This window comes from Ascaphus truei, chromosome 9, assembly GCF_040206685.1.
Source record: "Ascaphus truei isolate aAscTru1 chromosome 9, aAscTru1.hap1, whole genome shotgun sequence".
Taxonomy (NCBI): Eukaryota; Metazoa; Chordata; class Amphibia; order Anura; family Ascaphidae; genus Ascaphus; species Ascaphus truei.
The window spans coordinates 49,346,829-49,491,007 of record NC_134491.1 but is presented as its reverse complement, the minus strand read 5'-3'; the positions used below and the strand labels follow the sequence as shown (position 1 = coordinate 49,491,007).

General features: G+C 44.8%; 4 protein-coding genes across 5 annotated transcripts in view; 2 read left to right on the top strand and 2 right to left on the bottom strand.

The window, feature by feature from the left end:
- Positions 1-28,021, bottom strand: part of KTN1 (kinectin 1) — a 92,458-nt gene extending 64,437 nt beyond the window's left edge. The window contains exons 1-2 of the mRNA XM_075615407.1: positions 27,869-28,021; positions 4,480-5,031 (exon numbers count right to left, since the gene is read on the bottom strand). Coding sequence (XP_075471522.1) covers positions 4,480-4,999 — 520 coding nt within the window. The 5' untranslated portion in view covers positions 5,000-5,031; positions 27,869-28,021. The remainder of the gene's footprint in view (positions 1-4,479; positions 5,032-27,868) is intronic.
- Positions 28,022-53,711: 25,690 nt separating this feature from the next.
- Positions 53,712-70,330, top strand: TBPL2 (TATA-box binding protein like 2). The gene is made up of 7 exons (XM_075613110.1): positions 53,712-53,762; positions 60,400-60,818; positions 61,653-61,740; positions 61,826-61,917; positions 63,315-63,482; positions 64,244-64,338; positions 70,220-70,330. Exons 1-7 carry the CDS (start codon positions 53,712-53,714, stop codon positions 70,297-70,299), a joined length of 993 nt encoding a protein of 330 aa, XP_075469225.1. The 3' UTR covers positions 70,300-70,330.
- Positions 70,331-71,504: 1,174 nt separating this feature from the next.
- Positions 71,505-103,670, top strand: ATG14 (autophagy related 14). The gene is made up of 10 exons (XM_075614750.1): positions 71,505-71,774; positions 80,579-80,641; positions 87,312-87,354; positions 90,548-90,629; positions 95,734-95,971; positions 96,939-97,168; positions 98,434-98,551; positions 99,506-99,596; positions 99,681-99,766; positions 101,619-103,670. The coding sequence occupies exons 1-10, from the start codon at positions 71,551-71,553 to the stop codon at positions 101,923-101,925; spliced, it is 1,482 nt and encodes a 493-aa protein (XP_075470865.1). The 5' UTR covers positions 71,505-71,550; the 3' UTR covers positions 101,926-103,670.
- Positions 103,671-110,338: 6,668 nt separating this feature from the next.
- Positions 110,339-135,896, bottom strand: FBXO34 (F-box protein 34). 2 transcript variants are annotated; one of them, XM_075614748.1, is made up of 3 exons: positions 135,607-135,896; positions 113,603-113,754; positions 110,339-113,188 (listed from the first exon to the last, which is right to left on the bottom strand). In XM_075614748.1, exons 2-3 carry the CDS (start codon positions 113,677-113,679, stop codon positions 111,076-111,078), a joined length of 2,190 nt encoding a protein of 729 aa, XP_075470863.1. In that variant the 5' UTR covers positions 113,680-113,754; positions 135,607-135,896; the 3' UTR covers positions 110,339-111,075. The 2 variants fall into 2 exon arrangements, with proteins under 2 accessions (XP_075470863.1, XP_075470864.1); XM_075614749.1 differs by having other exon boundaries at positions 113,603-113,749.
- Between the last annotated feature and the right edge of the window lie 8,283 nt (positions 135,897-144,179).

Here is a 144,179-nt window from a genome sequence, read left to right as displayed (position 1 = left end):
AAAATACTGCTGGGCAAATGAGGAATTTCTGCAGATGCGATTCTGGTAACATGCTGCCTTTCCCCCGGCACACGCCGCCTTTCCCCGGCCGCCCCTTCTCACCTCCCTCCCCGTCCCCCCACGCCGCATTCCAAATCGCCTTTCCCCCCCCCCCTCCCCTCCTGCCTGCCCCCGGCCTGCCTCACCCCCACACGGGTTATATGTTTGAAAGAAAAGCTTTGAAAAGGTGGTTCTAAACCGGTAAAATCTACTTCATATTGCGGGCGCTGCAACACTCGGATGGGGAGATAGGCCAGCAGTTGGCACTGAGAATATGATGCTAGGACAGTGTCAAAACAGTACAGCTATGCTCTGTCAGATTTCCTGGGAACTCATTGGCAAAGAAACCCAAGTGAAGAGGGCAACGCGCTAGCGAGAAAGTGCAACACGCGTGTGCCCCAACGCCGTGCTACAAATCACTTCCTACCATCATCACAAATGTCTGTTTATCATCATTTTCTGGGCTTTTACACGGAAGGCTGAAAGTTCAACAAAAGCAGAATACTGCGTCATTGTTCCCCTTCCTCAGCTCAGGGTGCCGGAGAGTGAACGGCTACAAAACGCGCGCAAATAAGACAAGCGGAGCTAAAATACTTCTACAAAGAAAATCTCACTAAGGCAGCCATCTTAAACGTGACCCATAGAAATAACAAAATACACTTTGGCCATAACAACTTTTTCACTATTACATGTAAACATTACTGCCGATGTAAAAGGAATGCCACCACTCAGAGGGCTTCTGAAAAGGGGATAATGGCGATGGACGCGTCGGGCCGCTTGAGGACCGTTCTTGAGAAAAGGGCCGAGACGTCCATCACCATTAAACCTCCAGACCTTTTTCACAAGTCCACGTAGTGCCACTCCTTTTACGGCTGATTGTCGGGGGGTTTCCGCCTCACGTGGGACCGCTGTGGCAAGAACCTCCTTCACGCGAGTGCATCACCCTGTGAACACTATCAGCGTGACTTTTTTTTTGGAATTGCAAGAGAGCGCGCCATTTTTAGAGTGCCAGCTTAACGGTTAGATCTATTTTACCCATCAGTCTCTTTCCTCTGGATGTGGAGGCCGGTGAGATCTCTGGGTGACCAACGGTACAGATCTCTTTCCATTGGCAATAAAAAATAATTACAATAATTTAAAAAAAAGTCAAAGCTCACTATTTATTTGCCGGTTAGTAATGACAAAGTCTTTGGAACACACGGCAGGAATATATATATATATATATATATATATATATATATATACACAAAGTATACCGCATCAACAAAATTAGTAGCGGCTGCCCAAAAAACGGTCCTAAGTATGATAAAATATCAAAATGCAGTGGTGCTCAAGGATAGATTATACATAACGCAACAAGAAAGTATCCTTATAATGAAGCACACGGGCATGCCAAACTGTGATAAATGTAACAAATTTATTAGTACAAATATAAAAACAGGGGGAGAAACATAAAAGAGGAGGGGTACTCACAACTGACAATACAAATATACCATGAGGACAAAGGCACATTAATTGGTCAAAAGGATCACCAATGGATAAAAGGCACTAGTCTGTGAAGTAACACATTACTGCAGAACTGTGTACTAAAGATAGAAGTATGCCTGTAATATAACTCCCGGTTGCATATGTGCAAAATTACCTAGAGTATTATCAAAAGATATCTTTTGATAATACTCTAGGTAATTTTGCACATATGCAACCGGGAGTTATATTACAGGCATACTTCTATCTTTAGTACACAGTTCTGCAGTAATGTGTTACTTCACAGACTAGTGCCTTTTATCCATTGGTGATCCTTTTGACCAATTAATGTGCCTTTGTCTTCATGGTATATTTGTATTGTCAGTTGTGAGTCCCCCTCCTCTTTTATGTTTCTCCCCCTGTTTTTATATTTGTACTAATAAATTTGTTACATTTATCACAGTTTGGCATGCCCGTGTGCTTCATTATAAGGATACTTTCTTGATATAGATATAGATAACAGGCTACAGTGGTCATGTGAAAAGTCACCAGTGACTAGGTTATCATCAAGAAAGCAGCAAATGGCTTTTAACTTTAACATTAGCTGCTAATGTGGATATTAGCTGTACAGTTAGTCCTCGTTTTACGACGAATAGCTTATCCGACGCTGTCCAATGCATCCCTATGGCCGGTTTTACGACGCCGAAATGGCTTATCCGACGCTCTTACGATGCTTTGCAAAGTTGCAACATTATGTCAATCAGAAGGCTGCAGTCAGGGAAATCATCCAGATCAGTCTGTGTGAAGGTTTTGTGGTATATTTACGCCTTTAAACATGTCTAACAGTTTTATTATACAGTTCTGGATTCAATAAATAGAATCTTTACATCATAATGTATGTGTGTGCAGCATAATCTTATTGTTTGAGTAAAATATTTTGTGTATTTTAGCATTAAAAATGCCTTCAGGAACGGAACGTTTAATTTAAACAGTGTTCCTATGGGAAAACGGGTTTTGCTTTACGACGCTTCGCTATCCGACGCCATATTGAGTAACGCATTGCGTCGGATAACCGAGGACTGCCTGTATCTGAGTTCACTACTGGAAATCCCAATATGGACTTTGCTCCAATTTGTACCTATGTTACCATGACTACTGTATATCCTAATTAAGTTCTAAAATAAAAAGAATTAGTTGCACGGTCATTCAGGATTTTGAGGGTCATATGTAGGTAAAACAATATTAACAGCTAAAATAATGTTTGTATCACTAAATAAAGACAAACTGTTGAGCAAGGGTAAGAATCCATAAATAAATATATTTTAAAGCTTCAAGAAATAAGTCGTTCCTCCCTGCAGACAGGTATAAATGTATATATCTTTCTAAAGGAACACGGAGGGGGAGAGCCGTCAACACAAATACTTCAGCAGGTTATACTGGAAAGGAAGCTTGGTCTGTAAGGCATACAGAGGCAGAGAAGAAATTGGCCCTAAGCATAGTGACTGTTCCCAACAGCAACTATAAAACATGGTAACCGAATCTAAACAAATAGGCTGATACATTAACTCCAGTCCTCAAGTGACAGGAGCGGAGCACCAATGGTGCAGCCAAATCAGCAAAATAAAAATTAAAAAAGGTGTAAATTAGTGCAAATTCTTTTTTCGATGGTACGATAAAACAAAGTTTTATTCATCCTGTTACAAAACCCTCGCAAGTTTGAAATCCAAATAATAACATTATTTTAACAAACAATATGTCGCTGGGGTCATTAGTTTGCCTTCCTCTGAATTAAAATACTGTAAATACAAATATAGAATAAGTATCGGTCGTCTACATTTAAAATGTCGGTTGAACTCGGGGGACATTTTTATTTAATTGATTTTTTAACCTCGTTGTCTATGTACAAACTGAGTAATTGAGGAACTGCAGCAGAACTGTGATTATCTGTAAAGTTCCTATAAATCGATACCAGTTTTTGGTTGCTTGTGTTTAATTATGCCCGCTACCCACTCCGGCAGCACGCTAAGGCTAAGGTCCCGTTGCACGCGTCCGCACGGCTGGCTTGCTTGCCGGCGGCGCATGCAACTCGCTGTACTGCGATCTGCGGTCTACAGGATACTTTTCTCGGAGCGGCGGGGGCGTGGCCAAACGGGTCGGGGGGGGCGCGGCCATGACGTGAGGGGGCGCGGCCATGACGTGAGGGGCCGGAGCGGGAGGTGGGCGGGAGTGGGAGGATTGGCAGGGAGGGGGGGGCGTGGCTTGAGCGGAGGGACCCGCTACTCTTCCCCCCCCTCCCTCCACGGGCTGCAGGTAAGTAAAAAAAACACACATACGCAGGCACTCATACATACATACATACATACATACAGACACACACACACACGCACTCATATACACACACAGACAGGCACTCACGCTGCTTTCACTCCACACTCCTCCCCGAAGCCTCTCCTCCTCCCGCAGCCTCCCCTCCCCAGTGGCTCACAGCCACACCACGTGACGCGTCAACGCTAGGAAACACCATTCTGTTGTGTCTCCTAGCGGCTGACGCGCCACAGCGTGTAGTCAGCTGTGCAGCCAGGGGGGACCGGGACCGGCTCGCAAGGATTCCCCTGATGGTGGGGAACTCGCTACATTGCCGCCCGCGCCAACGAGCGCAGCGGGTCCCAGGCCTAACTCCCACCGCTAAACAGTCAGCAGGGGAGCCCAGGCCCTAACCAACCAAGCGCCTCCAACTAATTAAGGCCGTAACCAACCCCAACCACAATGAAGAACATATGGTTAACCATGTTTTATAGCAGGGGGGGGCCAACTCCAGTAGTCAAGGGCCACAAGCAGATCAGGTTTTAAGGCTATCCCTGCTTCAGCACAAGTGTGCTGAAGCAGGGATAGCCTTAAAACCTGATCTGCTGGTGGCCAGTCCTGTTTTATAGGCTCTTGCAGGTAATGACACCCATGTAACACTATGAAGTATACCTTGTCCATTCTTCTGCTTCTTCTGCCCTTGCTTCTTCTTGGATCCAGCAGAAGCATCAGGTGGTGGTGGTGTAGGCTGCTTGGTGACTGGAACGGCTTCAGCCTTCTTCCCTGCAAACTTTGTCCCGTTGATCTCTTTGCTCACGTGGTCCTCGGGCGCCGGCTTCTTCTTGTCCTTTTTCTTGCGCTCTCGGATGCTGACGAAAGTCTCCGTGGTGGGAACGGGAACGACGTGCTCTTCATCGGGAGCCAGCGCGTCCCCCAAATCAAAGTCCCGAATGGCCGTTTCCGAGTCGGACTCGTGAAGGGTCCCGTTCTGGGAGTCTCGCTTCTTGTTCTTCTTCTTGTCCGTTTTCTTCTTGTCCATTTTAGCCGGAGGCAGCTTCAGGTCTTTCTTCTGCTTGGCGAGGATCTCGTCATAGGACGTCTCTTTCATGAAGAGCCAGAAGAAGAGGAAGATGGCAGTAATGACCACAGAGGGGACCAGGACGATGAAATAGGTCGACTCGTAGAACTCCATTGTGCTTTCTTAACGTTGGACAGTATTGGTTTCTAGACGGAGAGAGGAAAAGGCAAAATGCAGTTAATAATAAAGTTATGACATAAAGTTATTTCATATAGCGCTCGTCTCCCAATAGGACTAAACGCGCGTCACAATTACAGTATAGTGAACGGTATGCAGCAGAGGATTATTACAGATGCAGCACCATAGATCTTACAATCTATATTTGTTGTGCCTGAGGCACAGGGAGATAAAGTGATCACAAGGAGCTGACACCAGGAATTGAACCAGGTTCCCCCGATTATTTATTTTTATTTATAAAATGTGTTACCAGGAAGTAATACATTGAGAGTTACCTCTCGTTTTCAAGTATGTCCTGGGCATAGAGTTAAAATGACATATACAGTAATACATGGTTACAAATACAGCTCAACCCCGTTATAGCGCGATACGCTACATCACAGATCCGCATATAACACGGTGTGAGCCTGGCTCCCGTTTAAAAAAAAAAGGTAAAAAAAAAAAATTTGGGGGGGCAAATTGCCAGGATTTACCGAGAGGAATGTCTGGACACACAAGGACACACGGACACACGGACACACGGACACACGGACACACGGACACACGGACACGTCTGCCACTGTTATACACACACCTCTCCCTCCCTCCCTGCACCTCTGCTGGGGGGGAGGAGAGAATCGAGCTGATTCCTACTCGGCTTCTCCAGACTCCGTGAGATCCTCCCCCTGCCCCCCCTCTCGCAGACTCACAGTCTCTGCACAGCACACAGATAAGCTGCTGCTGTTGCAGATACCAGGTAGTGCTGGATTTGGGGGGGGGGGGGAGAAGAGGGAGCTGCCGCTGCAACGCCGGCCTCTGGCGGACGTGGAACCCCTGATCGCGGCGGCTATTTTAATTTTTTAAATCGCAATCCCAGTTATAACGTGGTCTCATTCTGTGGCCCCTGAGCACCGCGGTATAACGGGGTTCAGCTGTACATAGTTACATTAAGTGAGCAGGTTATACATTATATACAAGACATTGCATGCACAGTAAGAGATCATATATGTTACAGGCGTATGTAACAGTTACAGACCAGACGTGAGACAGCTTTAGTTTTAGTTTTGAAAGAATTTAGACAGGTGGCGGCTGTGAGAGCGATTCCCACTCGCTGTCATGTTTACAGTCAGTGTCTAACTCACTGAGCCACTTCTTACAGTCACATAGTTACATAGTTGATGAGGTTGAAAAAAAGACGTGCGTCAATCAAGTTCAACCTATGCTAAATTTAGACGACAGATACTTTATCCTATATCCGTACTTACAGTATATTGATCCAGAGGAAGGCAAACAAAAAACCGCAGTGACATCATCCAATGATATCTCATAAAGGGGGGAAATAAATTCCTTCCGGACTCCAGTAATAACAATCAAATAACTCCCTGGATCAACATCCTTCCCATGTATACTTATTTGGTATATCCCTGTATACCTTTCCTATCTAAAAAGATGTCCAACGTTTTTTGAACAAATCTATTGTATCTGCCATCACAGTCTCCATGGGTAATGAATCCCACAGTGTAACTGCCCTTACTGTAAAGAACCCTTTCCTTTGTTGCTGGTGAAATCTCCTTTCCTCCAACCTTAAGGGATGACCAGAGTCCTTAGTACTGCCCGTGGGATGAATAGTTCTTTTGAAATCTCCTTGTACTGTCCCCGAATATATTTGTATATAGTTATCATATTCCTTCTTAGACACCTCTTTTCTAATGTAAATAAATCTAACTTAGCTAGCCTCTCCTCATAAGTTAGATTGTCCCTTCCCTTTATTAATTTGGCAGCTCTTCTCTACACTCTTGTTCCAGAATGTATTTACTAAGGTGTGGTGCCCAAAATTGTACTCCATATTTAAGATTTGGTCTTACTAATTCTTTATAAAGGGGCATAATTATGTTCACTTCCCTTCCATCCATTGCCCGTTTAATGCAAGATAAGATCTTGTTTGCCTTTGCAGCTACTGCATGACTTTGTGCACTTTTGCTAAGCCTGCTGTCTACAAGCACTCCTAAATCCTTCTCCATCAATGATTCCCCTAATATATCTCCATTTAATTTGTAAGTTACCTGTTCTCTTACTTAATGACAATATAGCAATGCACAAGGTAACTTTACTCTTAACAGCGGGAGAAGCTTTCAAAGCCTGTCCAGCAACTGTCAAACAAGACCCCCACCAACCGGTCACGTTTTTCAGGAAACTCCAACTTCAGAAAAGCCACGGGCCCCAGTAGATACGTCATGGGCCAGGAGCGCAAGATCAATCCCGTCACCATTGATGCTGCGATAATGATCACAAGTCCGCCCACCCACTCCCCTACTTTTAACCCCTTCGGTGCCTGAGGACCGCCCACATTTGACCCTTCCCGATCATGTGATCCCCAGAATGCATCAGAAGGGGAACTGGCTCGCCAAAGGGTTTCATCCACCGGTCAGAACAAGTCCCCCAATTGACACAAAACAAGTGCAAGGTCTGGACTCGCTCCTGGGGTAAGGGAAAGTTTCACAGTGTTAGGACCTGCAATGGGGCCCTGCCTTGGTGGGGCTGCAGGCTTATAATGCTCTGGTCAAAGAGTTGAAGTAAATAACCCTTACTTATGAGAAGACAAGCACAAGTATTTAACTATATACTGCGTCATCATTTGCAAGTTGCATTGGGGCTTTATGTAGTATACAGTACATTTGATCCCACCTAAAAACACACACACACACACACACACACACACACACACACACACACACACACACACACACGTTGTGCGCGTTTAGCAATAGAAAGTTGCAATATCACCCGGAGACGCTGTTGAGAATTTCCATTTGTGATCCTGCAACCTTATTTGCAGCACGTGCGTCAATCTGCACCCACAAGAACGAGAGAGAGAGACCCGGGGTCCGCGTATAAACTCCGCCCCTCCTCCCCCCCTAATCAGGGAGGACTGACATTAATAATTCCCAACAATTAGCTCAGATGGTGCCAGGAGGGACAATGCCCTTACATAAACACTGCGCTACATGAATGCATGAGTCACCTTCCTCCCTCTGGTCTGCCGATCCTTCAAACAGCCAAGATCCTGGTGTCCTACACAAGCAAAATCAGAGAAAAACAACACGGTCCCAGAGAAATCCAACAAGCAGCGTCTCAGCCATCAGGAAAACCTTCCCGCTCCACACTTCATTACCCTGATCCAATTAGGCTTGCTGCTGAACAGCATAATCTCAGCGCGCTGAGTGCCCTCCAGGTAAATACTTTCCATTCTTAACGTGCCACTGCCGACATCTGCTCGCTCCTGTTCGGTTATTTTAACTCTTCCGCTGCCAGAGGCGCCTGACACGCACGAGGCCATCATTCAGCCATCGAACCGATAAACATACCCAAGAAAGGGGAGGGTTCGTTTTATTGCAACAGGATGCAAATAAATAAAACTTACTGTAAATGGAGCAAATCCATTCAACAGCCTACATTTGTGTTTTTTTATATATAATTACTGTAGTATTTGATAATACTTACACAATTTTTTTTTTTTAAATTCAACACAATGCCATTTTTATGAGTTTTAATATATACTGAGCATCCTGTGATTGCTATAGCAGCCTTTAACCCGCCTCCCCAGCAGTGCAAGATCTTTGTAACACTTTCCTGTTTGGGATAATTTGTTGCCAATATTCCCAGCAGTTGGAGCTGCAAACTGCAACAATAGATAATGTTACCTTTGTAATATAAGAATGCATTGAAGCTGCCGAGTTACACTGACCGAAGGATTGATTTGAAACTGAAAGGCGGCCATTTAGTGAACCCTGGGAAGCAGGATCTTTGCAGATCGATTAAAAGGTGAACTAATCGATCGGCAGCTTAGGGAATTAGTTTCAATAAAGGTAATCAAAGGCTGCATATTTTTTAAAAAAAATGTTTTTTTCAGTGCCACGCTGACTGCCCCTGAAGGCGATGACATCTTCCTAGGGAAGCCAATTACACTAGTAACATTCTATTGTTTTGGTACAAGCAGAATCCTCTTAAAATAAAAACTTGAAGTTACTTCCTGCAAACGCAGACAGGATTTTACGATCTTAACCCAATTACTCCTCAGAAATCTTGGTGGGAATCCTTGCATCTACAGGTACGTTCAGAAACCCCCCTTTTCTTCGTAGAAACTAATAAGGGTCATCAATATGCCAAACAGCTAAAAGTGGAGGGCATCCAACAAAAATAAAATTAAAAAGAACTGAGCAAAAATACTACTTTTACACATAAAATACATGACAGAAGGAAACAAATGCACGTTGCGTCATTTTTTGACCTGGGACATGAAAGATGAAAGGTTTCTTACTCTAAACTCCTGTGGTAGTTTCCCTCTGATGAATATTAATATTTGCAGAGGATTATATTTAGAACCGATTTATAGTTTGGCTCACTGCAACATTGGACTCGTTGCTGCATACAAACCCCAATCCTGTAGAGATAGATGCTGTGTATTTCATACTGTTCATGTCACACTGGGGTCACTTGCATGTAATTTCCCAGAATCCCTAGCTGCAGTGGAAGCACTGTATCTTAAAGCTGCAGTTCAGTCAATATCCTGCATGTTTTTTTTTTAATAAATCAGTTCTGTAGTAAGAAAAAATACTTTTAGCATTTTCTGTTTTTTAAAAAACAACTTTGAAAGACCAATTTTCTTGTATTCTATTTTAACAGCCATTTGCTAAGGCGCTGCCCCTTCATGTCCTGTCACAAGCCCTGGCACACCCCTTTGTCAGCCCTGCCCTCCCTCTAGCACTTGTCAGTGCAGGAGTGCTCATGAATATTCATGAGCTTCCACTGCCAGTCAAGCAGATTATAAACAAATCCCAGCTTTTAATATGTCACCAAATTTTGACCTATCAATACATGGAGAACGAATTGAGCTGCAGCTATACTGTTCTTTAGCTAGAGATTGCACACATGAAACTATTGAAGTAAAAAAAATAAATGTAAAAACAAAAAAAAAAAAGACTGAACTGCAGCTTTAAGAGATAATGGGGAAGGGTAGGGCTGCAGACCTGCCTGAGACATGTGAATGTGCTCACACGTGATATCTTCTTTATTTGCTGTACACTGTTTATAGCAAGGCATCCAGGCTTGAATATCTAATAGTGGTTTTCAACTTTTTTTTGGTTAAGTAACCCCAGAATTATATTGCGAAATTCTGGGGGACCCCAAACCTCTCTAATAGTGTCTGAGATCAGATGCACTGTTAGGCTAAGGCCCCGCTCCCTCAGTCAGCGCGCACGCACTGCAGACAGGCGGCGCGCTGACAGACACAGACCGCGATATGCGGTCTGTAGGGGGGGGGGGTTTGGTTTGAGCGGAGGGAGCCGCTACTCCCCCCCCCCCCCGCCACAGGCTCCAGGAGGGAGCTGCTGCGGGCTGCTGGAACGTAAGCAGCTCCCTCCCCCTTCCCCCACAAATGACACACACACACTACCTTGTGTAGGAAGCTGTCTGACAGCTCCCGTCCCCGATTGGCTCATCAGCGCACCACGTGACGCGTCACCGCTCGGGATCACAATTTTCTTGCATCCCCTGCCGGCTGACGCGTCACAGCGCGTAGTGAGCCGTGCAGCGAGGGGGGACTGGGGCCGGATCGGAAGGATTCCCCTGCTGGTGGGGAACGCCCGTGCCGGCAGGTCCCAGCCCTAAGGAACCCCAACCCTCTCTAATAGCGCGTCTGAGATCAGATGCATTGTAAGGAACCCCAACCCTCTCTAATAGCGTGTCTGAGATCAGATACATTGTAAGGAACCCCAACCCTCTCTAATAGCGCGTCTGAGATCAGATGCATTGTAAGGAACCCCAACCCTCTCTAATAGCGTGTCTGAGATCAGATACATTGTAAGGAACCCCAACCCTCTCTAATAGCGCGTCTGAGATCAGATGCATAGTAAGGAACCCCAACCCTCTCTAATAGCGCGTCTGAGATCAGATGCATTGTAAGGAACCCCAACCCTCTCTAATAGCGCGTCTGAGATCAGATGCATTGTAAATTTTTCTGTATTTGGTACGATTTTCAAAACCTGAAAACTGCAGGAAACCCTTTACGGATGTCTGGGAAACCCAACGGTTCCTATGAACCCCTGCTGAAAAACACTAATCTAAACAACATGTGCTGTGGAAAGATGGTGGGTACGTTCGTATTTTGCCTTTGCTAGATATCTTTACAAGAAACTGCACCTCTTATTAGGATATTAACCACCACATAAAATCCTGTTTTGCAGGGTATTTTCGTTGCACCTGACATCTATAGGATTTAATGGTGATTTTATTCATCATACCAAATTTCATAAAACATTTCCATTGCTCTGCAAGAGATCCCTGGGAAATTAATGTCACAGAAGGCAGCCAATCAAAATGCTGGATTTTCACTGTACCAAATGTTTCCGGTCTATTTTAAATAATATGGGAGCATTTAATCTAAAGAGCTTTAGTGGTCTAAAATCTTATAATACAATATACTTATTGCATTTGGTTATTTCAAATAGCAGCATTTCATTAAAAATCCTATTTGTAATAAATCAGTTGTGTAGTATTAGATAACACTCACTGCATTTTTTTCCCTTCGTTCCTTATATAATGCGTTTTAATGCATTAAGCATCCTTGGGTTGCTATAGCAACTATTTAGGAAGCCACAGCACTTCCTCTTGAATAGGCGGCCATATTGTGTGCCCCGGGAAGCAGGATGTTCGCAGGAGAACGGATCAATTGGCAGAGAGGATAATGCATGACTGTAAATGGGAGGAACGGCTGCATTTATTCAAACAAAAAATGCTGACAGGAAACGCCGCTTTAAGGTTACAGAAAATGGTGGGTGTGGATTGCAGAGGAACCAACTTAGGCCGCGATTAGTGTCGGCGTGCACCGCCAAAACAATACCTGGATTTTGTCGAAGGTTCTGGATGCGGCAGCCGCCGCGCCGCCGGCACTATAATCTCGGCCTTATGCAACAACGTGACTACAAATGGTTAGTGGGGAAGCCCCATGGCAACATTAACCCTTGGCCACTGGTTGAACAATCCACGCCTCCCCTCTCACGGACACTGCTGTATTTACAGTACAGTCACAACCTCCCCCTAACACCAAGACAAGCGTCCCAGCGTCCCAACGCAAAACCAGACACAACGCCATGTATTCTTTCAATCGGTTAACTTGCCTTATGGTTCGTTTCTGTAAAACCACCAATTCCTATTCTATACAACAAGGATGCGCAAAGTGGGGGCGCGCAAAGTGGGGGCACGCGGCAGCGGCTACAGAGGTCCAGCGCTCTCCCCCAAGGCATTTAAATGAAATGCCGGGGGGACTGCACAAAGCCTCTGAAGCTTCTCCTACCTGGTCTTCGGCGACGCGTCGCCATGGTAACCGGCGTCAAATGACGCCACGGATTTTCCATGACAACGTGATGTCACATGACCCCGCGACGTCATTTGACGCCAAAGGGGTACGAGCTGGGAGGTAAGCAGGCGGGTGGGTAGCGCACACGCAAGTTAAAAACTTCACGCACCCCTGCTATACAACCCGGTACCCAGTCCCTCCTTAAACATACCTGGGGTTCCTGCCATTGTCCTGTCTATAGGGACGAAATTCCCTCTGACCGTAGATGTTATTGACAAAGTCAAAGCAAACGCAGTGTGCCGTCAGAGCCTCAACACGGCAGATTGTCTTGTGCAAACACTTGTAACTTTGCCCGATGTTTGTTTTTAAAGTGTTGTGCTAATTTGTTCTTTCACGCTCAGTTTTGTGCCAAGCAGCCCTAACATGGCGAGAGAAAGGAGGGGCGGTATATGGGGGAATTTATCCGCAACTACCCTCTGGCAACAGAGGTTCATATATTCTACCCCTCCTCCTCCTTGAACATTGCAGGCCCCTGAGTCATCATTAAATTGTAATGCACCAACATATTCCACAGGGTGGTACAAAGGGGGTACTGAGATTTGTTAATGATAGGGTTGCATACAAATAAGGACAAACATGCAGACACAAGAGGCAACAAGGGTCCTGCTCGTGAGAGCTTACAATCCAGAGGGAATGAGGAACAACGCCGAAACAAAAAAGGTAAAGTAGCTGCTCATTGGAGGACGGAGTGTGGTCCAAACCCAACAGCTGATCCCATTAAGGTTTGAGGGCGAGGATGTTAGGGGGGTGTTACATAGCATGGCGATTGTTTCATCTGCACTGCTGGTCCCAATGGGTGGGATGTTAGGGGTACGCCAGATAGGCTTCCTTGAGAAGGTGAGTTTTCAGGGAGTTTTTAAATGTCTGAAGGCTGGGGGGGGGCAGTATGATGGCGCGTGGAAGCGATTTCCAGACAGAGGGGGCAGCGCGGGAGAAGCGAGAGGTGGTAATAAGGCAGGAGGAAAAGCAGATGTAATGGGCGTTTAGGGATATATTTGGGGGTGAGGGCTGAGATGTAAGGGGGGGAGGGGGCAGCGTTGAGAGCTTTTCAAGTCAGAGCTAGGATTTTAAATGTGATTCTAGAGGATATGGGAAGCCAGTGTAGGGATCAACCACGTGCTTCGCTGCATACACTCCTAAATAAGATGGGCCCTATGCGCTGCACTTTCCAGAAGAAACCTTGTTCTTTCTGGTGCAGAACGCTGGTTTAAAGTAAGTTAGTTATAATTTTATCAATGTTAAAAAAAAAAAAAAAATGATTACTTTTCCCTGCCTCAAATACAACATTGCAAGACGTTCCGTACAAAGAGGCAGATTATAAAATAAAAAAAGTATTATCTACATAAATCAAAAAGGAACAAAAAACCCCGGAGGGGGACAGATCCCAGGTGTAGCTGTGCCTTGTGTATTGTCTGTGTGTCTCTGACCTATTTTCCCAGAGCTGGTCTCCCGTTTCATGCGAGATGTTCAGCGAGCTGGTCATTTTGCTGCTGCCAAAATAAGATGCTGAATCAAGCCCTGCTGAGCAATGAAGTATAAATAAAGAGGAATGTTCCGGGCAGGGCCGTCTTACAAGGCAGCTGAATGGATTTTCTAGCAAATGTGTCAAGCACATTTCATCAGCCACAGGGAAAGTAGCACATGGAACAGTGACAATTCTTACAATCTCCACCTCCGCCATATATATATATATATTTAGACATAAGGGTGGCTAACACCACAAGAGCTACCAATAGGTCAGGTTTTCAGGATATCCCTGCTTCAGCACAGGTGGCTGAATCAGTAGCTTAGTTGAAGACTGAGCCACTGGTTGATCCACCTATGCTGAAGCAATCAGTCCCAGCACATGTGGCTCAATCAGTGGCTCCCTCTTGGACTGAGCCACCTGTACTGAAGCAGGGATATCCTGAAAACCTGACCTGTTGGTAGCTCCTGAGGACTGGCGTTGACCACCCCTAATAGAGCTAGTCAAATATTTTACACCGCTATAATAGAACAAATATGGCTTCCTCCGTTAGGTAGGTCCGCTTAACAAAGAAAATGTTTTTAAATTTTCCACAAGTTCTTTTAAAAGCAGAAGATAAAACAGTTTTGTATTTAGAAAAAAAAATGTAAAGTTTTAAAAATCATCGTAATGTGGTAAAAGGTCTATAATTATAGATGCAGATATACCCTGAGCGCAGAGAGAAATATGCAAAGGATCACCACGGAAATCCCTTGTGAAAAGGAAACTCGATAAGAGTATATTTAAGCAATCCAAGCAATATCTTACATGGTTCTTTTATAAAATCAGAACTGTTGTATTTCGATAATACTTACTACCTTTTTTTTTTTAATTTTAAAATTAAACTCAATGCCATTTTTAATGTTTTAATATACTAAGCATCCTTTGATTTCTATAGCAGGCTTTAGCCCATCTCCCCCAGCAGTGCAAGATATATGCAACACTTTCTTATTTGTGATCATTTGTTGCCAATATTCCCAGCAGTTTGAGCTGCAAACTAACAATAGATAATGCTGCCTTAGTAATATAAGAATATATTGTAGCTGCTGAGTTACTGACTAAGGATTGCTTTGAAACTGAAAGGCAGCCATTTAGTGAACCCTGGGAAACAGGATGTTGATTAGTTTTCAATACAAAGGTAATTAAATCTTGCATATATATTTTTTTTTTTTAATTGTGTTTTGTGGTAGGGACTCCTGTTTTAGCCCCCAAAAAAAAAAAATTAAAAAAAAAAAAAAAAAATTAAAAAAAAAAAAAAAAAAAACACACCACCGATGCATAATCTTGCATTTCCGGTTAAAACCGACAAACTAAAATTAAGCATCATGTCCACCTCTCAGCAGCCCAGCCACACGTGGGGTACAAAGGCAACACGTGGGGAAGATGAAAACTAAAAATAAAATAATTGCACCAATAAACATCAAAAGCTAATGTGTCGATTTTTTTTTATTATTATTCTTAACACTGATAAATACAGATTTATTTTTTTAATCAAATGAGAACACTGGTAAAACCAAAATATTAGCACTGATTTGACAAAAAATAAACAAACATTGAAAAGCAGAATCCTCGATTACAAGCTCGGACGCTGACATTGTAATAACCACTTGTTTCCATAAACAGATTCTCAGACCAACACGCGGCTTATTTGTATCACTTTGGAATCACACAGGGCGACTCTTCTGGGCTGGACCGGGGGGGCGCGCAACTCCAGTCCTCAAGCACCCCCCCCCTCTACCCCTCCCCGAACAGGTGAGGTTTGCAGGAAACACCCGCTTTAGCAAAGGTGGCTCAATCATCGGTGCTAAAGCTGGTTTAGCCTGAACAGCTGACCTGTTGGGGGGTGGGGCATGGTTCAAGGACTGGAGTTGAGAGCCCCTGGGCAAGACAGCAGTCCAGATTTAGCAATGACCGGGACACATCCCAGCATCCCCACATAGAAGTGGGTTTCAAAAAAGGAAATAACCAGGACTCTCCCCCCCCCCCCCCCCTCCTATGAAAAGCAAACCCACAGCACGTCTGAGTCTTGTTCAGAATCAAGAGCAAAATAACACCTTTGGCTGGTCCTGATTATACAGGTCCTTTTGCTGGTCCTAATTATACAGGTCCTTTGGCTGGTCCTGATTATATAGGTCCTTTGGCTGGTCCTGATTATACAGGTCCTTTGGCTGGTCCTGATTATACAGGTCCTTTTGCTGGTCCTGATTATACAGGTCCTTTTGCTGGTCCTGATTATACAGGTCCTTTTGCTGGTCCTGATTATACAGGTCCTTTTGCTGGTCCTGATTATACAGGTCCTTTTGCTGGTCCTGATTATACATGTCCTTTTGCTGGTCCTAATTATACAGGTCCTTTTGCTGGTCCTGATTATACAGGTCCTTTGGCTGGTCCTGATTATACAGGTCCTTTTGCAGGTCCTAATTATACAGGTCCTTTTGCTGGTCCTGATTATACAGGTCCTTTGGCTGGTCCTGATTATACAGGTCCTTTGGCTGGTCCTAATTATACAGGTCCTTTTGCTGGTCATCCTTCCAGTTATAGGCAGACTGTTCAAAGGAGATTTCTTCTAGGGAATTTTGCTTCCCTCCCCCCCCCCCCCCCCCCAATCTCATACTTCATCATCCGATTGCTGTAGCAGCTCCCAATTTTAGAGAAAATTTTATATTTGTGGGATGCCTATAATCGGCCACTATTGTGCATGTAATAAAAAAAAGCATTCAAATTCAGCCCAAATCACAATTGCGTTGGAATGACTGGAGCCGTGTGATATGGCCAATGTGGCTCTTATAACATAGGTAAAGCTCAGCCATTGCCCAATCGTCGAGATGAATATATATAGGGTAGCCCTGTATATAGACCCTATTGTGGCTCTTCTGGCTAACTGTATGTATGAAATGGTTGTAACTTACTATTGTAGAAATGTTTGAGATGATGTATAAATGTATTTCTTTGGGCCCTGGGCATGCTAGGCTGGTACAAGACCCAGCCTGGACGCTCAGGGAACAGGGTTCAGCTGGTCCCAACAAGTGGTTGTAATGGAGGGTGGGGATGGACAGTCCCATCTAGGAGCCGTTGGTCCGATAAGCAGAAGCACTGTCTGCCCAGGCAGAGAGGCGCCCATCATCAGGAGATAGAGAGACGGCTCTAGGAACAGGAGGTAGGCGCTGTTCTCATTGGCCAGTTCGTAATTCGTACACTCCTTGCCTCAGCCTCTCCGTCATACCCCGTCCTGATTGGCCAACAGAGACGAGCTCTCGTCTTGTGATTGGCGCACCACACGCCATCCGTGTGGCGATTGGTCGCTGGCCCGTTTTCCACAATTGTCCATGAGAGTTGCAGCCGATTTCAGTACCGTGGTGGTTGCCGACTCTAGCGTGTGGACTAGCCAAGCGGGGCTCTCCGAGGTTGTGCCAGAGTGACCCGAAAGCGAGACTGTGCACTCCTCTACCGCGGGAGATTCAGAAGTGCTGCTTGGTGACTTGCATCCAGCGATACCTCCAGACTCGGAACCCTCACAGGAGTGGAAGTTGCAGCGGGGAAGTTATTGCGGTGACCCCGGGCACCTAGACCGACTCGGACTCCCCCTGTAGGGGCCAGGGATTGCAAGTATAGCTCTGGTGTGATATTGTGTTGGGTCGGCTGGCTCTAGCCAGACTAAATATACTTTTATTTAACTTTGGTGTCCTGTCTGGTGCTTAATCCCGTGGAATAGTCCTGGTCACATGACAACGTGTATTTCATTTAAAAAGGAGCAATCCAAGCGGGCAAATTGTTTTAGCTTTTTATATAGCATTGAATCTGGGGGTCTCCAACCCCATTAATTTCAGCTCCGGGGACCCCCTGCTTCCGGAGATACTTGCCTTCGAAGTAGGTGGCGGTAGTCGCTCCAGCTAAGCAAACCTTTAAAGCTCCCGCGTCACATGAGCCAATAGGAAGCCGTACCGATGACTACATGGCTTCCTATTGTCCCGGGACCTTTAAACATTGTGGACCCCGGTAGCCAAGGAGAGAAGCTACCGGCACCTAATTCAGAGGCAAGTATCTCAGGAAGCAGGGGGTCCCCAGAGCTGACATTTACTGGGTTCAGCTCCGGAGACCCCATGCTCTATATCTAACTATAAATTTTAAAGAGACAGCGCCCTTGGGTGCAATGCAATCTAACTGATTAAACCAAACAATGTTTAAATGAAAAACCCCAATACGTAACATAGAAGACAGATGAATACTAGCTACCTATTGTAAATGGTGTTATATTGTAGAGCTCAAACTTAATCCAGTGAGAAACATTTTATTTTGCATAAGTAAAATACATAAAAATGATAAAAGAAAAAAAAATGTCCAAACTACAGAATAAAAAAAAAAAATATATATATATATATATATATATATATATATATATATATATATATTATATTTGCAGGTTGGATTCCATCTGTAAGTATGATACCTTAATTAGCCTCTAACAAAAAAGCAGTCTGTATTGCAAATCCTGTGAAGTTTGCAGTTACAGATCTGTGCAAAATGTTGGCTTTTTGGGTATACGCCGCCTGGTTTATTTGCGGCACCATGCAATAAATTATTTTTTCTGAAACCGAAACCTGCACGAGGACGTCACAGGGATGTGATGGATTCGGCTGAATAATGTGAAGCAGAAGATATAGCTATAGTCTACGTGACCCAAGGGCGTATATAGGACAAGCATGGAATGCCGGCAACATACCTGACAAAGCAGTGCACACAAAAATGTAACTTAATAAAAGGCTGTGTTTGTTGGCAAATTCTCGGTGGTGTCAGATTCCACCTACTGCTGCGGTGAAGAGACGGATCTGAGACTGGCCAGAAAGCCACTGATAGGACTGTCCTGAGGTCAACAACTTCCATAACTTCCACTGGAAGCGCAGAATAAAGTTTCATGGAACCAAGTTCTTGCCTTCTCTCTCCTAAAACCTTAGTGGTAATGACCAAAAGCAATGACAGGTTTAGAATGTAAATCCCTCTTCTGAGAGATAGATATAGATATCCCGAGGGGGTCATTCAGAGCTGAACCCACTTCGATATAGCTATAGGGGCCCCATTGCTCCCAATGTACTTACTGGTGAAGTTAACCAGTTTAAATCTTCGTCCAGGGGAACAAAGTATCTGCTAAATCTCAGGCCAATAGGAAGCCACAAGATCAGCGCTTGCAGCGTCCTGGTTTTGAAAGGGGATTTTAATGGCTGTTTGATAGGAGGTAATACTGGTAACTTCACTGGTATGTCAGGAACCAGGGGAGTCACAAGAAGACCTTCTGTAAAATAAAAAAGGGGTTAGTTTAGCAGGGATTTGCTTCTTTAAGAAGTTAAAATCTGGGTGATCGATGGCCTCAGGCTTGGGAGTGTAATCTTTGTAATTTTAAACAAGGTATCAATGTAGTTGTCTCCTTTTACCAGCTGCTTTGATTTTCTAGATCAGAGGTGGCCAACTCCAGTCCGCAAAGGCCACCAACAGATCAGGTTTAAAGGATATCCCTGCTTCAGCACAGGTGGATCAATCAGTGGCGCAGTCAAAGACTGAGACACCTGTGCTGAAGCAGGGAAACCCGGAAAAGCCGACCCGTTGGTGGCCCTTGAGGACTGGCGTTGGCCACCCCTGGTTCTAGATCTCCAAACACCCCTACGGTAGAACGTGTGATCTGAAGTTTATTTCACAAAACCTCCTAAAAACTGGAGAGGCTTAAATTCTGGGCACAGGCTGCTGCTCTATTTCATACGTTTAATGTGTCAGAGTATGAAATCTTCACGGAGTAGAACAGAAATCCCCCAGAACATGGAAATCGGCAACAATATTTCTCAGAGGAGCGTAAAATTAAAGAATTCAATTGGAATTAGAAAGCTGAAGTAATGAGAGCGTCATAACAAAAATATCATGCATCAGGGAGGCATGAAAACGATCCCATAAGTCCAAGAGGGAAACGGTCTAGGAAACGTATTCATGCAATAGAACATTTTTTACAGCAAATATATTTGAAACATTAAAGCAGAACCTGTCCCATCCCAAATAATTGTATTTACCAGCAGGTTCCCCGAATGCTGAACTCGGGGTACCCCCCACTTTCGGAGAGGTTTACCTTTTTATGTGCTGGCGTTTCTACACCCTTTTGGGAAATCAATGCAGATGCCATATAAACAGCGGGGTCCCCCCCCCCATGAAGGTTATTGGCCGCAGGAGTCGAGGCTGACCTTGCCCGGGAGATTGAAGGGTTAAATTTACAGGTCACCAGGGGGTCCCTGGAAACAAGAGCAGCACCATGGTACGAGAAACCCCACCCCACCCCACCCCCTTACTCCCAATCAGTACAGAATACCGCTTTAAAATGTTACCCCACAAATGGCAGGGCGTTCAATGGGTTAAATCTTGACGACTGATGCTGCATTTTACAAAATTATAACATGAATCATCAAGTTTTAACCTGCAAAGAAGTCCCCTCCAAATGTAAGCGGCTGCACATGGGCAGAAATCGGTGTAAAATACCTTAATACATGGTCACTAAGCCCAAGCAGCTTACAAGGACTCTCGTAGGCCCCGACTACATGTGTTCTTAAAGCAGATTTCCCCCATAGGAAGATTTCAGCATTCATCTGAAAAGCAATGCACTGCTGCCCCTAAAGCCACAGGGGGTGGGAGAGAAGAGAGAGGGGCAGAAGGGTGGAAAGAGAGAGGGGCAGGGGAGGGGGGGTGAAGAGAGAAATCTGACTTTGAATATTGTTATCCAGCCAACTCATTTCCCCGGCTCGGATAATCATGCGATGAATATTCTGACCCGGCGGATATAAAAAGATATAACATTACAGATTCCTGTGCCATTAACATTGATAGAATGACCGAAAGCCTATAACCGCCACAGAATCAATTCTATTAACCACTTCAATGCTGGAGCAGACAGCAACGGATGGGACATTTGAACGTATCCGTCACCAAGACCCCCCCTGCCCGGAGTTTGGCCGCGGAGGGGGGGCCCTCTGGCACAGCCGCTTCTACTACAAGATAAGTTTTAGAGTAGGGGTTTCGGTGTTTTAGTGGTTACGGTATGGGTTAAGGGGTTAAGGGGTCAAGGTTTTCAGGGTAGGCAGTAGCGTTCGTACTAGGGATTAAGATTAGGAAGTTGTAGGGTAAGGATTTAGGTTACGGATTAATTTAGCGGTGAAGCGGCCGGTGTAGGAGGATCCCTGCGGCGAAACGCAGACGGAGATTTAGCCGCAGAGATCTCCTAGGCCGGCCAGCACTTTTTAATAGCATTGAAGCGAACCCCTCCCTAATTTCAGTTCCCGAGAAACTAACCGGTCGGTGAAGGAAGCGCCGATACGTCCCGGTATTGAAAGGCCCCTTACATCATGCTTCCTATGGTCAGCGCGACGCGGCAGACGCGGCCCCTTACATCACGCTTCCTATGGTCAGCGCGACGCGGCAGACGCGGCCCCTTACATCACGCTTCCTATGGTCAGCGCGACGCGGCAGACGCGGCCCCTTACATCACGCTTCCTATGGTCAGCGCGACGCGGCAGACGCGGCCCCTTACATCACGCTTCCTATTGGTCAGCGCGACGCGGCAGACGCGGCCCCTTACATCACGCTTCCTATTGGTCAGCGCGACGCGGCAGATTCAAACCGACAGTCCCTGAAGGGAACTGCAACGGTGTCACCTTTACCGACTCAGGGAGTCCCCAAACTGAAAATACGACGCTTCAGCTACGGGGACCCAGCTGTAATCCCATCCGAGTTATAAAGACACACACAAAATAAGTGGTGGGGGAGGGGGGGGAGAGAGAATGGAATAAAAGAATAAAAACTGGCACAAGGGGACTGCAGCTTCAAGCTAACATACCATGCCAGCATTTAACCAATGTGGGTGTTAACAGTTATAAGCGGTAATCCCTCATTCAGCTTAGCAATGCATTTCCAAGCACTGAATGCCCCGTCAGGTTGGGGGTGGTTAGCTATAATTAGTCTTGTGGAACTACATTTAGGATCTAGAACTGCCCAAGCTTCCTGGCAAATATTCTAGGGCAGGGGTGGGCCAACTCCTGTCCTCACGGGCCACCAACAGGTCAGGTTTTAAGGATGCCCCTGCTTCAGCACAGGTGGCTCAATCAGCGGCTCAGTCGAAGACAGACACCTGTGCTGAAGCAGGGATATCGGTAAAACCTGTCCTGTTGGTGGCCCGTGAGGACTGGAGTTGGCGACGCCTGCCCCAGGGATATGCAAGGTGACAGCAGCATATTGGATAGCTACTATACCAGTACATAGGAATCACTTAATGTCAGTGGGTGTGTTCCAAGTACTCCAATACGTCCCATTACTGTGCTCAGCTATGCAAGGCTTGAAGTAGCATTTTGATACTAGTCAACCCCAAGCATTTAAAATAAAAAACCTTGTATTTAAAATCAGTGCCAGCTCCTCCCACTAATGAAGCGTCATTACTCGCACAAGTACATTTGTAAGATCAACACTCGTTAATACGTGTCATATAAGATGTCAATCTTCAGACTAGACAGTCAACATGGAGCTTTAAAACGCCCAGGAAAAGAAGTCCCAAGCACTCCACCTATCTTGCATGTACCTGCTTTGGATTGGGCTTCAGAAGTGACGGTGCGGCAGCGTGTTCATGACCTGTAACACCCAGCCTGAGGTTACACTGACAGGAGGAGCGTAAAGCAATAAACGCAGTTATATGATTAACTGCTAAACGATAGTGCTAGGCAGCAGGTCGCAGCCTGTCTAACCCTGCCCCGCAAATACCTGCAACAAGGTTCTGCCCTTAATTCTCCGAGCCGGTCCCTCTCCCCACGCCCTTCACACATGCAGATTTCACATTCCTTCTGTATTTTGCTTTAAGGCAACTTATATTTAAGAGTGAAAGTTAGAACGCTATAGTTAGGTATCTTCCGCCCCCCATAAAAAAAACCTCATGGGAGCGAGCCCGGGTGCTTTCCAGTGACTCCAGTCATCGTTACATTTTATAGGCTGTGTGATTACGATGTGAGGCAAGTTGGGGGACCTGTTAGAGACTTGAGAATGGGCTCATAAGAGTTCTTTATTATTGCTGTACGGCAGAGGAGCTCAACTCCAGTCCCCAAAGGCCACCAACAGGTCAGGTTTTCAGGATATCCCGGCTTCAGCACAGGTGAGTCACCTGTGCTGAAGCTGGGAAACCCTTAAAACCTGACCTGTTGGTGGCCCTTTGAGGCCTGAAGTTAAGTCCCCCTGAGATATAGAATATTGCCTCACCCCAAATCTACTTTCAGCTTGCACACATTATAGGAAAAAGTGGCCCACCAATTATCACACTAAATGTCCGCCCAAAAATTCAAACACTTCTCTCAAACAATTGTAGTTTAAAAGCTACCACACAATTAGTGGGACTGCGGCTGCCATTTCCTGTCCCAGAATCCCCTGCTCGCTTACCCTCCCTGCTTTTTGGCTCTTGTTCCTAAAATCAGGCACCGGCATCAGGCTGACTCATCTGATTCAATCTGCAATGGGACTCTCACACTTAGTACGTTTAGTAAGTACTGCAGAACTGGGGGAAGCCATCTTTAAAAAGGTTCCATTTAGAAGGGTGCAATAGCCATAGAGTTAAACAGTTAATTTTAGATCAATTGCATTAATTACATTTCTACGTCCTTTACAAAAAAAATTCAAATGCACATACACACTTTTTCCACCGTAGCAAAGTACTGGAGAATTGAAAAACAGATGTCCCTGGAAGCGGAAAAAGTAACATCAATGGTTCGTGTTCTAAAAATAAATTATATGCGATTACACCTTTAATTACATAACTACTACATCATTTCACAACAGAAAGGGCAGGTAACAAAAAGTAAGAGTGATCAAGTGATTGATGGAGAACTAGGACATTAAAAAGTAAACGGTCGTTTTTGATTATAACACAACGGAAATCATTTGAAAAGCACTGCAGATCTGTGAGGATTTGCAGATATTTCGTTTAACAACTTGCAACATGAATATTACCGATATCCGGAACCCCAGCTAACGGCAGAACCAGATTCCTTTAATAATTTGGAGGAATTATATTATTTAAAACCAGATCTACCAAAAAAAAACAAAATGCTTTTTGCCACGACATCCTCAGCAACATTTCGATCGAATCTTTTAAAAGTAGCACACAGTGTTGTATTTGTCTTATCAGACTATGTGCAAATGTCACACACACTGCTGCAGAACACACACTGTTTGCACTACAGTGGAAGCTAAACTGTTACACACATTCAACGATTTCCAGCTTTAGGCTGCGCTTATAGTGCCGGCGACTCAAAACAAATGTATTGAAGCCGTCGCGTGCGCTTATAGTAGCAGCGAGGAGACGGAGCGACGGCTTGGTCGCGATCGCTGGAAGTCACTTCAATTTGATTTTTCCAGCGACCGTAGCGTGACGTCAGCATCGCCGGCACTATAAGCGTAGCCTTAGGGAAACCAATACACTGTCCCGACATCTAAACAACCTTTCCTGAGGCTCTTACTATACAAGTAGAAATATGGGAGTACATACATGTATATTTTTCGCAGATACACACCCCCCCCCCCCCCCCCCTTCTGGAATGATTCTCCCCTCAATATCCGACTGGTACCCTCTCTCTCCACCTTTAAATCCCACCTTAGAAACACACCTCTTTAACAAAGCATACAAGTAGCTCCGAGGCTGATACTATACACCTCATACATGGACCTTGGCCCCTTCCAGACGAATTTGCCAGAACACTTTCCTACTGTCTCTGTACGTTCCTCCTACTTGCAATTAGATTGTAAGTTCTTCGGGGCAGGGACTCCTTTTCCTAAATGTTACTGTTATGTCTCAAGTGCTTGTTCCCATGACCTGTTATATTATTATTATGCGATGCGTGTTAGCCCAAACTTTTCCCCCTGCGCCCCCCTTACTGATGGCGCCCCCCCTCCTTACCTTGTCTTAGGCGTCAAATGCCGCCGCAGTGTCACGTGACCCCCGTGGTGTGATTTGACGCTGCGATGCCATGGCGACACGTCACCGATGACAAGGCAAGGGAAGTTGCAGGGACCCCACACGGTCCCCCGGCATTTAATTTAAATGCCATGGGGAAGAGCGCGGGACCTCTGCAACCGCCCGCAACCTACCCTCCCCCCACCTTACAACAGCAAAAATGGTGCAGACACTGTCCGACTACATTTTAGGCCTACATGGGCTGCTTCTTACAGTCCCCTCATATCTCGTATGTATGTATGTATGCAATATACACACACCAATTCAGCTGTGCAGTTATTACAGAAAATTCAGTCTAAACAAAACTGAACAGGTAAAAAAAAAAAAAAAAAAAACAAGCTTTACCTGTGTGCCGGTATCCTCCTGTACTTTAACCCCAACTATCACTGCATGAGGGAGGCACTCCCTTGGGTGTGACCCTGAGTGGCGTGTGTCGAAAGGTGGAAGATAATGCAAAATGCCAAACTAAAGAAGAAAAAGGTCTAGTCTTTCATTAATCTCTTGGTTGCCAGAAGGTGCCTCTATGTTGCTGGGCCTCCTTGTAGTGAAGGAGTTAAATAAATATGGTGGAGGGGGGAGGGGGGTGTTATCAAGTAAAATCAGTGGTGTTATTTATTTCAATGTGCTCTGCTGCTTTTGGAAACAACCTGTTCATCCGAAAAGGGAAATTGCTTTGAGGTCAAAATGTAGTCATGATTTTCTCAGAAACTGGGGAATTTTCATCAAACTTCTAGGGGAGGGCCACCAACAGGTCAGGTTTTAAGGATGTCCCTGCTTCAGCACAGGTGGCTCAATCAGTGGCTCCATCGTGACTGATGCAGGGATATCCTGAAAACCTGACCCGTTGGTGGCCCTTGAGGACTGGAGTTCGCCGCCCCTGTTCTAGGGGGAAAATGACTCGATTTACCAAATCTCATCATATTCGTAAACTACTGTAGCAAACAGGGCGTTGTGACTTTATTGCTGAGGGATTTGAGAATAAAAGGTCTTTCATACATCTACCGTGCTAAACTCCAACAGAAAAACCACAAGGAAGTTCACTTTCTGAGATAGCTGAATTCCTTCTCAAGTCTGATTGGGAAATGTCTTAAAAAACACAGGAAACAGACATTCAAAGCCAAGAAGAAGAAGACGACGCATGATGCAATCAGGACCAACTCTCCGGCAGGCCAGAAAGCTACCAAATCAGAGTCTCCGTGTGCAGACTGATCATGTCAAGACAATCATTTGGGGGATGAGGATCACCTATAGACATATACATTGGATAAGTGACTGCAATGGATAAGACTGGGCTCCACTAACTGAAACACGGCATCTTCCCAAACTCCCACCCGTGCTCCATCATATTTTTTTGATATTCCCCATTTCTTACTAGACTAACAAGCTCATCTCAACAAGATCCACTTAAGAATTGTTTGTGAAATTGTAGGTTACAAATTAATATGTAGTAATACTCCATAATCCCTTTTATTAAACTTCCTGAACTCAAGGTTGCCTTCTTCATCCGGCGCTACAGAACTAATAACCAGCTAATAACCAGTCACACTGTGTGACGGACTGCCCAGCCCAGCCCAGCGTTACCTGTGCAAGGTCACAAGACTTCAAATGCATTTATAGCAAGGTGTGTCAATATGCTAGAGGCAAGGGATTAATTGGTGTCTATAATCTGAATATATCTCCAGCTGCGGGAGGCCCCGCATATTGGACCCCATTCCCAGCCGCGGGAGGCCCCGCATATAGGACCCCATTCCCAGCCGCGGGAGGCCCCGCATATAGGACCCCATTCCCAGCCGCCGGAGGCCCCGCATATAGGACCCCATTCCCAGCTGCAGGAGGCCCCGCATATAGGACCCCATTCCCAGCTGCAGGAGGCCCCGCATATAGGACCCCATTCCCAGCTGCGGGAGGCCCCGCATAGGACTATTCCCACATACAGGTGGCCCTGCATAGGACCCCATTCCCACATACAGGAGGCCCCGCATATAGGACTCTATTCCCAGCTGCAGGAGGCCCCGCATATAGGACCCCATTCCCAGCTGCAGGAGGCCCCGCATATAGGAACCCATTCCCAGCTGCGGGAGGCCCCGCATATAGGACCCCATTCCCAGCTGCTGGAGGCCCCGCATAGGACTATTCCCACATACAGGTGGCCCTGCATAGGACCCCATTCCCACATACAGAAGGCCCTGCATAGGACCCCATTCCCACATACAGGAGGCCCTGCATAGGACCCCATTCCCACATACAGGAGGCCCTGCATAGGACCCCATTCCCACATACAGGAGGCCCTGCATAGGACCCCATTCCCACATACAAGATGCCCTGCATAGGACCCCATTCCCACATACAGGAGGCCCTGCATAGGACCCCATTCCCACATACAGGAGGCCCTGCATAGGACCCCATTCCCACATACAGGAGGCCCTGCATAGGAACCTATTCCCACATACAGGAGGCCCTGCATAGGACTCTATTCCCACATACAGGAGGCCCTGCATAGGACCCCATTCCCACATACAGGAGGCCCTGCCTAGGACCCTATTCCCACATACAGGAGGCCCTGCATAGGACCCCATTCCCACATACAGGAGGCCCTGCATAGGACCCCATTCCCACATACAGGAGGCCCTGCATAGGACCCCATTCCCACATACAGGAGGCCCTGCATAGGACCCCATTCCCACATACAGGAGGCCCTGCATAGGACCCCATTCCCCGCACTGTGACAGCAGGGGATCTCCCACTGACCTTCCCCGATATCCACGTGAGACCCCGGGCCGCCCCTCTGATACCGCGAGCCCCGGGCGGGCTGAGCGCTGCCCTCACACCGGGGCCTGTCCCCGGGGAACCCCAGCAGGCCTCTCCCAGGCTGCGGCCTAGCAGCGCCCCGGTCCTCACCTCCTCTGCCGCTGGTCCTCTCCTCCTCTGCCGCCGCCGCTGCGCGCTGACTCTGCGGCCGGTCCTGCTGCTCTCATTCAGATCCCTACCCGGGAGGGGGAGGAGGCGGAGAGTGGCGGGGGGAGGAGCCAGAGGGAGGGAGGTGCTGGGGGAGGAGCCGGGGAGTGGCGGGGGAGTAGCCGGAGGGAGGGAGGTGCCGGGGGGAGGAGCCGGGGAGTGGCGGGGGAGGAGCCGGGGAGTGGCGGGAGGGGGCGGAGACCGGGGAGGCGGGGGAAGGAGCATGGGGTTGCGGGGGGAGGAGCCGGGGAGGGAGGGGGAGGAGCCGGGGAGGGAGGGGGAGGAGCTAATCGCTTATAAGGCAGGGGTGCAGACCAAGACATGTAAATGTGCTCACATGTTGCCAGCACACAGCACACAGCACACAGCACACAGCACACAGCACACAGCACACAGCACACAGCACACAGCACACAGCACACAGCACTGCTCAAGTGTGGAAACATCAATTATATAGTGAGATCCAAAAAGGACAGGGGGAGTATATGTTACGAGTATACAGTATGCTACAAAAGAAGAAGCAATTAATTCCCCAGTGGTGCTAAGAGGTTAACAGATAGAAAGAACCTCAAAAAAGGGAACTCGGCTCAAAGATAAATATAAAAATAAGTACTTACATTTATTCCAAGAAAGAGCAATGGTTTAAAATCATTTAAAAACATTAAAACATCAAAAGACAGACTCCCAGAATAAATCTGTCTGTACATTCCTACGTGCTGCGTACCGCGCGCTATACTGTAACAGTGACGCGCTTTGAGTCCAATTGGGAGAAAAGTGCTGTATGAAATAAAATTATTATTATTACGATTAAATCCACCCCATACTGTATATAGTATCTCTAGGTGGAAGATAAAGTGCAAAAAAGTCACAAAGACCGGGGCAATGTAGAAAATATCCTAAAAATGTACATACTCACTGTATATTACCCAAATGCAGCTGTAATCATCAGGCCTAATTTCATATAAATAACATACAGTGCATAGATCCTGGAATACAAACACATGCAGTACATTAAATATAAACAAACTGGCAAAAGAAGTTCATTGACCACCATTACACAAATATTGTGTTATTAAGCAGACAAGTCAAGGCGTCTCCTCTCGCAGCGTGGTAATGTGAGGAATCGGCCACAAGGGACGTGTTCACTCCTCTCTTAGGCCTCGGACATGGTCAGCGCCTGAGGCGCGCTCATGCTTACCAGTGAGCCCCTGCAGCCGCAATGAGAGCGGCTTTAGCAGGGGCGTGCGGAAGCGTGGGTCTTAAGAAAATTTTAGATTCAAGCGCTCACGGGAGCGCAGGGCCGGTCACGTGAGCGGTTCGCCCAATGAGGGCGAACCAGCTCCGTGACGTCTCTGGCCCGCCCCCGGACAGCGCGCTAACCAAGGCCAGGGAAAGGACCCGCTTTCCCTCAGCCTCAGCGCGCCTCCGCATGGTCTGAGTCGCCATGGACTCAGCCTTAGGCTAATGGCCCGCTGCCTCAGGACTCAGACACTGCAGACAGGCGGCGCGTGGAGAGGCAATTGACCGCAACCTGCGGTCTGTAGGGAGCTGGAGCGGGGGGCGTGGCCAAAACGGGTCGGGGGCGCGGCAATGATGTCGGGGGGCGCGGCAATGACGTCCGGTGACGGGGCCATTACACTGTGCCGGAGTGTGTCTCGGCTCACACAGGAGAGAGTCTGTGGGAGGGAGCAGGGCGGCTCCATTGGTGCTGCAGAAGACAAATCGCTGCTTTCCTCCCCCCTCTCCTCCCCGAAGCCTCCACGCTCACCGAAGCCTCCCCTCCTCCTCTCCTCATTGGCTCACAGCCACACCACGTGACACGTCGCCGCTCGGGATTACAAATCTCTTGCATCCCCTGGCGGCTGACGCATCACAGCGTGTAGCGAGCCCTGCAGGGAGGAGAGACTGGGGCCGGCTCGGGAGAAACTCATGTCCGGTCAGTGACGCGCGCCGTCGGAAGAAGCGGGACCCAGGCCTTACCAGAAGTACCGCAGCTGCCGCTGCCTCCGCTCCCCTCTCCTCCAGTGCGCGCACCCCCGCTCCCGTTACAGAGCGCGCGCACCCGCTCTTCATATACTTCTGCCACGAAGCTCGGCCCCGCCTCCTCGGACGCACCGCGCCCCCTCCACGCATGACGATCCCCAGCTGCACGTTAAGCCCTAATGAGCCCCTTGTCTCCTGCACCTACCCCGGTCTCCGCTGGGGCCGCGCCCCGCTCCGCCTCCTGTGCTATTGGCTCCCTTCCTGTTTAAATGCCCTGCTAGTGCTCCGTTGCTTTGCTGAGCATAACCAAGTGTAAAAATGAAAATGTGTGGTGCTTCTAAGAAAAACCTTTTTGAATATAAATATTAATTTCATTTACACAAACTGTTCCTGAGATGATAACCCCTTTTGATGAGATGAATGGGAAACTCACTCCTCCATATACTCTGACTAGTGAGTAACGGCCCCCACAAACACTGCAGTAAGGGGCCACACTTATAATTTGAAAAAGTGTCCCAGCATATATGTCAGATTGGAGTTATACAAAATTCTACAGAGTTCATAGAGAAATAACTCACTTTTTGGAGTGGATGTGATCCCATGTGCTTCTTCTGCCAGATAGGGGTGTGCATCCAATTTTTCTTGAAGGATAAACGTGAAGAACAGAGAAAAAACAGGCACCGTTGCTCAGGAAGGGCAAAAAAGAGTAATTAATCCAAGGAGAGGTTTGACCCTTAAAAAAATATATTTAATGGAGCCAGCATACAGATACAGCTACCAACGCGTTGGTGGGGGTCCTGTGTACCCCGTTATGTAGCTGTATCTGTATGCTGGCTCCATTAAATATATTTTTTTAAGGGTCAAACCTCTCCTTGGATTAATTACTTTTTTTTGCCCTTCCTGAGCAACAGTGCCTGTTTTTTCTCTGTTCTTCACGCATAACCAAGTGTAGCCTTGTGCAGATCCTGTGTGTGGTTTGCCTTGTTCCAGTATTCTCTTGCAGTGTGACCCTTCGTGTACCGACCCGGTTTGTTTGTGGACTCTCTCTGGCTCTGACCCCGGCTTACCCTCGACTACGCTTACCTTTCCAATCCACGACCCAAGCTTACGAACTACGCTGTCTTCTCCACTCCAGACCATTGGCTTACGGACTTCTACTACGCAGCTCTCTATAACCCAGGACCCCGGCAAGTATACAGGAATAACCCTCTCTCTCCAACCCAGACCCGGCTATGCTGACTATCCGCCTTCCTGGCACGCCTCCGCTGCTGTGGGTGTGTGGCTGTAAACCTTCCCACCTCAGTATCGGGGTCTTGTCTTGTTTGTGGGTTCGTGCAAGCGTTACAGGTATCCAGAACATAGCAAACACATCATATCGGGGCTTGTGCGAGTCTTTTAGCAACGCTCCACCTTGACACGCGTTTCACACTGTCTTCTTGTAGAGCAAGCATGTCAAACTCAAAGGCTAACACGGGCCAAATAAACAAGGTTTAAGTTTAGGTGGGCCGCAAAAAAACAAAAACTTCAATTTTCATAGAAACGTAGGTTTATTTAGAAAAGTACACTATTAAAAAAAAAAGAACAAGAACAACGATAAAATTAATGTTTTCTTCCTGACACTTGGCATCTCTGACGCTCTCTCTCTGACTCTCTCTCTCTCTGACTCTCTCTCTCTCTCTCTGACTCTCTCTCTGACTCTCTCTCTGACTCTCTCTCTCTCTGACTCTCTCTCCCTCTCTCTGACTCTCTCCCTCTCTCTGACTCTCTCCCTCTCTCTGACTCTCTCTCTCTGACTCTCTCCCTCTCTCTGACACTCTGCCTCTCTCTGACTCTCTCCCTCTCTCTGACTCTCTCCCCCTCTCCGACTCACACACTCACTCTCTCAGACACACACTCACTCTCTCAGACACACACTCACTCTCTCAGACACACACACACTCTCTCAGACACACTCTCTCTCAGACACACTCTCTCTCAGACACACTCTCTCTCTTAGACACACTCTCTCAGACACACACACTCTCTCTCAGACACACACTCTCTCTCAGACACACACACTCTCTCTCTCAGACACACACTCTCTCTCAGACACTCTCTCTCTCAGACACTCTCTCAGACACTCTCTCTCTCAGAAACTCTCTCTCTCTCAGACACTCTCTCTCTCAGACACTCTCTCTCTCTCTCAAACACACTCTCTCTCTCTCAGACACTCTCTCTCTCTCAAACACACTCTCTCTCTCTCAGACACTCTCTCTCTCTGACACACACAGACACACACACACACACACAGAGATACACATACACACAGATACACACACACACACACAGAGAGAGATACACACACACACAAGAGCAGTGGAGAGCAGAGGCAGCGACAGATGTGAGTGACTGGGGGAGGAGGGGAGGAAAGGTAGGAGATCCGTGCAGGCAGCTCCTTGCACACAGTCACTGATACACACACAAACAGATACACAGATACACACACACACACAGATACACACACACAGGAGAGCAGTGGAGAGCAGAGGCAGCGACGGATGTGAGTGACTGGGGGGAGGGGGGGAGGAAAGACATGCGATCCGTGCAGGACAGGCAAATGTACAACTAACCCCCCCCCCCCAGCACCCCCCCTACCTTCTCCTATCACCCGGGGCAGAAGGGGACGGGACACCGCGCAGCCACCAGCAGGCAGAGGAGCCAGGAGCGGGAAGGCAGACACACACACTCACCGTGTGCTCTGCGCAAAGCGGAAGCCCCACCCCCGACTTCCTCTCTGCCTGCAGCCAATCCCCTGCGGCCCGGCTGGCATGAAGGAGGGATAATGGGGAAGGATAATCGCGGCGCCCCTCTAGGCAAGCCACGGCACACAGATTGGGAACCACTGGGCTGGGCCGCAAATATGTTCGTTGTGGGCGGCATGCGGCCCGCGGGCCGCGAGTTTGACATGCTTGTTGTAGAGGCTAATGGAAAATCATAATAATCACACTTAACTTGTATAACCAGACTACTGGAGAGGGTGCTGATAACAGAGTACCTATAAGGGACTGTACAAAAATAACAAAAGGGATAGGCACCGTAAATATGCTAAAAAAATATTGGCCAATAAAAGACAATTTTTTTGCATATTTATGTTTCGTGGGTAAACCACTTCATCAGGGTTAATGTACAATCCAGAGGAAAGGTGGCCTCTATATAGCAAGTCTTCCTCATCACGTGCCAGATATTATACAATCAGTGCACAGCTTCTAATATAGATAACTCATATTTACTTAGAAACCGTAACTTACAAAAATACAAAGTGTAATAGATAACAAATCTCATCTGAGATCTGACTCCAAAAGACTGTTCATGGTCCCAAGGTTCAGCAAAGTATCCGGCCGCTCCTCCTTCTCTTACCGTGCACCCCAAAACTCTAACAGTCTACAGGAGACTCTCACTCTCGCCACATGTCTAAGTTCTTTCAAAACTAAAGCTGTCTCACATTTTAATTTGGTCTGTAACTGTTACATACGCCTATAACATATATAATTAACTGTGCATGCAATGTCTTGTATATAATGTATAACCTTGCTCACTTAATGTAACTATGTATTTGTAACCATGTATTTGTCATCATAACTCTGTGCCCAGGACATACTTGAAAACGAGAGGTAACTCTCAATGTATTACTTCCTGGTAACACATTTTTATAAATAAATAATTAACCATGCCGATTTGGCTTACAGATGCGCACAGATATACACATGAAGTAACAACAATTATCTAGATTAATTACGAAATACCTAATCACATATATATTTTTCATAAGATTTTTTTACATTTATCTGTATATTTTTTTTAAATCCCTCTGGCACGTGATGAGGAAGACTTGCTTTATAGAGGCTACCTTTCCTCTGGATTGTATATGCCACTTATAAAGTGGTTTACCCACGAAACGCGCGGGGTTCATTTAGCATGCAAGTGAGGCTCCAATGTGCTGTAACCTCGCAGGTTCCTCGCGAGGCTTCCGTTGCAGTGACGCCAGGCGCTGGAAAGCATCGCGCTGGGGAGCGCTTGTCGGCAGAGCCAGACGCTAGACTTTCCATAAAACCTTGTATTGTACAGAATATCACTGCTGGCGTTCTCCTGCGCTTTGTATCTTCACTTTTTTTGTTTTGAATATGTATCCAGGGTGAGACCACAAGCATTTTACCCGGAGAAGCAGCTGCAGGAGATTAACGTGGATATCAGGCACAGGGAGCTTCCCCTCTTACACGATAGCATTAGTTATCTTTTCTTCTTTACTTTGATGTTAATGATCGCTCTTCACTAGAGTAAGAATTGTACTGCACCATATCATTATTAGAAGTAGATAACACGGTTATTAAGTTGCCTGTCTATTCAGCACACTTTTCCCCATTCCCTTTTTTCTTCTGTCGATTTATATATATTTTGTCGTCTTTTTCACCCACCATTACATATATATATAATATATATATATATATATATATATATATATATATATATATATATATATACATCTACACATATACACATATACACATATACACATATTATATATGTATATGTATGTGGAATTAACTTTTTGGCATCTTATATAAAAACCTGCAAGGGCCTAATCTCTTATATAAGTATAAATACACAGCATATAAAAATATCACTGGTGAGCACATTCACATCTTAGACAGGTCGGCAATTCTGCCTTTCGCCATTATCACCTAGCATACACTGCTTCCACTGCAGCAAGGGATTCTGGGAATTGACATGCAAATGAGCACACAGTGCCACCTTTTGTCTCAAGTCCATTATTACATGGAGCCCTTAAGCCAATGCTCGCTATTTTAAAACACAGCTTTTAAACATAGCCTGGGATGAGATGCAAAGCCAGTGAACCCTACTCACAGACAGCTGTTTCGACCTTTTGGGTCTCATCAGTGTGAGGTTGGTTGTACTGGCTTTGCAATTTGAGACTTTTTGGGTAGGTTTTCACAACACATTATTTAGATTATGGTGGGTGAAAAGGTGACTAAAAACCCTCCACCGTATAGCATATAGCATATAAAAATACAGTATATATAAAAATACTTTTATATGCTATATGGTGGAGGGTTTTTAGTCACCTTTTCATCCATCATAACCGAAATAATGTGTTTTTATATATATATATATATATATATATATATATATATATATATATATATATATATATATATATATTGTGATGCCGTCACTGCCCTCTAAGGGTTAGAATGGGGCAGTTGTGGGACTTTACAGCTCTCATAGAGTTAAACCTCTTGGAAAGGTCTGTTAAGCTGAGAGTTAATGAGCTAATTAGCCTAGCCTCTATAGTCAGGAAGTGATACAGAGATTCCCAGCCCCCCCCCTCCATGCTGTAAGACGCACACTGTTGAGAGTTAGGCCCTGCCCCCGCTGCCTACTACAGCGTCCGCTGTGGCGGACGCTGCGCGCATAAGAGCCCTCCCTGCAATGGCGCCGAGCCCGCTGCGAGGGGGGGCCGCAGCGCTCGCGCGAGAGCTATTCCTGCTCTCAATAGAATTGAGAGCAGGACTCGCGTTGAGCGATTAGGCACGCCCCCCGGCGGTTCAGCTAATGAGGGAGAACCTGCCGGGTGACGTCATGGCCGCGCCCCCGTCACTCCTCCGCCACGCCCCCCCCGGCCTCTCCTCCTGCAGTGAGCTGCAGACCGGGGAATCGGCTGAACGCGCCGCCAAAAGCGCGGGCGCTTTACAGCGGAGAGACCGGGGCCTAAGCCTTATACAGAGAGGGTGAGAGACGCTGCTGCTAGACTGATCTGAAGACACACACAGACAGCCCTGTGAGAGACTGAAAGGGGACCTGCTGCAGGTACACTGGGTAAAGTGGGGAAAGAGTTTAGTTCTCCCACGATTAGTTAGGGACTAAGCAGTATTAGTCAGTACTCCTGGAAGGAGTTAGGTCTTTTGGTTCTGTTTTGTGTTATGAGTTAACCCTGTACCTGCTTTGTACCCTGTAAATAAACCCCTGCTTAGAAAGTACAGTGTTTCCTGCCTTTGATCTGGACAAAAGATCCGACGCTGGGACTGAGACATCACAATATATATATATATATATATATATATATATATATATATATATATATATATATATATATATATATTAGAAAAAGAAAAGAGAAAAAGCGCCCGATCCTTGTGTAAAATCAGATGAACATTTTAATAAATCATGGACAAGACAAATGCACACTTACAATTTGTCTGATTAAAATAAGCATTTTATGGGACCTGCCCATGCACCAATCGAAGACTCCACAGTCACCTCCGCTCTGCAATCTCACGATCAGTTCGAGACCCAGTAGTTGGGAACGCCGTTTTCTCCAAGGTGTATAGATTATCATCCGTCAGGAGCTTCTCAGCAGCGTGCGTCCGCCATTACTCCCACGCATGTGGTACTGGATACCGGAAGGACTTTCCTTGTGGTTACTGTGTTTCTCTCTGGTGCCGAAGGCAGGTCAGCCACCGTAGTTGCAATGCAAACCCGGTTTGCATTGCAACTACGGTGGCTGACCTGCCTTCGGCACCAGAGAGAAACACAGTAACCACAAGGAAAGTCCTTCCGGTATCCAGTACCACATGCGTGGGAGTAATGGCGGACGCACGCTGCTGAGAAGCTCCTGACGGATGATAATCTATACACCTTGGAGAAAACGGCGTTCCCAACTACTGGGTCTCGAACTGATCGTGAGATTGCAGAGCGGAGGTGACTGTGGAGTCTTCGATTGGTGCATGGGCAGGTCCCATAAAATGCTTATTTTAATCAGACAAATTGTAAGTGTGCATTTGTCTTGTCCATGATTTATTAAAATGTTCATCTGATTTTACACAAGGATCGGGCGCTTTTTCTCTTTTCTTTTTCTAATAGGTACTATGGGAACTTGGTGAGCCCAAGAAGAAGCAGCCTGGACCTTTGTTTTATTCATTCATGGACTTCATTTGGACTTAAGTATCATTTTTTATAGTTCAATTTTTTGTATTTTTATGCTTTTTTATATGTTCAACAGACTATTTCATTTTTTTATATTTTTTGCACATTTTTTACAATTAGATTTTGTTTGATTCATGTTGCTATAATATATTTCATTACAATTGTTATAGGTAGGCACTAGTTGGTTCATGTAAACATCTTACTCAATTTTGATATTTGGTGCAACATTTTGGCACACGTCACCAGGGGGGCAGCAATTTGGGTGTGTTGAAAAAGGAGCGCTGTCTTTAAAACTGTTCATATATATATATATATATATATATATATATATATATATATATATATATATACACACACATACACACACAACAAAAAACAGGGGTGCCCAATGCTACATTCAATTGACAAAACGTAATAAGTATAAAATTTAAATACTTCAATAATAATAATATTTACTTGGTTATTTAGTTAAACCCTTTGGCCAAAGCATCGTATGCCTGCATACCACGTCAAGGTATAACCATATTAATGCAGGTCCTACACTACACTGTGATATATATGTATATATGCCACAGTTATGCTCATCTACAGGAAAGGAGACAAAGAAGATCTCAAGAACTACAGACCAATCACTTATAAAAGAATGTGAGAATATAATCACTAATCGTCTGAAACCGACTCTGGACTTTGCCCATCCTACAGTACAAGTCGGAGTTTGCAGCGGATACAATTGAATGGACCACCTCCAATTTGTACAAGAAGTGATTTCCGGAAGTAATGAATAATATCTACCACTCACATTAGGATTCGTAAAGTGCGAATAAGCATTTGATTCTATCTACAACTCTGCCTTTTCAATGCATTAAGAAGAGAGTGTTGAAGAAAAGTACATTGATATTATATGGCAGCGGTGCACAAACTGGAGGGCGCCCTCTTCCCCCAGGCATTTAATTTAATGCCGGGGGAGGCGTGAGGCCTCTGTAACCTCACTTACCTACTGGTAGGCAGTCTTCGGCGACGCATCGCCATGGCAACGCGGCATCAAATGACGCCGCGGGGTCATGTGACGTCCCGCGTCGCCATGGCAACGTGCGTCAAATGATGCAGTGGGGTCACGTGATGTGACCCGCAACATAATTTGAAGCCTTGCCTTCGGGAGCGGGGGGGAGGCGCGAACGCTGCAGCTCCCAGGAAGGGGGCCGGAGCTGAAAAGGTTTGCGCAGCGCTGTTATAAGGAACAGTTACAAGAATGTCACCTCAATCAACAGATTGAAAAGAGAAAAGGGAATTTAAATCAAAGGTGAATACTTGAGTTACCCACGATTTGCACATGGCATTGTTATTTTTGGCACAAGTCCAGATGGCATCACGCGACAAACCAGGACTGTCGCCGAAACATGTAAGAAGGTGGGCCTCCATATGAACCTCAGCAAGACCAAAGCGTTGTTCAACAAATATGCCAACTCTATAAGAAGATCCAAATAAAGTAGAACTAAAAAAAGTTGAAGACTAAGTCTACCTTGCCCAGCTGGTTCCAATGGATGGAAACCTTTGAATGAAATCTATATAAGAATAAAGATGGGTCGCAGCACATTTGGAAGAAACAAGAGACTCTTGCAAGGCAATCTTCCATTGGGCCTCAAAAAGAAAGTGTTAGACCAGTGTACCCTGGCTATGCTCACATATGGGTGTGATGCTTGGACACTACATGCGGAGACAGTTCAGAAGTTTCAGACAACTGAAAGAAGTATGGAGAGGTGCATGCTGGGTATTACCCGAAGAGACATGAAAAAGAATTGATGGAACAAACAAAAAGTCAGTGACATCAGAAAATGAGTTGGGGCAATGGGGAGAAGAGAGGCTTGCAACCCGTGACCATTGGGGAGGCCTTCATACAGCAATGCATCCACAGGGGCTGAAGATGATGATTGTGTCTGTGTGTGTGTCTGTGTGTGTGTGTGTGTGTGTATAGACAAAGTTGAAAAAGAAAAAACTGTGATTAAAGCGCTAATGCTTAAATTAATGTAGTAATATTATTACTAAAAGTGATTACCAAAAAAACTTAATTATACAAAGGCTAGGCTGCCTGGTGATTAGGATCGATTCAGATCACTAACAACATACATAAAACAACACGATATACCGGCGCCTAGAAAAAACTCATAACCCTAAGGTGATCTCTGACCAGAAGATGATACAGTCCTTAGTGTCCAGACAATGTCCAAATGGATCTTGATTGAAGTCTCATGACATATGGAAATAATTAAAAAGAAAGATCATGGTGCAACACTGACATAAAATAAATAACCACAAACACTACAAGAAACAACATGAACCATAGAATAGCTCAAAATAAACCAGTGCTATTTAATAAACACAACACAGACAAACCAATCTCTAAAGAAAGGAACACAAGCTGAGGGGATCCAATCCGGATAATGTAAAATTGGGATCCTACTCACGACAATATGTAAGTAAACTGGCGTGGTCAGCAGCTCAATCACTCAATGGGTGCAAGATTCCAAGGAGGGCACTCCACGAGGTCCTTCCACGGCTCGGCCACCGCCGCCACGTTCACTGCTGCCTCGATCCCAGACCAGCTGGTCTCGTCGCACTCGGATAACGTGACAGGAACATGCGCCGTCACCGGGAGTCCCAGGACGGCACCACGAACACGGAAGCCGGCCAAAAGCCTCTCCAAGCTCCACAAATGTTCGATGGGAGATATGACTACACAAAGTCCACACTGCTGTCCTCTATAGTGTCCTCTATAGTTTGCAAAAACACCCTACGCATTTCGTGACGATAGTCACTTCGTCGGGGGAGTTTAAATCACTCCTGTCAATGAACCAATAATGGATTTTCCAAAATAAAGTATATATGAAAATAAATCTAATGGTGCGTTAACACCTGTTTTTGCATCTGATGATTCCCGTAACCTATTGTGATGGGACAGATTTGGGGTTAAAAGCAAAGTAGGGATTCCCACAGTCAGAGAAAAATCCTTTCCAACCTTTGCCCAAAGACATTTTTTGGGGTGACTGCCTTGGTCACTGCTATCACTGTCTGTAAGGACAGCCATATCCAGTCTAGATTTCCTATACTCCATTGTGATACTCCCATTTCTGGGAAACTGCAACAAGTCATTTCATAACATAAATAGATACAAAGGAGGCAAACCCCGTGTTTCTTCTTTGGCTAGCAACATAGGACGACGGGCAGCCGTGTTGGTCCTTTCTTCCATGTATTAACAAAGCAGGGTGTAAGGAATCGGGGAACACGTCCCTTGCGGCGTCTTCCCAACTTACCTCCTGCTGCACAGCATCCCGCTGCAAGTGATCTGAGAGCGTGTCCCCGTGGCGAGCTTCCTCCTTACCTCCTTCTGTACAGCCTCCCGCGCACCTTACAGAGCGCGCGCCCACGCAGGGCTTTCACTATTCCTACGGAGCTTGGCTCCGCCCCTCCGCTTGTGCCGCGCACGTGACGCGCGTGCACCGCTCCCCAGCTCTGCATCAACTCTAATTTCGCCCTCACCTGTCTCCTGCCTCTCACAGCTTATTCCTGCCTACGCAGAGGCCGCTCCTCCGCTCCACCCCCTTCTCTCATTGGACTGCTGCCTCCATATATGCTCAGCTCGTTCCCTTCCTCTTTGGCTGAGCATAGTTATTGGTAGCCTTGTGTTCCCACGTCTCTGTCTCTGCCTTGTGCCTTCTGCTTTTGTTATCCTGTTGCTACTTACTTCCCTGTGTACCGACCCGGATAGACTTTGGACCCTGCTCTGGATTATTGACCCCGGCTTGCCTCAGGCCATCCGACCTGCTCCATTCCTGACCAGGGCAAATGGACCATCTACTACTCTCCTGGCTCCAACCCTTGACCACGGCACTATGGACCCTGACTATCCTCCTGGCACCTACCCACGACCTCGGCAAGTATCACGACTAACCCTCTCTCTCCAACCCAGACCCGGCAATCTTGACTATCCACCCCCCAGGCGTGGCTCCGCTGCTGTGGGTGCCCAGTTCTATACTTTGCCACCTCAGTTCCGGGGTACCGCCTTGTTCGTGGTGAGTGCAAGCGTTACACAGGGAGAGGGAGTACGTATGATACCTTATATTGGACCAACACGTAGTAGATCTGTTACAAGCTTCCCAACCTCTCGGGGTCCTTCATCGGGTTATCCTGATACCGAGAGGTTGGAAAGCATGTAACAGATCAACTACGTGTTGGTCTAATAAAAGGTACAGAATCATACCTCTCCTCCCCCTCCCTCCTCTGTTACTTCTTTGGCTCGAAAACTTTTATGCTAACGGCGATTTAGGTTTCTGCCACTTTTCGGAACCAGGAAACCTGGCACTGAAACATTGGTGTATGGCAACAATATATAAATCCAGCTTTATTGTGTAATCTGCTGGGATTTTAACCCTTTTACTGCCAGAGAGGACGGTGACGCATACTTTCTTGGCAATGCATTGCAGTTCTTTCTGGCAGCAACGGGGTTTTAGGATATGAACCGTTTCTTCGGGTTTCCTAACGATGTCGTTAGCCGTTCATTACCCGTACAGTAAATAATGTTAAATCTCCTCTTGACAAAGGGTTGTTTCCCGAAACGTTGAGGATTTCTCAGGTGTGTCGGCCTTTTTGTACTTTTTTGTATTGTACTGTATTGTAATTTTATGTTATATTGTATTGTAATTTTATGTTATATTGTATTGTAATTTTATGTTATATTGTATTTTTGGGATTTTGGTACTTTTTGATTTGTAAATTGCTCAACTATACATCTTTTTTTATCTATATGGCTGAGTGCGGACTCTGTTACTTTTCCAAGTATCCCTACAGCCCTCTCCTGTCGTTCCTAATCTCTTCCTACCTATGGATGTCTCTCCCACTCAATATTCGCCAAGCACCTTCACTTGGCACATTCAAAGCCCGTCTGATAATACAGGAGTGTGCAAACTGGTGGGGTGCACCCCCCAGGGAGGGGGGGGGCGCGGCTGTTGCAGAGGCCCCGCGCTCTTCCCCCAAGGCATTTAAATGAATGCCGGGGGATCGCGTGAGGCCTCTGCAACTTCCCTTTACCTGTGTTCGACGACGCGTCACCATGGCAACGCGGCGTCAAATGCTGCCACGGGGTCACGTGACGTCACGTTGCTGAAGACAAGGTAACGCAGCACGAGTGGCTCAATCAGTCCCTGCTTCAGCACAAGTGGCTCAATCAGTCCCTGCTTCAGCACAGGTGGCTCAATCAGTCCCTGCTTCAGCACAGGTGGCTCAATCAGTGGCTCAGTCTTCGACTGGGCCAAGTGGGCTGAAGCTGGGATATCCTGAAAACCTGACCTGTTGGGCGGGCTTGAAGACTGGAGTTGAGCACCTCTGGTCTAACTGCCAATAGGAGGATGTTTGAGCGCTGCCTACCTGCAGCCCGCTGGCGCTGCCAGCCCCAACCTGCAGCCCGCTGGCGCTGCCAGCCCCAACCTGCAGCCCGCTGGCGCTGCCAGCCCCAACCTGCAGCCCGCTGGCGCTGCCAGCCCCAACCTGCATTTTTACCCATAGACTCAATCTCTTCTGCAAAAGTTGTATAATAAATGGCATGATCTCATTAAATGTGTAGTATCACCTGGCACCAAACTAATGCCAGTGGGACACATGAATAAATCTGATTATTTTATCATTGGGGTGGTGCAAACTGCCAATAATATTCAAAATTATCCTTCCCCAAAGCCCCAGTTGTCAGCTAAAGCAATTTAAAAACAAAGCAGGCTTCTAAATGTGATATAAAATTATTTATGAGGATTTTTTTTTTTTTAAAGCACCCTGGGTTTAATATGAATAGTATTATTAGTTTAGTGCTACATCTGTAGGTGCATTGTGCCCCGTCCACATTGTAACATACAGGATTCAGTAACAAGCAAGTGCAGTAACGCCGTTGGAATGAGCTGGCGATCACACCTGGACCGCGTCACCTTCCACCGGCTCGAATGGGAGTTAGCGCAGGAAGGGATGCGATAAACCACGTAGGGACTTGATAAACGGCTCCTGTGTGAACTTAACATGTTCAGCCAGGAGCAACAGTGTGACATATTGTAACAGCTTCTCAGCAGGGCAGATCGCTGGGGTTTGAACATGGTAAATCTGAAGACTGGCTATCAGGGACGCTTACAGGAAATTATTGGTTAAATCCACTCATCCTATCCACTTTTTTTATGCTAATACATTACATTTTACAACCAATGAAAGGAGTATTATTTTCATTCTCACCCCCCTCCCCCCTTTTTACTTTCTCTGTGAAGATGGAGTGGAAGGCTGGTTTGCAGGCCCATGACATGGGAAAATCCTTATAAAAGGAGTATATGGTAGGACATATTTCCATAGTACAGTACAATAGGGCTGGAGGACAAGAACAATCAAATATGAAACATTAACATACATTGTTACAGTCCTGTCCCGAGGAGCTTACAATCTATAAGGAAGGGTACGTGGAAACACAGGGTGCAGGTAGGGTTGCCAGGTATACAATATTGAACCGCACTGTCCTGTATTTGGACACTCCAGTAAAACAGGAGAGGTAATACTGGACATGTATGTGATATAGCGACCTGACTGGCTGGGTGGTGGGTGAGGGGGGGGGGCACGGGATTTCCCTGAGCAGGGCTGTTGCTAGGGGGCTGGGCAGCATCCTCCATCCTGATTGGCTGCTGGGTAATGCAGCCAATCAGGTGGAGGGGTCATGAGTCTGGGGGTGGGGCCAAGGAGAGGAGGAAACGGCATGGAGCAGAGAGCGGAATGTGTGTGTCTCAAGCACGTCACACCTTTTTGTGTTCAATATTTTTGGAGAAGCTGCCTGGCAACCCTAGGTACAGGGTGATAAGAAGGTTGATGTGTTTCAGATAGTGGCTTGTTAATTGAACAGCTGTAACATCAGCGAACGGCAGCAAACGGGTGACACCCCTTTGGTTGCGACTCGGGGGTTTTTGCTATAAAAGCAATTAGGTGGGAAGAACTCTATATGTAATAGACAATGCAAAATCTATTTAACTAGTATAGACACTGAAATTAAAATAAATATAGCATTAATGACACTGTATTGAGATTTCATTTGCAGGTAGTAACGTCACTATTGATTAACATATTGCAATTTAAATTTCATACTCTTGCTTTTATAGAAATTATTACATTAAATGGGAATATCATTTTTTTTTTACATTTTATTATGAACAAAACAAATCTTTTTTATTATTGGCTGTGTTGCTGTCTGACACACTGGTTACCATGGTAACACCCCAGCATGAGATGACAGCAATAAGGAGACGCGATCTAATCACAGGGGCCCTGTTACTGCGTTCTGACCGTACAAACCCTCGTTAATATGCTTAGGACACATTTCGAAGTGCACAGTTCATACTTTGATGCAGAAGAAGTCTCAAGGTGAATTCTTTAACCACTTAAACACGTAGGGCCTTATTCTATATTGTCCGAAGCGGGGGGGAAAAAACCCTGAACTTCCGCATCGGACTATATAGAATTACCCCCTTAGTGTAATAAACTCTCAGTGTGGAAAGGCCCACTATAGTGACACCTTTCTCATCGTCTGACAACACAGCAACATGATCCTTTAAAGCTGCAGTTCAGTCAATATCCTGCATGTGTGTTTTTTTTAATAAATCAGTTCTGTAGTAAGAAAAAATACTTTTAGCATTTTCTGTTTTTAAAAAAACAACTTTGAAAGACCAATTTTCTTGTATTCTCTTTTAACAGCCATTTGCTAAGGCACTGCCCCTTCATGTCCTGTCACAAGCCCTGGCACACCCCTTTGTCAGCCCTGCCCTCCCTCTAGCACATGTCAGTGCAGGAGTGCTCATGAATATTCATGAGCTTCCACTGAGAGACAGAAGCAGAAGAAAAACAGATCCCTTCACTAATTATGTCACCAAATGTTGCCTATCAATACATGGAGAACGAATTGACCTGCAGCTATACAGTTCTTTAGGTAATTAGAGATTGCACACATGAAACTATTGAAGTAAAAAAATAAATTTAAAAAAAAAAAGACTGAACTGCAGCTTTAAAGCAGGGGAGCGCAAACTTTTTTCCCTGCGTCCCCATGCCAGCAGTTCCCCTCTCTCCACACTCCCCCCCCCCCTTACCTCGAGCCCGGCGTCAGCGTCATGACATCACGTTGCCATGGCAACGTGACGTCACATGACCCAAATGACGCTGCATTGCCATGACGACGCGTCTAAGAAGCCGCCGGAGCCAAGGTAAGTGAGGTTTACAGAGGCCTTCGCCGCTTCCCCGGCACTTAATTTAAGTGCCTTGGGGAAGCGCGCGGGCCCCTGTAAACCCCGCGCCCCCCGCAGTCAGTCTCACGACCACAGTTTGCGCACAGCTATAGTAAAGAATTAATTTCAGCTCCGGGGACCCCCTGCTTCCCGAGATACAGACCTACCGTAGGCGCAGCCGGTACCTATTTCCCACCTCACCCTTGACGGTCGCTTCCTTTTTAGGGACAAGCATCCGGCGGCGGATTTGAAGATCCGCCGCCCCCTAGGCCCTTGCCAGTGGCCCCGCCTCCTCGCTGCCGCCCTCCCCCTCCTTCCAAATCGCAGCGTCACACGACGCCACGGACGTCGCCGTGACACATGATGTCACTTGACGTCGCGCCCTCATGTTGCCATGGCAACGAGATGCCGCGTGTCGTCACGCTGGTGACGTCCGAGGCGTCACTCTACGCTGCGATTCGGAAGCACGAGGAGGGCGGAAGCGAGGAGGCGGGTGCCACAGGCAAGTGCCTTCCCATCAGGGCCGAGAGCGTGGCATCTGCATTTGGGGGCAGACATTTTTGCAGCCCCCCCAACTTTTGCCGCACTAGGCCCGGGCCTGACAGGCTTACTGGAAAATCCGCCACTGCGAGCAGCGTTACACGAATATACCAAATCTGACAGAGAAGGTAGGCTGCTCATTGTGGTGAGGATTGGTTCACGGCAGGTCACACTGGTCAGTGTCTATGCACCAAATTACAACCAGGATAACTTCCTCGCAGGGATCTTCCCCATAATGCAACACAAGAGGGGCCACCTCATCATAGGTAGGGTTACCAGGTGTCCAGTATTGAACTGGACTGTCCTGTATTTGGACACTCTGTCCAGTAAAAAATGCGAGGTGCTGTAATACTGGACATGTATGTATGTATGTATGTATGTATGTCTTTATTTGTATAGCGCCATAAAATGTACATAGCGCTTCACAGTAGTAATACATGTCATATAAATAACAAATATAAATAACAGATCATGGGAATAAGTGCTTCAGACATACTGTAAAAGTAACATTAAGGAAGGAGTCCCTGCTCTGTGTCCAGTATTTTCCTCCCTGGACATAGTGAACTGACGAATCTTTCACCATTGAGTCCAGTATTTTTGGAGAAGCCACCTGGCAACCCTATCATAGGGGGTGAGTTAAACACTATCTTAGATCCAACAACAGATAGATCAAACACTCGGAATAAGGGATATCCACCAACACTAAAAAACCCGGAATGGTACGCTGAAGGAAAATGCCCTCTGGCAACTTTCGGCAACTAGAGGGGTTAGCCTCAAAATAGTACACAGGTGATGCTATGCTCCGACATGGATGTCTTCTCCACAGGAACTTCTCCAATGTCCTGGTGGAACGGTGGGCACCCAGGTACTTTCAAACATTTATATGGTGGTCGTTTCCCAGGATCAACCCATGCTGGAAAACAAATTAAATCATTAATACTTCAACCAGCAGGGTCATTGTCCCACAATATTTGGGTTGCCAGGGGTCCAGTATTGAACTGGACTGTCCTGTATTTGGACACTCTGTCCAGTAAATAATTAGAGGTAATACGGAATGTGTACTTGTCCAGTATTATCTCTCCGGTCACAGTGACCTGACCGGCTTGGGTGGGTTGCGGGAATTCCCCGAGCAGGGGGAGCGCAGGGCTGTTGTTGGGGGCTGGGCAGCTTCCTCCATCCTGATTGGCTACTGCTGATTAATGCAGCCAATGAGGAGGAGGTGTCAGGAGCCTGGGGGTGGGGCCGAGGAGAGGAGTAAACAGCATGGAGTGGTGAGAGATGTGTGTCTCTCGAGTGCGTCGCAACTTTCACCATTGTGTCCAGTTTTTTGCGAGAAGCCACCTGGCAAACCTACCCCACATGAGACATTGGTTCAGTGTTGATCAGCTCCACCGAATATTTTGATAGAGATTTGGACGCTTTGACTAAACATATATTGGCGGCAGCCGAGATTGCTCTTGCAAGACTACGGAGGCAAGCGAGAGTCCCATAAATAAATATAGCACAAAGATAAGATATGGGACATAGTGACCATGGGAAAACTCACGTGTTTATTGCAGGGAAAATACGCGAAACTTAAATAATAAATAAATAAATATGAGAACTATGGCTAACTTATGGGGGTCTGGACTGACTTATCAGAGCAGTATATTCAGACTTCTGTTCCAACCGACCAATGGGACCTGCTGATCATCCAAATCTGTACTGGGGAGAAGGAGGTGAATTCATCAGCTAGGAACCTGTCTGTATAAATGTCCGGTTTTGGGTTGATCTGTTAATTAAGACGTGGGGTGCTCAACTCCAGTCCTCAAGCCCCCTCAACGGGTTAGGTTTTCAGAATATCCCTGCTTCAACACAGGTGGCTCAATCAGTCACTGCTTCAGCATTGATGGCTCAATCAGTGGCTCAGTCTTTGACTGAGCCGCCTGTGCTGAAGCTGGGATATCCTGCAAAGCTGGCCTGTGGGGGGAGGAGGGGGGCTTGAGGACTGGAGCTGGGCGCCTCTGTGAAGACATGTTTAAGCTGAGAGCCTTTTAAATTGTGTATTGAACCTTCATTGTAATGGGCCTGATTTGTGCTGTTAAATGTACCCACTTGTTGCAATGAAACTAATACCCCCTTCCCCTATCCATAAGATGCGTTCCCTCCATCACATCCCTTCTCCCTTCTCTTTCTTCATTATATATAATAGTGTACTTCTGATTTCCCTTTAATGGTTACATTTGTCTTGTGTAGATTTCCCCTAGCTCTGTCCTTGAAATGGCTTTTCCAAACTGTTTGCAATTTCCCTGAGCAGCAACAAAACCCTGTTGGCCAACTGCCACTTAAGAGCTTATGTGCTGCAATGTTGCAGGTGCAAAGTACACAGGCAGGAGAGTTCAGATAATGAAACGTGTATTTATCTTGGAAAAGTTTTAGTGTGAAAGTCACAACATAATGACAAAGCTTCATCAAGCAGCAAACCTGGGATATCATTGGAGCGTCTGGTGACCAAAGTATTATTTAATAGTTTCTATTATTGGTATTAAATGACACAGAAGCCCGTAACTGGCAATGCATTGCAGCTCACTTTGGCAGTGGAGGAGTTAATAGCAATCAACCTCGCTTTCAAATCTTCCAATGTTTGTAATCCATAGTGGTCCCCAACTTTCTGTTGCCCTCGCCCCCCCTAAGGATGCCCTCTAAAACCTGGCACCCTTCCCCTAAAAAGTGTGCTTTTTTGAGCAGAAACACTTAAAGCAAATTCATTTCCTCCTTAATCATTAAGGGCCTCATGCAAAGAGCAGCGCTATTTGTAATCTCGCCATTTTCCGGCGAAAATCGCGCTAAAAACAGCCGAAAATGGCAAGGTAGGAAAAAAGCGCCATTTTTTTTTTCTAATTGAAAATCTCGCCGCGCGGCTGGCGAGAAACTACATCTCGCCAGTCTGAAAAATATCCAAATTCAGAAAGGCGCGCTCGCCATCTAGCGGCTGTTTTTGGCGCGATTTTCGTCAATTTTCTCCGCCAACTAAAGTTGGCAAGAAGCAGGAGCTCACCGGCTATAGGAAAAAAAAATGCGCGAATTTTTTTTTCTCCCTTTTAGCTGCGCGCATCTCCTCATTTACAATTCTCCACATGCAGTAATGCTAAAAATAGCGGATTTCGCCCATTTCTGCATATGGAGAATAAAACTCTCCATTAAAGCTACTTTTTCTTAAACTCTCCAATTTATTCTAGCGCTGCTCTCTGCATAGGCCCCTAAATATCAAAATCAAAGGCTGGTTCCATTTTCATGTTAATAAATTGCATGACATGCCTAAACCCAACTACCTGAAATACAATACTTTTGCTTTTTAAATTAATTTAATTCCTCTTGGTGACATTTGGGAGGACACGAACCTTGTATAAGCCTCTTCCACGCACCTCCAGGCTACTCATTCTGCACCCCCAGAGGGTGCGAACACCCCTGGTTGCAACCTCTGCTCTGTCATATTGCCAGTTTTGGTCATATATTAAGGGGATAAACTGCAAGAAGCACAAAAACTAAAAAAAGGGTCTTTTGTATGTGAATTTTATTCACCTTTTCGTTATTTTGAAGACTACGTACGCTGGAGTTACTGCTTTTAAAGCTGTAGACCAAGCAATATACTACATGTGTGTTTTTTTTAACAAATAAATCAGTTCTGTGCTATGAGAAAATACTTGTAGCATTTTTTTTAAACAAATTACATTTTTAATGCATTGTAATGTAACAAGCATTTTTGTTTCCATAGCAACCATTTACAATCCATAGCAACCATTTACAAAGTCACATCCCCTTCCTCTCCTAAAACAGGCTCGGGCACACCCCTTTTTGATCCCTGCACCAATTGTATCTAGTGACTGCCGGGTCACATGATCTTCCCCACAGAACTTTGCATCTTGGATACTCTTCTACTGCACTGACAGTCATTTAGTGAACCCCCGAAACGAATCTTCACCGACCGATCACAGGAGAACGGATCAATCGGCAACTTAGTTAATTACTTATCATTGTGTGGATTGTATTGATGCACGTATTAAAGGGGGGGAGGGGAACGGCAGCTTGGATTGCTGCATTAAAGACGGGGCCTCACAAGGCAACATTCAGTATAACAATGTAACAATAAAGGGGAAACTATTTGTTATCATGTTTAATGTTTCATCATGCAAATAGTTCCGAAAACATTCAAATTTAGAACGTGTAACTTAACATCACAAGTATTAAACCAGCAGTCTGCACTGGTCGCATTGCTCTTTGGATTCATCTTCCTTTTCCAACGCTGTTATTATTTCTGATGCTTTGTTCAGGAAATACAAGAGTTTGAAATATTAAAAAGAAGCAAGAAATTAAGGGGCCTATGCAGAGAGCAGCGCTAATAGCAATCTCGCCATTTTCCGGCGAAAATCGAGCTGAAAGCAGCAGAAAAAGGCAAGTTTTAAAAAAAGCGCCGTTTTTTTTTTTTTCTTGAAATTCGCCGCGCGGCTGGAGAGATCCTAATCTCTCCAGTGTTTTTTTCTGCCGTATGCAGAGAGCCGCGATCGCCATCTAGTGGCTGTTCGCGCCAAAAAAATGGCGCGATTTTCAACATTTTTCCTCTCCACCAAGTAGCTGGCGCTCCGCGGCCGGTGGAGGGGAAAAAAAAATCGATTTTTTCCCCACTAGTTTCAACAGCGCTCATAGCGCTCATAGCGCTGGTTGAAATTCTCCATATGCAGAAAGGCTTGTAAATGCAGTTTTATGCCCTTTCTGCATATGGAGAAAAAAACTCTCCAAAAAAGCTAAATTTTATTTCCCCTCTCCAATTATAATTAGCGCTGCTCTCTGCATGAGGCCCTAAGATTGATTTTTTTTAATAGCAGTTCATACATGGGGGGCAAATACTAACAATATGAGTTAAACTCAGTCTTCTGATGGGAAGGGGGTTGCTGCTTTATTATGTAAATAAGATATCATCCTTTTGTTTGGGGCTCGGTAAAAGGTGCAGAACAGGTTAAAACTGTAACCCTTTCATGCGCTGAAAGGGCAGGGGAACCTTAACGCACTGAAAGGGATAACGAAAAAGATTTTACTAATAGTGTACAGGAGTGGCCAACTCCAGTCCTCAACGGCCACCAACAGGTCAGGTTTTCAGGATATCCCAGCTTCAGCACAGTCGAAGACTGAGCCTCTGACTGAGCCATCTGTGCTGGAGCAGGGACTGATTGAGCCACCTGTGTATAAGGTATTGCATTCTAGTAAATGGAGCAACAGTCGGGAACACACACTATGCCTCATGCAGAGAGCATCGTTATTTCAAAATTCGCCATTTTTTGTACAATTTCGCGCAGAAAACTGCAGAAAATGGCGAGTTACGAAAAACGCGCCAATTTTTTTTTTCTATTTCTAAAACTCGCCTCGCGGCTGGCGAGAACATCCATCTCGCCATTTTTAAAACTCTCCGAATGCAGAGAGGTACGAACGGCATGTAGCGGCTGTGCGCGATTTTCTCATTTTTGCCGCGCCAGGAAAAGTTGGCAATAAGATGGCGCTCGCCGCCTATAGCAAAGGGGACAAAAAATGCGCGATTTTTTCTTTACACATTTCTGAAGCGCGCATCTTTCCCATTTAAACTCGCCACACGCATCCATGTTAAACATAGCAGAATTCGAACTTTTCTGCATATGGAGAATAAAACTCTCCAAAAAAGCTACTTTTTATGAAATTCGCCAATTTGAAAATTCGATGCTCTCTGCATGAGGCCCTATATAAGGACCTGAGGATTTTTTTTTAAGGGGGTTGGTTGTGTCAAGAGGAAGCAGGTGTTATCTGAATAAAAGTAATAACTCACCGTGTCTCGGGTTAGGAAGTAGGTGAGGAATGTCAATAACAGAGAGATATATATATTTTTAGATACACATGAATTTCTCATTACCTGTTATACCCGTTTGCACTCGCCTCTCCTTATTTCTTACGTCATGTTATATCATTCTGTTCCTCCATTGCATAATATCTTCTCTTTATAAATAAAACTATAAGAATAATTCATGTCACAGAACTGAAATAAGGCCCCCTATCGCAGGCCATACATTCCTACAAAGGTCTTGTAGGTTTTTTTCTGGCAGTGCAGATGTTAATCTCTAGAAGTAATATAATTTCCTCTCACTAGCAGGCAATCACAGCCAAATAATATTCACCCCCAGACCCGTAACCGATCCTAGTATAATAGTAACAATTTGTGTATGGGATATTATTAGTATTCGGTGCATAATTGAAGTAGTGACACTGAATATTTGTGCATTTTAACCATTTGATTACGTTTATGTTCAAAGCTTTTTTTTCCCCATAAACAATTTCTGCAAAAAGTGATGTTTTACAATAACACAACTCCCCAATGACGGCAGTTACACCTTCCTCTGGGGTGCTTCTCTACATCCCATAGTGCAAAGGGGCGCCAACTCCAGTCCTCGAGCCATCAACAGGTCAGGATTTCAGGATATGCCTGCTTCAGCACAGGTGGCTCAATCACTCCCTGCTTCAGCACAGGTGGCTCATTCACTCCCTGCTTCCTGCACAGGTTGCTCAATCACTCCCTGCTTCCTGCACAGGTTGCTCAGTCCCTGCTTCAGCACAGATGGCTCAATCAGTCCCTGCTTCAGCACAGGTTGCTCAATCAGCGGCTCAGTCAAAGACTGTGCCGCTGATTGAGTCACCTGTGCTGAAGGTTGTTGTCCCTTGAGGACAGGGGTTGGCCACGCCTGCCTTGGCGTTATTTACACACTTGCTTTTTTGTGGCCTTGTCTCTACTTAAAAAGTAGACAAAACACCAGCACTACGTCCTCACAGAGACCACATTAGCAAATGAGGAGACACAGGATATTTTCCAAGATAATCTTCTTCGAGCTCCTCCGTGAGCCGCCAGCCGTTCCCACACCCTTGTCATATGGGTTTGGTATAAAAAAAATAATAATATTTAAATGCAAAAGTATTAATTATCTGGGGTGATTTAAAAATAAATAAGTAAATCAGAACATTTTAAACTATTTATGGTTTTCCAAACAAAACAAAAATGTTGGGGGGAATTAGGGGCCTATGCAGAGAGCAGCGCTAGAATAAATTGGAGAGTTTAAGAAAAAGTAGCTTTAATGGAGAGTTTTATTCTCCATATGCAGAAATGGGCGAAATCCGCTATTTTTAGCATTACTGCATGTGTAGAATTGTAAATGAGGAGATGCGCGCTGCTGAAAGGGGAAAAAAAAATCGCGCATTTTTTTTTTTCCCCTATAGCCGGCGAGCTCCTGCTTCTTGCCAACTTTAGTTGGCGGAGAAAATTGAAGAAAATCGCGCCAAAAACAGCCGCTAGATGGCGAGCGCGCCTTTCTGAATTTGGATATTTTTCAGACTGGCGAGATGTAGTTTCTTGCCAGCCGCGCGGCGAGATTTTCAAATTAAAAAAAAAAAATGGCGCTTTTTTCCTACCTCGCCATTTTCGGCTGTTTTTAGCGCGATTTTCGCCGGAAAATGGCGAGATTGTTAATAGCGCTGCTCTCTGCATGAGGCCCTTAGCGACAATGAAAGGTAAGAATGGCAAAATTAACAATAACAAAAAAAAAACCTGTTTCCTATATTTATTTATAATTATATATACATATAAATTTATATATACCATTATATAAGTTTTAAAAAAAAAACATCAAGAGGGTTATGTGCCAAACTCTTCCTTATGCACAAGAGAGAAGGAAAAAAAGATGTGCATCGAATGTATTTTCCTTGGCAAACCTGGTGAGTTTTTCCTTTGCCACCTGGAGACTTCTAGACCCGCTCCCCTATAATAAGCACATGTGCAGGTGTTAAAGAGACAATTGGCTCAGCTCATGTGTTAATGATCAGGGAATCATTCCTTTGCCTAGAAGCCAGTAGAAAAGTAAAAATGTGCTTCCCATAGCAGCGAAGATTGAAGTGATGTCTCATGGGAGAATAAGGCCAAAGATTTGTTGCCGGGATTCGGAGAATACCCCAACATGGATGGAGAGTCCTCTTTGGAGAGATACTTAGATCAGTGTGACGCAGAGGTAAAAACATCCTGTATGTTACTGATGATGCAGTGTAAGGCTGCGTCCATATAGGGGGGAGCCGCGCTGAGATGTGCGGACGCTCCGCGATGAGCCCCGTCATCCTCAATGAGGATGTCTTGAGAGGGGGCACCCGTGAGCGTCCGCAGGCGTGCTGAGGCGCAGGGATTTTCAGCCGACAGACAAAACTGTTTCTCAGAGCGCTGTCGGCTGAAAACACTCAATCAGTGCGAAGCAGCGTCATGACGTCGACGCCGTGACATTGACGCTTCGCCGGCTATTGGCCATTGCCCCGCCTCCCAATCGCGCACGCTGGCTCGCCTGCCAGTCCATGGAATCGCTCCTGACCGAGCAGGCGAGCGTCAGCGCGGAGGAGCGTGGCTTCCCCCTCTATAGACTCAGTTAGGTATCTGGATTCATGTATTGTTTTGTTTCTGTGATCCTAATGAAACACATTGATCATTGGTTAGTTAGATGGCTGGGAGGGAAGGGGTGTTGACTGTAACCAATGACACTGAGTGTGATTCAGGGGAACCTGGTTCAGTTCCCGGTGTGGCTCCTTTGTGACCTTGGGCAAGACACATAGGGGCCTATGCAGAGAGCAGCGCTTTTTAAAATTGGCGAGGGGAATAAAAAGTTGGTTTAATGAAGAGTTTTATTCTCCATATGCAGAAATGGGCGAAATCCGCTATTTATACCATTACTGCATGTGGAGAATTGTAAATGAGGAGATGCGCGCTGCTGAAAGGGAAAAAAAAAATCGCGTTTTTTTTTCCCCCTATAGCCGGCGAGCTCCTGCTTCTTGACAACTTTAGTTGGCGGAGAAAATTGAAGAAAATCGCGCCATGTTATTGGCGCGAACAGCCGCTAGATGGTGTTCGCGCGTTTCTGAATTTGGAAATTTTTAAAGCTGGCGAGATGTAGGTTCTCGCCAGCCGCGCGGCGAAATTTTCAAAAAAAAAAAAAAAATGGCGCTTGTTTCAAAACTCGCCATTACCTGCCTTTCTAAAGGCAGATTTTGCCAAAAAATGTCGCTTCCCCCGATAATGCTGCTCTCTGCATGAGGCCCTTTATCTGCCTGTACCTGAGGCACCAGAAACAGAGTGTAAGCTCTACGGGGCAGGGACTGTGTCTGTAGCATTCCTCTGTGCTGCGTACTGCGCGCTGGGCTGTAATTGCGAAACAGTTTGAGTCCCATTGGGAGAAAAGCACTGTATGAAATACAGTTTCATGTGTAATTCTACCCACTTATCTCCCTGATCAATGCTGTGATCATGACACAGGCTGGTCCTTTCTTATCTCGTGTGTGTGTGTGTGTGTCACTCCATTTTCTTTATTGTAGCTTGTCACTATGGGCCTCATGCAGAGAGCAGCGCTATTTAGAATTGGAGAGGGGGAAAATTTTTAGCTTTTTTGGAGAGTTTTTTTCTCCATATGCAGAAAGGGCAGAAAACTGCATTTACAATCCTTTCTGCATATGGAGAGTTTCAAACAGCGCTATGAGCGCTATGAGCGCTGTTGAAACTAGTGGGGAAAAAATCGCGCTTTTTTTTTTTTTTTCCCTCCACCGGCCGCGGAGCGCCAGCTTCTTGGTGGAGAGGAAAAATGTTGAAAATCGCGCCAACAGCCACTAGATGGCGATCGCGGCTCTCTGCATACGGCAGGAAAAAAAACTGGAGAGATTAGAATCTCTCCAGCCGCGCGGCGAATTTCAAGCAAAAAAAAAAAAAATGGCGCTTTTTTTTAAACTTGCTTTTTCCGGCAGTTTAAAGCTCCATTTTCGCCGGCAAATGGCGAGATTCCTTTTTGCGCTGCTCTCTGCATGAGGCCCTATATCTGCACCTGTTCCTGATTTACCATTCTACCAATACATCACACAAATAGCATAGCTTCTTTATACCAGACACTAGGGGCCTCATGCAGAGAGCAGCGCTAAAGTAAATCTCGCCATTTTTTTGAGAAATTCGCGCAGAAAATGGCGAGATACGAAAAACGCGCCATTTTTTTTTCTATTTCTGAATCTCGCCGCGCGGCTGGCGAGAACCTACATCTCGCCAGTGTTAAAAATATCCGAATTCAGAAAGGCGCGATCGCCATGTAGCGGCTGTTCGCGCCAAGAAAATGGCGCGATTTTCGACAATTACCTCCACCAAAAAAAGTTGCCAAGAAGCTGGAGCTCGCCGGCCATAGGGAAAAAAAAATGCGCGATTTTTCTCTCTCACTTTTCTGCAGCGCGCATCTCTCCCTTTTAAACTCGCCACACGCATTCATGCCATAATTGCGATTTTCGCCCATTTCTGCATATGGAGAAAAAAACTCTCCATTAAAGCTACTTTTTCTTAAACTCTCCAATTTATTCTAGCGCTGCTCTCTGCATAGGCCCCTAGGACTTTATGCAGAGCTCGCTCTTCAAAGCGTAAATGTTGTCCTTCATTTGCTATGCTTTTCCTGCAATAATTGCCCCTCCTTTCATGCATTGGACACCCTCCGTGGAGCTGGTGTTACCATGCACAGCGTTGTGATGCTGGCCTCTTCCGGTCTGAGGGGCTTTAAAATACTTTGCTTTTTATTTTAAAAAAAATTCATGTCAGGGCCACATAAATATCTGTCCTATTGCAGGGGTGCCTGGATATCCCAGCTTCAGCACAGGTAGCTCTTCGACTGAGCCTCTAAGCCACCTGTGCTAATGCAGGGACTGATTGAGCCGCCTGTGCTGAAGCAGGGATATTCTGAAAACCTGACCTGTTAGGGGGGCTTGAGGACTGGAGTTGAGCCCCCTGCCTTGTTTGTTGCATTGCCAAGAAGAGGGACTGGTGATGGAGGGGGAGAGAGAGATTGGTAGGGACTTGGGGGGTGTGGGAGAGAGTTCAACTCCAGTCCTCAAGAGCCCACCAACAGGTCAGGTTTTCTCTATCTCTGCTTCAGCACGGGTGGCTCGAGGAGGGGTGATGCGTACCCCAAGTTTACAATACAATGTATTGCATGTCTCCTCGGTACCAGACAGGGTTAAATACTACTCCCCCTGCTCCCTGGAGGACCACAGAGAGAAATAAATGGATACACAGGAAAAAGCAATATTCTGGGTGTCAGCAGGGGGAAAACCAATGCCTTTGACACTAACAAATAAAAACAATTTAATCGATGTTATGCAGCACATCTTCGTAATACCGTTAGTAAAAAGATTGGTTTTAAATGCAACGTCAACCTGTTTTTAGCATAATGTACTGTAGATCCCACCTGTAAAGTAGTAACAGCCTCTTTCTCCACCTTTTTAAAACACACTTCTTTATCGAAGCATACGAGTAGTTCCGAGGCTGATAGTATACACCTCATACATGCCCCTTGCAGACGCATTTGCCAGAACACCTTCCTACTGTCTCTGTACGTCCCACCTACTTAACACTTAGATTGTAAGCTTTTCGGGGCAGGGACTCCTTTTCCTAAATGTTACTTTTATGTCTTGTGTTTTTTTACGTCACGTGTATTACTGCTGTGAAGTGCTATGTACATAAATGGCACTACATACATACTTGAAAACGAGAGGCGACTCAATGTATTACTTCCTGGTAAAGCATTTTATAAGTAACATATAAATACACATATACTGCCTTCTAGTGTACTGAAGAGGTATTTAAACATTCTAGGAGAGATGCAGAAACTCTGTACCATGGTTATCGTGACCGTTTTGCAGCTGAAGGGAACATTGGCTTACAGGTAAGGAAAGTCAGTCTTATTTGTGGTTAAACACCTATCCAAAAATTCAGGTCCCTATCAATAGTCCAGCAAGAGTTATTCAGTGATCTCCTAGTAAGTGCGGCTTTTTTTATTTATTTGTTATTTAAACGTTACAGGTTTCTAACTCCTGGTATTGATCTGTGATGTTTGGCACGTTATGTACAGTAGGGCACCGCTCATATGGCGGGTTCCATTCCAGGGTGCCGCTGAAAAGAGGAACATAGCATTTGCTATGTCCACCATTGATTTTCTGTGTCTCCTACCCCTTCTGCGCATGCGTGAGCTCGGCCGCTCCCCCCTTCTGCGCATGCGGGAGCTCGGCCGCTCCCCCCTTCTGCGCATGCGGGAGCTCGGCCGCTCCCCCCTTCTGCGCATGCGGGAGCTCGGCCGCTCCCCCCTTCTGCGCATGCGGGAGCTCGGCCGCTCCCCCCTTCTGCGCATGCGGGAGCTCGGCCGCTCCCCCCTTCTGCGCATGCGGGAGCTCGGCCGCTCCCCCCTTCTGCGCATGCGGGAGCTCGGCCGCTCCCCCCTTCTGCGCATGCGGGAGCTCGGCCGCTCCCCCCTTCTGCGCAGACTCAGCCGCTCCCTCCTTCTGCGCATGCGGGAGCTCGGCTGCTCCCCCCTTCTGCGCAAGCGTGAGCTCGGCCGCTCCCCCTTCTGCGCAGACTCGGCCGCTCCCCCCCTTCTGCGCATGCGGGAGCTCGGCCGCTCCCCCCTTCTGCGCATGCGGGAGCTCGGCCGCTCCCCCTTCTGCGCATGCGCGGACATGGCGGCCCCCTTCTCGGTACCATTGTATTGGAGGATTGCCGACAAGCAGGCGCTACTGTAGACCGTTTTTTTGCCTGTGAAGAGCTCTGTGGTCCCATATAAAAATGGTTTAATTGTCACTTAAACAGGCTATCCAAGCACGCAATTCTTTGTGTTGCATATATTTTTAACATAGGATTGGAGCAGGGGCTCTATGGAGCTGAATCCCATTCATTTCAGCTCTGGGGACCCCCTACTTCCGGAGATACTTCCCTCTGTTGGGGGTGTCGGTAGCCGCTCGGCTAGTCGGGCTAACGTAATGGCCGCTTTTCAAAGCTCCTGCTTCCAATAGGAAGCCGTGATGTCATCCGCTGAGGCTTCTTATTGGCCCGTGTGACGCAGCTGCTTTAAACTTTGCGATGAAACCAGCACCCCCTTTTTATTTTTACACGGGATTGAAGCAGGGGGTCTCCAGAGCTGAACCCCATTCATTTTCACTCCGGGGACCCCCTGCTTCCAGAGACACTTAGCTCCATAGGGGGTGCCAGTAGCCGCTCCGCTTGGCTAGCGGGAATCACGTAATGGCCGCTTTTCAAAGCTCCTGTGGGCCAATAGGAAGCCGTGACGTCATGCGGTGCGGCTTCTTATTGGCCCATGTGATGGGAGCTTTAAAAACCAGAGAGCGAGGGACTTCCAAAGGGAGTGGCGGTATGTCTGGGAGCCGCGGGTCGCCGGATCGGAAATGAATGGGTTTCAGGACCCCCTGCTTCAAACCTATATTAAATAAGATTAAAGTGCTTGACAGTTTGCATTTAATGTGTGTTAGACATACTTGTATATATTGTGTAGCTGGCATCCATCACATTATCTTTGGAACTTTAGTTCTATTTGGGGTTGTACCTTTTACTGCACCTTCCTCCTGGAGAATGGAGACCACCCAGTATGCGTGACTTTAGTCACCTTTGCTGATTTGGCTTGGTTGGACCCTCTTGTTGACACTGCACTGATGCAATCTGAACAGGACCGGTCACTTAAAGCTGCAGTTCAAGCTGTCGTCTAAAAATAAAAATCTAATTAAATAAGTGCATCAATACAATCTACACACTGACTGACAAGTGATTAGCTAAGTTGCTGATCGATCCATTTTCCTGTAATCGATCGCTGAAGATTCAACTTGGGGGTTCACTAAATGCATCCTGGGTCCTCTTCTGCTGCACTGACAGACAAAGTTCTGGGAGGAAGATCATGTGACCAGGCAGGCACAAGATTCAATTGGTTCACTGCTAGAGAGAGGGCAGGGCTCAAAGGTGATGCTGTTTCAGAAGGGAAGGGGGTGTGACTTTGTAAATGGTTGCTATAGGAACAAAACTGCTTGTCACATTAGAGTACATTAAAAATGTATTTAAATTTTTTTTTTTTTTAAATGCTCCAAGTATTTTCTCATAGTACAGAACTCATGTGTTTAAAAAAAAAAAACCACATGTAGGATACAGTATTGCTTGAACTGCAGCTATAATGCAAAATAAATAAAATAACGCGTGTGCTGCTTTACAAAAAAAAAAAAAGACGAGCTCTTAATTTGCTTGATTTTATGGTAAATCAGAAACACAGAAAAAGGTGGTCTTATTTAGCATGTTATTCTGTCTATGTAATTTTATATCGTATTCATAAATAAACGATGGTATGTGCATGAATGAATTGACCTTTTTTGTTTCGAACATTGCGCTGGTAGCTTAGTTTATTCATCGGGGGAAAGTCACGTCTCGTGAAGGTTAAGAACCGTCAAGGTATCCAAAATGTTTTAAATACCCCCAAGTTTGTCACTTATTTTATCTATAGCTAGTTATTTCTCTAAATCAAGGATGGCCAACTCCAGTCCTCAAGGGCCATCAACAGGTCAGGTTTTAAGGATAGTCCTGCTTCCGCACAGGTGGCTCAATCTTCAACTGAGCCACTGATTGAGCCACCTGTTCTGAAGCCGGGATATCTGTAAAACCTGACCTGTTGGTAGCTCTTGAGGCCTGGAGGTGGCCACCCCTGGTCTAAATGATACAGCTTTAATTATTCCTAAATTATTAGTGGTTACATTTTTTCTTTTTAATCGTATAGGGGAAAAAACGTGTTTAACGTGTGCACTTTTATCGTTCTGCCTTAGGATGTACTTGCATCATCTGCTCCTCATATATACACCCCCATGATCCCATACGATGCAGATCTACCGATACTGCCGCTTCCAGGGACCTCCTTTACGTCTCCACTGGATCAGCCGAAAGAGTTCTCCGCTGATTTTTCTTCTGTGGACCTCAGCTTTCTTCCTGATGATCTTAACCAGGACCACGCAGAACAGTCTTACTCCAATGACGGCCAGCATGGAGAACAAGGACCGCAGTACACATCACAGTCCAGGCTGCAGGACAGTGGCATCTGCTTAGATGGCTCTACTTTATCTCAGCCATACACACCTCACTGTAGAGAAGAAGACTCTAACCTATGCCCCCCGCCTATTACCCCTATGACCCCAATGACCCCCATGACCCCAGTTTCAGAGAGCTCTGGCATAGTTCCTCAGTTGCAGTAAGTAACCTGTTGCTATAACTATATCAGATTGCTAAATGGTATGTGTTTACAATATACACTGTTCCCATCTATTCAAGGCCATTTAGATGCACTTGTGCAGTTACAACATTTAGCATCGTTCAACCTTTTTATTCAGCATGGTGAGATTGGCTCTTCAGGTGGCCTTACACTTTAAATATCAAATTCTCCATAATATGAAAAAATTCTACTTGGGTAGAAGTCTTCTATGGATTATTTCATTACTTTGGGAGAAATGGAGGACGCTGCATTGGGGAAATCCCAGGGCAATGTGTGATTATTGCACTATAATTGAATGGGAAATACAGCTCAACCCCCTTATAACGCTGGGTCCAAAGAATCACATCGCGCTATAAGCGGATCGCGTTAGATACAATGTAGAATTGTATGCATTGTACAATAAAGTATTTAAGATGCCAATAATTGTGTTGTAAAGTATTCATAAATGCGAAAATTGGGAGCCACCCTTGCATCGCGTTATAAGCGGATCCGCGTTGTAACGGATCGCGCTATAACGGGGTTGAGCTGTATGAACTTACTGAAGATATTACTGATATTACTGAAGTCAACATTGAACTGAAGAAAACATTTACAAGCGATTTCTATGTGCTTACACTATCACAAAATAATGTAACTAGTTTTCAAGCAATTAATGTTAAATACTCTGGACTGCTATTTAATACACCAGTTTCTCAGAATTACGAAACGAAGTTCTAGTTAAACGCCAGCCCTGCTTACAAGAATACTCTATTATGGCAATGTGAAAACCTTAAAGCTGAGCTGTTTCTCATCTTACTCTTCTGTTTTGTGTAGAAATATAGTGTCTACTGTGAATTTGGCCTGTAAACTAGATCTAAAGAAAATAGCGCTACAAGCCAGAAATGCAGAGTATAACCCAAAGGTAAGATCGCCTTCTAACCACTTGCTATTTTCTTATTGGGACTTCATGTGCGAAAATACTAAATCCTTGTTGACTTTGGCTCTAGAGATTTGCAGCGGTGATTATGAGAATCCGGGACCCCAGAACAACAGCACTTATTTTCAGCTCTGGGAAAATGGTCTGCACTGGGGCAAAGAGGTAAGTTTGAGGTGCACGTGGAATGATCATGAATAATAATAACTGTAACCCATGTTCCCCCCGCTGGGAGAAGGACTGAATTACTAACTGTGTGGTGCTGAGGCGTACCTGCGGGTTCAGGAGAGCTGAGTCTGCCGCGGTGGTAAGGGGCAACAAGACAGGCTTTTGGGTTGTCTCTGGGTTTGTGTTCATGGTGTCAGTGCCTCCAGCTGTGATGGGATCCTTGTTGTATGGATGTCAGCCCCCCACCACTGCATTGCTTACCCCTCCTGCCCAGGAACTGACACTGAGGCAGAGGTATACTGAACAGGTAGCTTTATTAGACATGCTGCACAGCTCTTCTTACAGCATAGATGTTAGGGTCCAATGACCCAGGACTTCAGGAGGGTGCTGCCCCGATAGTATGGGGCCTTGAGTCTTGATGACCCTTAGGCCTGAGGTGGGCCAGCTCATCCACACCATGGGAGAGTCTGGCAGCCCATGCTCCTACCTTGGAAGGCAGAGCAAGACTGCTCTAACTTTGCAACACCCACTCACTAGCTTCAGGAAGGGGCGGTCTCATGGACTGTACCCATAACCTATAGGTTTACACAGGCCATGAGTCACCACCTTCCATCACTGACAAGTGGGCGAAAAGGGGGATCAATGGCCCATAGATTAACCCATGAAGGCCCAGAACTTACTAGGGACTTACATCACAGATACACTGTGGGGGGAAAGAGAGGTACTCATGGACATGGTTTTTGCAAAGAATCCCATTGGAATCAAAATGGTGCATTATCCTGTATTGGTGTTGTACGTCGTTTTGTAGCTGGGAGATATATCCCCAAAGTCCATAGCTTCTTTATATTTTCAGAAATATAGTTTATTTGTATAAATGTTACTTTCTTTACTCAATATATGTCTACTATATAGTTGTCATCACACATTGTAGATCTCTAGAAAATACCATATTTGCCCGATTTTTATAGGGCGACACAGAATATAAGATGACCCCCTAATTTCAGTAGTAGCTGGAAATAAGAAAAGTGTACCCACACATTCTGTCTCTCGGTTTGAGCGTCCCGCCACAAGCAACATGGCTGCCTCAGGCCCCCAAGGCGGAGCTTCCGCCATTTTACCCTCCTACCTCATACATCCGACAGCTGATTGGCTCGTAAAGTGGGCGGGCCTGATTTTAATAAGGAGAGTGTGTACTTTTCAACTTCACTTTATTGAAAAAATTCAATAAAAATTTGAAGTTGAAAAAAAAAATGTCGCCTTCTAATCGGGCAAAACTGGTACTCCCAATAAACTGACCTTTCACTCTTCGTGTGTGTGTGTGCCTGCGTGTCTGCTTACTACAGGATCCACTTAGGCTTTCATGCACTCCTCCTTATTCTGTGCTTGAATCCCAGTGAAGAACAGTCCCGGCTGGCAGCGAGAAAGTATGCGCGAGTTGTACAGAAACTTGGCTTCCCAGCGAAGTTTCTTGACTTTAAAATCCAGAACATGGTGGGAAGCTGCGATGTGAGATTCCCGATCCGGCTGGAAGGCCTGGTGCTCACTCATCAGCAGTTTAGCAGGTACTCCTTAATGTAGATCTTTGCCTATTATAGATCATAAATCCCACCGCTGCCACAAACTGGGATACCACGGCTGACTTTTCCCCCCCCTTGTTTCATTTGTGTACAGCGTCAAATCGTTTGTCTCAACAACGCAACAGGGGTTTTCTTCTTGCAGAAGTGAAATAAACGAACGCACAGAAAATCCTTTTTTCAGTCATTTCCCAAGTGAAAACTTTCATTGGGTTACCAGAACTGCGACGTTTCGTCAACTAGTGTGTCTGTCTAATAATGCCAGGGTGGGCAACCAACTCCAGTCCTCAAGGGCCACCAGCAGGCCAGGTTTTCAGGATATCTGTGCTTCAGCACAGGTGGCTCAGCCACTGACTGAGCCAGCTGTGCTGAAGCAGGGATATCCTGAAAACCTGGCCTGTTGGTAGCTCTTGTGAACTGGAGTTGGCTGCCTCCCTGTTATATTCCTTCTTAATGTGCAAGTTGAAACAAGGTTTGAGGATTGCACAGAAATCTGATATTCTAAATGTGTGATCATTACCAATACTCATCTTGTTCGTTGTTCCTAGAAACCAGATGCTGTCTTGAGTTCACATTGTTTTATTTCCGAATAGATGCATTGATGTAATTGGAACCCACAGATGTCTGCTTTTGCATATGAATAGGATGTAATGCTTCACGTAACTTCTTACCGGGCTCCAAAAGCCATCCTACCATGTTTAGTTTGGACGATGCTAGAGGAGAATTAATTCTGCTTTTTCCTGATACAGTTATGAACCAGAGTTATTCCCAGGCCTGATTTATAGAATGGTGAAACCGAGGATTGTGCTGCTAATTTTTGTCTCTGGAAAGGTTGTACTAACTGGTAAGTCTGCTCATCCAGTGTAATCAAAAAGCGGACACACTGACTACAACATACATTTTGTAACATGTGAAAGCCAGTTGGTTCCGTGTCTTTTTGTTTAGACGTGGTGTGTGGCGGCTATGGCAATGAGGGTCTTGGGGCAAAATCGAATAAATACTAAAAACACTGATTTTTTTTCCCCCTCTGAATAAAGACTACAAAAAAAACCCTACAAAAATGGGGGGAAAAGTATGGCAATGCTAGGAGTCCTCTTTAGCAGAATTACATATTTTGTGTGTTCTGTACAGTTGATTATAATTATGGTAGGGGGGGTATTAAATGAGCTCAAGGTTTAGTAACCATAGCATACAGTACAGTACCTTCTTTATAAGTTGATCTACGTACTGCATCTGCCGCTCGGGGTATTGTATACTGGGTATCTGTATGAGTGCGACAATGTACGTTGTTGTTCGGTACACCCAAGCTCCTGATGCCATTGTCTATTGTGTACACAGAATGACTAGATGGCTGAGGGGAAATAAAAAATACGTTGACAATCTGACATGTCTTTGTACACAGAATTAAAGTGGAAATTGAAGCCGGAGATCTCTGTCTCTGTCTCTGTCTCTGTGTGTGTGTGTCTTCTTCTCTCTCTCTCTCTCCTCTCTCTCTCTCTCTCTGTGTCTCTCTCTGTGTGTCTGTCTCTGTCTCTGTGTCTCTGTGTGTGTCTCTCTCTCTGTGTGTGTCTCTCTCTCTGTGTGTGTCTCTCTCTCTCTGTGTGTCTCTCTCTCTCTGTGTGTCTCTCTCTCTCTGTGTGTCTCTCTCTCTCTGTGTGTCTCTCTCTCTCTGTGTGTCTCTCTCTTCTGCTCGTGTCTCTCTCTCTCTGTGTGTCTCTCTCTCTCTCTGTGTGTCTCTCTGTCTCTGTGTGTCTCTCTGTCTCTGTGTGTCTCTCTGTCTCTGTGTGTCTCTCTGTCTCTCTCTCTCTCTCTCTGTCTCTCTCTCTCTCTGTCTCTCTCTCTCTCTCTCTCTCTCTCTCTCTCTCTCTCTCTCTCTCTCTGCTCTCTCTCTCTCTCTCTCTCTCTCTCTCTCTCTCTCTCTTCTCTCTCTCTCTCTCTCTCTCTCTCTCTCTCTCTCTCTCTCTCTCTCTCTCTCTCTCTCTCTCTCTCTCTCTCTCTCTCTCTCTCTCTCTCGTGTGTGTGTGTCTCTCTGTCTCAATAATAATGAAAAAATGTTTATTAATGGACATGGAAAACACTAAATAAATATAAAACAATCCCCAGAGGGTCTCAACTGCTGCGAAAATATCAGGGTAATACTAAGATCCTAAGTAAATATAAAAAAACAGGATCTTGCTACTCAGGTGAAAAAAGAGAAATAACCTCCTGAGATATATATATATATATATATATAGTATATATATATAATATAAAGACCGGCCGGTCAAAATAATATTATTACAACAGCTGTGTGCTGTGTGCTGTGAACTATTAACTGCTACTAGTAATAGTTGCTAAAAACAGTACCACCTAGGTCACCGAAGAAACAAAATAAATGACAAAAATTCACCACTTATTAAATAAAGGAATCATTATATATACTTGCAGAAAAATAATGAGTATAATGTCCTTGTATGGAGTCCTAGGATTGTATTGTATGTCTTTATTTATATAGCGCCATTAGTGTACATAGCGCTTCACAGTAGTAATACATGTGGTAATCAAATAAATAACAGATAATATAAATAACAGATCATGGGAATAAGTGCTTTAGACATAAAAGTAACATTTCGGAAGAGGAGTCCCTGCCCTGAGGAGCTTACATTCTAATTGGTAGGTAGGGAGAACGTACAGAGACAGTAGGAGGGAGTTCTGGTAAGTGCGTCTGCAGGGGGCCAATCTTTATGTATCCTGTGTTCAGAATATCCACAGTGCTATTCATATGCTTCTTTAAGCAGATGTGTCTTAAGGTGGGTCTTAAAGGTGGATAGAGAGGGTGCTAGTCGGGTACTGAGGGGAAGGGCATTCCAGAGGTGTGGGGCAGTCAGTGAAAAAGGTTTAAGGCGGGAGAGGGCTTTAGATACAAAGGGGGTAGAAAGTAGACATCCTTGAGCAGAACGCAAGAGTCGGGATGGTGCATAGCGAGAAATTAGGGCTGAGATGTAAGGAGGAGCAGAAGAGTGTAAAGCTTTAAAAGTGAGGAGAAGAATGGAGTGTGAGATGCGGGATTTGATCGGAAGCCAGGAGAGGGATTTCATGAGGGGAGATGCTGAGACAGATCTAGGAAAGAGTAGAGTGATTCTGGCAGCAGCATTTAGGATAGATTGTAGGGGAGACAGGTGAGAGGCAGAAAGGCCAGACAGCAGGAGGTTACAGTAATCAAGACGGGAGAGAATGAGGGCCTGAGTCAGAGTTTTAGCAGTCGAACAACAGAGGAAAGGGCGTATCTTAGTTATATTGCGGAGGAAAAAGCGACAAGTTTTAGAAATGTTTTGAATGTGAGGGGCGAATGTGAGAGAGGAGTCGAGTGTGACCCCTAGGCAGCGTGCTTGGGCTATTGGGTGAATGATTGTAGTTCCAACAGTAATGTGGAAGGAGGTAGTAGGGCCAGGTTTGGGAGGAAGTATGAGGAGCTCTGTTTTAGCCATGTTGAGTTTAAGGCGTCGGAGGGCCATCCAGGATGATATAGCAGAGAGACATTCAGAAACTTTGGTTTGTACAGCAGGTGTAAGGTCGGGTGTTGAAAAGTATATTTGTGTGTCGTCGGCATAGAGGTGATAATTAAACCCAAAAGATGTTATTAGGTCACCTAGAGAGAGTGTGTACAGAGAAAAGAGAAGAGGTCCCAGGACAGAGCCCTGGGGTACCCCCACAGAGAGATCAATAGAGGAGGAGGAGGTGTTAGCAGAAGAGACACTAAAAGTACGATGGGAGAGGTAGGATGAGATCCAGGATAGAGCTTTGTTCCGAATACCTAGAGTATGGAGAATGTGGAGGAGAAGAGGGTGGTCCACGGTGTCAAATGCTGCAGAGAGGTCGAGTAATATGAGCAGAGTGTAATGACCTCTGTCTTTGGCAGCATGGAGGTCGTTAGTTATTTTAGTGAGGGCTGTTTCCGTGGAGTGAGCAGTGCGGAAGCCAGATTGTAGAGGGTCTAGGAGAGAATAGGTGTTGAGAAAATGGAGCAAGCGAGAGAATACAAGACGTTCAAGTAGTTTAGAGGCAAAAGGCAGGAGGGAGACAGGTCGATAGTTAGAAAGACAGGTAGGGTCAAGCTTGCTGTTTTTGAGTAATGGTATGACTGTTGCATGTTTGAAGGAGGATGGAAAGGTTCCAGAGCAGAGGGAGGAGTTAAAAATGTGTGTAAGCGTAGGGATTATAGTAGGAGCTAGAGGTTTTAGGAGATGGGAGGGAATGGGGTCAAGAGGGCAAGTGGTAGAGGGAGAAGAGGAGATCAACAGCGACACATCCTCCTCTGAGACAGTGGAAAAAGACTCAAGGAAGGCAGGAGGAGAGTTAGGAAGAGGTGTAGGATGGGGGGAAGAAACAGAGGGGATGTTCTGCCGTATGGATTCCACCTTTTCCTTAAAATAGTCAGCAAAGTCCTGAGCGGAGATGGAGGAAGGAGAGGCAGCTGAGGGTGGTTTGAGTAGAGTATCAAAGACAGAGAACAGTCGGCGTGGGTTAGACTTGTGCATGTTGATTAGTGCAGAAAAGTAGGCTTGTTTAGCTTGCGAGAGGGCAGAGTTGAAACAGGATAGCATAAATTTGTAGTGAAGGAAGTCTGCGAGAGTGTGAGACTTCCTCCATAGGCGTTCAGAGGAACGAGTGGAGGAACGCAGCATGCGCGTGTGGGAATTTAGCCAGGGTCTAGGGTTAGAAGGGCGAGGGCGGCAGAGAGAAAGCGGGGCATGTAGATCAAGAGACGAGGACAAGACAGAGTTGTACTTTCTGACCAGGTTGTCAGGGTCTGTAGCAGAGCTGAGAGAGGAGAGGGAGGAGTGTAAAGTGGACTCAAAGTCAGGTAAGTGAATAGAGCGCAGGTTTCTGCAGAACCGGGGTGTAGATGGAGGTGGAGAAGGGGAGAAGCGAGATAAAGAGAATGAGATGAGATGATGGTCAGAGAGAGGAAAAGGGGAAATGGAGAAATCAGAGAGAGAGAAGTTTTTAGTGAAAACCAGGTCTAAGTAGTGGCCATCCTTGTGGGTGCTGGTTGCAGTCCACTGTTGAAGGCCAAAAGAAGAGGTAAGAGAAAGAAAGCGGGAAGCCCAAGAGAGAGAGGGGTCATCAATGTGGCAATTGAAGTCCCCAAGGAGAAGAACAGGGGAGTCTGAGGAGAGAAAGAAAGAGAGGATTGTAAGAAAGGCAAGAAATGTTGTCATTATTGCAGCAAGAGTTCACAGCCGATGACAGGGATCCAAGGGGAGTACACACAAAGACAAGCCCGACGCGGCGTTTCGCACCCTTTGCTTCTTCAAGGGGCTTAAATATATATATATCTATCTATCAACTGTAAATATTACTGTGTGCTCACCTGCATGTCTTAGACAGGTCTGCAACCCTGTCTTTCCCCATTATCACCCAGCATACAGCACTTCCACTGCAGCAAGGGATTCTGGGAAATGACATGCAAATGAGCACTCCGTGCCACCTTTTGCTGTCGAGCTTGAGACAAAAGGTGGCACTGAGTGCTCATTTGCATGTCATTTCCCAGAATCCCTTGCTGTAGTGGAAGCGCTGTATGCTGGGCGATAATGGGGAAAGACAGGGTTGCAGACCTAAGACATGCATGTGAGCACACAGTAATATTTACAGTTGCTTTATGCTTTACTGTGGAGGGTTTTTGTCACTTTTTTTACCCACCATAACCTTAATCGTGGTGTATATATATGTGGTATATATATTATTACCACAATTATATATTTGATTTTTGTGTGTGTGTGATTTCAGCCCCCCCCCCCCCCCCCCCCCCATAGGGCTGAAGCAGGAGGTCTCCGGAGCTGAACCCCATTCATTTCAGCTCCGGGGTCCCTCTGCTTCCGGAGATACTTGCCTCCGTAGTAGGTGCAGGTAGCCGATCACAGCAGGGATCATGTAATGGCTGCTTTCAAAACTCCCGCTCCCTGCGGGCCAATGGGAAGCAGTGACGTCATCCGGTGCGGCTTCCTATTGGCCCACGTGACGTGGGAGCTTTGAAAAGCACAGATACCTGCACCCCCCTTTTGGAGGGAAGTATCTCTGGGAGCAGGGGGCACCCGGAGCTGACGGGAATGGCGTTCCACCCCGGAGACCCCCTGCTTCAAACCAATGGTAAAAAAAAATCAAGCCATGGCATTGTTTGCTCACCGTTAAATTGGGAGCCGGTGCTCCTTTAACAGGCGACCGCGGTAATCCCCAATACCGATTTTTAAATAACAATCGAGGTGAAAACATAAACCTAAAATAAAGTTTTGGGGGAAAACAAAAGGAAACTGATAATTACATTATATCAGGGCACCTAGCTACTTCAATGTCATTTTGTGAGCGCTGCTTTGTCATGTATAACATCTTTGGGTCATTAACCCTCGAGGACAGTCCGTAGACGCTATATTGTTGGACTATTCCATTTCATACGCTTATTTAATCGGGTGACTGGCTAAAGACCCAGCTTTGTCCTGCTAATCTCTAGTTGATTACAAAGTTTAGTAGTGGCTTCACGGAATGTTCTCGTCTCCTTAAACCTGATTTGAGAATTTCGATCTATAGTACTGTATTTAGTTGAGGAATGTGGTGCGTGCAGGATAGCGATCTGGTTAAACCGCATGTTGCTGGTCACGGTGGCGTGACTTACACCTGAAATCCTTCATCTCCACTATTATTTCCCACTTTACTTGCACTTCTTTTATTTTTTTTTATTTTTTTTGTAGGTGCCAAAGAGCGTTCGGAAATTTATGAAGCGTTTGAAAATATATATCCTATTCTGAAAGGTTTTAAGAAAACAATATAATTCTTCCCAACAAAATCAATTCAATGTTTGTACGTGGTTTTTTTTTTGTATGATGTATATAAGAAATAAAGTACAGTAATATTAAAACACAATTTTGTTGTTTTTGATTTAAAGTTGAGTAACTATAGGAACAGTGGTGAATTTCCCAGTAGGAAACGGGCCTAAGGTGGCGCAATTTTTGGGGCGTCCTGCGCAGTTGGCGCTTGCTGAGCCACTCGCGGGCGATGAGGGTGGCACCAGGTTAATGCCCAAGGGTGGCATTTTTCTAAATCTGCCACTGTATAGGAAGCATTGATAACCGCTTGATAAGACATTGACGTAATTCTGTCAACAATGTGCTTGGGAGAACTTACTTTAGCTCCCACTGCCAGGATCGACTGACACAGAGCAATGGTGTGTGTGTGTGTGTGTGTGTGTGTGTGTGTGTGTGTGTGTGTGTGTGGTTTTTAATTTTTTTATTTCTAGAAAAAAAGGTGAGGGAACTCTGTGAGCATGGGACACAGGGGATTATTCTTGGATATGCGCAATAATATACGCACTTATTCACATTTCGTTTCGAATCTGTTTTTATAAATAAATGTAAAACATACAGGACACCTACAAGCTCATATAATATAAATAATTGCTTTCTAATTTTTATAATTTTTATGTTTTATGTTTTTGTTTTTTTATTTGTTACAATGGGGGGGGGGGGGAGAGGAGGTAGGGGATTCATTTAAGGGGTTTTAGCAGTTGGGGTATCGGGTTTTAGGGCAGGGGATAGCGTTCGCATTAGGGGTTCAGATTCGGGGGTTTTAGGGTACGGGCTAAGGTTAGTGATTTACCTTGGCGGCGAAACGTCCCTGCAGCGAGGTTACTTGCGTCTAAACGGCGGCAGTCACTTGGTCGCGATCAAATATCCTAGAGCCAGAGGTGCGCAAACTTCAGTCATTGGGCCTCTAAGCGCTGGGCCCCCAGTTTGCGCACCCCTGTTTAAGCTCGGCCATAAAAGTAACATTAGGACAAGGAGGGACCCTAGAGGGTGTCAGTGTTACACAGTAATGTAGAGCTGGGAAGGTGCCAGTTCACAGCAAGGTGTCTGAGATCCCTTCGGGCACTTAAAGGGTTAACAGGGGGAGAGGCTTGTACCAAGACAGCTGCAGGTGCCCACGTGATACCACTTGACACTGGCTGCAGCTCCGCCTCCTTTTCCCAGCATGCACCGCCCCGAAAACACAGCCCCCACGTGACAGTCGGGGAGAGGAGGCTGTCATGGCGTCTCCCTGTGTGAGGGGAGCCCGGAGCGGGCAGGAGCCCGTGTTCTCCGGGAGCCCCCGGCGGGGGGCGGTGCTGGTGGACTCGGTGGATGACGCGGAGGGGCTGTATGTGGCGGTAGAGCGGTGCCCGCTGTGTAACACCACCCGCCGCATGCTGACCTGCGCCAAGTGCGTCCGCAGCGGGGACTTTGTCTTCGTGGACGGGCGGGACACTGAGAGGTACGGGGAGGGGGGGGACACAGAGGTACGGGGTGGGACGGGACGACACAGGTACGGGGGGGTGGACGAACGGGACGACAGAGGTACGGGGGGGACGACACAGAGGTACGGGGGGGACGACACAGAGGTACGGGGGGACGGGACGACACAGAGGTACGGGGGGGACGGGACGACACAGAGGTACGGGGGGGACGGGACGACACAGAGGTACGGGGGACGACGACCGAGGTACGGGGACGACGACACAGAGGTACGGGGGGACGACACAGAGGTACGGGGGGACGGGACGACACAGAGGTACGGGGGGGACGGGACGACACAGAGGTACGGGGGGATGGGACGACACAGAGGTACGGGGGACGACGACAGAGGTACGGGGGGGACGGGACAACACAGGTACGGGACGACACAGAGGTACGGGGGTGACGGGACGACACAAAGGTACGGGGGGGATGGGACGACGACACATGTACGGGGGGATGACGACACATGTACGGGGGGACGACGACACAGCTACGGGGGATGATGACACTGAGGTACGGGACCGGGGGATGACGACGGGGGATGACGACACTGAGGTACGGGACCGGGGGATGACGACACTGAGGTACGGGACCGGGGGATGACGACACAGAGGTACGTGGGGGGACGGGACACTGAGAGGTGCGGGGGACACACAGACGTACGGGGCCCTGGGGGGGACGGACATACAGAGGTACAGCGTGTGGGGTGTAGGCTTAAAATACTTTGGCCAAAGAATTGAACTAAATGACCCTTGCTTATGAGAAGTTATACAGATAAGTATTTAACTATATATGTCAAGTTAGATGTAGGACTGGGTCTTGTTGTATTTTGTTCTATACAAAAAAATGTAAACCTGACAAGTCCTGTCAGTGAACACAGATTGATGCTTTATTTCATGGAGAAATGCTCTACAAATTGCTAACCGAATACTGGAGAAAACGTGGCTGGAATCGCACACAATCCCATCTCCATCAAGGTGGCTGTTGGCACTTTGCTACCTTTTATTTAACCAAAGGTTAACCAGTTGTGGGGCGGATTATTTGCCTTCCTTGTCGCATTGTGAAAACATGGAGATGCTGAATGCTGTGGAATATTCGCCCGAGACCTAAAGCAACAGATCCATCAGCCCTGAAGCAGCCAGTGTTACATTGTTACATACCCAGTGTAAGGACTACCCCACATATCTGGCATCAGAATCAGAGGGAGTTCTCTCCAAATTACACAGCTCTGGGTCTCTGACCATCTACTTAGTCACATTCAAAGCATCACCAAGAAAAAAGCTCCAATATTACATACTCGGATAGATGCCCGTGACCTTGTAGACTGGTAATAAATTAAGAGCATTTGTGATTTCAGAACCGGCCTGGTCAGCTAGATCTTCTCGTCCACTAAGCCAGGGGTCCCAGCTTCAGCACAGGAGGCTCAGTCTTCGACTAAGCCTCTGAGTCCATCTCTGCGGAAGCTGGGATATCCTGAAAACCTTACCTGTTGTAAGGGGAAGGGGAGGAGGGGCTTGAGTACTGGAGTTGAGCCCACCTGCACTAAGCAATGAAAAATTACAGATCTTTAACATTTGTCTTTAATTACTACACAACCTGCTCTCCAACAATACATCATTTTTTTTTGTGTGTTTGCTTGTGTTCTAGTTATTGAATGTCAACAGTACAGGTTGTTACATTCTAGTTTAGAATCTGCCTATTAACATTCTGCTACTAGATACAGATAAAGAAAGGTTACATCTCTCCTCAATAGCCTGAGAAATTCTCTAACCTTTAACATGGGCATCTCTTACTTATTTCAAAGGGCTCTTATATTAAAACTTTGCTGGTTTAACGACAGAATACACAGATTCTATGTGTAGACAGAATCAAATGCTTTTTTATAATCTACGAATCCTAAGGAGAGCGGACGATCGTATTCATTACTTCGGGAAATCACTTCTTGTACTTGTTGGATGAGGCGCGTTGTGCTGTGCGCGCTGTGACATCCCGCTGCTTCTCCGGGCAAAGTCCAGGCTCTGTGGGAATATATTAGTGAGAAGCTTCGTAAATATCCTGTAAATGATTGGAAGTGACTGGATCTGTAGTGCTTGAGGAAGTCGCTGTCTCCTTTCTTGTGGATGAGGATAACTGACATCGCTCCATTGTGCTGGAATGTTCCTGTTCTTCGAGCCGCGTGTAAAGAGGTTTGTAGGGATTTTCTCTACTTCCTCTTCAGAATCTTTCAAGTTTCAGCTGTAATTCCATCTTCCCCGGGAGCCTTCCCATTCCTCAAGTATTTTATTACCTTTGCTTTGTTCTGGAAGGACGCATGGTGCATCATTGGTGGTTTCTTCTCGCTCTTCCTCTGCTGGATTATGCCGGTGTTACCTGTGTTACCTGTTATACAATTTCATGTAGAATTCCTGAACCCTCTTTCTGATAAGTGCACAGTGTTTTATTGTTGATGGATGGTCTTGTTTGAGTGCAATGCTTTGCTTCTTCCCAACCATAAGTCGCTGCTTTGTCTTCAAGCTTTTGTTATCTTCGATAGTCTTCCTCACTATATCAGTTACATTCGCTTACATCTCCAGTTACACGTTTTGCGGATCGTCTCGCACAGCTCTGCATCTACAGTTCTTGGGTCATTGGATTGCTGCATTTCTTGTCGTCTCTTCATTAATTGTTTTTTCATCAGATATTCTTTAACTTGTTTTTGTTGGCGATTCCTCCAGCAATCTGTTCCCACGTTCATTCCTGTTACCAATTGATGCTTCCTCATTATGATTGGCACCAATCTTTGCATTGAAATCTCCCATAACGATCTTGAGGTGACAATCTCCTGTGTTGGTTGATTTCATGGTAAAAGTCTTCCACTTTATCGTCTTTGTGACTTGATGTTGGAACATACACTTGGATTATTTTAAGCCTGTATCTCTTTGGCAACTGACAATTCTGGCTGCTCTTTCTGTTGAGCTTCATACTCCACTATTTATTTCCCACCCCCTCCCCCATCTCTTGTTAACAATGAAGCCTACTCCTGATTCTTCATTTTATCTGTGCCTCTGGAATATTAGGGGTGTTCGCTTTAGAGCAAAATGAGGCCTTCAACTTTTCTTATAACTTCACTAATGCCAACAGTATCGCCTTTTAGTCTTTTCCAGTGCTGCTTCACTGGAGAGTCTGTCTGTTGTAGGTAGCCAGGTTGAGGTTTGAATGACACATTTTGGTTAACCTTTGGGGATTCTTATCACCCTCTGCCTGAATGCCCAGAGACATTCCAGCCTCTGGAGAATGAGGGCCATTGCTTTTTGGTGTGTTTCATATTTGAAGTTTGAGGCCTTACTTGCCATGCCGGACTCCTTTGCATGTCGATCATTTGGTGATCCTGTTAGAAAGCTGTACAAATCCTGATTGTGTGATTAACATAATAGCTCCTTCAGTCAGTGTAACTCAGCAGCTACAATGTATCCTCATATTACTAAGGTATCATTATCTATTGTTACAGTTACAGCTCAAAATGCTGGGAACATTGGCAACAAATTATCACCAACAGGAAAGTGTTGCAAAGATCTTACACGGTTTGAGAAGTGTGCTAACACCTGCTATAGAAATCAAAGGGTGCTTTAAAGCTGCCGTTGAAAATTTTATTTTTTTCCATTCAATATATGCATCAATACAATCTGCACACTGATAAGTGATTAGCTAAATTGCAGATCGATCTGTTCTCCTTAATCGATCGCCGAATCTGCAGTTATTTCATTAACGGTTAGGGCTGCACAAGAGTACCCAGGATGCAAAGTTCTGTGGGGAAGATCATGTGACCAGGCAGTCACTAGATACAATTGGTGCACTGTTAGGCTAGGTCCCTGGTGGTGACGGCGGCGCACGCAGTGGCTTGCGCGCCACACACCAATCACTCGCCTCAATAGTGGCAGGCCCCAGTGTCTGCTTGTGTGTTGACTCACGTAGTGCGGTGGCAAATCAGCCAGCAGGGGATACAACACGATTGTGTTCCCGTGCGGCGACATGGTCACGTGGTGCGCTGGGAGCAAATACGATGGCAGATAGCTTGGACCAATGGGAGCGCAGCTATTGTTGACCAATGGTTGTGCTCCCCCCCCCCTGTTTTGGCCACGCCCCCCACACCTACCATCATTCCCTACAGACTGCAGATCGCGGGTTGAAGCTGTGCATGCACCGTCTGGACGCCAAGCGCACGTGCAGCAGCTAACACCGGGGACGGCCTTAGAGAGAGGGAAGGGCTCAAAAATGGATGTGCCAGAGCCTGTTTCAGAAGAGGAAGGGGGTGTGACTTTGTAAATGGTTTCTATAGAAACAAAAATGCTTGCTACATTATAATACATGAAAAATGTCTTTTGAAAAATGTCTTTTGAAAAATGTTTTTCTCATAGTACCGAACTGATTTATTAAAAGAAACACATGTAGGATATTTCTTGAACTGCAACTTTAGAACATAAAAATGGCATTAAGAGTTGAATAATACTTTCAGGCATACCCCGGTTTAAGGACACTCACTTTAAGTACACTCGCGAGTAAAGCCAAATCACCCAATAGGCAAACGGCAGCTCGCGCATGCGCCTGTCAGCAAGTCTTGAACAGCAATACCGGCTCCCTACCTGTACCGAAGCTGTGCAGAAGCTGGGAGACTATAGAGCCTGTTACACATGCGTTATTTACATCAGTTATGCACGTTTATGACGCTTGCAGTACAGCACATGCATCGATAAGTGGGGGGAAAAGGTAGTGCTTCACTTTAAGTATATTTTCGCTTTACATACATACTCCGGTCCCATTGCGTACGTTAATGCGGGGTATGCCTGTACTGTATTTTTTTTATTATCCAATACTACAGAACTGATTTTATTTAAAAAAAATCATGTAAGATTTTACACGTTTTTCTGCTTTAAACCTTACCAGCACAAGTGCCACTATACATCTTTCTAAACACGGAATGCCGCCTTCCTGCCACTGAGGCAGTGAGATAAGGATTTTTGTGTGTACATACATAGAAGCAGGCATTCCAGGACTTGGTTTTACAAACTTTATTGATTTATCAACGTTTTGGCTTTCCACAGGAGCCTTTCTCAAGACTATTTTGAGAGTGGCTTCTGTAGAGCCGAAACGTTGATAGAAAAATCAATAAAGATTATTTCAAAATGTATGTCCTGGAGTGCCTGCTTCCATCTTTTCTGTATTCCAGTCCCCAGCAGTTTGCACCCAGGCAGGATATTACTTTCAGTGGAGTTGGTGCTTTTAATTATTGTATTTAGTATTTCCATTTATTTGCTATGTAAACAAATACACAATGTTGTGGTTGGTAATTGTACTTTATATTATGTGCAGTTAACATTCTCTAAGAGAAAAAGCAATTCACTCCGTTTCACACAAGCTTTTATTTTGCCCCATTAAATCAGCAATCCCAACGGATCAATTTATTTATTTTACAGCATTGAAACCGGGGAGTCTGGTTCTCAAGATATTCACCGGTGTAGTTGCTTGTTTCTGCCCCCTCCATGGGAAACAATCTTTTGGGTCCTGCGGGCCAATGGGAAGCCATAATGTCATTGTCTGCCACTTTCAATTCAAATGCTTGAATAAAAAAATAGAATCTAAGTGGGATTCCTGCTTTAACAAGATCATTGATGCTGTGGTGTAGACCGTTTGAGATCATGAGTAAAGATGGAAAATTTGTATATTCTTGTATACATTAAATTCAAGATCAAAAAATGGCATTAAACACTCCATTCCACAGCCATAATTTCTTACTGTTTAAAGCAAATTAACCCATACTCCAATTACAGTATTTCTTTTTGACAAAGCCAGAACTGAGCAGGGGATCCCTAGAATTAAGCCACATCTTTTCTATCTACGGGGACCCTACAGTTCCCGAGATCTTTACCTTTTCATGTGCTAGGTTTCTGCTCCCCTTTGGGAAATCAATATGGCTGCCATCCAATCCTCCCAGACCAATAGAACGCTGCGGTGTCATCACTGTAGCTTCTTATTGGGTGACCCTGGGAGCCCTCTTTTTTTATTTTTACGTGCACCAAATAAGGTTAAATATTTCGCTAACTGGGAGTGCTACAATGCTAGGATCAATGTGGTTCAGCTATGATCCTGTAAAAAAAATTAATTGCCATAATGTTTCTCCTCTCTGGATCTTCCTTAATGTGTAAAATGGAATGAGTTAATTATTGCTAACTTGGTATTTCATTTGTGCCTCCGGAAATGTATGTACTCGTTTGTTTAAGGAATGTAATAATTACATATATAGCATGGTCATTTAGCATTGAACTCCTAGTGTTGCATGCTTTTGTAACAGCTGTCTAATTACACGTGATATTAAAATGACATGATTAATACTGTTTAAGTGTAAGATGTCATAAGCAGGGCTGCCGGAAATAAAGTGCAAGAGAGAAATACATACGTGGGAAAAGAAAGATGGGGGGGGGGGAGAGGATATTGTGTAAAGGGAGGAAAGAAACAGATAAGGGTGAAACTAAATCTAGAGCCATTTTGGGACGGAAAGTAGAAAAAGACATTGGAAGAATGAAAATACAGTAATGAGATGCTGGAGGTAGAAAGGGAGAGACATGATAGGGGAATGAGGGAGAAAAGAGACCTAGAAGGGGAAAAGATGGTGTGAGAGAGAGACACATTGGGGGGGGGAACGAAAGACACATGAGGGGGGACAAAGACATGCAGGGGCAAGGTAGACCGAATGTGATTGTTGTACAATTTGCAGGGGCCCCATTCTTCAAATTTGTTGCAGGCCCCTAAAATTCTGCAGGCAGCCCTGGTTATAGTATTCAAATAAATAAAGTGATGGTGCTGGGAGGCATGTGGCTACAAAATGAAGGCTAAATGGTTCACTTTCATTCAACTTCTTTTTTTTGTCCACTTTCTATGTTAAAACAAAGTCAGGGGTGGTCAACTCCAGTCCTCAAGGGCCACCAACAGGTTGGGTTTTCAGGATAGCACTGCTTCCGCACAGGTGGCTGTCTGGGTGACTGAGCCACTGATTGAGCCACCTGCGCTGAAGCAGGGATATCCTGAAAACCTGACTTGCTGGTGGCCCTTAAGGACTGGAGTTGAGCACCGCTGAACTAAATTATATTTAGTGTGTGTTTGTGTGTGTGTGTATCTCTATCTCTCTAGTCCATATTTCTGCCATACCGAAGGCACACCTATACTGGAAAAATTGTATCTTTCACATTGGGAGTCCCGCCCTTAGTATGCTTTTGAGATTACGAGGGAGAGGGGAGACTTGAGATTGCAGTTGGACTTCGGAGAATAATACGCAAGGCTGTTGCTTGTTCAGAACTCTCTGCTTTGCCATAAGAAAGCGGAAGTTACGTGTACAGTCATGACTTGGAATTTTGTAGCTGTGTGTGTTTGGTAAACGTCATTCCATAGTACAGGCATACCCCACTTTAAGTACACTCGCGAGTAAGTACATATCGCCCAATACGCAAACGGCAGCTCACGCATGCGCCTGTCATCACGTCCTGAACAGCAATACCGGCTCCCTACCTGTACCGAAGCTGTGCGCAAGCAGGGAGACTATAGAGCCTGTTACAAACGCGTTATTTACATCAGTTATGCACGTATATGACGATTGCAGTACAGAACATGCATCGGTAAGTGGAAAAAAGGTAGTGCTTCACTTTAAGTACATTTTTGATTTACATACATGCTCCGGTCCCATTGCGTATGTTAATGCGGGGTATGCCTGTATCTGCGTTTCCTGCATCTCTTACTTGGTACAACAAACATTAGATAATGGTTTTAATATGCAATAATGAATACAACAAATATATTGTTTGCCTTTTCTAAACCATGATGAAAGAATTGAAAATGTACAGCCTAATATGACAACTTTCATTTTGATCCACTTTGGGCTTTAGACCTAACTGAAACATTGATCCAACTTTCAGAAGTGATCAATACCAGTAAAGTATTAAGTAACTATCACAAGACCCTAGTACTGTATAGTTGTGTAATAAAGTTTTTTATTTTATTTTGTTTCACAATGAAAACGCAAGCAGTAAAAGTCCCATTCAAAACAGTTCTGCAGCATACATTTGAAAGATTACCATTTTATTTAATTTTTTTAAGCCTCAAGTGCACCATCCTCAAAATAGCGGTCTGCTTCCTTACTCCCCTTACTGAACTCACGTTTTGTTGGGTAAATGGGGCTTGCATTATGGATGGTGTTGGGCAATTTTTCTGCTTAATTTTAATATGAAAATGTTAGTGTTGCATACATTCAGAATATGTCACCACAAAGTACATTATTGTGCATCTGGCATAATCTCTTTTTATAGCCCCTGTTCTATATGCTATGTTCTTTTAGGAAGCATTTCTGTGAATGCGGTGGAAAGCTTCCCTGATGGGAAGGTGGCTTCACTGCTTTTTGAACCGGGACCCATAATTAGCTCCGCTTTTAAAGGTCCACAGTTTAGCTGCCCCCGATGAAGAGCTATTTTAGCATAGTAGTAATACGTTTTGCATTCAAACATTCTCAAATCATTCTTTTAAAATCGCATGTTTACATATAGGCTCATTCTAATATAAAACAAACCATTTAACGTAAACTATCTTGAAAATAAAGTAATCGACTGGCTGTACAATGAACTGCAAGCATCACATATTCAACCATAATTTCATTTAATCATTGACTGATATCAAGTAGGACATTCTGTTGACTATTTTTATTTAGTTATTTTTTCTCACTAAGGACTTTAATTTATAAGACCATATTCTCAACTCTTTCAGGTTTGCAGACAAGCGAGAGCGATTGAACCACCTTAGAAATAAGCAGCTGGATTTTCAAAAACAGTAAGTTACGCTTTTAATTATCTTGGCAGATGTTTCCTATTATTGTAGTACAATTTCTGTATTGTTATTTTCTGGGGGACAGAACACTTTGCTATACAATTACTTAACGCAATTACTCAGTCACAGATACTCTCGCTGGGAATTACATGTGAGTGGTTTTTCAGTGCCAGAGCACCTGAAAGTGAAACTATTGCAGCCTCGTGTGCGAGCTTTAAAAGTGAAATCCCATATAGTTGTCCGGTTGAATTTCTTGGGAACCTCTGAATAGGGAAGTGTGTGAAGCAAGTATTTTCTTTACACTTATCCCACCCTGTCCTTGCACAAGGTCCCCGGTGGTGATGGCGGCGTGAGCGCCACACACCGGTCAATAACTTAAATCAGGCAGGCCCCAGTGTCTTCTTGTGTGTTGGCTCATGCAGTGCGGTGGCACGTCAGCTTGCCAGGGAGATAACACGATTGTGTTCCCGTGCGGTCACGTGGTGCGTGGGAGCCAATACGAGGGCAGATAGCTTGGACCAATGGGAGCGCAGTGCTTTGGGCTGTGCCGCTCCCTGCAGATCGGGGGTTTAAGCTGTGCATGTGCCGCCAGGACGCCAAGCGCGCGTACAGCAGCCAACACCGTGAACTTAGCCTTAGAATCAATGACTGGCTGTACAACACTTGCTGAAAAGACAAAAGGGAATAGCTAGAGGAAATCAAGCCCCCTTCCCCAAGTCTGTTTTAAAAAAAAAAAAACAAAGGAAAAGTAGGTGTCAGATTTAGGAAAAAAGGTATACATCGTGGGTGATCAACTCCAGTAATCAGAGGCCACAAACAGGCCAGGTATCGGGGATATCCCTGCTTCAGCACAGCTGACTCAATCCGTGGCTGTCATTCTGATTTAGCCACCTATGCTGAAGCAGGGATATGTTTAATACCTGGCCTGTTGGTGGCTCTTGAGGACTGGAGTTGGCCACCCCTAGTATACATTATCTGAATGTGACCCCATAAACATGTCCCTTTGATCCAAGGTGGGATTTTTTTTTGTTTTTTTCCCCCTCATTTCAAATATTTTTATTGGGTTTGCCCTAAAGAAAAATAATAGAATACAAGAGATCAGGATACAGCATTAATCAGGATACAGCATTAATCAGACAAATGGATATCGCAAATGACAGAATAAAATCAGGCAATAGACATTATCCATAGAACAGCAAATGTACACCTTTGTGTGCATACCCGAGTAGTTCGGATAGACCATGGGCCCACTCGCACCACCTCTGGGTGTCAATTGTAATTTGTTGCATTCATAGTAAACCGACCAAAAAAGAAAACCAAATAGGTATGAATAATGGGGGTAAAGGGGATGTGGAGAGGGATATGGGGATGGATCCCCTGTCTTCCTCATCGGCCTCTAGCCTTTTGGAATATCTCCCATAGTTACCACTCCCGGCTCCAATACTAATTTGTCTTAAATTATTTGTCATTATTTGTTATTATTATCCATCAAAAAAAGAATGTATTCAGGAGTATGAGGTCTGTTGGTTATGGAGGGTCATTCAAACCGAATCGTTCTCCTCTTAAATCTCAAGCTATGGGTCCCAGGTTCTATAAAATTCATCAGTACATTGTTTCAGAAAAGCTTTCAGCTTTTCCATAAGCATCACATGGTTTATTCGCTTCTCTACCGTCTGTCTGGAGGGCGCAATTTTCTTCCACGCGGCCACTATTGAACATTTAGCTGCTGTTAGTATAAATGAGATCAGCCGTCTGAGGGCGGCTAATATCTTCTACTGGCTTAGCCAGGAGGAAGACCAGTAGGTCGACCGGTATTGTTCGTTTGGACCATTAACCAACATTTTTGAATGGCAGGGCACGTCCACCAGATGTGAACCTATCCCCTTTTTGTCCACAACCCCTCCAACACAAGTCAGAAGTCTCTGGGTAAATCTGCCTCAGTCTGCTTGGAGTTGGATACCACTGGAAGATTTTATATATATATATTCCCTTTGGTCGTTGTACAAATGGAAGTTTTTGCCGCAAATTATCAGACATCCTCCCAGTCGTCCCTGTCAATCTCCATGTTAAAATCTTCGGACCATTTGAGCATGTAGTTGTGGTCTGGACTATTTACTGACTATTCCATTCCCAGGTATATCCTCGTGATCAAACCCTTTTGGTAGATACCTCTCCTGCAATACGACTCAATATTTGAGATATTAGGAAAAACAAGACTCAGGGAGATTTTATGGAGAAGATGCCTAATTTCAAGAAATTTGAACATGTGATGGTCCCGAGCCTAATATTTACTTTGGAGTTATTGAAAGGAAAGGATCTTTTCCTTTTTCAACAAGATCTGCTAGTATCTTAATACAGCTGAACCCTGTTATAAGGCGGTGCTCGGGGCCCACATAATGAGACCGCATTATAACCAGGATCTCGAAATGGTCACCGCGCGAGGACTTACCCGGCATCTGCAGCTCTCTCCTCTCCCTGCTTCATCAGGCTGCGTCCACGTGCGCGGCGCACAACTCCAAGATTTTTACGCACACACACACACACCTCCCCTCATTGACTCTATAAATAAACAGTGCAGTATAAGTTAAGTTGTTTATAGAGTCAATGACATCACACCAATCCTATGGTGTAGCAGCTAGAGAATTGCTACTAGTGTATGAAGGGTCATGGGTTAGATTCCTGCATGGTATGGTAAAATTATTAGTGTAGTGGGGGAGGTGTGTGTATGTATGTATGTATGTGTCCGTTCGCAATAAAGCATTGAATGTTATAATAAAATAAAAAAATAAAAAAACAATGGAGATGTTTTTAAATGGTGAGCCACGCTCAGATCGCGCTATAACGGGGTTGAGCTGTATTTTTAGTTTGGAATTGACTAAATTTGTTTTGGGTCACAATCCGGGGGAAAATTTGGGTTCTTAAAGAGATGAATTGGTTTAGACTGAGAGGACGTAAGCTTATATTTCATGTTGGAGAGAGGTAACCTCTTCTGGCGCTGAGGCAAGGATATAGAAGGATATGCTTGAGATTTCTTCTTTTAGACTGTGACCTCAGGAGAAGGGAGAAAAAGACAAAACATGCAGGAAGCCTGCAATGGTGTAATACCCAAGGGATAACAATGATATATTGAAGGAGCAATTTATTACAAAGTTAAAATAACCACGGATAACAGTTAATTACAAATATAATTAAAAATATAAGTGCCTAGCACTAAATATAAAATGAACAAGTCCCTAAGCACTACCCAAAACCTTGCACTTTTGAACTTGGTCCAAGATTTCTTTCTTTGCTCCGCCTGGTAAAAATTGAAAACCTACTCACCGGACGTGAATAGGTAATGGGCACTTGGTTAAATGGTCTTTGCCGCTGAGATCGCCGCTCGCCTGGTGGTGTTTTCGTCTGCTGCTGCCGGGAATCAGGTTCTGTGCTCCAACGAGAATTGCTTCCTGGAATACACACGATCTGCTGGCGAGATGACGTCACCAGTATTTGTCCACTGCTACGGTGGCTCAACGGTGCCAAAAAACCTTCCAACGCGTTTCGAAAGCTCTAATGGTGTCTTTCTTCGTCAGCGATCTCAGCGGCAAAGACCATTTAACCAAGTGCCCATTACCTATTCACGTCCGGTGAGTAGGTTTTCAATTTTTACCAGGCGGAGCAAAGAAAGAAATCTTGGACCAAGTTCAAAAGTGCAAGGTTTTGGGTAGTGCTTAGGGACTTGTTCATTTTATATTTAGTGCTAGGCACTTATATTATTAATTATATTTGTAATTAACTGTTATCCATGGTTATTTTAACTTTGTAATAAATTGCTCCTTCAATATATCATTGTTATCCCTTGGGTATTACACCATTGCAGGCTTCCTGCATGTTTTGTCTTTTTCTCCCTTCTCCTGAGGTCACAGTCTAAAAGAAGAAATCTCAAGCATATCCTTCTATATCCTTCTATATCCTTGCCTCAGCGCCAGAAGAGGTTACCTCTCTCCTTCAATCCAATTCTGGGTAGAAGATACCAGAACTATCTCTTTAGGCAGCTCCAGGACTACCAATTGGACATTGTATCTAAGGTTTTTCTGTATTAACATATTTTTAATTTTGTTGTTTGCATAAGCGCTGATTTTACACCTATTTTTCACCTATTTATATTTCATGTTGGTTTTATTCCAAATATTCCATGTGCACCTCATAGACTCCCACCCCGGAGACCTCGGCATAGCTTAACTATAGCAAATGTTAGAGGCCAAACCTTGAGTTGAAGATTCACACCGGATCACAAGCAGGGCCTGTGGACACCATAGGATCCCGGCACAGTCCTGGAAATATCCTCGGTAAAGACGGCCTCCCAACTTTTGGGTGGCTTCGGCCCTCTTACTCGGATCACTCACCACCCCCCAAAAGAAACCTAGAAGTCTAATCTCCCCCTTCCATCCAAGGAGGGTGCACGGCTCCATCTGGCAACCGCCATTCTGGAGAGCCTTCCCAGTGTACCGCAAGATGGTAAGGCTGGATCGGAGACCCCACTCTGCTCCCCCGAAATGGCCGACTGTGTAGGCTGATCCTCCGCCGCTGTATTCGCTCGACCCTCCACAGTGAGTAGGGGTATCAACTGGGATAAATCTGGTTCCTGGGTATCTGATGGATAGTCCAAACTTCGTTGCGGAAGATCTGCAGCCACTCGTCCTCCCTCCCCGCTGGTTCCTCAAATTAAAGCTTGCAGCTGCATAGCTTTGGAATGGCGATCTCGTCCGAGACTCAGTTGGGCAGGTAAGCGTTTGAAGGCCTGCATCCTAGAAAATCCACGGTAGGGGGTGGAGAGGCGCACAATGGGCCAAGAATCTTGTGTTGAGGGAAATCTTCTTTTGGGCTGCAGGCAAATTGGGTGGTAGGGGGGAAAAAATTCTTGGTTTTTGGCTTGCTATTCTCTCTGAAGACCGAGGAGGACCCACATTGAGGCCTGGTCTTTTCGGGATCCTTCTTGCGGGTCAGGAACGGATAAGCCCAGAGATCTAAAAAACAGTCCAGTTTCCTCTGGATCCCTGATGGACATATATTTTCCATTTTTCATCACCACCAGCTTAAATGGCAACTCCAACCTGTAGCGGATACCTTTTTATCTTCCAATAGTAGAGTGAGGAGCCTCTGCTCACGCCGTCTGGTTATTGTGACTTTAGACAAGTCCTTAAAGATTTGGAGAGATTCGTTTTCAAACGGGATATCTCCCTTTTCTCTGCTGGCTGGCATAATCCTCTCTATGGTTGGGTAATAATGACATTTCTCTGACGTCTCTCCGTCGTTTAGGATCCTCGGATCTGGGGCCCGGTGGGCACGGTCAGTTTGAAGTTCATGTTCTTTCAGGTCGGGGACCAGTGAAATGAAGAAGAGCTTGTTATAAGCGGAGGCTCTCCGTCAGGACTGCCTCAGGGATATTCCTAATTCTTACATTTTGCCGCCTGTCCCTATTTTCTTGGTCTTCTAGACCGTCCTTTAGGGAATTTATCTTGTGCTCAGCCGCATTATTTCATCCTCTGCTGCTGCTGATTGAAGCTGAAAGGCCGCCTCCATTTTGGTTTCTAACCCCTCTGTTGTCTGGGACAGGGAGTTCGTTTCTGTTTTGAGTCCGCTAATGGCGTTTTTCAAGTCGTCCTGGAAACCTTGTCACATTCTTACAAAGAGGGCCTCCATATATTCTTTCTTCAGCTCTCCTCCCTCTGTATCCAGATGTGGCTGTTCTCGGTCTTTGTCGGGAGGCGCACGTGTTTCGCCGCCATCTTGGATTTCTATACTTTGCCCTGCCGAGCGCTGAGTTCCCCCGAAATATCAGGATACATCCTGGGTTGTTTGTTTTTTAAGTTTCCCAGCCATTGCTGGACCTTCTGGGTGACAACCGTGCCCAAAAAGTTAGAAAATGGAATCGGAAAAAGCTTTCTTTATCTAGGTGCTGCCAGAAGGTCTCAGGATCTGTCTCCCTAGCAGACCATCCCCTGTGACGTCACCGGATGTCTCCTCGGGATGTCCCTTTTAAGGCCTCACCTATGAACAAATATGTTATACTTTGATATTCTTTTGATGGTGGATAACTGAGCCTCGGTTAATGGCTGCTGGAGAAGTTTGTGTTGTTACGTGCATAAAAACATAAAAATGACCTGTTTGGTAAGAACTACTGTGTGCAACCCAGATTAAATTAATATTGCTATGATTCATTTAGACTTGGTTTCCTTTAAGGGAATATTATCTAAAAAATAATTGGTACACTGGCTATATTTAGATCACAATTTTCACTACGCAGTAAGTGTGAGAGACATATTGGGACATTGTTTCGTTTTTGTTTACCGTCAAACTGCAGGAATTAAATGATATACAAGCTATGGAGTGGAGAATCTTGGAATACAGTTTTTATATTGTTTGTTTCTACCAAAGAACCAATGGGTTAAATCCTTTTTTTTTTTTATAAAGTAATTGCATAATGCAGGAGCAGGCAATAATAAACAAAAAAAGCAAAGGCAGAAATAACTCCCGGGTAAGTCCTAACCAACTAGATGGTTTTTGAAAACTAGTAAAGCAACCTCGGTTAACAATTACACTTTGACACACACAAACACACTGAGACACACACACAATGACACACTGACACACACACACCATGTGACTTGCAATCTCCATTTCTTTATTTTAGAGTCGCAAAAGCAATAGAAGGAAGGCTGGCCGCGGATAAGCTGGTGAGTTCCATTTTCTGTCACAAATGGGGACTTTCGGCAGCTGGCCATGTGATTACTACGCTAAACCAGGGGTGTCCAACTCCAGTCCCCAAGGGCCACCAACAGGTCAGGTTTTCGAGAAATCCCTGCATCAGCACAGGTGACTGTGAGCCACCTGTGCTGAAAGGCTCTCTATTGGTCTGCCCCTGGCAATATTTAAGCTTTATTCTCTCGCTATACCCGTACTTGCGCTCTGCACTTTGCTCAGGCCTGTCTTCTCTCTACCCCATGTGTCAACAGCTCTCACGCCCAACAACCCTTTGCATATGCTGCACCTTATCTCTGGAACGCTCCCCCTGTTGATGTCCACCAAGCACCTTCTCTATCTTCAGATGGGTTTAAAAAAACTCACCTGTTCAACGGTGTGTTTAAATAGTTCTTGATGCCCGCCACTCACTAAACGACACTATTCTCTTATGTAAAGTGTGGCGTACCTGGTTGGTACTTTAAAAAAATATACATACACAAGTGTGTTATTACTGATGTGTTTATCTTGTTTGCTGGAAGACTCACGGTTAAGAAGGTGTAATTCTTCACTGAATGTTTGCCAACTGCAGGTTTACAAGAGGTGGTGTCATTATGTTTTGTAACTACTATAATTCTGACTTTCTCTCCTTATATATTTGCCTCACAAAAGGGATTCACTAAAGTAGGACTGCATACATTTTCCAGGCATTTAATTACTGTGGCACCTTCTAATAACTAGAGGCAGGCTCAATGTGTTGTCCGAAATCAAGACCTTGCTTTGAAAATGCTTAAAACACATCTAATTATTATGGAAACCTGTCTTTTTAAATGCGTTAAAGATCAAAGACAAAGCAATGGTGGTGAAACCCCTAAAAGGAAGGAAACCTCAGAGGTTATGTATATATTGGCATGCAATGCATTTGGTGAGCAGCATACACAAAGCCCCATATTTCTGAGCGCTGTACACATGGATAAGACCATTATATTTTCCCACTGCAATTAATTACCTTTTCATGCTCATTCCAACTCCCCATGTCTTTGAAACCAGCTTTTTGATCATGTCAGAGATCATTGGTGATATTTTTTTGTTTGCAATGAACAGGATTTCAAGGGCCCCATAGGAATTTTCCAATTGTTTGAGCAGTTATGTCTACACTCCAAAGGCGAACAGATCTCATTTTAATTCCCACTCTGCAGGTTTAGGGTTTCCTATTTTCTGAAACCTTGGGAATATAATACATTTGGCTACTTAAACATGCATTTAAAAGTGTCAGCACACATCCCCTCCTCCCCCCCCCCACCCATACTCCTGACAGGGGGATTTAGTTTAAATAAAGCCAATTTAATGATTCCACAGATACCATCATTTTAATTGATTTCAATACCTTTTCCAATTTTTACTTAATGTGTGTTTTTGATGTTCATAATATGTTATTGTAAGGAATCCCAACCCTCTCTAATAGCACGTCTGAGATCAGATGCATTGTAAGAACCCCAACCCTCTCTAATAGCGCGTCTGTGATCAGATGCATTGTAAGGAACCCCAACCCTCTCTAATAGCGCGTCTGTGATCAGATGCATTGTAAATTCTTCTGTATTTGGTACAATTTTTTAATTACCTGAAAATTGCAGGGGAGCGCAATCTTTTCCCCCTGCCAACTGTCCCCCTCTCCTTGCGCCTTCCTCTTACCTTTGCTCTGGCGTCATGTTGCCATGGCAATGCGGCGTTGCCATGGTGACGTGTCACCAAAAGAAGACAGAACCAAGGTAAGCGAGTTACAGAGGCCTTCGCCACTTCCACGGCATTTAATTTAAATGTCTCCAGTAAGCGCACAAGGCCTCTGTCAACCCCGCGCCCCCCGCAGAGAATCTCGCGCGCCCCCCGCAGAGAATCTCGCGCGCCCCAGCCTTAAGGGATGCTCGGGGAACCCTGGTTGAAAAATTATGTAGTAACAGTTGCACACAATGCTTTATGAAGTAGATGCATAATATTTGTATCCAGTAACCTTAAGATCTTAAATGCCTTCCCATTCTTTTTTTTTTTTTTTTTTTTTTTTTTTTTTTTGTGTCTGGTTAAAGTTTTTATCTTTCTGGCTCTTCAGATGGAAAACAAGCTTGGACTTTTAACACGGCCACTCCAGTGCCGCACATACCATTTCTATTTATTTCATGTTTTAATTGAGGAAAAATCTTTGTTCTGTAATCCATATTTTGTTTGAAACAAGTAGTTAAAAATAACTTTCAACAAGTCATCTAATTATTTTGTGTTAAAGATGGGTGTTTACACATCTGTATCTTGTCTATTTACTGCCTTTCTGTTCCTTTTTGTTGCATTTTATGCATTGTTTTTCTAGTTGGAAGTTTATCAAACGGGGTCAAAACATCCCTGTTCAATCTTTTATTTTGCTAAAACCGATCCTCTCCTCCTTCTTACAACTCACCCTAATATCTCACTATACTCTCCTCTGCCCCTCCTTACATCTCACCCTAATATATCACTATTCTCTCCCCTCTGCCCCTCCTTACATCTCACCCTAATATCTCACTATTCTCTCCCCTCTGCCCCTCCTTGCATCTCACCCTAATATCTCACTATTCTCTCCCCTCTCCTCCTTCTTACATCTCACCCTAATATCTCACTATACTCCCCTCTGCCCCTGCTTACATCTCACCCTAATATCTCACTACACACCTGCCCGACTCTTGCATTCTGCTCAAGGATGTCTTCTGTCTACCCCTTTTTGTATCTAAATCCCTCTCCCGCCTAAATCCTCACTCGCTGCCCCACACCTCTGGAATGTCCTTCTCCTCAATATCCGACTGGTACCCACTCTCCACTTTTAAGACCCATTTTAAAACACACCTCTTTAACGAAGCATATTAGTAGTTCCGTTGTGTAATACTATACATCTCATACATGGACTGTGGCCCCTTGCAGACGCACTTAACACCTTCCTACTGTCTCTGTATCTTCTTACCACTTAGATTGTAAGCTCTTCGGGGCAGGGACTCCTTTTCTAAATGTTACTTTTATGTCTGAAGCGCTTATTCCCATTATGTTATATTCTTATGCCCCGTGTATTACTGCTGTGAGGCGCTACGTATATTCATGGTGCTATATAAATAAAGATATACATACATAGACCAATATTTTGAGATGGGCTTGTAACTAAAAACTACTTTTCAGAAATGGAAGATAATGTCTTGCCAAATGAGAATTGAACAACTGAAACAAAGCATTTGCAACGGAAATGAAGAGATCACAAAAAGTAAGTAAATAACTTTGAATAGGGGTGCTCTAAAATACTATATCCGTTGCGCGTGAACTAAAAAAAAAACATAAATTACATTTAATTTGGCACGTAAACCAGATTGACCTGAATTAAATGAGGTTCTATGCATTATATCTAACAGCATACTATAGTACTATAGGCATTAACCCATTTGCTGCTGGATGAACCAGGAATATACATTGCTTGTCGATGCATTTGTAGGCACCTCTGGCATGCAAGGGGTTAAGGAACCACCGCTCCTCCATTTATTCTATTAAATCGATCGCAACCAAGTTGTAACTTATTTCTTTTTTAACACACCCTCCCTTTTATTACTTGGTGCCTCCACCAAAAAAGTGACTCTTAATCATGGGGTATCCTACAACTTATTTCACTCAGCCTCTCCCAAAACTGACTGCACAAAACACTGAAACCCTGAATTGACTCTAGCATTGCAATGCAGCAAAACATTTGACAAGGAACAGGCACACCCCTGCTGTTTAGTCTGCACACGCTCACTTTGCTCACAATAGCTCCATGCAGCACTGCCTACCTCTGGCACCATGAACCTGCTATGTATCTTAACTTTTTTCTTTCTCCTGGCCTCATGGAGATGTTACTCCCTCTATCCACTACAAACTCCTCCATCCTGGCCCACACCCAACATCACCATACACCCTGGACTACTCAAAAGCCTTTCACTATTTACAGAATGTTGGTGGAGAACCCTAAAAACCAGCACACCAACCACTGCTCACTCTAATTGCAAACGCTGCAAATTTACAACTTGCAAACAACTACCCAAATTTCTGCTCATACTATTACTCTCTTTAGCAGGTGATATTGAACCTAACCCAGGTCCTCCCATTTCAAATCTGTCCCATGCCCCTGAGAATTCCACCTTTAAATTCCAAAAAGGGCTATCTGTCGCCCATATAAATATCCGGAGCCTGCTGCCCAAACTGGACGAACTAAGGGCATGGTGACTTATGCATAAACCCAAAGCCATCGTTCTTACAGAAACATGGCTAACCCATAAAACCCCTGTTGCAAATATCGCCATTCAGGGATACTCCATTTTTAGGAGAGATAGGTCCAAGAGAGGAGGAGGGGTGTTATTTTATATTGCAGACACATTACAATTTACACTGTTAAATTGCCCCCCAAGCCCACCCTCTTTTGAAATTCTAGTTGGCAAAATCTGCCTCCTTTTTTCTAAGCCCATCTTGCTTGCTGGCATCTACCGCCCCCCTAAAGCCCCTCTACAATCCGTGGCTGATATCACCCAGTTTCTTGGCTCCATTTCCTCTCTGAACAAGAAGAGTGAGCTGCTAGTTCTTGGGGATTTCAACTTCGACTGGCTTGACCCTAAAAACCATAATATCCAGATACAGCTCAAGTCACTTAACCTATCACAACTCATTTCCCAACCCACACGGACAAACCTGAAATCGCATAACCATTCCTTGCTAGACTGGATTCTCTCCTCAAACCCCAGCAGAATCCAATCCTCTGTCATCCTTCCTGACATTTTCAGTGACCATGCAATAGTGTACTGTGTAAGGAAAATTAAAACGCCCCATTCAAGCCCTAAAGTTCTCCTCACTGGAACATTTAAAAACTTTAACCCACAACAGTTTCTGGATGACCTTACCAACTGCCCATGGCACAGAATCGATTTAATTCCCGACCCTGATTCTGCGCTCGACTATTTCCAATCCGAGTTCTTAAAACTCTGCGATACCCATGCTCCCTTACGCAAAATAAGGGTAAGGGGGGCCCATCTTCTATGGGTTACATCTGACCTTATTGCACTCTACCAGCTCAGGGATACCTTGTGGAAAAGCTACAAAGTAACTGGCACTACCAAGGAACTCAATCACTACAGATGCCTGCGGAACATGTGCACAAGGCAAACAAGGCATGCAAAAGCACAATATTACTCTGACAATCTCCACCAAAATACATCAAACCCAGCTAACTTCTGGAAGGTTATCAACAATATATTCCAGCCTCCTAACCATCAACAACCAAGTAATATCACTAAGGGGGATATTACTCTGACAAACCCCACTGACATTGCAAATGCATTCAATGATTACTTTGTGGGGTGTGCCACTAACTTATTAGCAAAACGCAGCCCAAACCACAAACCTGAATCTCATCCTGGGAGTGCCCACATAGCCCCACCCCCTCCCAACACTGCCCACAATTTTCAATTTGGCCCAGTATCTGAAGAGGAGATTACACAAGCGCTCCTCAAACTAAAACTAAGCAGCCAATGTGGACCTGACTTACTACAATCTAGGTTCCTACAACTTGGTGCCCCAGCCATTGCCAAACCAATTGCTTCCATAGTCAACTCTATCCTGTCTGTAGGCCATATCCCTAAGACCTGGAAAACTGCTAGAGTTGTCCCAATCTTCAAAAATGGGGACAAAAACACTGTCTCAAACTACAGACCAATCTCACTTCTCCCAATTCTATCCAAAGTCATGGAAAAATGTGTCCACTCCCAATTAAGCGATTACTATACCAAGACAAATTTCCCTAGCCAATTCCAATCTGGCTTTCGCCCCAAACACTGCACCGTAACTACCCTGCTAAAAGTTTGCAATGAAATCCAGTGTGGAATGGAACGGGGACAACTCACTGGTGCAGTATTCCTAGATTTTGCAAAGGCTTTTGATACAGTTGATCATGCTATCCTGCTTAACAAACTCCAGAGCTCTGGAATAGGGAAGCATGCTTTAAACTGGTTTCAGTCCTACCTATCGGGAAGATCCCAACATGTGTCCATCTCAGGCTCTAACTCCAACCCCCTGGATATCACCTGTGGCGTCCTGCAAGGCTCTGTTCTGGGGCCCCTACTCTTCTCAGTGTTCATTAATGATCTTCCCACAGCTTGTAAGGAAGCCTCAATACACATGTATGCAGATGACACAATCCTATATGCACACAGCCATAGCCTCTCTGACCTTCAACACATACTTCAGTCTGACTTTTTGAGACTCAAACGGGATTTCCCAAAACAAACTGTTTTTAAAACACTGACAAGACTGTAACAATGGTATTTGGGACCAAGACTAAATTTTTAAAGCTTCCAGCGACTGAGCTCCAGATTAGAACCAACGCTAACACCACCCTAACCCCTGTCACTAGTTTTAAATACCTGGGCTTATGGTTTGACTCCCACTTAACATTCGGAATGCACATTGATACCCTGACAACCAAGACCTATGCCAAACTAGGGGTACTTTACAGGAACAAATCCTCCCTAAGTCTCCTGGTCAGAAAGCGTATCGCACAGCAGATGCTAATGCCAATTATTGACTATGGAGACATAGTATATGGCTCGGCTCCTCAAACCCACCTTAGCAAACTTGACACCCTCTACAATTCAATTTGTTGTTTTGTTCTCCAATGCAACTACAACACACATCACTGCGAAATGCTCAAAGAACTAGATTGGTCAACACTAGAGTCTAGGCCAAAGTTCACCTTTCCTGTCTTGCCTTTAAATTCTTTATGGGCAAGCTACCCAGCTACTTGAACAAGCTCCTCACCCCTACCACATGCAGCACCTATCACCTGAGATCAGACTCCAAAAGACTGTTCATGGTCCCAAGGCTCAACAAAGTACCCGGACGTTCCTCCTTCTCCTACCGTGCACCCCAAAACTGGAACAACCTACCAGAGACTCTCACATCCACCACCAGCTTAAGTTCTTTCAAATCTAAGGCTGTCTCACATTTTAAACTGGTCTGTAACTGTTTCATACGCTCATAATATATATTTTCTTTAACTGTGCACGCAATGTCTTGCATATAATGTATACCTTGTTCATTTATGTAACTGTACTTGTAACCATGTATTATTTGTCCTAACTCTGTGCCCAGGACATACCTGAAAACGAGAGGTAACTCTCAATGTATTACTTCCTGGTAAAATATTTTATAAATAAATAAATAATCCTAGTCATTCAGTTATAATGTACGTGCTGTGTAATCATGATTCATGTGACCTACTGATGTAGCCAGGCCCGCTGTTTGCGGTGCTACAGACAAACAAGCAAAATTCCCCGGCTCCGGGATCTGTCTACCACAGGGGCAGGTGAACTCCGGTCCTCAATGGGCCACCAACAGGTCAGGATATCCCTGCTTCAGCACACGTGGCTCAGTATTATGACCGAGCCACAGTCTAACAGACAGAGCAAGTCTAACAGACTTCGACTATGCCAATGATTGAGCCACCTGTGCTGAAGCAGGGATATCCTGACCTGTTGGTGGCCCTTGAGGACTGGAGTTACCCACCCCATGTATACCATGATGGAGTTGGGGAGGGTCCATGCTTCTGTATGGGACCGCCATAGCGTTAATCCTTCGGTGCCGTGATTGCGCGAGGCACCGAAGACTTAGCCTTGCTACACGTATTCACCTGAATGGGCCGGAAGGGTCCTGGTGCCGTAAGGTGCCTTATGGGATACCACCATGTAGTGAGTATGGCCCAATGTCCTTTAAAGGAGCAATCCAAGCAGACGATTTTACTTGCACATTTATTTTATTTTTTAACATAGTATAGAAGCAGGGGGTCTCCGGCAGCCGAACCCCATTAATTTTCCGCTCTGGGACCCCCCGTTCATGGAGATATTTTCCTCCCAAAGGGGGTGCTGGTATCTCTCCGATTTTTAAAGCTCCCGCGTCACGTGGGCCAATAGGAAGCCGCACCGGATGACCCCACAGCTTCCTATTGGCCCGCAGGGCACGGGAGCTTTGAAAAGCGGCCATTATGTGAACCCTTTTACCCATCGGGCCGCTACTGGCACCCACTACAGAGTTAAGTATCTCCGGAAGCGGGGCGTCCCCGGAGCTGAAATTAACGGGGTTGACCTCTGGGGGACCCCCTGCTACAATCATGTTAAAAAAAATTGGGGGGGGGGGGGGATGGCCTGCTTGGATTGCCTTTTTAAAATAGTGTGGGCCAGGATTAAAATGTAAACAAATGCTTTGCTACCCTCTCCCCGCTTGCGCGCGCTGTTGGACATAGCCCAAGCATTTTATCACTCTGATTGAATCATTACTGGGCTTTCTTTTGTTTTTAGATTCTGAGTTGCTCCTTAAGTTCAAAGAAGACAACCAAAAACTTTACCGCCGGGCTCAGTGGCACCAGGAGAAAAAGGAGAAAATCCAGAGGCGGAACCGCAAGCTCAGCGACGTGGTGGAGAGGAGGAGCCACGATCTGAAAAGTCAGCACGCGCAGCTGGCGAGCCTGCGGCGATCACACATACTTGAGCTAACATCGGTGATCTTCCCCATAGAGGATGTGAGGAGTTTTACAAGGTAAACCGAACTTGGGGAACTTTTCAACCACACTTTTATTTAACCGATTTTAAGAGCGAAAAAAGTACAGGCGCCACGGCTTTATGTGAGAGAGGCTGCAAATTCTCCATATTCTGCGTGGCACTGTGCAGTCCAACATCCAATCTAATGATATATCGGAACGGCAGGCGCCCGCACCACGGTGCTGCTCGTGTCCGGGCCGCTTCCCCAGGACTTCAGATGTTACAATGTCACCCACCTGCCTTCATTGCTTCTTCCGTTCTGCATGGCCAAGGAGCTGCGTTTTTACGTATACTAGTACAGCGACTGTGCATAATACTGTACCCGTGCCATATGAGTATTGGAAAGTAACATTGTGTACTATAATGTGCGCTAGGATTGTCCACATCCCTTTCTCAAGTCTGCCACAACAATGACCCCGGTCAGATGGCATGACGTTACATAAAAAATATTAATCGGCACGAATAGCAGAAAAAGAAATCCCATTGGCAAATGTCCAATATTGGTAACAGAATAAAACAGACATTTTTCTATTATTGCATGTGTTTTGTGTAATATTATTATTGTAGTATACAGGCATACCCCGCATTAACGTACGCAATGGGACCGGAGCATGTATGTAAAGTGAAAATGTACTTAAAGTGAACCACTACCTTTTCCCACTTTTGATGCACGTACTGTACTGCAATCGTCATATACGTGCATAACTGATGTAAATAACACATTTGTAACAGGCTCTATAGTCTCCTCCTCTTGTGCACAGATTCGGTACAGGTAGGGAGTCGGTATTGCTGTTCAGGACGTGCTGACAGGCGCATGCGTGAGCTGCCGTTTGCCTATTGGGCACTATGTCCTTACTCGTGAGTGTCCTTAAACCTGGGTATGCCTGTATTGGCTATAATGCCATATCATTGGACGCTGGTAATCTAGGAAACACTCATTCTGGTAAATATGTTGTTGTAAGCAGGGATCCTGTGGATGTCTCCTTTGAAAATGATAACGCAATGACCTCTAGCACTGTGAGCAAGCTGGCCGAAGCCAGGAGGACCACGTATCTGTCTGGGAGGTGGGTGTGTGATGATCACAACGGAGACACCAGCATCAGTATTGCAGGGCCCTGGATAACTCTGCCCAACAATGGTGACTACTCGGCTTACTACAACTGGGTGGAAGAGAAGAAAACCACGGAAGGACCTGGTAATGAGTAACCTGACCTTTGTTTGACTTGGCATACAAATGTAGCAGACTTTATTGCTCCTACGGATAACACAACATATCCCGTCATAACGCAGAATGTCCCGAGTTTTCATACGATTCAGTGGCGATGATGACACAATGTCGCACCATAATGCAATAGAGGGAGCAATCGAGGCTGCTACATCTGCCATTCAGTGGAGGAGAGACGATCCAACGTCCGAGATCTGTCCCTTTCTATTAAACCTACAACTCGAGCACTTGTGTTTATCTAAATACCAGCCCATCTCCATGAATTTGCAGGTATCAGAAAACAAAACTCTTTAAAGATGTGGCCCATTCACGCCTGGGACGTCCAACAGAGATTACAATATATGTGTCTCTATACAGGGAGCAGTGGAACTTGTGGCCTATTCCTGGCATTGTCCTTTAGAAATCCTCGTCTATTTAAAGCCGTAATCCAAGCCGGGGTTTTTTTTTACATTGGATTGAAGCAGGGGGTCTCTAGAGCTGAACCTCGCTAATTTAAGCTCTGGTACCTCCGTAGGGAATGCCAGTAGCTGCTCCACTCAGCTACCAGGGTTCCCATTATGGTGGGGTTTCAACGCTCATGCGTCCTGCGGGCCAATAGGAAGCTGTGACGTCATCCGGTTAAGCTTCCTATTGGCCCACATGACACGGGAGCTTGAAACTTTAAAACCCAATTAGTTCAGCCGGAATCTCCGGAAGCAGGGGGTCCCCGGAGCTGAAATGAATGGGGTTCAGTTCCGGAGACCCCCTGCTTTTAATCCAGTTAATTTGAACACCGCATTAATTGTTCCTGTAAATCTCAGAGTTTGGGATGGACAGTACTAGCATGAACCCAAGTAAAAATCCATCCTTCTTGCGACATTAACTTTTTAAAGGAAAATATATATTTGTAGAGCGCCATCCACGTACACAGCAGATCACAGCAGTAATGTACATGATAACATAATAGGAGACAGACATAAGTAAACATTAGGAGGAGTCCCTGCACCGGAGAGCTTGATTAAAATAATGCATCCAGAAGGATGGATATAAATTTTGGTGCAAAGTAAAACCGTGCTATGTATTACAGTGTGCTGCTGGTATACAAAATTTCTAATCTTATACACACTATCACACACACACAAAGGGTTGTGAATTTTAAGGTAAACCTATATTTAGAGAGCAGTGTTGGTAGCTTTGTATATGTGATGTGTGTCATATGGTGCTGTAATTGTATAAATATATATTTATGTTTGCAGATATGGAGCACAGTAATCCGGCTTACACCATCAGCGCTGCATTATGTTACGCAACTCAGCTTGTTAACACCTTGTCGCATATATTAAACGTGAATCTTCCAAGAAAACTTTATAATAGGCAAGTATGCACCATTTTGCATGAAAAGAAACCAACAAAAAACAGTATTGCCCCCTAGTTCAGCGGTGCTCAACTCCAGCCCCCTGCCAACAGGTCAGGTTTTCAGGATATCCCACCTTCAGCACAGGTGGCTCAATCAGATGCTCTGTCAAAGTCTGAGCCATTGATTGAGCCAACTTTGCTGAAGCAGGGACTGATTGAGCCACTCTGTGCTGAACCAGGGATATCCTGAAAACCTGACCTGTTGGAGGGGGGACTTGAGGACTGGATTTGAGCATCCCTGATCTAGCGTGATGTAGAACATCATTGAATTCAAATAGTGAGTGGCGTTCCTAATCTGTCTCCACGCAGCAGTCCCCTCCTACGCACCCCAAAAACAAAATCATAACCTGGTCATACATGCTGTGCTGATTTGTGTCGGACTTTGAGAGAAATCTTCATTTTTGGTTTGGTTTTCGCCTGTTTATTATTACACTGGCATCTGCTGTAACCATGGCAACATCTGTCTGAAGGGCAGCGGCCATTTTAACCTCCGGGGGGGTGGGGGGGAGAGACACATTTTCAGCGCCTGATATCTCCAAAAGTCAACTACAGAAAATAAAAAGGGCGGGCTTGCTAAAAACATAAGCAAAGGTACTTTACAATGTTAAAAGTGAGACATTTTATTTTTAAGGTCGAGTAGAGCAGATTGCTGCATTTAATATAAAGAATCAAATATTTTGAAGCGGACCTAGTGTGAGCAGGCTCATATTGGTGAAACCTTAGCACGAGTGATTAAACCGAGCTGATTTTCCTTTATTTTTGTTCTTTCACCAATAACTTTTCCAACTCTTTTGCTGCGTGTGCAGGCAAATTATTGTCCATCTCTAAGTTTTGGACAAAGTAAACGTTCCCGTGGCAATACTTGATTGATTGTGTGTGCCACGGCCTTAAGACAATTGATATTTTCCGCAGTGAGTTTTGTGGCGAGAATCTAAACCGAAGGAAGTTTACGCGCGCTGTGAATAAGTTGAATTCAAACATCCTCTATCTGTGTTTTTCTCAGGTATGTAATGTTTTTTTTAGTATGTCTTTTATTGCTTTTGTTTGATATTCCAAACTTAGTGGGGTTTTTTCTTCATTTTTACAGCATGTGGACTTGGATTTGCTGCATCCATTACATACACTCAGGAATCTCATGTACTTGGTTAATCCAGACAGTGAAAACTTGGGAAGGTAAGATTACCATGTGTCATGAGCGTGAAACCAAACCAGGAACGTTTAGTTCTTTTTCTGCCATCTACTTCTCTTGACGTTCTAGTTCTTAGTACCTACATTTGGGTGTCAAGGTCACTGTTAAAATATGAACGGGCTGTGTGATGAAGTTTTAGGTAAGACATTCACTCTGTAGGGGCAGGTGCAGAATCCCTGTGCCTAACCTTGGGTAAATGCATGAAACCATTACACACAGCTACATCTATTACTTGGCTCCCTTTATTTTTGCAATAACCAGTTTTTAATATGACCCAGAATCCCGTGTTACCCAGTCGCGTGTCAGATCTGAAGCACACGGCTGGCTGCAGATGTGCCTACGCACAGCTTGTTGGGTACTAATATTGCTGCTTATCCTATGAATGTCTCTGGTAGTGATGTACCGAGTACCCGGAAATTACCCGGTGCTTTTTCAGCTACCCGGACATTACCCGGACCCGGCAACTGTGAAGTGGGCCGAGTAATGTCAGAGTAGCTGAAAATACATCATCACTTACCTGCTGCCAGCAACAGAAGGTGAGGAATACCGCGGCGATATCTAGGAATATCCAGAGGTCCTGTGGCGGTGGCAGCATTACAAGTCTGTATACAGCCGGCGTGGGAGCAGCAGGAATCCATTACACAGCCGCTGTCCAATAGGAACGCTCCTGCTCCGGTCACATGGTTCCCCGGCTCACGGTGCTATCTGCTGTGTAATTGTTTCCTGCTGCTCCCACGCCGGCTGAATACAGACTTGTGATGCTGCCACCACCACAGGACCTCTGCTGATCTTCCTAGATGTCGCTGCGGTCTTCCTCCACCCTGCAGGTAAGTGCCATTCAGGTAACCGCGTACCCGGCTGGGTAGAACAATTTATTTTGCCCGGGTACCCGGTACCCATTTTTAATTATTATTATTTTTAAAGTAGATTCGGTACAACACTAGTCTCTGGGGAATTTATGCCCAAGTACTCTTAAAATTAGGCTCTTTGATTATTTGTGCTGTCCTGACATGATTTTCTGAAACATGGCCGTACAAAGAGAAAAGAAACCAGCTTTATTGTGAAGAAAATTATTATTATTATATTTTGTGTACAGTGCAAACATATTCCGCTGTGCGGTACAATGTGGAAAGGATGACTATAACATTGCATAACCTCTTGAGCGCATGGTGGGGCCGTGCCACCGGCACACCGTAATCCCGTGACCGCGGCCTCGCTGACGTGAATAGGAGTCCTCTTCTGTTTCTGCTCCGGTCAGATCGTGTTCACCGCTCCACACCAGCGCAGAACGCAATCTCCTCTAAAACAGCGTGGCCAGTACAACACAGGGCCCCTGGAGGGCCAGACCGTGATGTGGTGGCGGTCATAGTTACATAGTAGATGAGGTTGAAAGACACGTCCGTCAAGTTCAACCTATGCTAAATTTAGACGACATGGGCTACTTGAAGAGGTTGAGACAATGAGCTCCGTTTCAAGGAGCTTACACTCTCTCAAAACAGAAACACTAAGATTAAACATGACTGCATAAAGAGGCCCTTTTCTGGGTATGCTATAGAATTTGCAGAGGTCTACAGATACGTTTTGGACTCTTAGCCAAGCCGTGTTTAATTTACTTGATAAGATCGGGTGCCATAGGATCAGGAAAGGTTATGTATTTGAAAAGAACATGAAATAAGTGTGGGAATGTTTGCTCTATTTTATGCAACTAGTCTTATATTTTATTTGACTATTTTCTCTTTGCGGACGTTATATTGTCTGACAGAATATACACAGGATGATCCTGTTTTTCTATTGTGTGTTCTGGTAAAGATTTTAATGACCAATTGGTTACGGCAGGTCTGGACCATTTGAAATCAGTACGGACCTGGAAGACTCCATGGAATTTGTCGATCCCAGTGGCGCCAGTGACACGGATGAGAGCGGAGACGAGCACATAAGTGATGACGAGACTTCTTTAGGGAAAGAGTGGGAGAACTTGCCAAGTCCCAAGTTTTATGATATTCCATCGCAGCCCTTGGAGTTGATGGAGAGCCAGAGCAGCATGCTGTCCCAGCCAATCGCCAACAGCAGCGCAGGAGGGATGATCTCATCAGCGGTGGCATCCGTAACCTCTTTGTTCAAGGCCTACACTGGACACCGCTGATGTTTACCAATGGTGGAGGCACAAAAACAAGCCAACTAATGGCAATACCTCTCACAAAACTATTGTAGGTTGTGGCAGCAGGTCTCATACCTGATCGGTTAATCCTCGGCAAATCAGACTACCTTATTTGGTTGTTTTTTAAATGACTGCAACATATATATATTTTTTTTTTTTGCCAGAACCAAGAAGGATCTTGGAGTTCCCAAGAAAAATACTTGTGATGGAGTACTTTGGTGGTCCCTGTCAGTTCATTAAAAATGAATGCAGTTAGGAGTTTACCAGAAGTATGCTCCGTGTAATGGTTCACTTTTCACTGGTGTTGTGTATAACTATGCTGAACTTATTCAAATGAAAGGGTTGGCGTGCCTCTTCTACAGCACGTACACAATTGGACGTATCTGGGATCAGCATTGTTTGGTTTCAATATAATCTTTACACACTTTGGCACGTAGCTTTTATCTAATTTATATGGGGGGGGAGGGGGATGGGAGAAACATTTTATGTTGCCTTAGATTTGCATTACCATGTTATTGGCCAAAACTGCCCTGCAGGGAAAATATATATATATATACCAACTTATCCTTTCTATAAACTAGCTGAGAAGTAATTGTATCCACAATAACAATGTAAAGATGTGGGAGGTATAACCTAGAGTCCTGGCGGCTACACTAGAGTATGACGTCGGCCTCGTCACCCAGCCCTCAGAGACTATATAGTCTCCAGTGAATATACTTGTTCAGTCAAGAGTGCCAGTAATGTGCTGAAGACAAATGTAACATGTTTGGTTGATAGGTGCTATATACAATGCTCATCACTACTATTAACTTTAGCTTTTGCATTGACACTGTGATCTCAGGTAGATCACTGCCTGTGCAACAGCAATAAGAATATTTATTTCATCCCAGTGACCGAAACTGCCTATAGCAGCCTGTCTCTGCCATCTCATTGTGTAGTCCCATGTGCTTTTCTTTGTGTAAAAGGTTAAACATTCTTTCAAGCTTTATTTTTAAAAGTTTAGTTTGTAATGTGTGACTTCCCATAGATTTTACCTTAGTCCAAAATAGTAATGAAACTGTTATTAGTACAAAGCCTTTGGACAGTGAGGGGTTGGTATTATTGGTTAATCAGTCTGTCTTTTAACAAAGCACTGCGCCAAATGCTGTTAACAGCTCTATACAATGTGGCCAGATGGAGCACAGACAGGAGAACTGCACTCAGAAAAAAGTACTGTTGATGTAAACATAAGGAGAAACCTTGTGGTGCGGGAGATGCCTGCAGCTTTATAACCTACTCTGGGCTCTTCCAGTACCAAAGAGGTTACATGCACATATGGAGTGGTGCCTACAGAATTGTTAATGAGGGTATTATGGACAGGACTGTGTGGTAGTATGTAAAATGTAAGTTAGCACATACACAAAAAAAAAAAATTCTATACGCCTTGGTAGTGCCATGGATAGTTGTAGGCAACTGTATTAAGATGTGCATGTTTAATAAAAAGCAAAGCGTGAGCTAGCTTAGGATAATTTCCTGTTGCTGCTCATTGCATCTTCCCTTTGAGAACATAGTGCCTACTAGTTGGAATAGTGTTTTTATTAATGTTTAATATCACTTTGCCTGGTGAACCCAATACATTAAAAAAACAAATCAGCTGTAAATTAGAAAAGGAACTGTTCGCTCCGCACACCGTATGGACCCGGACTCTTTGCTTAATAATAAAAAAACATTTCTGTTTGCTATTTTTATAATCACATGTTTGTGCTTGGCTTTTGAAAATGTATTTGACTTTCATACCAAATCTATAAACAGTGAAGGACAGGAAAGTCGCTTTGTTTCCCCTCGGCATTTTCCCTGCATCTCTGTGGAGCGGCTTTTTGGGGCTTTATAGTGTGACTTGTCTTTCCTGAAATACAAATTTGGAGCACGGCGAGGTGGTCTCCACATTTTCACAGTTGCATTGCAAACCCTGAATAGATGGTCAGTACAGCTGTAGACCTGTAACAGGGTAGTACGTTGAAAAACGTGGAAATCCTCCATGGATATTTTGACACGAGCTAGTCTACAGCGGTCATAACTTTAAAAATAATAAACTAAATACAAACTCCTAAAAATGTTTACATAAAAAAAAAACCTGTAGAATTTGCACATTATCTGGTAAATATACCTTATGTAAATCTCAGCAAGGTGGTAAGGGCATTTTATATGCAAAGAAGTCAATGTCACCGACAAAATTAGAAAGATGATAATTTGAAAGAAATTCAGTATAGTGTCCAACCAACCACACCTTTGTTAGAACATTTTGTGCTAAAGCAAAGAGAATGGAGACAGTTATTAACACTTCACCACTACTGATGTAACTGCATGAGGTCACATGTAATTTACGTAAGGGGCACTGCCAGTTACTGCTCAGTGGGGAATGTAACCATACAGATGTGGTACAATACAGAACTATGTTAAAAGCTGTTCTACTGAACTCACACAGCAGTTTCTCCTGAGACCATGCATGTGCATGTACTATAAACTTCCTGCAAGCCTCCGTCCAAAGTAAATGGTTTAAAAATAATGTTGTCATTTTCTAGTTCTGTTCCCCCTGCAGTTTCCGTTTTCAATTGCAGAAAATTGACTGATGTAAAATGTTTGTAGGTCTATTGGAAAAAGTCCCTTGTCAAGTTACCTGTGAAGTGTTAATGTGCAGAGATTTGGGCCAAGTTTTAACTCCTTCACAAGTTAACACCAAACACTATTTATTATACACACATGACTTTGACGTGTTTTTTTTTTAACTTCAGGTTTGCTGCTGAGAGCTTGAAACACTACTAGAATTAGGAAAGTGATAAAGTGGCACAAAGACCGCTTTCAAATAATAATCTGATAATGGTACATCTTTGTAGTGACTCATCGGTGCAATGTAAATACAGTAGTGCTACAGAGGTTCCTTAAAACAAGACCAAAAAGTGTATATAATTTAATCGGTGTTATGCACATATCTACATGGAAAAAAAAGACCAGCATTGCAGCCTTCCTAAGCACCAAATCAAGTACTTTGAGCAACGGAGGGAGGGGAGAAATGGTGTAATGGTTTTTTTTTTTTTAATGTAATAAGCAGTGAGACCTACTGTACACACACATTGAAGACAGTCACCTGTGCTGAAGCAGGGATATCCTGAAAACCTGACCTGTTGGTAGCCCTTAAGTCAGGGGTGGCCAACTCCAGTCTTCAAATGGCATCTTTATTTTCCCTCTTCGTTGCACGTGAGGACTTGTGTTGGTCACATTACCACGTGACCCTAGTTCTTATTCCACTACTGTCAGCAGGTCACCGTATAAGTGAAAGAGGATACGTTTTAAATGGACGATTGGCATCTGATAACCGGGTGTTGAATGATTCATGGAACAGGCGAGGATTAGAATTTCTTCTCCATGTCATTTATTAAATAATTAAAAACGGTTAATATTTAATGGACGAGAGAAAGATCAAGTTGTTATAAAATGATTTAAAAGAAAAATAATTGAAGTCTAATATCCACAATAATACAGCACTCGCGATAAATGTTACATTGCCATCTGATTTCCATACATATTCAAACTTTATACCAAAAAAAAAAGTAATTCACAAACAAGTTACGTTTCCAATTTGACACGTCACTCAGCCACGTCATATTTTTATTTTCAAACACATCCAGTAATTTCCTTGTCGGCATTTGAATATATTTTCGTCCGCAAAAGGCTGTGTACAGTGACAGTACATTGTGCACTGGGCCGGTGTAATTAATGTAGGCTTTTCTTTAATAAGAATAGTGCTTGGGGTTTGCTTTTAAAGCAGCAGTAAGCAACATGAAGGTGGTTTGGCGCTTCTCCCCACTCCGCTGCTTAATGTGTTAGTTTCAGCTCTTGGGGGCTCCCCCCCCCCCCTCTCCCGTTTCCATAGGGTGCCAGTATCTCCTTCATACCAATACGGCGGTACTGAGAAAGGGGCCACCGTGTCGGCGCCCAAGGGGAACAGCTGAGTCCGTGCATTCGCAGAGGACGGCCGAGTTCACGCAGAAGGGTAGGAGACGCCAAAAATCACTGGTTCTGCTTTTTGCCGATTTTCGCTTTGTAGTGGCACCATGGAACGGACCCTCCTTATGGGCAGGCCCCTATTGTATTTAAAATGTCCGTCACGTAGGCCAATAGGAAGCCGCAAGGGGTGACGTCACCTCTTGCTAGTGGCCCGCAAGATATGGGATTGTAAGCTGCCATTATGTTAACCCATACAAGCTCCGTCGGAGCAGCTACCTGCAGAGATATTGGCACCCCCTGAAAGCAAGGTGTGCCTGGGGCTCAAATTAATGTAGCTCAGCTGTGCAGACTCCCTGCTTTAATCCTATAACTTAAAAAAATAAAACACGCCAGGGTGCAGTGTGATAAGCTGCTGAGTGAGAAGATGTGATTCACGCCAGCAATCTCTTCACAAGGGGGGGGGCAGCCGCTTCAGAATGGGACATCCCACGGCTAAGGTAAGTGCATTAGCATTAATATTTGGGGCGTTAGGGTAAAGATTAGCACAGCACTTAGACTCACGGTCTTTAATATGCAGAAGTGTGGAGTATTTAGTACAAAACAGCCTAAAACAACTGTCCTAACCAGAGTATGATGTGGAAAGTAGGGTAGCGCAGTTCAAATGTATGTATATAATTTTTTTTTTTTTTTTTTAAATGAAACCATCAGACTGCAATAAAGTTTTAACAATATGGTGTTTCTGTGATGAAGTGATCTATAAAATGGGAACTCACATTTTCCCATTGAAAAACTTGACAACGCTACCTATGTGAAACGTGTCGAGTTACTCAGTGGACTGGTGGTTTCATTCTGCCTTCAGCCTGCTGCATCCAGGATCCTCCTACATCCAGGACCAGAAGTGCATCACTGCCGGAGCGAGGGGAGCGGTGAGCGCCTCTCGGCAGACACGGTTTTTATATGCCTCTTAATGTTTGACACTATGTAAGTTTACATGCTATGGTTTTAACCCTGATAAAGTGGCTATATAAATTTTCTGGATTGCCCTATGTTGGCATTTTCATTCTATTAAATCCCCACATTGCCATACCTGCATTATACAGAGAGACACCATCCATTAAATATTCAACTTAATAGGACCCTCCACACTTCACCTGTTGCCAGTTTTGAAATGCCCTTTTTCAATGGGAAAAGGTAAGTTCCCATTTTAGACATCACTTCATAACAGAAACACCCCATTGTTTAAGCTTGATTGCACGACCTACTTTCTACATCATGCTCCAAGAGTGAAGTCTGCAGACCGTTCCTCACAGGGTTTTTGAGCAGCATTTATATACGTTTGTTAGCAGATTTTTGCGCAATTGTTTTCACTTTCACTGTGTTTTATATTACTTTTTTTCAATAAATCCTTCTTGAAACACCTTTTCACTTTTTTTCCTGTCACTACCAAGAATATAAATGTTATCAAAACATCACATTGATTTACCCTTCATGGCCACCATTTTGGAATTACGTCTAATAATTTGAAATGAAGCAAAGCCCCAAACCACCACTACATTCACAAAGGCAGGATGCAGACTCAAATGACTGTCATAGGACTTGGCAACGCTGGTATGCTCAAACATGCCACATCTGTTCATTGGGAGTAGAGTAGGCAGTAGAACAGCTGGCACTGGTAACCCCCTTCATGAAAAAACGTAACGATTCAGCTCTTACTTTTTTTTTTTTTATAGGGTTTTACAATCTGAATAATTTGGCAGAGGAATCAGGGGAGAGGGGGAGAATCTCCTTATAACCATGCTATTTGCCTCTTGTATTTAGCTTCTAGCAGATATATGAAAATAAACGATATCGTATATAAACCGTTAATCAGGCATATCATCGCTGTAGAGGTAAAACTCAGATGCATTTTTTTTTTAACCTTTCATGAAAACAGGTTTAGTAAAGAAAACAATTCTAAGGACTCAAAGACCCTGAATCTTCAGAACTTGTCATATCAAAATACCTTCCTTTTTAAATACAGATTATTTTTCTGTCAAAAAGAACATTTTACATCTTGGAACAAGTTTGTTTAACTACAGTAAAATATATAAATTGCACCAATTATTCCATTCGTGTAATATATAAAATGTACAACTAAAGACCATTTTGAATCCAATGGAAAAATAATAATGATTGTGCAGACTGCAGAATTGCTGAATCAAGGTATTCTTAATGCAACTACTCACTACAAGATCTAGAAGGGGGAAAAACCTACCATAATAATCAAAATTCACATTTTATTCATGTATTCTATAAAGAATACTTGAAGTAGCAGAATTAGAACAGGCAAAAGGGAAATAAACAGTGCTATAAATATAAGATGTTTGAAATTTTCTATTATACTTCAAATTTTCAGATATTGAATTATTTTTTTTTATTTGAAGATCGTTGCACTTGTTTTCAAATCAACAGTACCTGATACATACATCTTATGGGCTTCCGCCCATCAATCCTTCAGATAATATCCAGGTTCACACAAAACAGCATCTGTATTCAGGTTAAAGAAAAGTGACTTACACATTTACAGTACAAACAGAACACACTCAAAATGTGGAATGATCTTTGTGGCAATTTGCAGGAGTGTCTACCTAATTACCATAGAATATGGTCGCTAGAGAGCAATTGGTAACCAACAATTCCCAAAACAGATTGGAATTCCCATCAAACATTCACAATTCTGAATACACGGAAGCATTAAGCAAACATTTTACCAGGGGGGAAAACGCGTCAATACCACAACAAAAAAATAATAATTTATACAAGTCTCAAGATAATTGTAATCCAATATAACCAAGTATGCATCAGAGGGTGTTTCAGCTTTTATCATGATAATTATAAAGGGTCTTCTCAGCAGACATTCATGGAGCAATAAACACAGGAGTGTTTTTACAACCAATAAACCTTACTCCAGAGCTCTGTCATTATTTAGCATTTACTAAAACTCTTGTGAACACAATATAACATCCCCTTATTTTAGGATTATATTGGAAAGCGTCATTTCTGAGTCAGTAGAGCACAGAAAGGCCCGTTTGTAACTTAAAAAACAATATATCCAATTATTCCTCTAAATGAACTGGATTCATATTGCTGGATGGAGGTGAGCATGTCTGATGCATTGGTGTGTGCGCAGGATAACTGAACAGACTGAAATGCAGCAGGTTTAAGGCACAGGGGCCCTAAAAGGTATATGGGACATGGAACTGCTTCCCCGCAGACTTGACTCAAGATAACATAATAAAAGAAAAAGAACAGGCGTTCTTAAATAAAAACACTGGGGATTCAGTAAGGCCTACATTTTAATTTCATTTTACAAAAAAAAAAAAAAAACTAGGCCAAATGTCCCTCATCTGCCATCTATAATCTTTTCACACAATGTGTGTTTCGCTCATGTATTGTGTTTGGAGAACATAAGTTTAGAGGAGGGGAAGGTCTCAGGAATCCAGTGTTAACTGCTATTCCAGTTAATATGGGATTGCATCGAGATACTCCACATTGACACTTGGGTACTTTAGTCTTGTATTGCAGACGTGCGCCTAAAGATCCATCAGAGTTTCATGTATAGGTCTAGGAGTGGGTTGCTTAATACTACGGAGAAGGAGGATGAAGGGTGTAACACAGGAGTGCTGAAGCAGGGATATCCCTTAAACAGAACCTGTTGTGGCCCTTGAGGACTGGAGTTGGCCACTCCAGTAATAGACAAGCACATACCATGATAAGCCACAAGGGGCATCAATTAGCTGGTTTAGATATCTGCATAAAGTTCCAGTATATATGGAGCTGTAAGAAATTAGGGTGAAAAGTGATCTGGTTCAGACAGCAGCAGCAGGCGCATCGTAATCATTCAATTGAAATATGTCAAAAACACACACTTATTTTTTAGTTACTATTTTGTTAAAAAAAATATATATATATTTAAGTTACCTGCCTCTTCCGTGTGTTTGCATTTCATTTTCTTCACAAGATCACCGGGATATCATTTTATTATATTTATATGATACATCTGTGCAATCACAAAGGTTAAAAAGTAAATGAAATATTTAAACTGTAATACGCATCTGATACAGTTAGTAACGCAAGTTTAAACGCTCGTCTGCCGATGGCGCCCATGAATTACTGGGCATTTTATTCTGTGGAATGGCAAACACAGTCCAGCAACAAAAACTGAACTTGAAGCTACAAAGACATGGCGCATATCCAAACCCATGTAAAATGCTGCTGGTTAAATGCCAGCTTCTAAAAAAACAAACACACAAGGGGTTAACGATGTAACCTTCAAAGTATTATTGCATATTACAAATACTACAATTTAAAAAAAGTGCCATTTAATGCAGATTTCATGGAATTCCACCTACAAAACCAAAACAGGTAGCAAGGATTCAGGGTGCACATTTTTATTGAAGTAAAGCCAGACACATTTCCTTCTTCTACTCTGTCACTATACAATAAACCAGGGGGCTCAACTCCAGTCCTCAAGCTCCCCCCTCCCCTGGTCAGATTGTCAGGATATCCCTGCTTCAGCACAGGTGGCTCAATCAGTCCCTGCTTCAGCACAGGTGGCTCAGAGGCTCAGTCTTCAATTGAGCCACATGCTGCAGCTTGGGATATCCTGCAGACCTGACCTGTTGGGGGAGACTTGAGGACTGGAGTGGAGCCCCCTGCAATAAATCACTGCATGTATTCACTTGTCACAGTATCTCAGACATTTGTGCTTGTCTGAATATATTGCTGTCCAGTTAAACCATTAATAAACCTTTAAATGCTTCAAGCCCTAGATATTTAGAGTTGCTGCTCTAGAAACATATTATACAGAATATACAGATTTAACAATACACTTAAAAAATACAGACACACACACACTCACAGCCACAACACTACCAGAGCTGCATTGTAGAGATTATGTTGCATCAGCTAGCAGTAGATCTTATATGTACATCTATTATAGTTTATTTACATAAAAGGGCCAAGTGTCCAGTTGAAGGGAAAAGTAAAGGCTCTTGTGTTAAAGTATGTGCAGTTTCGCAGCCCTGTGAAAACACATGATTATGTACAATGTAAACAGCACAGGGCAAGAAAATTCCTCCTCTACAAGACCAATACACGTCGGAAGCATCACTAATTCTCTTCCGATTCAGATTCTTTCGATTTCTTGCAAATGGGCCTGTTAAAGCTGTGGCAAGCAGGCACCCAGCGATTGTCATGAAGCCCGACTTTACAGCCGGAGCTGTCTTTATGAGACCTATGGCAGCACATCCAATAGCCCGGACCATATGGCAAAGCTTGACAGTAAGGTTTGGGATGCCACCAGCACAAAGACACATCCCCTTTTGCATACTTTTTTTTGCACTGCTTGCAAGGATCGTCTTTATAGCGCAGGTCCCGAACCCACAGCGAGTCAGACGGTCGGATGTCATAATGTTCAATAATAAATTTGAAATAACACGAGGTGCATTTTAGGGCTGCCAGAGTTCTCGTGGGAAGAAATCGAAATATCTTCACTAAAATGTGATGCGGCAAAAAGGCCATGTATTGCTGGGGCTCCAGCAGCTGCTGGATCTTAAATCTGGTCTCCAAAAAATCGTGAGACGCCTGTCTTTTTATAGAAGAGGTGTCAAGTACCTGAGAGACACTTCCAAGAGCAGATACAGACACAGCATATTGTGCAACCAGGGAGCTATTCTGTACACACAGAGCGCTGTCAAATAATTTAGTTTTCTGGACCGGTGACTTTACTTCGGAATTAATTCGGACATGTGCGTGGTTTTGATCATTTTGATCATGCTGAAAAAACAATGTTCCTGGGCAAGAGTCCCCAACTAAAGTTAAAGGTTTGTCGTGTGTGTGTCCTATTTCCTTGTCTGGAAATGTATGCCTCAGTGCATCAGCCGCCTGAACAGCTGGGTCAGAATGTCTCTCACAACACTCCGCCTGTTCCTCAGCTGCGCAGTCATTCACGTTCTGACTCTCAAAAGGACCCGGGCCACATTCTACAGCTTTTATACACAGAGAAAAAGAAAATTTACATGGATCCACAGTTAATGCAATATCACACCTACTCCTAATTTTCAGATACGTTTCCCTTACCAGCTCCAAATCTACATTTGCCACATAGAAATCCTTTACAGGTGGCAAGGGCTCTGCTTCTTGGGGCATAACTTGTGCACAGTCCCCCCACAAATTAACAGTTAAAGGGTCTTCCTTATTTTGTGGGTCACTGTCCTCCCTTACAGAAGCGTCCACGCGTTCCTCTGCGTGACTGGCTGCAGGAGGCGATTCTGTTCGGTTATCGTCCGGCTGGGAGCCACTTGCTAGCAACATTCGCCCAACATTTCTCCGGAAGCTGTTGCTCCTTGAAAGGCCTCCGGAATCACGTTCACCCTGGCGCCTCAAGCACTCGGACTCCAGTTTAGCCACCATTTCCAGGACACACACGGACTCATTGGCTTGTTCACCCTTTTCACACGTTCCTTTGTCAGACGACTGTGCTTCACAGGCGCCAAGCGCCATTAAGGATACTGGAGCAGGGAGGGAGCCTTTGGAAGCTCCAGTAAGTCTTGAAGGATGAGAATGGGGGAAGGGTTTAGCACAATCAGAAAGTAACGCACTTGCTTTTTGTTCGAGAAAAACTACCATCTCTATTACAGAAAGAGGTCTACCTGGAGGTATTCCTTCACCATCTACAACATAGTTAACAGAGCACTGTTCAACTACACTTGTATAAGATTCGGACAGGAAACACTTCTTATGGGTCTCCTGCATCTTGTCTAGTTGATTCTTTACTCGCTTTAGATCCACAGATTTCTTCCGCCTCTTGGCAGCTCGTCCATTCAGATCCCCAGTGCTTTTTATTTTCATTGAACTTGCTCTGTTGCTGCTGTAATGATGTGCTGCAAAGAAGGCAATCTTCTCCTTCGTATTTCCAGGCTTAATAATTGCACAGATATCCAATGACCCCCCGTCCCCTTCGTCACCCTGGTGAATGGTCGCAACTCTGTTAGCGGGGTTCATCCCCCCTGTATTGCACATGGTATTCGGAGAAATGGTCCCCAGTGGTCTACGTGGTGGAAGGTCACCAGAGGGCAAACTATTCTTTGTAGAAGCACTGCTGCATTTGTCTCCCTTGGCAGGGCTTTGGTTGTTCAGATGCATGCCTCTGTTTGATCGTATGTCTAGAGATGAATTTTTCTTCTGCAACTTATGATATGGCTTTAGATGCATTCCAGAAGCTCTGAAAATGGAGAGAAAAGGAAAATAAAAAAGTTCACATTATTAGAAGGTAGCCAAAAAATGGCTAAAAAGAAAGATGGGGAGTGTGTTTTTTTTACTAGTCTTTGGAACTATATAAAATGATATTAGGTGAGCTGGTGTAATTACAATTACATAGCTGGGTGACAAATTTTTGTTTTTCTTTTGATCAAGAAACAAACAAACATTACTAAGAGCTTAACAGTGATTGCATTATCTAACCTGGTATATAAAGATACTCAACTGTTTTCTTAATTTAATTAAAAAAAACAATTTAAACATTTAACAGCCTGCTCCTCTCAAAGACCTCTAAAAAGACCACACGGTGGTGAAAAAACGAAAGCCTCGATGTGCTACTAAGAAAGCCATATAGCTCCGTTACTCCAGCTGTGCTTACCGCTTGACATGCTGGTATGTGGAGGAAGTGGCTTTCAGTGGTTCCCTGTGGAGGCCGGCTCTGCAGGAACTCATCATAACTACCTCCACACAATGCGTATGGTCACAGCCAGTCCATTTTGTTTACACGTTTTACGCCCCACAAGGTCTTTGCTAGTGGGGGAAAAAAAGAGAAAGTCTGTAAGTTTTAAGTCTGTGATTCCTCTACATCGTGTCCTCCGTGGGATGACGCATTTTAGTGCTCATAAGACACTACTTGATCTCACCCACATACTGTTACAAAAATGTTGTGGTTGCCTAAACCAGGGGTGCTTAACTCCAATACTCAAGACCCCCCTCCCCCCAACAGGACAGGTTTTTCAGGATATTCCTGCTTCAGCACCGGTAGCTCAATCAGTGGCTCCCAGCTTCAGCATAGGTGGTTCAATCAGTAGCTCAGCCTAGACTGAGCCACCCGTGCTGAAGCTGGGATATCCATAAAACCCGACCCGTTAGAGTGGTCTTGAGGACTGCCGTTGAGCGCCCCTAACCTAAAGAATAAAGACAAATTTGTGACCATTCTTGTTAATGAATTGAAATAAAGAAGAAACAGGTATTCTGTGTATTAACCCACTGTATTCCATCCAAACATACGACCAGAAATGTCACCAATATTATTAGTTAGTGTGAAGGCGTAGAATTAGTACCTGTACGCTTTAATCAGGATAATATACACTTATTTGACCAACAAAATGAGCAGAACTCAGAAAACGCATGAGCTGGGTTATGTCATCTTTGCAATTACGTTTTCAAGGTAAACAGAAGCCCGACCTGAGGGGGAAGTATTGAGAAGATGACCCATGGCTGACACATTCGGCTCACAATAGCAGTGCTGTGACAATAAGAGGAAACCTCCCGTGTCCAAGGCACAAATACACCCAGACTCTCTCTGCACCAGTTGAGATTTCCCCCCTGACGTTTTACACAGCTGCTAATACAATCTATGCAAATACATGCATCTTCCTCCTGGTAGCACTGGGCAGTATCATTGCCTTGTCACTCCCTGTGGTATTTTAATAGAAGGATGCAGAGAACAATTAAGCCACGTTTTCTAAATTAATTTGCATTTGCAGCTACTGAATTTCTAAAGTTACTACAGGCGGGATTCCTGGTATCCACCGAAGCAAACACTGGTCTCTATAAAACAAACTGAAGTAAAACAAAAAGATATTTAAAAGCCAAAATCGGCTAAGGGCGCGTTCATGGTTTGTGCGCCTATTGCATGCGCCGCGCGAACAAATGGCCGTGCTCAATGAGGACGGCCATAGAGCGCGCGTGCTCGGAGGCACGGACCATTTTTCGTGCGACAAAATCAAATTGATTGTCGCGCGCCGGTCGAGTCACGCGAGCTGTACGCCCAATGAGGGCGAACCAGCTCCATGATGTCAGCCACGCCTCCGACACGCCTTCCCGTCCCGAGGATCTCTAGTCCACATAACGCTCGGCTGACAGGCTCGCGAGAGGCCACGCGCTCCGTCGTGTGCCTGCACCATGGACTCGCCCTAAAATTTATACAATACACTTGCTGCCTTCACTCAACTGGACACAATTACAGTGTAATGAAACAATGTCTCTTAGCCAAGCCAAGCCAGGCGATACCAATGTAGCAGGTTTCATATGATATCTGCAGCTGATAACACCATACTATTCACATGGCAGCTGATAACACCATACTATTCACATGCGCGTTTTGAATCTGCTCGGTGCCTTGCCTGTTTAGTGCCTTTATTTAGACTGCCTGACAAAATACAAAAAATATCTCCCAAGCGTGTAAATATTTGAGTTGTTCAGTACTCTCGTTGCTGCCTTCGTCTCCCAGAATGCTCTTTATACTTTAAGTACTTCACTCACTGCCAAACATCTGACTGCAATTAAAAATCATATGACTTGAAATTAATTTGAAGTTGTTTAATATGAGCGGATGTGTGAAAGTGGTGTAACTTAGGACAACTATGCACATTTTATATCAACTAGACAAAGTAACTAAAAAAATAAAAACAATGAATATGTTCCACCCATAATGATATTGCCCGGCAGAGGGGGGGGGAAGACAAATGTTTACAAATGTACAGCCCGCTTTCTGCAATTGTACAATATAGACAGAATAACACCTTTTGTTAAAAGGTTAACAGACATGTTTATTTGTTGCCGTGTGTCAGGAGTGGTCAACTCCAGTCCTCAAAGGCCACCAACAGGTCAGGTTCTCCGAATATCCCTGCTCCAGCACAGGTGATGTTATCGACAGCCACCTGTGCTGAAGCAGGGATAGCCTGAAGTGTTGGTGGCCCTTGATGACTGGAATTTGCTACCCCTGGTATTTAAGAATCAAGTAGGGGGAACTGAATATTTAACCCTTGCTGCTAGAGGGAATAATGCATTGTAGGCCACTAAACACTAATATAGCAGCGCAGGAAAAAAACAGGAAGCACCTCCACACGAGAAGTGGAATGAGAAAAACATTGTAAATAGTAAGCGAACCTCATTTTGCCTATAGATAATCCCTGCAGACAAAGGGCAGCACAGCCAACAGTGCAAGGACAGACTGCTCACAAGATCTAGTCCTCCAGCATCTCCAATGACACCATTGTTGCGAGAGACTTTAATCCAAGTGAGCTAGTGACCACATGCACGGATTATGTTGCAATCCTTCAGACACGGTCACCTACTCCTGTAACTGTTAACCAGGGCTGGAATAGTCCACTCAATCCCCAACTCCAGGAAAAGGGGACATTTCGGACACGAATGAAAACGAGCTTCCTTTTTGTTGGCCGACGCGCTTAAAAAGGCACCGAATAGCAGGACGAGCGTGGCCGTCACTCAGAGCCAGAGTCTCCAAACGGGTCCCACAAGCCTCGCCTCTGCACTTTAACCACTTTAATGTTGAAGGTGTGTCCTTTACAGCGACTAGGTGAGCAGGTCAGTTGAAAAATACTCGTCAGGGAGGGATATAAAGTTGTAATATGGACATTTTGTAGGATTATGCTGTTATACGAAAGGGCGATGGCCAAATTACTGGAAAACTGTAAGGCGGGATTGGAGTTGAAGGACAATGGGCGCTGACTGAAGAGAGGACAAAAAAGGCAGAGGAACTGAACTTCATTATTTATTAAAGCAGACGCAAGAGAAGGTGAGCTGCAAAGTAAAAGCCCTGTTACATTCGCCTTTCTTTTTTTGTCCCCTGGATGTAGGATTACTCCTCTTTGTTCACATGTCAAACCGGCATCATAGAACACAGCAAAGCAGGCAGTGCGGGACGAGCCAGGGCACAGTGACGGCCGGCATGGGTGGGCACAAGCAATGGTAATAAAGTTGGGGAACGAGTGCTGCCAAAGCCCCCCGCCCCCCCGGAAAACCAGGGCTGTTCTGTGATGCTGGGTCAACAAAATTGACCTTCTCCACAAAACCAGAAATGTTTGTTTTAAACCAAGATGAATCCGAACAGAAATGGGGATGATAAATATATACCAACATAGGACTCGACAACCCACAGCCCCAAAATACACTGGACAGGTTTTTTTTCATGCCGCCACCCCCCCCCCCCTTTCCTCCCCCCAACAAAAGGAGTAGGGCCAGCAGCATAGAGTACTAGTGTGAAAGGGATCCGTGTATGGAATAATGGGAAACGGAGGAGTCCGCGATGTACTCAGAGTACATTAATCATACATGTATTCCAGAGGACTCCAATGTCAATTGCAGCTTAAACTTGGATAGACGCGTTTGCTCCAGTTAGAAATGTTGTAGCTTAGCAATAACCCTACGCCAGTTATACAGTATAAACAATAAAAAGCACAAAGAAGGCTAAAGTGCGATATCAACAATGTGTGGCAGTTTGTGCTGCAAGACTAATGCACTACTAGTGAGGGTTTGTTTTTGCGCTCGGTAGTACAAAGGGCATTGTTCCCTTCTGAGGGAGAAAACAATATTACAATATTATACACAACACAATGTTTCACTGAACTTTGAAACATAAAAGGAAGTAAAACTTTTCAGAGCAAGCCAAGGTATTTCTGATACAGTCAGAGCGCCTTCCCTCATCCTCCCTTAAATGGTATGTTTCTATTCTCTTTAAATCTAACTGGAAGCCTGACCTGTTGGAGGGAGGAAGGGGATGGGGGTGGGGGTGGGAGGGGAATTAATGACTGAAGTTGAGCACACCTGCCTTTGACCATACTGTCTTTATCAAAGATGGGAACGGGGGGCATTTGCTGGTAAACTCTTGTTAAGCACCGTGATATCACACAAAAGGGAATAACTAAACATTCAAATCCTTCCCAAGTCTACACTCACCTTTTAATGCATGTACGTACATGGTGTCAAATGTGGGTACAAAAAAGGCAATTACATAGATGTTACGCCTCAAAACACATCATTGCTAGGTGGGACTGTCCCTTTAGACAAAATCCCAATTAAAACAGCACAAAGATCATTGGACAATTACGCTGTCAAAAAGGGAAGACATAACCCTTTGGGTGCCTGGAATGTAGCTACTACCTTATGGCATCTGGCTTAAGGGGCCCAATTACATAGTAGCAGTGTCATAAAAGGCCAGGTGGTTCTTGTATGGGAGGCGATGTACAAAGAAGTGTGAAGGAAGGTGGAGGGCCCCCTTATATTCGGTTATTCGTGGTAGATCGAGCGCTTCACAGCTTACATTTTTAACCCTTCGAGTGGCCAACTCCAGTACTCAAGGGGCACCAACGGGATATCCCCTGCTTCAGCACTGGTGGCTCCATCATTCACTGAGCCACCTGTGCTGAAGCAGGGATATCCTGAAAACTTGAGCTGTTGGTGGCCCTTGAGAACTGGGGTTAGCCACTCCTGGTGTAAGCCACTCCTGGAGTAGTCCATGTTCAGAGCATGTAGTAGGCGGAGAAGCTGTACTGCTGCTGCACCACCACCTTTTACAGAGTTATATCTTGAGTTAATAATGTAAATGTTTTAGAAAGGGGGGGGGGAGAATACATTCTCAAGCCTCTTCTCATACAAACTTAGTGTGAAATATTGCAGGCCAAGTGCACACTATATAGGTTAACGAACACTCTGCTATTTTTTTTTAAAGCCCTTATGTTGAGTGATATCAGCTGGTTGCCTTAGGCTAAGGCCCCGCTCCCAGAGTCAGCGCGCCCGCACTGCAGACAGGCGGGGCACTGACATACATAGACCGCGATATGCGGTCTGTAGGGAGCGGGAGGTGGGCGGGAGTGGGAGGCTTGAGCGGGAGGGGGGGGGTGTGGCTTGAGCGGAGGGACCCGCTACTCCCCCCCCTCCCTCCACGGGCTCGGGTAAGTAACACACACACACACACACACACACACACACACACACAGAGGCAGGCACACACATACACACACACACACACACACACAGACAGAGGCAGGCACACATATACACACACACAGACAGGCACGCACGCTGCTATCATTCCACGCTGCTATCATTCCACACTGCTCCCCGCTCCCCGAAGCCTCCCCACCCCTTTGGCTCACAGCCACACCACGTGACGCGTCAACGCTAGGGAACACCATTCTCTTGTATCCCCTAGCGGCTGACGCGCCACAGCGTGTAGTGAGCTGTGCAGCCAGGTGGGACCGGGACCGGCTCCGCAGGATTCCCCTGCTGGTGGGGAACTCGCGTGTGGCCGCCCGCGCCACCAAGCGCAGCGGGACCGAGGCCTTAGGTGTGACTACCTGCTGATCTGCTGAGAAGGCTCATTTACAAAAACACAAATGTACCAAGAGCCAAGTACACCAACTAGGACAAATTTGATTTGATTGCTGGTTTGTTAATATTAAATTAAATAGAGCCTTAAATATCACAGCTAGTGCTCAGTTTGAAATGCTGGGACACGTACGTTATACAGTGCCATTTCAGACCGTACCTGAAAGAGTTTGTATCATCACCAATTACCAAGAATACATCTCCACCATGAACTGATACAACTGCTACGCTACAAGTCTACGGAAGGAGAGAATGGCATGAATGAGTTAACAGTTCATTTTTTGGGAACCACCAGCAACAATTAGTACAGAGATTACACGTCTTTAAGAGCCGAGGGCCCCCCATGCAGTATGTACTGCACTGGAGGACACCACATTCCTAACAATGCAACTAATCTCCTTCCCAGCAAGAGGAAGAATGCTTCACAGTAAGGGCCTTAGGCTCGTTATATAGCGCGCTTGTGCCCGGCGCTGCACGTTAGTTAATATAACGCACGCGGCTAGGGGACGTGGCTGACGTCACAGCGTTAGGCCGCGCTGTGACTGGCTCACAGCACGAAATACAAGTTTCTTGTATTTTCCCAGATCTGCCGCGTCAACGCTCACGGCCGTGCTTCTGAAGTATAGCAACGCAGAGTCATACCCTCCAATTATCATTGACGCTCACGTTAGCAGAATCGCGCGCACTATATTACAGCCCTAAGACGCTTCGGGAGATCCAAACCTACTACAGCCGTTAATGTCCTGTGATCAAATATTTTCTTGTGTTTCAAACAGGATATGGAAAAGACTGAGCAATTAACAAGTTCCTGGTAACCTGTGTGTATACACACGATAACCAAGCACAAGGTATTTGAAGCATTCTTTTTCAAAAGCATTAGTAGGTAGAGTCTGAAAATCTGATTCCAGAACGTTTAATAATTAGGATAACCAACAATTTAACCACTACCTGGTGAGTCAGATTACATCGTAAAGCAGGTCATTAGTAACCTGGCTGCAGTGAACTAACTCAGGGGGTTCAGGTTTAAGCTTGTGGCATCTTTACTGCTCTTTGTATGGTATCAGCAGTACCACATCATGGTCAAGTAGAAGTCTCGCCTGCTCGCTCCTGAACCAGGGGGCGCTCAAGAACATTTGGACACAAAACGGCTACAGGGGGGGGGGGCGGGGTGAGGGGGTGGTCAGGCTCGCTCCACCGGCCAATAAGAGTTACAAGTCATTAAGTGATCACATTGCGATTGTGTTGGTGACCCTGCGGCCATACGTATAAATTTGTGTCAAAGTCGGCACAAAAAATTACATTAAACTGTACAAATACCATGGTAACAATGGGTTGATTCCCAGAGGTTCAGGAAAGGAAAAAACAAACAAACTTGTTTTTGGGTGGGACAGGGATTGCTGCTTTAATGTAGTATGTGGCACTGTTGTAACCAAATTGATTTACAAATTAGAGAAACTCAGCAATACCACAGCTCCTTTACCATTTTTTGATCAGTTCATTGACTTCAAATTTAGCCCTAAAAGTATAGCTCCAAAAATCAAAACAAATTCCACAGAACATATGGCCCATGCTGCTCTCCGTGGCTGTTGATTAAAGAATAATAACTAAGTGACTTCAGTGAAATTTTAAAGGCATATTATGGCCAATTCCCATCTCAGGAGCCACAAACAGGTCAGATTTGAAGGATATCCTAGCTTCAGCACAGGTAGCTCAATCAGTGGCTGTCAATGACTCAGCTACCTGTGCTGAAGCAGGGATATCCTGAAAACCTGACCTGTTAGTTGCCCTTGAGGACTTGAGTTGGCCACCCCTGGTTTAAACGATTTAGATCAGACAGTATTCCAGTCTTCAAGGACTTGCCTTTTGCTGTGACTCTGCAATGAAAAAAAAAAAAAAAAAAGAGAAACCCCACACACAAAAAGCAGCGGGCTGTTGGGGACCAGAAAAATGAAAGACCAGTCTAGCCGAGATTAAACCAGTACAGGAGATGGTATATAACCCTACGAACTTGTGCTACACAAGTCAATAAAGGTCTCCACTGAATCTATAACTATACGAGACTTTGTATACAAAATTATAGACAACTGCAGTAGTAAACAAACACTGGAAACAGCAAACAATGTCATGTGAAATCACACAAAGCTATTATTTCTCAAGTAAACCAAACACATGGTATACCGGGTTGATTCGGGACGGACAGACGGACGGACACACACACTCTTATTGTGGGCACCCATTCAACCCAGACTCTATAAACACAAAAGCACTTAAAGTCAAATAAATAATCTAAAGTTGTTTTCATTAGCTGCTTTGAACCATAAGCAAGTCTGGGAAGTGTTTGAAGGTCGGTTCAGAGATTGTTCTACTCTAATTTCCAGATAATCAGACCGAGCAATGAAAGCTGAACCTGCCAATGCACAATTGTTGAGCCCTCAGTCTCTGCTAATTTCAAATCAGTTAATACTGTATGTTAACTGGGTGGGGGGGAGGGGGTGTAGAAAAACACACACAGCCCAAATAAGGACAAAGATATAGAATGTAACGTGGTCCCTGCACAAGAGAGCCTCACTATAGAGGAATTAAGGGGCAATGTTGAAACAAAAAGGGGGAGGTCAGAGGAGGAGAGGTACGTTTGGGCATCGGCAGTGATGATACTGAAAGCCAAAAGACTATTAGTTCACCGAGAGAAGGTGTGTAGAGTGAGAAGAGCAGAGGGCCAAGGACAGAGCCTTGTGGGACCCCAACCAAAAGAGGGAGTAAAAAGAAGGAGACACCAGTAAAGGAGACTGATTAACTGGATAGGTAGGACGTGAGCCAGGAGAGGGCTGCATCACAGAGATCAAAAGGAGTGGAGTGTGCGCAGAAGGGGGATGGAACACACTACTTCACCCAAACCAGGTCCAAGACTCAGCCATATAAGTAAATCAAAAGAATTTGACTACTTATATGGTTGTCCATCCCAGGACATACTTGAAAACGAGAGGTAACTCTCAATGTATTACTTCCTGGTAAAATATTTTATAAATAAATACATAAATACATTTAGTCCACCCTGAGGAAGGTTCCTTAGTAGTGGATCAAAACGTTGGCCATCATGTTTGTTTAAATACAAATTATTTTGGCTTCTTATCCGGCAGAGTCTTTCTTCGACCTGGTTTGGGTGAAGTATTTTTTGTACATTTATCTTTATGACACGTGCACTTGTTTTTCCAGATTTTGTTTCTTGGTCTGCCGACCATATTTATCTTACATATGTATATATACACAAGCATACTTAATATTCACATAGATGAGAAATAAGCCGAGTGGGTGCTTTAAAAGGTTTGCGTAATGTAGCAAGGAATGGTTCAATGCAAATGTAACACAGTCTTTAACAAGTATGAACAGGTTGCCAAGTTGACTAAGCCCAAGACATACATGAAAACGGGAGGTAACAATGTCTTTTTCTGGTAAAATATTTTGTAAATAAAAAAAAGAAGTTTGATAGATAGTTGGAGTTTGAGTTTACAGAAGTAAAATGGGACAAGTCTGAAACTTATACACGTGGCTTTGAAACCTTAAATATGGCCGAGTCAGAACAGGGAGAAAAAGGGGGGGAAAAATAAAAAATGATGTACCTTGCCAAAAATGTGAGCACTTTGTACATATGGGATGAAGAAATGTCCAGGGCATCGGAGAGCCCCATATCATCCTTGACTTTAAAGCAGAAATTCTGCTTTCCTTTTTTTAGAGCTATAGGTTTGAAGCAGGCAGTCTATGGAGTTGAACCCCGTTTATTTCAGCTTTGTGAACACCCTGCTTCCAGAGATACTTTCCTCCGTGGTCCTCTGTGGTGCCAGTCACATTTCCGGCTGGGCTATCGAAATGGCGGCTTAAAATGGGAACAGGAAGCGGTGACATCATCCCTTGTCCGTGAACGGCACCCCCTATATGTCGGCAAGTATCTCGGGAAGCAGGGGTTCCTGGAACTGAAATGAACGTGGTCCAGCTCCGGAAGAGCCTAGTTTCAATCCGATGAATAACATTTTTTAAAAAGTCATGTTCTGCTGAAAGTACAGGTTTACTGAAATTACAGACGACATATTTCAAGTGTAATAGGATTTATATGGATTATGAGCAGGGCTGGAAAAATCCGAAAATCAGGACAGACTAGTGAAAGATTTAGCGGATTGTCATTGGGCCGCGCGCTTTATTGCGCCAAACTGCACGGCGTGTGCAGGTCTCCACTGGAGCGTCAAAGCAAACACCCCACCATGCTGTGCAACGTGTCAAACCACATGCCTACAACTATTTTAATGCCTTAAAAACAGGCGGCCGGACATGTCGGTAGGCATCGCTGGGCATTTGATTTGAGGCTCCGGAGCTGAATGAACGCTATGCTACCTGCACAAGCCATGCAGTTTGGCGCCATTAAGTACACGGTCGGACAAGCCCTTTGCAGAGTCTCAGCTATGTTATTGTGACGGATCTGTGTGAAAAGGGGAGAGTGTCCTGTGTGGTTATAGAGAAAGGGGGAGGGTGGAGGGGGTAAAGAGTCCTTTGTGGTTATAGAGAAGGCAGGCGGGGGGAGAGAATCCTGTGTGGTTATAGAGAGAGAGGGGGGGGTGGTCAGTTCTGTGTGGTTATAGAGGAGGTGGTGATGGGGGCGAATTACTTTTTACTTTGACTGGAGAATGTAAACTGATATATGATTATGATTATCAAAAGCATTTGAAAGATCCTGATAATCAAAAACCATCAAAAACACCATTACTGCATGGGAAAACCTAGCTACGGGAGAAGAATGTGCCTTAAGCGCCTGGAAGAATATCTTAACTAAAGGTTTTATGTATTTATTTTTTAAGGCACTTTCACATTTGTGAGTTATAAACTATAAGCCCCGGGTTTAACCAAAAAATCTGGAATAATTAGCTAGAAAAGTGAAAATTAACATTTCAGAAAAAGTGTGCTATATGCCAGGGGAGCGCGAGATTTTTCCGGTGAGGGCGCGGTGGTTGCAGAGGCCCTGCCCTCTTCCCCAAGGCATTTAAATTAAATGCCGGGGGATCACGAGGCCTCTGCAACGTCTCTTACCATGACTCTGCCGGCGTCAGGGCAACACAGCGTCAAACAACACTGCGGGGTCATGTGCCGTGACATGGGGCGTAGCTTTAGCCCTGGCAGCCCAAGCTCCTGGGGGGCCCGCTCTCCCCCTGGTATGCTGCGGCCGACAGGGGGGACAGACCGGGACCTGGTGGATACGGGTGGCCGCACAAAGCAGTTGCCGCCGGGCCCAGCTCTCCCCAACTGCAGGTTTGTATTAATATAACAAAAAAAAATTGCCCAGGGGCCTGCGCATTTCTAGCTACGCCACTATACACGAGACGTCACAACGCAGCGTCAAATGACACTGCAGGTCTAGTGACGTCACATGACCCCGCAGCGTCATATGACACCACATCAAGGTAAGGGGAGGGGGTGCAAGCACCAGAGGAGGCAAGGCAGGGGGGCGCAGCAGTAAAAGTTTGCACGCCCCTGCTACAGTATATGCCCTCCTTACCCACTAACAATGTATGTTAATGTTTGATATTTTATTGTTTTCATCCTCCAGCCCTATCATACTACGCTACAGAATATGTTGGTGCCTTACAAATAAATAATATTATATGCTACAAGCGAGGTACTAAATCAGTACAAAATACAAAGCTGCCCAAGTCCATCACACAGATAAAAATGCCACACCCAAGTTTCCATCCTGTTTACCTGTGACCGATACTTCCAGGTGAGGCTGTAAACGTGCATTTAATTATCCACAGTGTGCTGGGTTACCAGGACTTCGGTTCATCCGTTTTACATACAATAGATCAGCTTCTTCATTTTCACACACAAGGTATTAAAATGCTGTAGTGTTATGACAACTCCAAGTATTTAGCTCCAAACTCCAAAGCCCCTCTTCAATATGCTGTGAAGCCGCTTCTCTATGGCAGGGAAGCTTTGTGCCCCCATTTAAATCAAATGAACACTGCTAGCCTCGTGCGATGAAGCAACGTCGCCGCATATTTAACAGCGCTTCGAGGTACTAACAGCTGTTGATCCCCATGTCCACCTACTATTCAAGTTCGTGTTTGTTTTTTTTCAACGATTGTACAGCAAATAAAAAATTCCACTTGTGAGCACATTCAAACTCCAGCCACAACCCTGCCTTTTCCAATTATCTCTTCGCATGCAAGGCTTCCACTGCAGCCAGGAACTCTGGGTAATGACATGCAAATGAGCACTCGTAGTGGGTAACAGATTGTGAATGGCTTGTATTGCAAATGTGGATTAGAATATAAAAAGCCATTTCCCACCACCAGAGAAATTGATGTTCAGCCTGTGTAGCTTCCTCACAACCGGTTCTTTTAAGTATTATAATCTAGCATCAGAGAGCTCTTGTCAATGCATGTCATTCGTTGCTATAATTCACCACATGACCAATCTAATAGCCTTCAGGAAAAAAAAAGGCACCTGTATTTTGTTAATTACCGGATTAAAAAGTGTTGTGTTTAGTCTTTAATGCTACTTTTTTTTTCTTTCAAAATCACTATTACATAAATTTAAAGTAAATGTATTTATAGCCATGATTAAGAATTAAAATATTTAAGGCCCCATTACCTAAACATATAAAGATGGCTGTGTAATCAAATTGTTAAACTGCTTTGTTCTTTGAGTACATCTTAAAAAAAACAAAAAAAAAGTCTTCTCAAGCAAATAATTGTTGGAATCCTATATGCAGACCGTTTACTTATTACGTATATTAATGGGGAATTTCCCTTTTAGAGCATGGTTACGCGTACTCTAGCACAGGGCTCATCAACAAGTTATCTAAAGGGGCAAGGACGGAAAACCATTAGGGGCAGACAGGCCACAAGCTTATTGTAATCTCATTTTAGATGCATTGAAAGACAAATTATATTACAACATTTTCTAAGCATGTGTAACATATGTACCATGTATATCATAACAGTTTGAAAAATTGCACGTCGCTCCGGCTAATTTCATATTACATGCTTAGGGCAGTGGTTTCCAACTTTTTGGGGGTTAAGGAACCCTATAATTATATTGCTACATTCTGCAGAACCCCAACCCTCTCTAATAGCGCGTCTGAGATCAGATGCATTCTAAGGAACCCCAACCCTCTCTAATAGTGCGTCTGAGATCAGATGCTTTGTAAGGACCCCCAACCCTCTCTAATAGCGCGTCTGAGATCAGATGCATTGTAAGGAACCCCAACCCTCTCTAATAGCGCGTCTGAGATCAGATGCATTGTAAGGAACCCCAACCCTCTCTAATAGCGTGTCTGAGATCAGATGCATTGTAAGGAACCCCAACCCTCTCTAATAGCAAGTCTGAGATCAGATGCATTGTAAGGAACCCCGAGTCTCTCTGATAGCGTGTCTGAGATCAGATGCATTGTAAATTCTTCTGCATTTGGCATAGCCATCAACCAACTTGCACTGATGAGATCAAAAAAGGTTGAAACTGCTGTCTGTGTGTAGGGTTACTGGCTCTGCACTTCTTTAACCCAGGTTGTGCTGAAAAGCTGTGTATTACGGCAGCCATAAACTTACAGTATGGCGTTCATGTTAAAATGGATAAGTCAAGAGTGGCTCACCGAGTGCTCATTTGCATGTCATTACCCAGAATGCCTGGCTGTAGTGGAACTAGTGTTTGCCAAGCGATAATGGGGAAAGCACGGTTGCAGTCATGTCTGGTACATGCAAATACATCACAAGTGGTATTTTTATTTGCTTTACTCTGTATTTGGTATGATTTTCAAATGACCTGAAGATTGCAGGGAACCCTTTAGGGATGCCCAGGGAACCCGTTACAAAAAACGCTGGCTTAGAATTCACAGGACCGACCAGGGCAGTTCACGGGGCCCCACCAGGGCAGTCCATGAGCCACTAGTTCAAAAGCCCTGCTCTAGCCCAGGGGAGCACAAACTTTTGAAGCTGCACCCCCCTGCCTGGCCCCCACCGGTCTCGCGCCGCCTCTCCTACCTGCCAGCTGCGTCAAATGATGCTCAGGAGTCGCGTGACGTCATTTGACGCCGGTGACGTCATGTCCCCGAGACACGTCTGAATCCCGGTAAGTGTTACTGTTGCAGAGGCCTCACGCGATCCCCAGCATTTAATTTAAATGCCTAAGGGGAGGAGCACAGGACCTCTACAACCGCCAGCATCCCCCCCGACAAATCTCCCGCCCCCCAGTTTGCGCACCGCTGCAAGTCCAGCCAATTCTGCTATAAACCTCAACCCCAAAAGTCAACCTATGAAATGGAACATTTCAAGCCTATTGAAAACAGAGTGCGGACATCTTTATGTTAACTGTAGCATTTATATAGAAATAAATCTGTTCAAAATCACATCTTGCAGCCCTTAATCAATGTCCACACACTAGTAGGAATACAACACTTTGACAGAGTATTAACAACTATAAGCTGTTGCAGACAATGTTCATGTTGTTATTGGTTCTTAGAAATTCTGCCAAAGAACATACACATCGTATTTTAGAACAATCAGCTTTATTTTCATGGGAGCAAAGATTTCAGCCAAATAAAATGGGTGGATCCCACATTAAAACAATCTTGGAATCTGCTAATAGGATATAGGAAAAAGTGAGTAATGCAGATACAAACTTTCCTTTTAAATTGAAATGTTATGAACTCACATCAAAGCTTAACACAGAAATGTTTATATACCTGTTTATATGGATAACATGGTATAAGTTTCTTAACATTGTTACACTGCACATTGTTTTGAAGACACACAAAAGATAACAGGGAAAACAAACACTACAATTGTAGTTTACTTTACACAAAGAATGCCCATTCAGTGGGAAAATTACTCCACCTTTCTAAATAAAAAGATAACCAATGTTTTACTTCAAGAAAAAAAGGAATACCTTAATATTACAAAAAGAAGTCATTTAAAATGTGTATATGGAAAATACAAATGTGATGGATAGACACACAAACTGTATACCATACATATCCATCAAGTTCAAATGCCAGCATGCAAATTAACAATTAACTTTTACTTCCACATATAAAACGGCACCGCAGAGCAAGCTGAAGCATGGAATACTGGTGTGCACAAAAACACAGCAGGGTGTGGTAGCACTGCTATCTATAACTACATTCATCCCATTCCTTTACTTCTAACTTTACATTCTGTCATCGAGGTGTGGTTACAATCCAAAACATCCAAGTGTGCTTTTGACCTCTGGGATGAAGCAATAAACTGATATATATATATATATATATATATATATATTATAAAAAGTCTGTGCACCCACTTGCTACCTGTGATATGCATCTATCCCAGCGATGGATTCAAAAGCTTGCATCGTTTTAAAACAAATTATGGGTGCTCCAGAAATATACTTGCATGTCTTACAGTGAATGAAGAAATTATAGTTCAAGCAGCAACAGCATACACATACGTGCAATAAATTATGCATATTGCTAGGAAACCGCTCTCAAATATCATGACTTCAAGCTAGGTTATCTTGTAAAAACAATCTCAGGGGCTGGAGAGTGTTTTCATTGCTCCTCACCTCTAGCAATAAATAGGGAAATTTACATTTTGTACTGAAACCAGTCATCTTTCTGCAACGTAATTCTTCTATTTGGGTTTAAACAGAAAATGATCTTCAAGCTGGGTTATTTACCAAGTCAGTAGCCAATATCATGGCTTTGGTATTGAACCATAATGCGATGGAATTTAACGCTTCCATGTTTTTTTGTTTTTTTTCTTAACTATTCATTCATTTTACCCTTTACAGTCATCTAAGATCAGTCAGCGCACATAAGAGACCATTTATGTTCTAAAATGCAGAAGGATGCAGAACCAAAAATACTGCATGGTTCTGACTCGGAAGTGTAAGGCTCAGGGATTTTTTTCACCTGATACAGATTGATGGTTTTATGTAGGCCTGTGGTGCTTCACAAGAAATGAAACTGAAGAATAAAACTAAGCAATTCAAGAGATGGAAGTCCAGAAGATAAAATGTTGGCAAAGATCTAATTATGACAATTTATTATCAAAGACAAAAAGCTTTTATTTAATCATGTGAAACGTGACTTTTTTCCACCATCACACGGCCTCCCTGCCAAACAGCTTTAACGGTCATTATATTATTAGGATTGTGATGGTCTTAAACAAGGATAGTGGAAATGTTAGTTTTTTTGCACAATTGGCTCCTTGCACTCGAAAGATTACTGGAAACTGAATGTTAAACATTTCCAACAGCACAAGCTACATTTGGAACTAATAATTTACCCCTGTATAATCTTTGTAGACTAAAGGAATTTAAATGGTGCTGTTCCACTTCGGACCAAATGGACTTTGAAAATAGGTTAAGTTACAGTGATGGCTGGAAACAATGGTGGATTCGGCGCAACTGCGCATGTCTGGATCAGAGAGACTCCTGAAGTTCTTCAAACAACTTTATTGATTGGAGCAGCCGAGGGAGCAGACCCCAGACCGGAGTGCAGGTGAGGTAAGGCAGCTTCATTCCCCCTGCACCGGTTGTTATTGAGGCTATACGGAGCTCCCTTGTGTGATGCCCCAGTGTCTGACTCATTCAGAACACTGCCCTGCACACGGCAGCGCAGGACAGACACACTGACTATAAGTTACAGTGATCCATGCCTTCAAATCAGGCAAAGGTTTTTTATTTTATTTTTTTGGATTGTTACAGGTGTAGTTATTTAGATTTTTACCAACAGTGGGGCCAGTTGGTGAGGAGGGCTTTTGTTTATATTGTTTTTCCACACCAATAATAATGTAAATCGGATTTCTCCGCAGGCTGCTAACTAAGAGAGGAGACAGGTACTTAAAATGCAGTCAGAAACAAAAGGCAGAACATAATGAAACTAGAATAATTTACCAACTTTCCTTTTTATTGTCTAATAGCCATATTAATGGAGAAGTATATATTTGCTAAGGGTTGGGATACCCACAATGGGAACCAACATGCAAGTTCTTTATAGATTAAATAATTAACTATTAGTGTACATTATTCAGGGGTGGAAACATCCCGGGTGCCAGGTCGCCCAACATTCAATACTGGCGCCTGAGGAGCAGCGCTGTCTGACCCGTCAGTCACGGCCGCATTCTGCAACTGCGCATACTAACCGCCGCCACTAAATTCAGCAGGAAAGTGGGAGGGGGGGGGAGCGATGCAGCGAGGTACTGGGGGGAGCCCTCTGTGAATATGTCCACTCTCAGAGCAACTTACCTTGTGCAGGAGGAGTGCGTCTGCGTCAGTGTGAGTGTGAGTCACAGATAGTGTACTTGTGACAGAGCCGGTGGGGGGCTGTAAGAATGCCAAGACAGTCAATCACCTGACAACAACATGACCCACTCCCCCCTCCAAGGTTTTTTAATATTATTGTCTATCCCATATATTACAATGTTCACTATAAAGTAATCTATGAAGAACTCTTATATTGGTCCCCTAAAAGGGATCAGAACCTACAACACATTTAAATCTTGCATGCCTCATGTTTTTTTTTTGTTTTTTTTAAGAATTCAATCAACCCAGGCTTCGTGCATTAAATATTTTACTGGGGTTAGTTCATTTTGCTTCTACGTGGGACTGCACCTTCAAATGTATGAGCACCACTAAAAACGTTTCACTTTTGATCTCCTCACAACAATTTGCTCCAATAGAAAAGTAGAGAAATGTACAGTTTCACATCCACTGAGCAGTGTTTTCTGGTGTTAAAATTAGCAATCTTACAAAACCAAAAAACAGATGGGAGTTTTTGCTGTTGAGTTTAAACCACTGTGATATTCTTTAAAATCTCAAGAAAATGTGGCAACAGGTTTAACAAATTAGGTTTGTAATTAAACATCTCCCATAGGAGACTAACAAATCTAAATTATCCAGGTTACTATAATTAGGATTAACCCGACTGGCAATTATAACTCTTCCACTAACACGCCACTAGCGCTAGAAATAGGCTCGGAAAGGGGACATCTGGCCTGTTTATCTTGGTTTTACGTCAATGACCAAATACAGAGGAAACCTCTGGGTTTTGGAGTGGCCAACTGCAGTCCTCAAGGGCCACCAACAGGTCAGGTTTTCCAGATATCCCAGCTTCAGCACATGTGGCTTAGTCATGACAGCAACCGGTGCTGAAGCAGGGATAGCCTTAAAACCTGAGCTGTTGGTGGCCCTTGAGGACTCGAATTGGCCACCCCTGATCTAGGCACAGGTTGACCAATGGGACATTGAAAGACCATGTAATATACATAAGTGAATGGACCGTCTCATCGATGTTACCATCAGAAAGCTTTCTACTTAACTCTAGGTAAATTCTACAATACGGTGTATTCCATATCAACTTACTTGACGAAGCGCCCTAGCGGCGTGAGACACACGAGGGAGCGCATGGGGACTGCTCGTCTCATTTGTGTTTCTCAATAAAGCCCCTTTTTTTCCTGATCGTGGGATTTGACCTTCAATTATTGCTGTTGCTCCGGATGGCTGTCGCTTCTCTCTCAACTTACTGAATACGCTGGTAAACGGCTTCACTGCATACGGAATACGGGCAACAGAGTCTTTTTCGCACAAAGCAGAAGCATTTTAATAAATAAAAATACTGCAAAAATAACCACAATATATTGCATGGCCACAAGAAAGCAAATAAGAAATGCAAGATCAATTGGTCACGTCATGCATTGTGACAGCAGGCACGGCGGGCAAGCAGATGTAAAACCCATCCCACGGTACATCTGCAATAGCTAGCTACACACTTCACGCTTTGGCATAACATTGTCCTCCAAGCAAATCCACAGTTCGAAATAAACATTTTTTTTATATTAAAAATGGCTGCATAATTCAAAAGATGCAACACAAAAAATAAAAAACGGACATAAATGGTGGTCACAAAAAGGATGGCAACATCTACTGAAAATTATACGATAGAAATGTAATTTCTGATTGCTTTAAGATAATACAGGAGGAGTCCCTACCTACATAACTGATTGTTTAAGAAAGGAGATTTATGAACAAAGATGTACAAAAAAAAATATGAAACAATGTTTATTAGCCTCTAGACAAGCAGTAGTGATAGTGGTGTGCGCTGATACAGGCAATTTAAAATTAACACAATTCAAGTCAGACCCATGACCATTTTGTAAAGGAAACTTCAAGTGCAAAGAGTCCTGTGTCCACTTGTTTAAAATACACTATTCTGTATTGATGGATTAGAACAAATTCTGCAGAGAATTTGGTGTGCTGCATTTCTGATATGAATCACCCCAGTAAAGTTACCCTTACTCTAGAACCCAAACGCCATTTCTGTCCACTGCACAACAAAGCTTCCATACGGTACTAAGCCATTACCCATTTTCAAAATCTTTTGCTTCAAAAGCCGACGCTTTATTTTGTCTGCCATTGTTGATGTCCCCGTATGAAAATAACCACTAAAAAGCACACACCTAATATCTAGTTCTCCTTGCGCAAGATGACCTGATAATATATCTGGTTTTCTTTGTTGACTTCCTGCATAAAACCACAAAAAGGCAGATTACATGTATTTCTGAAGTATCTCTGCTGCTGTAACACGTCTCACCTCCCAGGAAATTACCACCATTGATGCCAAAGGGTCTATGCTTTGTACCCTGCTGCAATAGGAATGTAGATTAGTATACTGTATAATTGTAGACTTTGTACTCCCAGAGAAACTATAATCACATGCATGGGCATGTTTATCTTGGAAGTTTAACAAAGCCGTCACTGCGCAAAAACATTATTTAGATGTCAGCTCCTGTGCCATCCTTCAAGTGCACAAAAGCAATTATTAACAACAAGCTGTGGGACTGGACAACAGAGAACGATTTGTATTTGCGATGGACTTGACCTATGTAGTATAATCAGGCCTAAATGATCACTGGCAACTGAACTCACTATTAGTATGGTCTGATAGCAGCGTAAAACAGGACTTCGATTTGAATCCCGGTTCTGAACTCATGCCAATCTTTAAAATAAGAACAATAAATAAAGTTAAAAGGCAAGTCAAATAGAAGCACCATGAATAGAAGCATTTAAAGATACCACCAAAGATACTGAAAATATATATGCAAGTCCTATTATTGGAGTATTAATTGGACATAAATAACTGTTACTCTATTGTTTGCCCCAATCTGGAGTACCTTGCAATACCTTTATTGCCATTCACCATTAAACACATTTTTTGCAGTGTTACCCACTCTTGTGGTCTCTGTACACACCAAATGACACTTTCGTACGTCACATCTCTGTACAGTTCAGCTTCTCCCTTATTTTACAATGCATGTCACTTTTCTAAGACGCAGTGTATTTTTACTGGTACCTTATAAAATATAAATAGCTTTATTTGCAGTTAAGACATAGGCGCAGCCACTGAAATAAATCCGTATATACCACCAAAACCAATTAAGACACACCTTTAAAAAAATTGCATAAAAATGCCAAGACTGGCAGATTTTGGTCCCTATGGACAGCCAAAGGACACTCAACATCTTTGAATCTTCATTAGAGTTGTAACAACTTCAAATCACAAAGACTGCGATTAAATAACCCCTAATCCTGGGGCTCTCTACTCCCACCCTCAAGCCCCCCCCCCCTCCTCCCCCCAACAGGTCAGGTCTAGGATATGCCTGCTTCAGCACAGGTGGCTCAATCGGCGACAGCCACCTGCACTGAAGCAGGAATATCCTGAAAACCTGACTTATTGGGGAGTCTTAATGACGGGAGTACCACTGCCCTAGTCAATGGATCAATATAACTTCACCTTCCTTGTCACTAAAGACACATTCAGCGCATCGCGTAACCAGCCCTCGGCTAAAGGGGACACGTCACCCACATAAACCATGAGAGTTAACCCCATCAGTGCAAGCAACAGGATCTGGCAATGAAAGGGGGTAATAGCACCCACACAAACCTTAGGGGTTACCACTATTGCTGCTAAGTGAGCCTGTCCATCTGGCAGCAAAAGGTTTAAATGGCTATCTGGCAGAGAAAGAGGGTTAATAGCTCCCACATAAGGCCTCGGGCATGGTCAGCGCCCGTGCTGAGGCGAGCAGCAGCTCGGCAGTGAGCTCCTGCAGCCGCAATGAGAGCGGCTTTAGCAGGGGCTCGCGCACGCTTCTGCAAGCGTGCGTCTTAGGAAAAATTTTAATATTCGCGCTCATGGGAGCGCAGGGCCGGTCACGTGAGCGGTTCGCCCAGCTCTGTGACGTCACTGGCCCGCCCCCCGACGGCACGCTAACCAAGGCACCCGCTTTCCCTCAGCGCGCCTCCGCACGGGCTGAGTCACCATGGACTCAGCCTAAGAATTAACTGTTTTACATTATACGTCCCTCAAACAGCAAAAGGGTCAAATAGCTCCCTGAAATAGAAAGACCCCCAGAGGTTAAAGATGACCATCAAAACTGAAAGACGGTGCTTCAGACCAGCCCAAGACATGCAAATGCACCACAAGTGATATTACCATCAAAACTGTAAATGAGATCTAAAACAAACACCCCCCCCTCCCAACCCCCCATATATATCTGCACTGTATGTGTACCCACACAGGAACCACCAGGAAGAGCTTATTGGGTCACTGCACTTCTCCCACACAGGAACCACAGGGAGATCTACTTATTCACCAAGCTCCCTGGTGGTTCCTGTGTGGGAGAATCTGAGTGACCCAATAAGTAGATCTCACTGGGGTTCCTGTGATTCTGTATTGGGTCACTAAGCTTCTCTCACACAGAAACCTCAGGGAGAAGCTCAGTGACCCAATAAGCAGATCTCCCAGGGGGTTCCAGTGTGGGAGAAGATCTGCTTAGTGGGTCACACTCACTGGGTCACTAAGCTTCTCCCACACAGGAACCCCAGGGAGATCTGCTTACTGCTCCCATTAAAGAACAGAACCCCCCCCCCCCCCCCCATACCACACATACAGGGGGAATGCTCTGCCCATGGGGGGGGGGATGCTCTTCCCATGGGGGGGGGGGATTGCTCTGCCCATGGGGGGGGTGGGGGGAATGCTCTGCCCATGGGGGGGGATTGCTCTGCCCATGGGGGGGAGGCTCTGCCCATGGGGGGGGGGGGCTTTGCCCATGGGGAGGAAGCTCTGCCCGGGGCTGGAGGGGGAGAAGGCTCTGCCCCCCTCCCCTCACCGGCCCGCGCGGCTAGGAAACTCCCCGGGCCTTGCGGCCTGCACGGCGGCGGTGCTCCTCTTACCGTGGTCTGTCAGCGGCGGCCCCAGCCGGGCGGGAAGGATACGGGTAGGGAGCCCACCAGGGACCCCCTCAGGCTGGGGGGGTTGCGGGGGGCGCAGCCTCACCCCCTCCTCCCTAGGTTACCACAGTCAGCGCGCGTATATCTCTCCTCGAGGCGAGACAAACACGCGTAATAATAATAATAACCCTGACGCCACAGACAACGCGGTATAATGGGGGGGGAGAGGAGAGAGGCGGCGGGCGGCGGCGGAGGAGGATCACCGGATCAAACCAGACGGCTGGGCCTGATTGGCTGCCGCTTCCTGTCAGTCAGAGATAACCCCGCCCCCTCTCTCTCTGTGGTGGTGCTACCTGGCCGCGGGAGCGCGCATTGTTACCTCCGCGCCGTGACATAGGCTTGGGGTTGAGGGCGCGCGCGGGGCCCTGTGTGGTGGTGCTACCTGGCCGCGGGAGCGCGCATTGTTACCTCCGTGCCGGGCTGGGGGCGCGCGCGGGGCCCTGTGGCCATGTTATTACCCTCAGGGGCAGTACTGAACATGGGAGAGCAAACCCAGGGAGCTGACAGTGTGCGGCTATACAGCCTTGTGATGTAGTGGTGGCCCCCAGCAGTACCTAATGTAGCAGGCACATTACATGTCATTTAAGACTAGCTGTACATATTACCTCAAGGGTTCCCAAGAACCCCCCAACAGGTCAAGTTTTAAGGATGTCCCAGCTTCAGCACAGGTGGCTCAGGCAGAGACTGCACTGATTGTGCCGCCTGTGCTGAAGCAGGGATATCCTGAAAACCTGACTTGTTGGGGGGAGGGGATCTTGAGGACTGCAGTTGAGAACCGCTGTAAACCCTTTGAATCCTGGAGGGGTCCGCGGCCCCAGAATGTTACCGCCCCTCTGGCAAAGCGCAGTCACGTGACCACCGCCGGCAGAGGTGGAGTCTTCCATTTACTTTCGCTTCAGATCGCGTCCTGCTCGCGTCCTGCTCGCCACAGGAACTCAGGACTTGACCTAAGACGGGGAGGAACAGCACTCCTTGGGCATGATGTAGCCACTATATCATGGGGCCCCTGGGGTGCCAGACCCCATAACATAGTGACTACGTCTTGGGCACCCAAAGGGTTAAACAGAAGGTCTTCGTGTTTGTGGTAAGCTGCACAGGTTAGGGTAGGGGTGCGCAAACTGGGGGGTCCGAGAGTTTTTTTGGGGAGCGGCGGTTACAGAGGGCCTTTGCTCTTCAGCGCGAGGCCTCTGTAACCTCACCTGGCTTCAGTCCACGTGTCTCCATGGCGACGGGCGTCAAATGATGCCGCGGGGTCATGTGGCGTGACGTCATTTGACCCCCGTCGCCATGGCAATTGACGCCGCGGGGTGACGTGGCGTTATTTGACGCCGCATTAAAGGTAAGGGGAGCGCGACCCAGGGGGAGAGCAAGCGGGGGGGGCACAGGGCAGGAAGTTTGTGCACCCCTTGGTTAAGGGACTTCCATAGGAATTGCTTGCAAGTACCTCCATCCAGCAACAGTAGAGACACTACATTAATACCTAATTTGATGTGAAAAATGTGGAAGAGTCTGGGTGTCCTATCTGCATTTACTGTAGTTTGTGAGGTGGTTTGGCATTAGAAGTAACATGCACATAAATAGATAAATTAATAACAGCCCCATATACATGGGTCCTTAAAGTTTGGGGGCTTCCAATGTGGACAAAGGGGTGTTAGTAGTGACTTTAAACCGCCAGATTTGAATAAGCCAACAACTCTCAATAGGATATGGGTATAATATTATGGTTTGTGTGTGGTTAAGGAGAACACCCCAACAAATATTCCTCTTTAGGGTTCCCAAAAAGCAAGTAGCACTATTACTGATCATTTATTTTATGGTCGAATTACATTTGTTTTTTTGTTTGCTTATAATACTGTGTAGAAAACGGAGTGTTCTGTACCAAACAGACATTTTATCGGGAACTGAGACATGGTAAAACTTAGCAGCCTTTTGTGGACCTGGGTTTTGGCTGTGGCCAGGCAGGGAGTGAGCGCGCTCTTGCGTGGTGATGTCACGCGCTCTGCTCGGCGATTTGTGGCGGCTAGGTGTGCGTGCGGGGGGCTTGTCAGGGGCGCGGCCATGACGTCACGGAGCTTGTTCGCCCTCATTGGGCGAGCCGCTCATGCGACGTGCCAGTTAGCGCGCAAATCAAATGTGCTTGCTCTGCAAGCAGCTAAGCGCCGTGCATGCACGGGCGCTCGCTCACGCTGGCCACGCACATTGCAGCAATGTGTTTCATTGCGGCCAGCGCCAGCAGGAGCGGCCACTCAGCGTCACCCTGGACGAGGCCTTATTCATTAAACTGTGATTGGGGCAATATTGCACGGAAACTCCCATGGATGTCAACCCACACGCATGTAACCCTTCCTGCCTGGTTTTACGGCACTTTACACAGATGTCTGTGTTGTTGGCACCCCAGGGTGCATTACCTTTGATCCACGCAGGCTGGGCATATATGCAGGTGGTAAAGATGGGCGCCAGGAACGTAGTAGTTATTAAAGAAAACAGTCTGTAGTCACAGTACAGGTACAACTCTTCCTCAGCTGCATCATTGCAGTCCTGAGGTGGCACACCGCTGTAACATTGAATGGGTTTCTTTCATTCATGTCCTGGGTAACCATGCTTCTTGTGATATTCTCAATCCCTATTTTATCAGGGTCCCAGCAGGGGATCCCCTTCCTCACTGTGGTAGGATAAGGGGTCATAACTCTGTATCATACCCTGCTCACCTCACATACAGTACTCTGTTACTGAGGTAGGAAGGGGCTATTCTTCATGTGCAATGCACTTTAGTCTCCCAGGATCCTGATTAGGGTACTGTGTCATAACGTCTGATGATCCTGACTTCAGATTATTCCCACAGCAGCAGTTAAAGGAGCCCTTCAGTTACTCTGATCTCCTCTGTTGAAACCTGTACTCCTCCAGCTCCCTTCACTAGGGGCCTGACTTTAAGGGAAACTTCCCTGCTCTGGAAAGCAATAACTATTTACAATTGAAATCCTTCCCTGGTCTCTCTTCCCAGGGTCTCACCCTTGGCATTCCTTTCCCCTCCTATATATCACCTCATTGTTGGGAATGGAATTCCAGTGATGTGGCACAGTTGGTGATACAGATTTTACATCAGGTATCCTTACACTGCAGTTTCATTTTCAGGCAGCAAAAGCAAGAAACTCGTGAGTTTGTGTACATATGAGGTTTCCCAAACCTACTCACTCCTTTGTCACTGGAGCTGTATTAAAGCATATTTCGCCTTAGGAAAATCTACCGGTTTATGGTTTCTATTTGTGCTCCTTCACCTTATCAGTGGGGAGTCAGAGACAGTGACACATGGATTATGAGGATTATGTTTAATAACATGCAAATGGGCACATCAGGGGTTATTCATTAAACTGTGATAGTGCACATTGCAGCACCGTCTAGCCTATTGCCTTCAATGGGAGTTTCAGTGCAATAGCGCCCTGATTAAAACGATTGCAAATTAACAAATAACCCCCATTGAGCGGGTCACTTTTAGAAGTTTGGGGAAATAGTGAAGGAGAATGTTTGCATTTCAATTCAATGGTGAGAAGGCAGGACAGATTATAACAGCGTGGGGGTTACTTTCCTCTGCTCTAAGCCTAAAATATAGAGGCACCGGCTGTAGTTAAATGCTGATTAAACTTCTACTTTTCATTAATAGTGCACACCCACTAAATACCATAATTGGCTTCACAACCTTCCTTAGAATACGAAGAACATTTGTGTGGCGTCATATTGGAAGGAGGAAGCTTTGCCAAGAGAAGCAAAAACACTGACAGATACTGTACCTGCTGTGATACTTCACTCCAGTGAAAAAAAACACACAACTGCAACCAGGTTTTCCAAGCCCGTATCACTGCAGATAATAAAACTTCCACACTGGACATGCTAAAGTACACCGGGGCTGGATACTTTCCAGCTCCTGCTTTTTCAGGGATTGAATTATAATAGTTTTAACTTGCTGCATGAAGTTTAGCATTGGTCAAGGAAATACTGCCAGCAACCTGTGTAGAACTTCCAATGGTATTTGCAGCCTATTGCTCAGTAAATGCTTATGATTGCAGTAACACAGTAAAAGCTGAACTATGCTGAGGCTATTGTAAATCAGGTGGTCTCACACGCCTGCAAATATCTGAGAGTTCTGACTCATACAGGCACTCAGAGATTTATTCATACACCTGTATACGTTTATTCTACTGAAGTGAATTGGCATTAACGTGGGTGTTCGATGGTGTGCCGGGTTGCGCTGCCGCCGCCGCCGCCACCTCTGTATTGCAACGTGGGTGTGGTAAGGCCGTAAACTGCTTTCTAATATTCCAAATGGCAATGTGATCCATCCGCTTTCCACCAAGAGGTGGAAATACAAAACTCTGCATTTGGCTTGTGATTCAAAGCTCTGCACTTCTGAACAAGTTTAAGGCCAGCCAAAAATATTTGCTTAGGTTTCGCTGTATAATAAGGGCTGTTCTATAGTGGGTGCCCTTGCTGCGCCGTGTGCGCGCACGGCAGTTATAGTTGGCTGTGGTTAGACCACTGCAAACCTGTCGCCCACGGCAGTGAGCGTGAAGCCGGCCGACAGGGGGGAAGATTGGGAAAAGGACGTCGCTGCCGGCAGCACGGACCACCATACACACATAAAGTGTGCGTCACGTGCACGCGCGCCCGCACCTACTATCGAACAAGAAAGGTGTAAGTAATCATTGAGGCTCTGTGCTTTTGTTTTTTTTCTGTCCATCTGCAGAAACCTTTTTTACCATCACCACCTCGGTGTCTGCATAGTTGCATCAGAAAAGTTTCTTAGCTGTCCCTGAGATTCCATCATTTCTAATTCCATTAGAAACAGAATGTGGCGGCGGATTAGAACCAATTGCCCCACCTAGTTTGCCCATTTCCCTATCTGCTGTGAAATCTCCCACCCTATTTAATCTTTGGCTTCCTTTTGTGTTCGGGGTAGCAGTATCTCTATCCCAAGCGTGTTTGAATCCCCCTTACTGTAATAACCTCCAACCTCTGCTGGGAGGCTATTCCTTGAATCTACCACCCTTTCCGTGAAGTACAGTACTTCCTCGCATTTCCCCTTAGCCGCCACCCTCCAGGGCCGTGGCATGAACTAGCACTTCCCTTTCTCCCCCCTGTAGTTTATTGAAACCCTTAATGTATTTGAAAGTTTCAATGATATCCCCCTCTCCCTTCCCTCCTCTAAGATGTATATATATTAGGGTCCTTTACTCTTTCCTCATAAGTCTTATTCACTAGATCAGGGGTGCGCAAACCTTTCTGTTCGCGCCTCCCTGTCAGCGCTCCCCCCCTGCTTGCGCCCACCTCTCCTGCTCTTGGGCTTTCTGCGGCATCATGTGACGTTGCGTTGCCATTTGACCCCCGCAGCATAATTTGACGCCGCATTGCCATGGCGACGCATCGCCTAAGAGCTGGCTGAGAGCAGGTAAGAGAAGTTACAGAGGCCTCACGTATCCCCCAGGCATTTCATGTAATTGTCTTGGGGAAGAGCGCGGGGACCTGTACAACCGCTGCGCCCCCACCCCTAGAAAATCCCCGGGCTCCCAGTTTGCTCTAGAATAGATCATGTAGTATCTTAGTAGCTCTCTTTTGCACAATGTCCAATTTATTTACGTCCTTCCAGAGATGTGGTCTCCAGAAGTGAACACAGAACTCCAGATGAGGTCTCGCCAATGAACTATAAAGTGACATCACCAGCCCACTCTTTCTGCTGCTAAAACCTCTCCCTATACACCCTAACACCCAGCTGAATTTCCCCATTGCTGTGTTACATTGCTCGCCTACCTTTAAGTCGGCTGAGATAATGACTCCCAGGTGCCTTTCCTCTGTAGTAGGTGACATTACAGTGCTATTAATCCTGTATTCTGCCATTGGATTTTTGTGACCCAAGTGAATTATTTTCCACTTTTTGTCATTAAATTGTGGCTGTCACACTCTTGACAATTCCTCAAATGTCCCCAAATCATTAATCATTTTGTTTACCCTCCGTGGTGTGTGAAGTCAACCCTATAGCAGATCGGTATGTCGTCTGCAAAAGGCATTTTGAAAGCTACACAGTATGCTTGTTTATTTTGTATATATGTATATATATATATAGAGAGAGAGAGAGAGAGAGAGAGAGAGAGAGAGAGAGAGAGAGAGAGAGAGAGAGAGAGAGAGAGAGAGAGAGAGAGAGAGAGAGAGAGAGAGAGAGAGAGAGAGAGAGAGAGAGAGAGAGAGAGAGTAATTACATATTATAGTAGGAAACATGTTTAAAGTTTTAAAAAAAAGACAAGTTTGTGAAAGCTTTTAAAAAGGTAGCGTTTTTGAGACTCACATCCACCACCCAATCTATGTAAATCTGTTTTTTTTTGTATGGGGGAAAAATGGCCTGCATCCTTCCCTTTATTCCCTGATACTGTACATGTTATTCTCCTTAGCAAAGTCTAGCAAGTGTATTTGCATCATAAGTAAGACGCTTGAGGAATTGTTTAGTCATGCATGCCAGCCAACAGGGTGTGAGACAGATTCCTATTTTAAAGTATTCCACTGTTAGCACCTCACTTCCACACTTTGGTGCTATTTTATGGGCAACTATCAACATTTTTATCTTGCATTTCCATTTCAATCGAAAACCAAGCATTTGCAATACAATTGATTGAGACTATAAAGCTAACAAAAAGGCTACGCACCTAGTAATGTATTAGTGTCTCATCCTGTTTTCTGTTACATAGGATATTTAAACCCAGATCTGTGGCGCCTCAGACCCCTCACCATAGGGAAAAAAACTGGTGGTGCAGAACGAGATCCTTCCTGTTCTCCAGTATGTGGCCCAGGCATACCCGCCTTCAAGCAGAACTTGTCAGCAAATCTCCATGGCAGTGTTCCGCTTTGTTTGGGGAGCCAAGATGGAGAGGGGCAAGCGCGAAGTGATGTGCAAGGAACCGCACAAGGGGGGTAAAGAAATCCCTGACATCCATAATATACTGTGTGCTGTCTTTGTAAGCAATCGCGTGCGAATCACCCTCAGGGACTGCGACGAGGACTCTTCTGGATACTCCATGTCCCGCTTGCTACTCCTGCCATTCTGGAGAGTGCTGGGGTGGCACAAGTGGGACAGCTCCATCCCTTACAACTGGCACACGCCCTGGTTCTACAGGGACGTAAGGAAGTTTGTGAGGCAGAACAAGCTGGAGGGAGTAAAACCAGATATGTGGAAGCCCAAAGTCATCTACAAAATGATCAGGGCAAAAGACATCATGGAATCGGTCCCAGGACTCCACCCCAACACATTTGAAACGGTGTGGAGGAATGTGGCATCAAATAGACTAACAAACAAACACAAGGACATTGCATGGCGTGCCATACACGGGGGACTCCCCGTGAGGGCGGACAAGTATGAGAGCAAACTCAGTCTCGTGAGGCACTGCCCCAGGTGCAACCCAGTGAAGGAGACTGTCATGCACCTCTTCTGGAACTGCCCCTTTGCGCAGGCCTTGTTGCGAGCTCTGGATCCTGATTTAAGGGATTGTATACCAAGGAAGTGCGTTACGTACTACTCTGTGTTCCACTAACTTTTTACAGGAACACACACAGAGGACACAATTGAAACCGGTTGGCATCTAATGTGCTGTTTCAAGGACATTTTACTATTCGCCAGGGAATGTTTGATCAATGGGAAGAAGAGGATGTCGGTACAGGACTGTCGCAGGCTGTTTCACAGCCTGCTCAAAGACTATTCCATCTTTGACGGCCCTGAGAAGCAGGACTAAACACCCCCCTCCCACCCAAAAGTTTTTACTGTGCAAATAAAGTTTGAGATAACGTTTGTATGATATGTCAGGCCTTTGGTGCAGTGCATATGTATAAATGTAGAAAAATGGATTGGCAACAGACTGCAACGTCCAAGAAGCACCCTCAGCTCACCAGATGTGAAAAATGAAAATCCGTTTATTAGACTACATAAAAATGAAAAGGGACAAACAAAATACAAAAAACACACAACCTCCTACGCGTTTCAGGCTCTAAGAGCCCTTTCTCAAGGGGGATAGTGGGGACTGTGAGTTAAGCTCATTAATATAGCCCCTCCTGTGCACCTGAAACGCAGCTGTAATGGATAATCACGGATTGCAAAGACATTAATTGTAATTACAACATCACATACACTTGATCCAGAGTATTACAAATGTTAAAGATCTTAATAAGATACAAAAAGATACATGTATGTAATTCATATGAAGTATAGAAATAGATAAACTATTGGATTTCCATAATTAAACACTTCAGCTATATAAATATATGGACAGGATAGTGAAGTCCTATCAGATGGAAAAATTACACAAATGTATCATAGATGTAATAAATACCTTAGCAAAGTGTAAAAGGGATATATGTAAAACAAATACATAAAGGGACTATGTACAATAGGGAATAAGAAAATCACAAGAGGTTTCATATATGTTTTGTATGAATATTTAAATAATGCATGACATCAATTAACAATAATCCATTTTCTCAAAGAT

Bases quoted from the DNA above. Each gene is read 5' to 3' on its own strand.
- FBXO34 (XM_075614748.1), bottom strand. From the start codon at position 113,679: ATGATGAGTTCCTGCAGAGCCGGCCTCCACAGGGAACCACTGAAAGCC. The intron at 113,189-113,602 runs GTAAGCACAGCT...CTCCATTTTCAG, and splicing joins ACATACCAGCATGTCAAGCG to AGCTTCTGGAATGCATCTAA.
- TBPL2 (XM_075613110.1), top strand. From the start codon at position 53,712: ATGGATGGAGAGTCCTCTTTGGAGAGATACTTAGATCAGTGTGACGCA. The intron at 53,763-60,399 runs GTAAAAACATCC...GTTCTGCCTTAG, and splicing joins TAGATCAGTGTGACGCAGAG to GATGTACTTGCATCATCTGC. The intron at 61,918-63,314 runs GTAAGTTTGAGG...CTTGAATCCCAG, and splicing joins GTCTGCACTGGGGCAAAGAG to TGAAGAACAGTCCCGGCTGG.
- ATG14 (XM_075614750.1), top strand. From the start codon at position 71,551: ATGGCGTCTCCCTGTGTGAGGGGAGCCCGGAGCGGGCAGGAGCCCGTG. The intron at 95,972-96,938 runs GTAAACCGAACT...TGTTGTAAGCAG, and splicing joins GATGTGAGGAGTTTTACAAG to GGATCCTGTGGATGTCTCCT. The intron at 97,169-98,433 runs GTAATGAGTAAC...TTATGTTTGCAG, and splicing joins GAAAACCACGGAAGGACCTG to ATATGGAGCACAGTAATCCG.